This window comes from Oncorhynchus nerka, linkage group LG28 (assembly GCF_034236695.1).
Source record: "Oncorhynchus nerka isolate Pitt River linkage group LG28, Oner_Uvic_2.0, whole genome shotgun sequence".
In the NCBI taxonomy this organism is placed as follows: Eukaryota; Metazoa; Chordata; class Actinopteri; order Salmoniformes; family Salmonidae; genus Oncorhynchus; species Oncorhynchus nerka.
Genome location: NC_088423.1, coordinates 55,087,191 through 55,231,369, shown reverse-complemented (window position 1 = coordinate 55,231,369; position 144,179 = coordinate 55,087,191). Strand labels below are relative to the sequence as shown.

The 144,179-nt window shown below is 43.1% G+C and overlaps 1 protein-coding gene across 3 annotated transcripts; it reads right to left on the bottom strand.

Annotated features, from left to right (window-relative positions):
* Window positions 1-93,160: 93,160 nt before the first annotated feature.
* LOC115102814 (AN1-type zinc finger protein 3-like) lies at window positions 93,161-138,926 on the bottom strand. 3 transcript variants are annotated; one of them, XM_065012887.1, is made up of 7 exons: window positions 138,494-138,926; window positions 136,600-137,189; window positions 112,856-112,896; window positions 110,544-110,741; window positions 104,568-104,636; window positions 100,402-100,572; window positions 93,161-95,313 (listed from the first exon to the last, which is right to left on the bottom strand). In XM_065012887.1, exons 2-7 carry the CDS (start codon window positions 136,629-136,631, stop codon window positions 95,159-95,161), a joined length of 666 nt encoding a protein of 221 aa, XP_064868959.1. In that variant the 5' UTR covers window positions 136,632-137,189; window positions 138,494-138,926; the 3' UTR covers window positions 93,161-95,158. The 3 variants fall into 3 exon arrangements, with proteins under 3 accessions (XP_064868959.1, XP_029478987.1, XP_029478988.1); XM_029623127.2 differs by lacking the exon at window positions 136,600-137,189 and having other exon boundaries at window positions 138,494-138,920; XM_029623128.2 differs by lacking the exons at window positions 93,161-95,313; window positions 136,600-137,189 and adding an exon at window positions 97,837-98,423 and having other exon boundaries at window positions 138,494-138,921.
* Between the last annotated feature and the right edge of the window lie 5,253 nt (window positions 138,927-144,179).

The window sequence follows — 144,179 nt, the reverse complement described above, 5'->3', positions numbered from 1 at the left end:
GAATCAAGCGCGCCAACTAAAGTTACATTTTTGGGATATAACGAATGACTTTATGACCATTTGTTGTGTAGCTGGGACGCTTGGCATTGCAAACAGAGGAAGATCTTCATAGGTAAGTGATTTATTTTATCGCTATTTGTTACTTTCGTGACCAGCCTGTGCTGGTTTGGAAAAGTATTTTGGTGTGGGGTGCTGTCCTCAGATAATCACATGGTATGCTTTCACCATAAAGCCTTTTTGAAATCTGACAACACGGTTGGATTAACAAGAAGTTAAGCTTTTAAATGATGTAGGACACTTGTATGTTCATAAATGTTTAATATTACAATTTTGTATTTGGCGCATTCCAGCTTCACCAGATGTTGTCGATTTTGATCCCGCTAGCGGGATCCGTGTGGAGAGGTTAAGGAGATATGGTGTCGGGGAGGCCGTCTGTATAGCTGGCGAAGATGGGTTGTATATATGGTTGTAGATGTGTTTAGGTTTTGATTATTGTGATGTGTAATGTTGTTTTGTATCGTGTGGTAGAGGGCAAGCTGTGGTATGCAGCACAGGGGATATTTCTCTCTCTCTCTCTCACACTCTCACTCTCACTCTCTAAAAGGTAAGAGACCTTATTCAAAAATCCCTGTGAGGTACTGTCTGTTTTCCGGCTGAGGCTTCATGGTAAAAAAAAGTACATTATAGCAGAAATCAGAAATTGGCATTAGGAAGCGGATAGCCTACAACTAGATAATAGTTATGGAGTTTTCGCTGATATCCCTAACGATGACATTATGAATCAATTTGTGTGTAGTCAAATTTAACCACTCCCCAAGATGGAGTGGGAAATTGTCTGTCTCTCAGTCTGTTCTGTCTTAAGTTCCAGACTCATTATGGACAGAGCAATTCAATGACAGTGAACAAATAGGCAGTGCTAGCCCAGATATAATACATGAAGGTCTTTGGGGCCAGGGTGAGTGCAGCCCGACTCGATCGGTTTTACATGTCCAGGAATCAGAGCAATAGGCTGTTGGGCGCTACCATTCGAATCACCACATAACTAAGGCTCCGCTGTCTATTTCACTAGGGCCTCGGCAGACATCCTATTGGAAGTTTAATGTAAAGCTCTTACAAGACGCCACTTTTTGCTCAGGTTTCCAGACTTTTTGGGAAAAGTGGGGGCAGCGAAGAGAGGAGTATGTGTCTCTGAGTCAATGGTGGGATGTGGGAAAAGTTCAAATTCGATTTTCTGTCAACAGTACACAGCCCTCTCCTCCTCAGTCTAGGAGAGTATTGGTACTTGGGCGTAGTATCACTGTAGTGGAGGTAGAGCTGGTGGGGCAAGCAATGTAGGCCTTTGGCCTAATTTAGCTGTATTACATAGGGACCTTCGCAGTTTTTTCCAGGTTAAAGCAAAGGTAGCACTTGTAAGAGCTAGGTTCTCCATGATCAAGGAGATGGATACTCCCAGCTCCTTCTTCTTTGGTTTGGAAAGACAGAGCGGTGAAGCCAAGGGTATGCATTGTCTACGGCTGTCGGATGGGCGGGTGACCTCTGTGGTGGGAGAGATGCGGGAGCGGACTGTGGAGTTTTATAGGGCAGAACTTTGTCATCCTATGTGTACTCAGGTTTGTTTGCAGAACTCGATAAGCTCTCTCTGGCACAGAGAGATGAAATGGGCACTCCCCTGTTGTCCCATGAACTGGCAGAGGCCGTAACCCAGATGTCCCCCGGCCGTGCACTGGGGGTCAATGGACTCCCAGTGGAGTTTTATGAAACAATAATTGGACTGGACTTCTTTTGCATGTTGTGTGAGTGCGTCGGATGTGCTCTCATCGGGCGGCTCTGACTCTCCTGCCCCAAAGAATTGATGTGCGTGAACTTAAGAACTGGAGGGCTGTGGACAGACTGAAGTCCCACCTGGACTCTATAGTACACAAGGACCAGATATATTGTACACCGAGACGTTCAATAACGGACAACTTGTTCTTAATCAGGGACATGTTGGACTTATCAAGGATTTCTAACTGAACTTTGGACTGGTCTCTCTAGACCAAGAGAGAAGAATTTTGATAGAGTGGACCATGAGTATCTACAGTGGCTTGTGAAAGTATTCACCCCCTTGGCATTTTTTCTATTTTGTTGCCTTACAACCTGGAATTAAAATAGATTTTTTTGGGGGTTTGGTTTTTCATTTGATGCAAAATATTTTTTATTGTGAAAAAAAAACAAGAAATAAGACAAGAAAAACAGAACTTGAGCGTGCTATTCACCTACCCAAATGTAATACTTTGCAGAGCCACCTTTTCACAGCTGCAGGTCTCTTGGGGTATGTCTCTATAAGCTTGGCACATCTAGCCACTGGGATTTTGCCCATTCTTCAAGGCAAAACTGCTCCAGCTTCTTCAAGTTGGATGGGTTCCGCTGGTGTACAGCAATCTTTAAGTCATACCATATTCTCAGATGAAGTCTGGGCTTTGACTAGGCCATTCCAAAACATTTAAATGTTTCCCCTTAAACCACTCGAGTATTGCTTTAGCAGGATGCTTAGTGTCATTGTCCTGCTGGAAGGTGAACCTCTGTCCCAGTCTCAAATCTCTGGAAGACTGAAACAGGTTTCCCTCAAGAATTACCCTGTATTTAGCACCATCCATCATTCCTTCAATTCTGACCAGTTTCCCAGTCCCTGCCATTGAAAAACATCCTCACATTATGATGCTGCCACCACCATGGTTCACTGTGTGGATGGTGTTCTCAGGGTGATGCAAGGTGTTGGGTTTGCGCCAGACGTAGCGTTTTCCTTGATGGCCAAAAAGCTCAATTTTAGTCTCATTTGACCAGAGTACCTTCTTCCATATGTTTGGGGAGTTCCCACATGCCTTTCGGCGAACACCAAGCATGTTTGCTTATTGTTTTCTTTAAGCAATGACTTTTTTCTGGCCACTCTTCCATAAAGGCCAGCTCTGTGGAGTGCACGGCTTAAAGTGGTCCTATGGACAGATACTCCAATCTTTGCAGCTCCTTCAGTGTTATCTTTGGACTCTTTGTTGCCTCTCTGATTAATGTCTTGCCTAGTCCGTGAGTTTTGATCGTCGGCCCTTTCTTGGCAGGTTTGTTGTGGTGCCATATTCTTTAAATTTTTTAATAATGGATTTAATGGTGCTCCGTAGCATGTTCAAAGTTTTGGATATTTTTAATAACCCATCCCTGATCTGTACTTCTCCCGAACTTTGTCCCTGACCTGTTTGGAGAACTTGGTCTTCATAGTGCTGCTTGCTTGGTGGTGCCCCTTTCTTGGTGGTGTTGCAGACTCTGGGGCCTTTCAGAACAGGCATATATATACTGAGATCATATGACAGATCATGTGACTCTTAGATTGCACACAGGTAGACTTAATTTAACTAATTATGTGACTTCTGAAAGTAATTGGTTGCACCAGATCTTATTTAGAGGCTTTAAAGCAAAAGGGGTGAATACATATGCGCGTACCACTTTTAAGTTATATTTAATATTTTGTGTATGTTCATTACATGAAATCCAAATTTAAATCAATTTGCAATAACAGGAATAGCAGTGTCAGCATATGCAGATTACATTTCTGTGAGGGTCCACCTACCCTGATGTCAGTATGCTTCATGCACGCTGCTGTGGAGCGCTGGCGAACTAGGGTTGGACCGGCAGCTCTCTCTCATAAGTCTGGAGAGGCTGAGTACAGCAGGTCTCTCTGATTTTGCGGTGCTGAGGGCCTGGCAGCTGCTAAAGCCCACATGAGAAGGGGGTGTGGGCTGTGGGTGTGGGAGGAGCCCATCTTCCAGAATCCAGCCATCCTTTTTAGATATGTTCAGTCGGCGACCCTGCAGAAGCATCTGATGGCAGCGGGTTTACTAATCTGGGTGACCTGCAGCTGCTAGCCCAGATATAATACATGTTGATCCTAGAAAGAAACTTTAGTCTCGAGAGCTACCTTAAACTTTGGTGGCAGCTTCCTTTTTATCTCTCCCCTTCTGAATTGGCCAATGTATTTTATCATTTCGGCGCATTACATATTAATCTCAAAATAATAGACATTTAATGAGTGTGAAGCAGAAAGTGAATATCCAACGGAAATTGGTAATAAATATATACAGTAACATTGTTAGGGTAGACCAACACAGTGGGAAAATGTGGATCAGAGGTATGAATAATTTAATAGGATAATAATAATAATCATCATAAATTACATTTGTAAAGCACTTTTCATTATACAGACTAATCTCAAAGTGCATAAAATACATTTTAAAACAAATGTAAAAACGTTTTTTGGGACAACTAGACCAGGCAACTGACACAAAGAACACAGCTGACGCTACAAGGGACAAGGACAAGCCCAGCTTTCTTTATCTAACTTTGCATTGTTGGAAAAGGACCCGTAAGTAAGAATTTCACTGTTAGTCTACACTTTTTGTTAACGAAGCATGTTACAAATAAAATTGGATTTAAAAGCCTTCCTAGAGAGAAAGGTCTTTAGGCCCATTTTAAAGGAGCCCAGAGTCTGTGATGCCTTCAGGTGGTCCGGGAGGGTATTCCAGATGCTGGGGGCGGTCGAGCTGAAAGGCTGATCCCCCAAGAAGCTGAGCTTGGTCCTGGGTGCGTGGAGTCGCTTGTCCTAAACTGGATACATTTTTGTTCATCTGACATGACATTTTCAAATGGTGTCCTCTCACCCAGGAAACAGTTTAGGTTGAGAAAGTGGGTCACAACCGTGCGTAAGGGTCTACCTGGCACTGGGGATTTTTGAGCGTTGCTATTGGTCACTTTCTTTTCTGGCTTTTCCAACATTTCTTATGGAAACTCTTCGGGTAGGCTCGCTTAATATAAATGGTGCCAGAGATGTGGGAAAGAGGAGTCTGTTGGGTGAATATGTAAAACAAAAAAAAGTACTTGTGTTGGTTCTGCAGGAGACACATAGTGATGTGGTGAATGACTTCAATTGACGTTGAGTGTGCTGAGCCATGGAACAAAATGTTTGCAACGGGTCTGGATCTAAAAATTTGCTCCTCAAAGGAGGTGTGTAGGGTTAGACTCCTTGTAGTAAAAGCAGAAATTATCAACAGAAAGTATACAAGGGTGAAGGTCTTTGGGGCCAGGGTGAGTGCAGCCCGACTCGATCGGTTTTACATGTCCAGGAATCAGAGCAATAGGCTGTTGGGCGCTACCATTCGAATCACCACATAACTAAGGCTCCGCTGTCTATTTCACTAGGGCCTCGGCTCTTACAAGACGCCACTTTTTGCTCAGGTTTCCAGACTTTTTGGGAAAAGTGGGGGCAGCGAAGAGAGGAGTATGTGTCTCTGAGTCAATGGTGGGATGTGGGAAAAGTTCAAATTCGATTTTCTGTCAACAGTACACAGCCCTCTCCTCCTCAGTCTAGGAGAGTATTGGTACTTGGGCGTAGTATCACTGTAGTGGAGGTAGAGCTGGTGGGGCAAGCAATGTAGGCCTTTGGCCTAATTTAGCTGTATTACATAGGGACCTTCGCAGTTTTTTCCAGGTTAAAGCAAAGGTAGCACTTGTAAGAGCTAGGTTCTCCATGATCAAGGAGATGGATACTCCCAGCTCCTTCTTCTTTGGTTTGGAAAGACAGAGCGGTGAAGCCAAGGGTATGCATTGTCTACGGCTGTCGGATGGGCGGGTGACCTCTGTGGTGGGAGAGATGCGGGAGCGGACTGTGGAGTTTTATAGGGCAGAACTTTGTCATCCTATGTGTACTCAGGTTTTGTTTGCAGAACTCGATAAGCTCTCTGGCACAGAGATGAAATGGGCACTCCCTGTTGTCCCATGAACTGGCAGAGGCCGTAACCCAGATGTCCCCCGGCCGTGCACTGGGGTCAATGGACTCCCAGTGGAGTTTTATGAAACAATAATTGGACTGGACTTCTTTTGCATGTTGTGTGAGTGCGTCGGATGTGCTCTCATCGGGCGGCTCTGACTCTCCTGCCCCAAAGAATTGATGTGCGTGAACTTAAGAACTGGAGGGCTGTGGACAGACTGAAGTCCCACCTGGACTCTATAGTACACAAGGACCAGATATATTGTACACCGAGACGTTCAATAACGGACAACTTGTTCTTAATCAGGGACATGTTGGACTTATCAAGGATTTCTAACTGAACTTTGGACTGGTCTCTCTAGACCAAGAGAGAAGAATTTTGATAGAGTGGACCATGAGTATCTACAGTGGCTTGTGAAAGTATTCACCCCCTTGGCATTTTTTCTATTTTGTTGCCTTACAACCTGGAATTAAAATAGATTTTGGGGGTTTGGTTTTTCATTTGATGCAAAATATTTTTATTGTGAAAAAAAAAGAAATAAGACAAGAAAAACAGAACTTGAGCGTGCTATTCACCTACCCAAATGTAATACTTTGCAGAGCCACCTTTTCACAGCTGCAGGTCTCTTGGGTATGTCTCTATAAGCTTGGCACATCTAGCCACTGGGATTTTTGCCCATTCTTCAAGGCAAAACTGCTCCAGCTTCTTCAAGTTGGATGGGTTCCGCTGGTGTACAGCAATCTTTAAGTCATACCACATATTCTCAGATGAAGTCTGGGCTTTGACTAGGCCATTCCAAAACATTTAAATGTTTCCCCTTAAACCACTCGAGTATTGCTTTAGCAGGATGCTTAGTGTCATTGTCCTGCTGGAAGGTGAACCTCTGTCCCAGTCTCAAATCTCTGGAAGACTGAAACAGGTTTCCCTCAAGAATTACCCTGTATTTAGCACCATCCATCATTCCTTCAATTCTGACCAGTTTCCCAGTCCCTGCCATTGAAAAACATCCTCATTATGATGCTGCCACCACCATGGTTCACTGTGTGGATGGTGTTCTCAGGATGATGCAAGGTGTTGGGTTTGCGCCAGACGTAGCGTTTTCCTTGATGGCCAAAAAGCTCAATTTTAGTCTCATTTGACCAGAGTACCTTCTTCCATATGTTTGGGGAGTTCCACATGCCTTTCGGCGAACACCAAGCATGTTTGCTTATTGTTTTCTTTAAGCAATGACTTTTTCTGGCCACTCTTCCATAAAGGCCAGCTCTGTGGAGTGCACGGCTTAAAGTGGTCCTATGGACAGATACTCCAATCTTTGCAGCTCCTTCAGTGTTATCTTTGGACTCTTTGTTGCCTCTCTGATTAATGTCTTGCCTAGTCCGTGAGTTTTGATCGTCGGCCCTTTCTTGGCAGGTTTGTTGTGGTGCCATATTCTTTAAATTTTTTAATAATGGATTTAATGGTGCTCCGTAGCATGTTCAAAGTTTTGGATATTTTTAATAACCCATCCCTGATCTGTACTTCTCCCGAACTTTGTCCCTGACCTGTTTGGAGAACTTGGTCTTCATAGTGCTGCTTGCTTGGTGGTGCCCCTTTCTTGGTGGTGTTGCAGACTCTGGGGCCTTTCAGAACAGGCATATATATACTGAGATCATATGACAGATCATGTGACTCTTAGATTGCACACAGTAGACTTAATTTAACTAATTATGTGACTTCTGAAGGTAATTGGTTGCACCAGATCTTATTTAGAGGCTTTAAAGCAAAAGGGGTGAATACATATGCGCGTACCACTTTTAAGTTATATTTAATATTTTGTGTATGTTCATTACATGAAATCCAAATTTAAATCAATTTGCAATAACAGGAATAGCAGTGTCAGCATATGCAGATTACATTTCTGTGAGGGTCCACCTACCCTGATGTCAGTATGCTTCATGCACGCTGCTGTGGAGCGCTGGCGAACTAGGGTTGGACCGGCAGCTCTCTCTCATAAGTCTGGAGAGGCTGAGTACAGCAGGTCTCTCTGATTTTGCGGTGCTGAGGGCCTGGCAGCTGCTAAAGCCCACATGAGAAGGGGGTGTGGGCTGTGGGTGTGGGAGGAGCCCATCTTCCAGAATCCAGCCATCCTTTTTAGATATGTTCAGTCGGCGACCCTGCAGAAGCATCTGATGGCAGCGGGTTTACTAATCTGGGTGACCTGCAGCTGCTGGGAGAGTGGAAACCCCAAAAGTCCTTGCACAACAAACAGGACTAACATCTCTTAGGCTGCTGGAGGGGGGCACCAATGTCTCCACCACTGCAGATGACTGCAGAGACTGGGGACTGGCAAGGGGGTATGGAGGACTTGTTGGATTTTAACACGCCGAGTCAGGGGGAGTTTGAGGGGGTGGGAGGTAAAGCCCTCTACAACCTCTGTAAGGAACATTAGGAGCCTCCCAGTACCAAAGAGGTCAGGGAATCTCCAGTGGAGGGTTCTACATGGAGCCCTGGCCACTAATAGCTGGTTGGTACGGGTCGACCCTGTACTCGGAAAGGGGTGTCCTTTCTGTGTCATGAGTGAAACTGTGCATCATGTGTTTTCTGTATGCACCAGGTTAACGTCATTAATTAATGTCTCTGTTGGAATGTCTGTGTGAGAGTTTAGGGGTGGAGTTTATTGTCGGGATGTTTATAATGAGTTACAGGTATATGAATAAGGAAAAGGCCAAATGTGTGTTGTTGAATTTTCTGTTTGCTCAGGCAAAGTTGGCTAGCAAGAAGGAACAGGGTCGAAGTTGGAGGAATAACAGACCCTTTACTATTGTTTAATGGGATGGTCTCTGCGCGCCTTAGGGTGGAATTTGAGTTCTATAAAATTATTTAAAAAATGTGGAGATGTTCCTCTTAGGGCTAGGGGGCAGTGTTCGGAAGTTCGGATGAATGACGTACCAAAAGTAATCTGCCTGTCAATCAGGCCTAGAAGCTAGGATATGCAAATAATTGGTAGTGTTGGATAGACAACACTCTGAAGTTTCTAAAACAGTTCAAATAATGTTTGTGAGTATAACAGAACTGAAATTGACACGCGAAACCCGTGGAAAATCCATCTGGATGTTTTGCTATTTCAATGCTTGTCTATGGGATATTCAAAGGAATTCCTCCCAGGTTGCAGTTCCTATGGCTTCCACTAGATGTCAACAGTCTTTAGAAAGGGTTTCAGGCTTGTTTTTTCTAATTATTGTGTAGTTGTAGTTTTTACAAGGTGTCTCTCATTAGAAATGTAGTATTGTTGCGTGCGTAAATGAGGCGCATGCTCTTAGTTATTCTCTGTCTTCAATTTTTGTTGTTTATTTAGATATTAGAGTACCAGAGGATTAATTAGAAACATCGTTTGACTTGTTTGGACGAACTTTACTGGTAACTTTTGGGTTCGTTTGTATGCATGTTGAAAGAGTGGATTACTGAATCAAGCGCGCCAACTAAAGTTACATTTTGGGATATAAAGAATGACTTTATGACCATTTGTTGTGTAGCTGGGACGCTTGGCATTGCAAACAGAGGAAGATCTTCATAGGTAAGTGATTTATTTTATCGCTATTTGTTACTTTCGTGACCAGCCTGTGCTGGTTTGGAAAAGTATTTTGGTGTGGGTGCTGTCCTCAGATAATCACATGGTATGCTTTCACCATAAAGCCTTTTTGAAATCTGACAACACGGTTGGATTAACAAGAAGTTAAGCTTTTAAATGATGTAGGACACTTGTATGTTCATAAATGTTTAATATTACAATTTTGTATTTGGCGCATTCCAGCTTCACCAGATGTTGTCGATTTTGATCCCGCTTAGCGGGATCCGTGTGGAGAGGTTAAGGAGATATGGTGTCGGGAGGCCGTCTGTATAGCTGGCGAAGATGGGTTGTATATATGGTTGTAGATGTGTTTAGGTTTTGATTATTGTGATGTGTAATGTTGTTTTGTATCGTGTGGTAGAGGGCAAGCTGTGGTATGCAGCACAGGGGATATTTCTCTCTCTCTCTCTCACACTCTCACTCTCACTCTCTAAAAGGTAAGAGACCTTATTCAAAAATCCCTGTGAGGTACTGTCTGTTTTCCGGCTGAGGCTTCATGGTAAAAAAAAGTACATTATAGCAGAAATCAGAAATTGGCATTAGGAAGCGGATAGCCTACAACTAGATAATAGTTATGGAGTTTTCGCTGATATCCCTAACGATGACATTATGAATCAATTTGTGTGTAGTCAAATTTAACCACTCCCCAAGATGGAGTGGGAAATTGTCTGTCTCTCAGTCTGTTCTGTCTTAAGTTCCAGACTCATTATGGACAGAGCAATTCAATGACAGTGAACAAATAGGCAGTGCTAGCCCAGATATAATACATGTTGATCCTAGAAAGAAACTTTAGTCTCGAGAGCTACCTTAAACTTTGGTGGCAGCTTCCTTTTTATCTCTCCCCTTCTGAATTGGCCAATGTATTTTATCATTTCGGCGCATTACATATTAATCTCAAAATAATAGACATTTAATGAGTGTGAAGCAGAAAGTGAATATCCAACGGAAATTGGTAATAAATATATACAGTAACATTGTTAGGGTAGACCAACACAGTGGGAAAATGTGGATCAGAGGTATGAATAATTTAATAGGATAATAATAATAATCATCATAAATTACATTTGTAAAGCACTTTTCATTATACAGACTAATCTCAAAGTGCATAAAATACATTTTAAAACAAATGTAAAAACGTTTTTTGGGACAACTAGACCAGGCAACTGACACAAAGAACACAGCTGACGCTACAAGGGACAAGGACAAGCCCAGCTTTCTTTATCTAACTTTGCATTGTTGGAAAAGGACCCGTAAGTAAGAATTTCACTGTTAGTCTACACTTTTTGTTAACGAAGCATGTTACAAATAAAATTGGATTTAAAAGCCTTCCTAGAGAGAAAGGTCTTTAGGCCCATTTTAAAGGAGCCCAGAGTCTGTGATGCCTTCAGGTGGTCCGGGAGGGTATTCCAGATGCTGGGGGCGGTCGAGCTGAAAGGCTGATCCCCCAAGAAGCTGAGCTTGGTCCTGGGTGCGTGGAGTCGCTTGTCCTAAACTGGATACATTTTTGTTCATCTGACATGACATTTTCAAATGATAATTTCTCAATTCGATAGTTTGAATAACACCAGTGATTTAAGTAAACAGGTAATGTCAACTAAAACAATAACTGTTTCCATTACATGGAACACTGTCCACAATTGAAGTAGATCCAAATAAATAACGAGCTGATAAGCCAGCGCCAACTTTTTGAAGGCCCTAACCGATGTGTTTAACAACAGGTTTTATAGTTGATGCCCCAGGGACAGAAAGTACAGAGCACAAGCCATGCGTAAACGCAACAGGTCTACACAATACGAATACAAGTGAGGTGCTCTGGGATTGTTTACTTTAGGTGTCTATTTTGCTTACTGGGACCTTGTATCATCTGATGTGCCTCCAGTACCCCTACCAAATATTCTGATGAGTTTAGCAATGATTCTGCATATTTCCCTTTAGACTGCTCTCTGAGGCAGTTGCCTTGGGAGAGCAGTTGGTGAACTTCTGCAATTCTATAAAGTATAAAGGTAGCAGGATCTGGCTGTTAAGGGAGCTCCCGAATGAAGTTTTGACACCATAATACTCTGTCATAAATTAGGGGGTTTGACACCTTAACAGTCTCATGAATTAGGGAGGAGGGAAATTTCCACCCTGCTCTTCAGTATCAACCAAAGGAATGCCTTTGTCCCGCAGAAGATTTTTGCCGCCAAAACTATAACACCCAAAAAGTGAATATTGGAACAGTATTTCTAAGATAGGAATGTTATGAATGGTCAGTAGGGATCTCAAGAATAAGGTCACATTGTTTATTATATTGTGATGTCTTTAAGAATGGTATCAAGAAAATACTGTAACTCGGAAAGTGTACACATTTTATCCGTCAAGTTTGCATCCAATATGTTGTCTATGTGAGATGAAAATGGATTAAACTATTTTTGTTCGGAATGTGATTGTAGTGTCTAATGAGAATTTTTTTTCATATAAATTCTGCACAGTAACTAGCTGTGCCCAGAATGAGGTCAGAAGAGCGTGTCAGTATGATGGATGCCCCTTTTTACCAAGAGGACATAAAAAGCCTTGGTAGTGAAATTCACACCAGACCAAAACATTGCAGTGTTGCTACTGGCGTGTAAAGTAGTCGGGAGCTGAAACCTTAATAATCCCTTCAGACCAGTAAATGTGGAGCGTTAGCTACATGTTGGACATGGTTGGAACTTAGCCTCAACACTAGGTGATGAAGATAACCTCACCTACCAGACCAGAAACAACGGCCGTCTGCAGCTGCGCATGTAAAGTGATTTGGAACTTTGACTATCTACCCGAGGAAGGAAGGAGAAAATCCCTTCTCAGACAAGCATCTGATTATCTGCTCTGAAAACACTCCACTACAATCCAGGACAACTAAGAAGAAAGACATTTTGATCTCTAGTGTACAACCAGAGCCTTACGCCCATCAACCCCTTTCCATAGAAGGATTGATTGCTTTCAACAGAGATAGACTACGAACAAAGACATCCACATGTAAATACATGCATTACTTCTTATCATAAATTGGGCGGTGGTTCGCCTGCCAACTAAATGGTTGCTGTGAGCGTGGTTTCCAAATGTACGATAAGTATTGTCTTTGTCCCTTTGTCTCGGTCTCTCTCTCTTTCCCCCTCTCAATCTAATGTTATGTTGTAGCAAGCTGTCATATCTTGTCAGTCCACTAGGGACTTTTGTCTCATGTGAGTGTGTATGTGTATTCTGTGATATTATTTAGTTAGTTAGTAAATAAATAACTAAAACAATTTGTGTATTACTGAATAATCAGCAAAGGTTGAGATTATTGCGGATCCAAGAGGGTCACGAATGTTTAGAATGAGAACTGATATGAGGTAATTATTAATAAGTGACCGTTATCGATATATTTATATTTTCTAGAGTTTAATTTGGGTGATGGTAACTCGTTAAACAACTTCTTCCGTGGTGTCCCAAATTCCTATTGAGTTAATTGTTACATGATTCATTTAATCTGGTAACAATTAAACATTGTTAGTGCATTGAACAAATAACAGTCATCACATTAATGAAAGTCACGTCACGACAAGAGAATTACTTGACATGTTTTAGAACAATGAGTCTGAGAAAAGGGAAGGAGCAGACTTACTTAGTGGTGTTGAATGACCTCAGTTCAGAATCTCTGGTGTGGTTTGATCACCCTCGCTAGAAAGATCAGTGACAATGTATCAATCATTCCAATTTTGATTCCGACAGGCGAGAAGGAGAGAGACAGAGCCCTGTCCCTGAACTGTGATGAAAGCACAAAGTTAGCTACTAACACATAACAATGTGTGAGTGGTGTGAGGAAACCTTGAATTCCTTGAATTTCGTTTATGGGATCAAATGATTTCCTTATCGGGTGTAATTCAAATTTGATTCATTATTCTGATTAGTTTATTTTTATTTAACTGGCAGTGTTGATGTTTTTTGGGACGCATGATTCACGTTGTGAGTCGTGTCCAAAGCGGGAATGGTAAGGGCTTGTATAAAAGAATGGTATGCAACCAAATTCACTACGATCGCCACACTAATCTGTGCTCAATGGTTAATTTGTCAAGGATGCATGAAAGCAAGTATCGACCTCTTTGACAAGCCTACCAGTCCCTTAGGACTCCCGTTTGTTGATATGCAAATACATTTTGTTCATGATGCCTGCCTGTAAAATATAATAGCTGGTGATGGTTGACAGCTGCTCTAAATGGATTGAAGCCCCATATTAATGAGGAAGCAAAGACTGTGGCTAAATGCTTGTTACATGATGTGTGCCACGATTTGGTGTACCACAACGTTTAGATAGCGATATAGGGGCACATTTCAACTTGAAGATAATGAAAGAACTGTGAGATGATGTAAGTTAAAATAAATTAGCATGTACCGTTTCACCCTGAAAGCTGGAATTGTAGAATGCTTTAACTTCTTCGAGATAGGGGGCGCTCTTTTAATTTTTGGATAAAAAACGTTCCCGTTTTAAACAAGATATTTTGTCACGAAAAGATGCTCGACTATGCATGTAATTGACAGCTTTGGAAAGAAAAAACTCTGACGTTTCCAAAACTGCAAAGATGTTATCTGTGAGTGCCCCAGAACTAATGCTACAGGCGAAACCAAGATGAAATTTCATACAGGAAATGGTCCAGATTGTGAATGCCCTGTGTTCCAATGTCTCCTTATATGGCTGTGAATGCGCCAGGAATGAGCCTGCAATTTCTGTCGTTTCCCCAAGGTGTCTGCAGCATTGTGACGTATTTGTAGGCATATCATTGGAAGATTGACCATAAGAGACTACATTTACCAGGTGTCCTCCGTCGAAATTATTGCGTAATCTCCAGGTCCATGCGCGTTCCATTTTCTTCAGAAGAGAAACCAAACTGCCACGAATGATTTATCGTCGATAGATATGTGAAAAACACATTGAGGATTGATTCTAAACAACGTTTGCCATGTTTCTGTCGATATTATGGAGTTCATTTGGAAAAAAAGTTTGCGTTGTAATGACTTCATTTTCGAGTTTTTTCTTACCCAAACGTGATGAACAAAACGGAGCGATTTGTCCTACACAAATAATATTTTTGGAAAAACTGAACATTTGCTATCTAACTGAGTCTCCTCATTGAAAACATCTGAAGTTCTTCAAAGGTAAATGATTTTATTTGAATGCTTTTCTTGTTTTTGTGAAAATGTTGCATGCTGAATGCTAAGGTTAAAGGCTATGCTAGGCTATCAATACTCTTACACAAATGCTTGTTTAGCTATGGTTCAAAAGCATATTTTGACAATCTGAGATGACAGTGTTGTTAACAAAAGGCTAAGCTTGAGAGCTAATATATTTATTTCATTTCATTTGCGATTTTCATGAATGGTTAACGTTGCGTTATGCTAATGAGCTTGCGGCGATAATTACACTCCTGGATACAGGTTTTTTTCGTAGCTAAACGTGATGAACAAAACGGAGCGATTTGTCCTACACAAATAATATTTTTGGAAAAACTGAACATTCGCTATCTAACTGAGAGTCTCCTCATTGAAAACATCTGAAGTTCTTCAAAGGTAAATGATTTTATTTGAATGCTTTTCTTGTTTTTGTGAAAATGTTGCATGCTGAATGCTAAGGTTAAATGCTATGCTAGGCTATCAATACTCTTACACAAATGCTTGTTTAGCTATGGTTCAAAAGCATATTTTGAAAATCTCAGATGACAGTGTTGTTAACAAAAGGCTAAGCTTGAGCGCTAATATATTTATTTAATTTCATTTGCGATTTTCATGAATAGTTAACGTTGCGTTATGGTAATGAGCTTGAGGCTATAAATAGGATCCCGGATACGGGATTGCTCGTCGCAACAGGTTAATGGCGTTATGAAAAATAAACTGGCAAAAAAATGTGCTCAAAAAGGACTTACTTGGGTGGATGCGCTACCTGTAGCCTTGTTTTCAACGCATTCCACCCCAGAAGGAACTCAGTCCACATGGGGTACTGATGGCCTGGCCCATGGGGACCCCCGCATCACCACTAGCTGCAGTCCTAGATCTACATCTGTTGGAAAACACTATGATGAAGTACTATATAGCTCTGACTAACTGTATTCGAGTTGGTTACCCACAGGTCTCTGATGCCCAAACTCCCCCAAGCAACCGTTCCCATCACGATCTTCAGCCTGAAGATTGGGAATGGTCAGGAGGCATGACAGAAGTAAAGAACCTTTGAAACCCAGGTGGATAGGACCACATCAGATTTCCCTCACCACGCCAACGGCAGCAAAGTGGGAAATACACATGGATCCACGCGTCCCACCGTAAGCAAATAGCAGAGCCAGAAGAAGATGATACTTCTGTTACTCTTATAACCTGGTAGGGGGTACTCTACTTACCCTGGGACTCACAGCTATTGTGGCTGTGGGCATCCTCTGGGTGGTAGCAGACTTCAAGCCTGCTACCACCCAGTGTGAACATGCTAGTAACCTCTCCCTGACCTCTCCACTCCAATGAGGCCGGGCTCCACAGGGGGAAGCCCAGAAATACATGACCCCGCCGACCTGAATCTGGACCCAGATGAACCCACAGACCTGAAGAGAAGAAAAATACTTGATGGTGATTTCCCCAGGTCAAACACTTTCTTACAATTAGCTAGTGATGTCTCTGTACTACAGAACATATCAAATTGTTGGGTTTGTGGATTGTTACCAGACTAGGATTGCTGAGACTATGCCATTACTTATGTAATGTGTCTGTGTGTAGCTGGTGAGATGAGTCAGGGGCAGGATAGCAGATATGAGTAATGAAAGCAATTTTACTCAATAATACAATACACGTCATATAAATACAAGGCCACAAATACGGACCGCAATACAATAAACAATTACTCACAAACATACATGGAGGAACAGAGGGTTAAATAATAACTAGTAATTGGGGAATTGAAACCAGGTGTGTAAGACAAAGACAAAACAAATGGAAAATGAAAAGTGAATTGGCGATGGCTAGAAGGCTAGAAGGCCGGTGACGTCGACCGCCGAACGCCGCCCGAACAAGGAGAGGGACTGACTTCGGCAGAAGTCGTGACAGCTAACTATACCCCTTAATGCGTATGAAATATTGATGTGGTAAACTTACAGACTGAGAGCTTGATTGGGTGGAGGATGAGGTGTTCTATTTGAGAATATTTGAATAATTCCTTCTCTCTGCCCAAGCAACCCAGGTTATTTGTGATATTTAGAAAAGGGAAACATTGTTAATATAACCTTTATGTCTACAATAACCTTACCCAACCCTTACTGTTGAGAAATGGAATATTCCACCTTAACATGTCATTGGGAATATGTCATAAACTCAAGAATACCAGTGTTTATGCTAAATCTACTTCCTCAGTAAGTGGAACTACAGTATGTACAGTGGCAAGAAAAAGTATGTGAACCCTTTAGAATTACCTGGATTTCTGCATACATTTTACATAAAATTTGATCTGATCTTCATGTAATTCCCAACAATAGACAAACTTAGTGTGCTTAAACTAATAACACACAAACTATTGTATTTGTATTGTCTACATTGACTACATCATTTAAACATTCACAGTGTAGATTGGAAAATGTGAACCCCTAGACTAATGACTTCTCCAAAAGCTAATTGGACTCACGAGTCAACTAATCTGGAGTCAAATCAATGAGATGAGATTGGAGATTTTGTTTAGATTTGCCCTGCCCCATAAAAAAACACTCCAAAAATTTGAGTTTGCTATTCACAAGAAGCATTGCCTGATGTGAATCATGTCTCGAGCAAATGAGATCTCAGAAGACCTAAGATTAAGAATTGTTGCCTTGCATAAAGCTGGAAAGGGTTACAAAAGTATCTCTAAAAGGAAGTCCACGGTAAGAAAAATTGTCTATAAATGGAGAAATTTCAGCACTGTTGCTACTCTCCCTAGGAGTGGACGTCCTGCAAAGACGACTGCAAGAGCAATCTTATTTCTTGTTTGTTTCACAAAGAAAAATATTTTGCATCATCAAAGTGGTGTTGTGTAAATGAAATGATTACAACCCCCCCCAAAATACAATTTTAATTCCAGGTTGTAAGGCAATAAAATAGGAAAAATGCCAAGGGGGGTGAATACTTTCGCAAACCACTGTAGAAAGAATGGGTAATGCTGAATTTATGGCCATGCATTCTATGGTCCTACAGAATAGATTGGCTTTGAATATTCTCCTACCAACTAAGGGAGGCACCTGTGCTGTGGTGGGTCAAGAATGTTCTGTCTGATCTCATGCTTGACCAACTTGGTGAGGGGATTGGGTGAAAGAGCAGTATCTCCTTCCCGCCAGATGGTTATGATAACAGACGTGCTCGCCACTGTCTCCTCCTTAATTGGGGATCCAGATTACCCTATTGGAAGTGACCCCGATACCTATGAACCCTCCTTTTTCCCCATTAAGTTACCTTTCAGGAGTTCCATGCTATGTCTGCACCCTAACACAAGGCTACTGTGTTCTTGAACTGTTGTTTAAAATAACTAATATGATTATATTATTATCGCCCACTATATAAGGGACAGGGAGTTGTAAACATAGGATCCGTGCTCCAGTATACCCTTACGGAGTTCTTCTTCACTATTCCCATGAGAAGGACTGTCACCAGGAAGGTATATATTTCACTAATTGTGGTTGTCACCCATTTAGGGAGTTTCCCCCTTACTCCTGGCTCTCTCTTCTCCTGTAGCTCCAAGGCATAGTGATTGGTCTCCTCTACTATGTCTCCCACCAGCTCCTCTGTCAGAAACAGCTTGAAGCACTCTGCCTCAGAGGTATATGGCAAGGGGCTTTGCACTCCAGACTGGGACTCATCAAAGCCACGTGGGCCAGGAGGGGTGAAATGGCTGGCGGACTTCCATGTACTGCAGACCTCAGTATTTCACCCACTGATGGTCTGCCTCCATCACTAACAGCATCTTCAGAGGGACCTGGGACTTCGTCGGTGGGCAAGGGTCCTCAGATTCAGGATTCTCAATGGCCCCAAGGTTGGGGGCAGCTCCTTTTCATACTTAGACTTGGGCTGTGACGGTCACGTAATTCCGTCAGCTGGTGATTGTCAAGCAAATAACTGCCTCACGGTAATTGACTGTTAATTAACAAATATATTTAGCATCTCCTGCCTTCCACAATTATGCAAACCTTTGGAATGCCTTCATTTTAAAAAGTCTAATAAATCCTTGTAAAATAGCCTACACTTTCACAATAAGTCCATTATTTATTTTATTTATTTTAGACAGGTCTAAAGAAACATGATATGTGACCGACTGGCTCGATTCGGTCTTATGTAGCAAAATTTGACATTTTTTGAAAAGCTAGAAAATTGTATATCATACATTACATTTGAGGGACAATGAGAAAATAATTCTGCTTTGAAAGTTGATAAAGTTGTAACCTCACTTTTGAGAAAATGGATCTGGAATATTTTGGTACACCTACTGGAGAGCTTTTCTTTGTCCACACCCATTCAGGATCATTCGCACCCACTTCAGCTTTAGCCCCACCCAGCACTTTAAGGATTCACATGTGAGGCTATGTACTAAACAACCAAAGATTTCAAGACTAAAGGCTGGTTTATACTACGGGTGTGTTTGTATATTCAATCTGGAGTGCCAGAGGGTGTTCAGAGTGCGCTCTGGGAGTTCGTAAACTCAGAGCATTGTCAGATTGTCCTTTTGTAAATTCAGAGCGTTTCAGAGCACACACTGGACGCTCTGGCCAAGGAGTAGTGTTGATCCAAGAGTTCTGACCTAACAACAGCAGTCAAGTACCCAAGCTAACTGACTAACATTGGCTAGCTTGCTAGCTACTTCATTTTACTCGCCCTAGCAGAGCTGGTTAGGCTGTTTTTTTGTTATCCAGAGCGTTGGTGACAGTAACTGTGCTGCCGCCAGGCCACAATTTAATTACGTTTTTTGCCAACGTTTACTGACACCGGTCATATTCAACGGGTGTTGAGCATTCGTAAATTTGTCAGATATTCTGCGCTCTGGCACACTCAAGCGATCAGACGAGAGACAGATCGAATTTGCCAGCTACTTCTATCGGCAGTTGTTGCAGTGACATCATGAAGATTCTAAATGGTTACTTGCATAGTGGAGTCTTTTGTTTGGACATGTAGCTAGCTATCTGAACTATGAACCATAGTCCCAACTCATAACGTTAGTACTCTGTATGAATCTGCATGTTGCTAACCAACCAGGTTCAATGTTAGCTAGCTAGCAAACATTAGACTATAAGTAGCATTGCAAATGGCTCTAATATGAATAATATTACTACACAGATCATACACATAATGTTAGCTAGCGAGCCAGCCAGTACAGTACACTTTAACTTGAAATGAAAATGACACTGACAAAAGACAGTGTTCTCTTTTCGACTCGTCTGCATATCTGCAATCAATCACCGGCAATTTTCTCCATCTCCTTAGCTATCAGACTCTGTGCATTCCACTGATTTCAAAACTCGGTCCTCAAGAAAGTGGAGTGCAACACTTTTGCAGGTCTACCACATTGTATCTTTCAAAAAAGCTGCATTTGAAAGGATTACCTACACATACAGTGGTTCCTCCTTTAAAAGTTGCGTCGTACTGCGGCACACCTTCAGCGCTGCTGCAGCATTCTGTGGCATGTTATCTTTTGTCAGCAATTTTTTCTGTTAACTTCTTTGGGGTAGGGGGCAGTAGTGGGTAGCTTGGATGAAAAACGTGCCCAAAATAAGCTGCCTGCTACTCGGCCGTAAAAGCTAGAATATGCATATAATTAGTACATTTTGATAGACAACACTCTGACGTTTTTAAAACTGTTTGAATGATGTCTGTGAGTATAACAGAAAACATATGGCAGGCAAAAACCTGACAAAAATTCCAACCAGGAAGTGGGAAATCTGAGGTTTGTAGTTTTTCAACTCAGCCCCCATTGAAGATAGAGTGGGATATTAGTTATGTTTCACTTCCCAAGGCTTCCACTAGCGCTTGTAAATTCATTATTATGCGCTCTGCTACACTCAGACGAGAGTGCTCTGAAATCGGTGTAGATAGCCAGAGAGAATTTATGAAAGCACCTGGATGTCCATTGAGAATGCATAACCACTATACTATTTAGCTAAGCTAAGAATGACGGGAATAATCAATTCATTAAATGTTGGGTAGTTAGATAGACTATAGTTAATATACTGGCATGTTTGATGTATAACTCCTCATTTTATAATGCACACCATATGTCCATTGAAGTACAGATTGAACTTGTATTTACAAGATAATATTGCAATTATCATAATTATAATGCATGTATTATGTATTTATAACACCAGGATAATTAACTGCCTTCTATAAAGCGTTTCACATTCTCCACTGGTTGAAATGAAGTATCTCATTGAAATACTATCCTGTGTCCTCAGATTAATGCAGATGAATGGAGTTAGTTATGCATAGGTTTGTTTCTAGTTTCTAGTCTATTGCATAATTACTGTCACATGAGTTGACGCTGGAGAGACGAAGCAGGTACGGGGAGTCAAACATTTAATAAAGAACGGACATGGAACGAGACAGGAACATAGCATCAGCATACAAGAAAACAAAGGCAAAAAAAAACATCAATGCAGAAGCGGGGAACAGAGCTGAGGAACTGACAAATATAGGAGAGGTAATAACAGGTGATGAGTGAGTCCAGGTGAGTCCAATATCACTGATGCGCGTGACGAGGGAAGGCAAGTGTGCGTAATGGATGGAAGGAGCAGGGCAGCCTGGCGCCCTCAAGCGCTGGGGGGAGGGGGGGGGGGGACGTGACAATTACAACAGACGTGACAATTACAATGTGTAATCGTTGATGTCCCAGGAGCAGGAGTGGTAAACACTGTTGAAGTGTATAATTGTAATACATACAATGCAGACACAGCATCATTCACAGAGTGGAGTTTGATACACCTAGTATTGGATATGACTGAAAAAGAATGTCTCACAGAGATTCTTACCTGAACAACACCTTTATTTGCCAAGGAAGAGTACATTATCAGTGAATGTATTCAATGTCCAGGCTACAATGTGGGGATATTATGTGTGGTAATAACTACAGTACATGTATATAGGACTTGCATCCTTGACACAATAAAGTTATTATATTCTACTCTATCCATAGGCTTCATTAATGCCATTCAGACTTGAAGTTGATACAACAACTATGATAGCTGAGTTTCATAGAATATTAGTTCAGAACTTAATGTTTTTAGGGTCCATACACAGATCAGCTACATACTGTAGCTAGCTACACATCCATAGGCATACAGTTATTTTTATCCTCCACTACACAATAAGAAAGTAAATAGTTAGCTAGCTATGTTACTTCAGCTGCATTGCGCAGCAAGGAAAGCATACACAATTGTACATTCAAGAGATTTTCATAAATTAACTTTATGGCAAAATAATATGCACAATTGTTTGTCTCTACATTAACTAACATATTCCTCTCAATTGTACATTTTTAGCTTGACTCGTTATGACGTTATAATTACTTACATTTGCTTCCACCGTGATGTTTCGTCAGCCATCTTTGCTGAAGAAAGTCACCAGGGACAGGTGGCTCGCTTCAAATTCGTCATTGGTACGACTCGATATGATTGGTCACATAAAAACCTTAGGACCCAAATGCATAATGATTGCTCTAACTCCCCCTTGTGGTGGTCTGGAGCAATGAAGCCGTAAAGCTGGGTACCTCAAAGTCCCGCGGTGTAAGCTCACAACTTTTATAGGAGGAACCACTGTACTGACCAGCTCACGTAATAGACAGAAGCGTACTACATGGCAGACCAATGCGAACTCATCTCTCGGTATGTCCAGCCCACTCAATATCTCAGCCAATCATGGCTAGCAGGAAGATTCCTATCTTTTTCTGCGGCTAAACCAACTAGGCTCGTAAATTAACAATTCAACAAAGTTCATTAAGGCACATGGAAGTTCACATGTTCCAGAAGGCAGTTCTGCCAAAAAAAAGCATTTTGATTAAAAAAAGGGCTCTCCTGTGAAGTAGTAACCCACGACATATGCCTAGTTTCCCGAAGTGGGTCACAATTACCATGAGTAAATGGTCACATGGAATTTGATTGCCCCAGTGTGTTGGTAATACTATCACTGTAACAGCCCTAACTCAGACTCATTATCAGAATTTACAACAATTGCAAGAATTTCCACATTTGTGATTTATCTCCTTTTTGAAAGACATTGCTAATGCTACAGATGGTCAACTAGTTACATACATAAACAATAACACGCAGTGGAGCAGGTGAAAAGCTTCAAGTTCCTCGGCGATCTGAAATGGTCCACCCATACAGACAGTGTGGTGAAGATGGAGCAACAACGCCTCTTCAACCTCGGGAGGCTGAAGAAATTTGGCTTGGCACCTATAACCCTCACAAACTTTTACAGATGCACAATGGAGAGCATGCTGTCGGGCTGTATCACCACCTGGTACAGCAACTACACCGCAGTGCACTCCAGAGGGTGGTGCGATCTGCCCAAAGCATCACCGGGAGCAAACTACCGCCCTCCAGGACACCTACAGCACCCAATGTCACAAGCAGCCAAAAAGATCATCAAGGACAACAACCACCTGAGCCACAGCCTGTTCACCCCGCTATCATCCAGAAGGCGAGGTCAGGGCAGGTACATCTAAGCTAGGACCGACAGACTGAATAACTGCTTCTATCTCAAGGCAACCAGAGTCAATTAAATAGCCATCACTAGGTGGTTTCCACCCGGCTACGTAACCCTGCACCTTAGAGGCTGCTGCCCCAGATACATAGTCTTGAAATCACTTGCCACTTTAATAATGGAACATTAGTCATTCTAATGTTTACATATTTTTGCTTTACTCATCTCACATGTATACACTGTATTCTATTCTACTGTATTTTATTCTATGCCACACTGACATTGCTCGTCCTAATATTTTTATATTCTCTAATTCCATTATTTTACATTTAGGTTGTGTGCATTGTTGTGAATTGTTAGATATACAGTTTTTTCTGAATGCTTAAACAATAACAGTGATTCTTAAAGCACTATCTCTGAAACCATTAACACTTGTAGCCAATGCATTTACCAAGTGTGCCAAACTGAATGCACATTCTTTGCTTTACACTCAGTTTGTAATTTTATAACACAATTTTTGCAAAACTGTAAACACAACTCACTGCTTTACAATCAGTTTGCAATTTAATAACACACTTCTAGCAAAACTGTAAACATCTGTCTCTACATTGCTCCACTATTTCGGCAATTGCCTTTCCACATTGACACGTGAAAATACTTTTAGATGAGTTCACTTACAAATCAGAGCTTGAGCACTATAAATAGGTAAATATTTGGTTTGGACAACAATGGAGGCCAATATTGGACAGATGGTAAGAGGGGTGAGAACTACAGGTGGATGAGGAGGAGGAAAAGGAGGATGAGGAGGATGAGGACGGGGAGGTTAAGAAGTAAGAGGAGGAGGAGGAGGAGGACAAGGAGAAGGAAAGGGAGTCAGGAACACATTTGCTGATGAAATCAGAGCGACTGTGGTTGACTATGTTGTCAACCTTGGGATGAGCATGAGCCGCTAGACTGTTGCAGGTATCATCCGGATATTTCGAAATGAGAACAGGTAAGTAACTAAGTGTTGTAGTCTTACTGGTACAGTAATATGTACTGTACTTTCATAATGATAATCTATCACTAAAACCGTTCAAATGTTTTTACAGTACTACAAGAAGAGTCGACTGTTCACCGCAGAGCAAGAGACCCACATTGTAAATACGGTCATTGCAAATAACCACATCAGACTCCGAGAACTGCAGGACCACATAATGGCAGATAACACCATATTCCAAAATGTCAACAGAGTGAGTCTCTCTGCACTGTCTCGTCTACTGAAACGCAATAGAATTAGGATGAAGCAGCTGTACAGATTCCCTTTCGAAAGAATCTCAGACCGTGTAAAACAACCGAGATATGAATATGTGCAGGTAAGCTATACTATCCTAACATTGGTACTGGATCTGGAAGTGTATGGTACTACATCATATTGACTGATCCCTGTCTTTTCATACTGTGCTACATTGTTTTGTCTTGACTCTTTCAAATATTCATGGGGCCAGAAGCAGATGCAGTGCACCATGATATATGTGGACGAGGCAGGTTTCAACCTTGCAAAAACAAGGGGCCGTGGCAGAAATATCATTGGACACCGTGCCATCATCAATGTCCCTGGACAACGTGGTAGCAAAATAATAATGTGTGAGGCTATTAGTCAAAACGTCATGCAATCCTAGGTCCATACAACACTGCACACATTATCACATTTCTGGACACCTTCCACCACAGACTAATCCCTAATGACCAGGGACCAGAGCAGCCCAGGTACGTTATCATCTGGGACAATGTTAGTTTCCACGGGCTGCTGTGGTCCGCAATTGGTTCACAGGTCACCCACTTTTCATCACACTCAATACTCTCTGTTCTTGAGTCGGATAGTGTATGTTCGCCAGCCACACCAACGCATACCCCTTCTACAGGCAATGGAGGAGGCTTGTGGAGACATCGATCAGGGGCCACGCCAGGCCTAGATACGGCACTCCAGGTGATACTTTTCACGCTGCCTATAGCTCACGACAACATCGCATGTGATGTGGATGAAGTCTTATGGCCAGACCCACAAAGACGGCGAGATGTAGCCTAATTATTTTCTGTTCTCTTTTGTCTAGCACAAATGTTTTTGTTTTCTTCTACTAAGCGCTTTTGTTGTTTGAGGAGCGTTAGAACATTTTCAGATTTATTTTATTTTATTCCCCTTATGTGTGATGATAGTGTGTTATGTTCGGTATACACATCCATACTTTACACATTTGGATATATGTTTACTACATGTATGACACAACTTTATTGCAAACTGCTATGCCCTGCACACAGAAAAAGCAACAGCCACAAGTCTTTTCATTTATACTATCAGTGCGTAGTTGGTGCTTCATGTGCTTTTTCAATGATGTTTTTTGTGTACTGTATTGACGCAAAAACACAATTTTAAGAAATACTTTGAAGAGTTTTGCAAGAATTGTTTGATTTTTCAAGAGATAAATAATGTTTTGCTGGTTTGGTGTAAGGTTTTGTGGTTAGTGTGTAGAGTTTTTCAAAAATAGCCTATAGTTTCAAAGATAGTGCCTAAGCAATCAGAAAAACTGTAATGCACTGTTGGAGCTAGATACACAAGCATTTAGCTACACCTGCAATAACATCTGCTAAAGTTGTGTATGTGACCAATAAAATGGTTTATTTTTTATTTGAATGGCTCGAGTGAGTGCCAAAGATTATGTGATTGACTATGGCAAGCGCCACTTGTATCAAAAATCATTATCAGAAAATGGTTTGTGTGGAATTAATATATTTATTTATTGTTTTAATTCACATTCTTCCATACAGTGCTTTCGGAAAGTATTCTGACCCCATGACTTATTTTTCACATTTTGTTACGTTACAGCCTTATTTTAAAATGGATCAAATAAAATAAATCCCAAAACAGGTTTTTTGAAATGTTTGCAAATGTACAAAACCCCAGAAATACTTTATTTACATAAGAATTCAGACCCTGCTATGAGTCTCGAAATTTAGCTCAGTCGCATCCTGTTTCCAATGATCATGCTTGAGATGTTTCTGCAACTTGATTGGAGTCCACCTGTGGTATATTCAAATGATTGGATATGATTTGGAAAGGCACAAACCTGTCTATATAAGGTCCCACAGTTGACAGTGCATGTCAGTGTCACGACTTCCTCCGAAGTTGGCTCCCCTGCCTGTTCGAGCGGTGCTCGGCGGTCGTCGTCACCGGCATACTTGCCGCCACCGATCCCTTATTCGTGTGTCTGTTTGTTTTGTCTTATTAGTTGCACCTGTGTCTATTTGTGTGCTTGATGGGCTTCCTTATTTAAAGTATTATCCTTGTTCCGTGCGGGATTATTCTTGTGTTAGGTGTGTGCGTTAATTAGGTGAGTTCGTGTTCTAGACCTAGTACCGTGTGTTTTGGGTGGTCCATTTATTTCCGCGCCCAGTGTTGTGGGCCTTGCTTTTGTGCCATATTAAAGTGCACTTTTCCCTGTGGAACTCTCTGCTCTCTGCGCCTGATTCTTCCTCACACACCTAGTCCCGCGTGACAGAATCTCACACCACTGCAATGGAATCAGCAGGAGCAGCCGCACCTCCTCTCCCGTCGATGGAGGAAATTGTCCTCCACCACACCAGCATTCTCCACCGTATCGGACCGGCGATGGATCTGATGATGGAGAGGATGGACCGATGGGAGAGGAGTGGCCTTCCCACCTCATCTCAAGCACCCCCTCCACCAGCACCTGCTACCCCTGCTACAGCATCCGGCTCCGGGGCTCTGCGGCTGGCGCTCCCTAGGGAGTATGATGGGACGGCGGCTGGAACTATACCTGCCGACCGTCCGTCCTACTCCGTCAGGGGAGGAGAGCGTGAGTGTCCTCGTCTCCTGTCTGACGGGACGAGCCCTGGAGTGGGCAAACGCAGTGTGGAATGGCCCAGATCACGACCGCCGAGCACCGCCTTCATGTCTCGTGGCACCGGTAGTATGGGAGGTGGACACGGAGATAGAGAGGGCATCACGGTTAGAGCCGCCCCCCTCCCCTCAGTGTCCAGCAGGGGCTCAGTACGTGCCGAGGGGGGTCCGTGATAAACTAATCCGTTGGGCTCATACTCTACCCTCCTCGGGTCATCCTGGCATCGAGAGGACAGTGTGGAGTCTTAGGGGGAGATACTGGTGGCCCACGTTGGCTAAGGATGTGAGATTTTATGTCTCCTCCTGCTCGGTGTGCGCTCAGAGCAAGGCTCCTCGACACTTGCCTAGAGGGAAGTTACAGCCCCTCCCCGTTCCACAACGGCCGTGGACACACTTATCGGTGGACATTCTTACCGACCTTCCCCGTCCCAGAGAAGTACTACGATCCTTGTCGTTGTAGATCGGTTTTCTATGTCCTGCCGTCTCATCCCGTTGCCAGGTCTCCCTACGGCACTGCAGACTACGGAGGCCCTGTTTACCCATGTCTTCCGGCACTATGGGGTGCCTAAGGACATCGTTTCTGATCGGGGCCCCCAATTCACATCCAGAGTTTGGAGGGCGTTTATGGAGAGACTGGGGATCTCGGTCAGCTTGACTTTGGGTTTTCACCCCGAGAGTAATGGGCAGGTGGAGCACGTAAACCAGGATGTGGGCAGGTTTCTGCGGTCATATTGCCGGGACCGGCCAGGTGAGTGGGCGAGGTATGTTCCTTGGGCTGAGCTCGCTCAGAACTCCCTCTGCCACTCCGCAACGAACATGTCCCCGTTTCAATGTGTGTTGGGTTACCAGCCGGTCCTGGCCCCATGGCATCAGAGCCAGACCGAGGCTCCTGCGGTAGAGGAATGGGTACAGAGCTCAAAGGACACCTGGAAAGTCGTCCAGGATTCGCTGAGACTGGCGGGGGCACGGCAGAAGAGGAACGCTGACCAGCACCGCAGTGAGGCCCCCATGTTCGCACAGGGGGACCGGGTCTGGCTCTTCACCCGAAACCTGCCTCTCTGCCTGCCCTGCCGGAAGCTGGGGCTGCAGTGTGTGGGGCCATTTAAAGTCCTGAGGAGAATAAATGAGGTGTGTTACAGGTAACGACTTCCTAGGTATTATACTATTAACCCCTCTTTTCATGTGTCTCTCCTCAGGCCGGTGGTGGCTGGTCCCCTTCAGGAAGGTGAGGTGCCTGAGGTCCCTCCGCCCCCTCTGGACATTGAGGGGTCCCCGGATGAGGGGCCTACAGTACCTCGTGGACTGGGAGGGGTACGTCCGGAGGAGAGGTGCTGGGTACCGGTGGGGGAAATTTTGGATCCTTCCCTCCTGAGAGACTTCCACCGCCTCCACCCGGATCGCCCGGCGCCTCGCCCTCCGGATCGCCCTCAAGACCGGTGGCGGCGCGCTGTGAGAGCTGCGCGTCAGGGGGGGAACTGTCACGACTTCCGCCGAAGTTGGCTCCCCTGCCTGTTCGAAGCAGTGCTCGGCGGTCGTCGTCACCGGCCTACTAGCCGCCACCGATCCCTTTTTCGTTGTCTGTTTGTATTATCTGATTAGATGCACCTGTGTCTATTTGTGTGCTTGATGGGCTTCCTTATTTAAAGTGTGCATACCCGCCCTTGTTCCGTGCGGGATTATTCTTGTGTTACGTGTGTGCTTTAATTAGGTGTGTTCGTGTTCTAGACCCGGTACCGTTTTTTGGGTGGTCCATTTATTTCCTCGCCCTGTGTTGTGGGCCTTGCATTTGTGCCGTATTAAAGTGCACTTTTCCCTGTGGAACTCTCTGCTCTCTGCGCCTAATTCTTCCTCACACACCTAGTCCCGCGTGACAGTCAGGGCAAAAACCAAGCCATGAGGTCGAAGGAATTGTCCGTAGAGACAGGATTGTGTCGAGGCACAGATCTGGGGAAGGGTACCAAAAAATGTCTACAGAATTGAAGGTCCCCAAGAACACAGTGGCCTCCATCATTCTTAAATGGAAGATGTTTCGAACCACCAAGACTCTTCCTAGAGCTGGCCGGCAGCAAAACTGAGCAACGGGGGAGACGTTTCTTGGTCATGGAGCTGACCAAGAATCCGATGGTCACTCTAAGATAGCACTAGAGTTCCCCTGTTGAGATGGGAGAACCTACCAGAAGGACAACCAACTCTCCAGCACTTCACCAATCAGGGCTTTATGGTAGAGTGACCGGACGGAATTTACCCCAGTAAAAGACACATGGCAGCCCGCTTGGAGTTTGCCAAAAGGCACCTAAAGACTCTCAGACACTGAGAAACAAGATTCTCTGTTCTGATGAAACCAAGACTGAACTCTTTGGCCTGAATGCTAAGCGTCACGTCTGGAGGAAACCATTCTGTGGGGATGTTTTTCAGGGGCAGGGACTGGGATGACTAGTCAGGATTGAGGGAAAGATGAATGGAGCAAAGTAGAGAGAGTTCCGCTGCTCCAGAGCGCTCAGGACCTCAGACTGGTGCGAAGATTCACCTTCCAACAGGACAATTACCAGAACCACACAGCCAAGACAACGCAGGAGTGAGAGGATCAGCTTGAGAGGATCAGCTGAGAAAATTTGGAGAAGCTCCCCAAAGTGTGCCAAGCTTGTAGCATCATACCCAAAGAAGACTCGAGGCTGTAATCACTGCCAAAGGTGCTTCAACAAAGTACTGAGTAAAGGGTCTGAATATTTATGTAATATTTCAGTTTTTTGCAAACATTTCTAAAAACCTGTTTTTGTTTTGTCATTATGAGGTATTTTGTGTAGAATGATGAGGGAAAAAGCCTTATTCCAAAATGTGTTATATTTTTTTGAACCTGACAAAAAGTCAAGGGGTCTGAAAACTTTCCGAAAGCACTGTAGATTGTAATGGACACATATGATATGTGCAAAATTATTTTTTGAATGTTGTATTGATTATGACGGGCTTATGCTAAGCTAATTTCCAGGTATGTGTGGAGCCATGTTTGTTGACATCATACAATGTATTCTGGGTGTCACGTAAAAATCTGTCGGACCAAAGATGCTATAGCAAAACGAGGTGAAGGGATGATTCACTCGTCTTTAGAGTAAACTTCCGCAAGTGAATGATGGGAGGTGAATGATGGTAGACGACACACCCCCTTCAATATGCATACTGCAAACAGACCCAAATGATCTTGTCACCTCTTCTTGTGTTTGGTTGCCAAAAAGAATGTTGGCGTACACAAACTCTACCCATTGTCAGATTACTTTAGACTTTTAGAAAGTGTTTTACTCAATTATTTCGATCATTGGTGAGCTCACCCATGATGTGATAAATTGTCAATAGTAATTAGTAATTACTATTAGCTAATTCATATGATGTTTCCCGTCAACTGAGAGTTAGGTAATCTTTCCTCAGTTAGCGCTATGACTAATGTAGCCAACATTTTCCAGTTTGGATGAGAATTGTGTTATGCTATCGCTACTTCTGTGAATGTCTGAACATTACATCTGTCACGCCCTGACCTTAGTATTCTTTGTTTTCTTTATTGTTTTGGTTAGGTCAGGGTGTGACATGGGTGATGCATGTGATTTTGTACTGTCTAAGGGTTTTGTAGGTTTATGGGGTCGTTTACTATCTAGGTGTTTATGTATGTCTATGGTTGCCTAGATTGGTTCTCAATTAGAGGCAGCTGTTTATCGTTGTCTCTAATTGGGAACCATATTTTTGGTGTTTTTTGTGGGTTATTGTCTATGTCTATGTCTAGTTGCCTGTGTATGCACTAGTATTATATAGCTTCACGTTCGGTTTGTTGTTTTATATAGTTTGTTAAGTGTTCTTCGTCATTCATTAAAAAGTATGTATTCTAATCACGCTGCGCTTTGGTCTCCTCTCTACAATGAACGTGACAGCGTCCAGATATAAACTGCTCACATTCAGAATATAATGTTGTGTTTGTGAAAAATGTTCTAATTACACCGGTTTGAGCGTATGCTGCTGGCTCCATTGTAGAATGATCACACCGTGTGCTCGTATGTGTCGGAGGAGGAGGGTGGACAAGTGACAAGTGCAGGGTTCAAACCTGACTAGGGGAGGGGTGAAGGATGAGAAGGAGGGGTGATACTTTAATAGCGCAGGGTTCATACCTGACTAGGGGAGGGGTGAAGGATGAGAAGGAGGGGTGATACTTTAATAGTGCAGGGTTCATACCTGACTAGGGGAGGGGTGAAGGATGAGAAGGAGGGTGATACTTTAATAGTGCAGGGTTCATACCTGACTAGGGGAGGGGTGAAGGTTGAGAAGGAGGGGTGACACTTTACTTGCGCAGGGTTCATACCTGACTAGGGGAGGGGTGAGGGTTGAGAAGGAGGGATGACACTTTACTAGTGCAGGGTTCATACCTGACTAGGGGAGGGGTGAAGGTTGAGAAGGAGGGGTGATACTTTACTAGTGCAGGGTTCATACCTGATTAGGGGAGGGGTGAAGGTTGAGAAGGAGGGGTGACACTTTACAAGTGCAGGGTTCATACCTGACTAGGGGAGGGGTGAAGGTTGAGAAGGAGGGGTGACACTTTACTAGTGCAGGGTTCATACCTGACTAGGGGAGGGGTGAGGGTTGAGAAGGAGGGGTGACACTTTACTAGTGCAGGGTTCATACCTGACTAGGGGAGGGGTGAGGGAATTAGGAATGCCTGAGTTCCTAATATGTATTCCGTACCCATGTACTGGTTCTCCTAAACTAGTGTGTATAAATAAGTCAGTGACTGAGGCCAGTAGATTACATTAGTTCGGAAGGTACGGTAATTGTTTCAGAATGAAGGGTGCTGTAGCCCTGCTGGTGTTGCTGTTCTCTCTGTCTGGGACATGGGCTCAAGGAGAGAGTGAAGGGGTCAGAGAGAAAGTCAACACTCAACAGTGTCACGGTGAAGGGGGAGAAAGCAGGGAGACAGGTTTTGAACAGTTGACCACCCAACTTGACATCTGGGAGGAGCTGAAAGAGCTGAGAGACATGGTGCACAACACAGGGGAACATGGTGTCCAGACTGACAGCTACTGTAGTGAGAGCCAGGTGGATGAGCTGAAAGAAGAGGTGATGTATCAGAGAGTGGAGCTGAGAGCCACTAAGACTGAACTGCAGTTCCACAAGAACAAAGTGGATGAACTGGAGAGAAAGAATGCAGGAAAAGCGAGGCACATCAATTGATTGCTAATATGGTCAAAGAAAACAGCTGCTGTGATGAATTCATTGACAGTTTCTAAGTAATAATAATATTATTGTCAAAATAATATTCTAGGTCTGGAGGCCAGTGACAGCCAGTGAGAGCCAGGTGGAGGAGCTGAAGCGAGGGAATACAGATAATGAATGGAAGGGTTTAATTTGAACTATGGTATAAGATCACACCAGGTGGCATAGCTTATATTTAATTCAGTAAGGATCAGAAAGTTTATTTTCATGATTGGTGTGGAGGCTTAAGAGACAGCCAGTGAGAGCCAGGTAGAGGAGCAATAGAGAGATAATGCAGGTAAAACAAACACAGACATTGAGCCTTGTCATCTATACATGTATGAACATCTAATAGTCAATTAAGCCTAACTGTCTATTAACTGTCTATTAATCATGTCAATGATTATAATTATATCTATCTATCTATCTATCTATCTATCTATCTGTGCAACTGGGCTACTTCCTCCCTGTGTTCTGACAACTGTACCATTCAAACACATACACAGACACGTGTGGAGGACTGGGACTGGGACTGAGTCATTGGACATTCAACAAGCTTTTGACAATATCAAATCCTTTAGTAAGCAGCATACCAATGTACAGTAGAACATTATTGTGTTAAAACGTCAAATATATAACAAACTGAAATGTTGAACTGACTATATTTACAATAATTGTCTATTTACATGTAGTAGGCTGTCACTAATTGTGATTCTGGAGAAAATAAAAAAATACATTGAGTTTACAAAGTCCGTTCTTTTCATGACATAGACTGACCAGATGAATGTTATGATCCCTTATTGATGTCACTTGTTAAATCCACTTCAAATCAGTGTAGATGAACGGGAGGAGACAGGTAAATATATATATTTTTAAGCCTTGAGACAATTGAGACACGGATTGGTATGTGTGCCATTCAGGTGAATGGGCAAGATAAAAGATTGAAGTGCCTTTAAACGGGGTATGATAGCAGGGGCCAGGCACATATCAAAATGTTGTCACTCCCTTGTGTTCACAGAGAGGCCAAAGTTGGCCCTCTCTGCTGGTTTAGTTGATACAGTGGGACCCTTCAATACTGACCCCCCCCCCCCCCCGGTCTACTCCAATGTCATCACAAACATCACAATTTCAGGTACTGCTTACATAAAACTATTTTAACGCACATGTCCCAAGGGCCAGCTATTGGCACAGAGTCCAACATCACTAACAGGTTGTTCCAGTTTCTATGAGACAGACCAACAGACAATCAGGTGTCTTCACAGCACCAGTGAGAGGAGTATACCACTTCAGATGCACTGCTGTGGACAACCGTTCATCGCAGTACATGAGGATACATTGTTCTAGAATGACCAGCGTATAATTTTGTCAGTGCAGAAGCTTAATGGAGGAGTTGCGAGTTTATCCAAACACAGGGACTCTAGAGCTGGAGGAGGAAGACTTGGTCTACACTTGGTCTCAAAACACGATGATTGTGTAATGAAACCATGAAAAATAGTGCACCTAAGCTGATATCTGTTGTTTGGAAGGTGTTTTAATGTAAACCCAATATAAGTGTTTTAATACACAAAATCCATTTTAAATCAGAAATGTAGTATTCTGAAACACCCAAATTTGTTCTTCAATCAGATTATTGGTGTTTTTAAGAGAGCATGGGGAAAACACTTTTTGGGGTTTCAGTGCATGTAAAATACAGCCTTAAAAGATACAAATTGTGTTTATCATATAATCAATCAACAAAGGCAAATGATTTATAGCGTAAATAATGATTGATGATAATGGCCCATGGAGAATATTTTTGTGGAATTCAACCTTTATTGATTTTTTGGGGCAGTTTAGAAAGGAGAGGCAAGTAAGGTGGTACATTTGTGTTGAAATTTTACCCACTCACCCACACTGTAAGAAACGATTCTGTGAATTGAAATGAACTCAAAAAACAACCAACATATATTGTACTTAATAAAAATGAATACAAGTCGTGCAGAGCCCGTGGTCTAGCGGTATCGCAACCATCTTAGACAGGTCACCCCTCTTCCCACCGAAGACCGGGGGTAATTTCCCAACTCCCAACCCTTCAATTTGTTTCTCCCACCTAGCTGTAATCCCTCATTTCGTAACAGTCTCAATACATTGTCTAAATACCCCCAAAATATATATTTTTTAAATGTATGCAAGTGGTTTTAATGGTTTGTCAATTTAATTTTACCATAAATAATGTAAATCCAAATTAAAACTGCAATATGTAACTTTTTGGGGTGACCCGACCAAATTCACATAGAAATGTGTGTTATAAATCTGTCATTCTCATTGAAAGCAAGCCTAAGAAGCAGTATATCTGTTCTATGTGCTCTATTTCTATGCTTCCCGTTCTTAAGTTTCATTTTTGTGTCTTTTACTTTCGGTTTTGTATCATGTCTGCTCCCGCTTCCCCTCCCTGGCGCTCGAGGTCGCCAGGCTGCTCATCATTACGCACACCTGTCACCATCATTACATTCACCAGCGCTTCATCGAACTCACATGCACTCCATCGCGTCATTGATTGCCTCCCCTATATCTGTCACTTCCTCAGTTTCATTCCCGTGTCTGCATTGATGTTGTTTTGTTTTTCTTGTCTAGACGCTCTTCTTGTTTAGTTTCATGTCTATTTATTATTAAATCCCCACCCTGTACTCGCTTCCCGTCTCCCAGCGTCTGTGGTTACGGAACCGTTACAGTTTTGTACACCAGCTTCAAACAGTTGAAAATACTATATTTGTGGTTATATATTTAAAAAAATATTTCCCAACGGTTTAGATGGTACAATGATTCTCTACACTATAATTGCTTGTTAAGTCACATAAACTGAAATTTAGCAACCAGGAAATGGCAGAGCAGTTTCTGCATAGTGCATCTTTAATATGTTGCTAAAAATGTAAGTAGCTTTCTTGATCATAACCATAGAGACAATAGAGTGATTAAACTCATTGGAAGTCTTTGGTTTTCATTACCTTGCATTTCCTATCTTGCCACGTTACTGTTTTTAGAAGATTGTGGGTAATTCAAAATGTGTAGACTTTATGACTATTTCACACAATGTTCAAAGAAAGAAAATTATATTTCTATAGCTAGTTGTGCCATGAGGTGGAATGGATCACGATGAATGGATATAAAAACCGTCACTCAAATTTATGTTCAATGAGGACGCCACCAATTCCTACATGAATCATTGTAAATGGAAAAGACAAGTGCAAAATCTTCTGTTCTTGCAGTTCAACCTCCAGTTACTGCTAGTAGTTTGAATGCTGTGCTTGGCGATGGCTGCCAAAACCATATAATGGCAAATAATCAAATACATCAAATATTAAGACACTTCAGAAAAAGGGATGCAATTCTGCACTAGACAAGATTCAAAACATCATAATGGGGGTTTCAACCTTTTCTGTTAGTGCTTCCAGTCCCTGACAAGGTGTTGCACAACACTTGATTTAGCGGTGTTACAACACACCATGTAATGTTTCAAAACATCTCAGGGTGATGTGTTTCAATACTCCACCATAGTTAAGGTTTCGTCTCCTTCAGGTTGGTGGCAGCTCAGTTGCCACGAGTTTTGGTGTTACAAAGCACTTCATTTTAACAGTGTGGGGTTATGTGAGCTCCAATTTTTCCTCTATGAAATATACATTTCACAATAAAAATGGCAATGATTGTCTATCATTTACTTTCAGGATGTGTTATAGATTAACATATCCTTGCTGTGAATTGTACTTCAAATTAGTAATACTGACTAGGGCTGGAAATGAGGTTGGGAGGATTTTTCAGATTGTAGCTGACGCACACCCAAAAATGTTTGTAGAGGTACTGACTAACAGAGCGAAAACTTTAGAAAAATAAAGAAAGTTGCTCACTCTATACATGCTCCCAACAATTTAATGGGTAAACATAACCAACATTTTGGCACACAGTGCCTTCTTCAGGGTGAACCGTGATTTTTTTGTATTTCTTTGTAGCATTTATTTCCCCACAATGCAATTGATACTGACTATGTTCTGAGCTACCCAAAAGAAAAGGCTATGGAGGGGAACAGTCAAGGTGGGGATTAAAACAGACCTATGGTTTCAGTCTTGGCATGCTCACATACAGCCTTAAAGAGGTAGTTCCCTTAAAAATGAAATTAATTCATACTGCCCATTTTGAAATAGGAGTCTACAAAAAACACAGAGCGATTATACTATATTCAACGGTTTCAGTATATGTTCAGCTTATATTCTACATTAGCATCTCTAACGGTTTTACTGTTGAATATCTAACCGATTGCTGCTCTTCCCCATCCACGGACTACATGCCCTGACTCTACCTGCACTCATGACTCTATGCACACTCTCAGGTCTCTCGCCACTCACTCACACACAGTTACACTGTCATTCTTGCACACACACTCTATCACACATGCAGGCACACTTTCATCATATACGATGATGCTACTATTCAATATTACTTATCCTGCTGCCTAGTCAGTTCTAGTCACTTTTTACCCCTGCCTCAATGTATACAGTATATTACCTCAACTTCCACCGTATCCCTGCACATCAATATACTATTGACCTTATATATAGCTTACAATGCTGTGATTTATTTCTTGTGTGCTTTTATTTTTATCTGACCTAGTGTTGTTTCCGTGCTTTTTTACGTTTCATTATTGAGCCCTGCATTGTTGAGGAAGAGCTTGTAAATAGGCATTTCACTGTATGGTTTACACGTTTCTCCCAAGACCTTAATTAAATGGTACATTTAGACAATGGCACATACATTTTATTCAGGAATGTTAGACATATTTTCTAGTTAGACATTTGCCTAGAAACACCAACATACCAATTTTCTTCCACATATTAAGGATAAAGAAAGCCATAATATCCTCAACTCTCTCTCCCTCACCCCTGCCTTTTTCAACCCCGCCAAACAACTACCAACCACCAGCACTACAACTTAACAAACGAGCACCAAGTCTCTCTTTAAGCTCCCTCTACTCCTATTCAATTACTTGTCTTATCTAATGGCTTCTGTGGCTTCCTAACCCGGCACAGGCCTATTAGTAGGAGAAGCAAGCCTAAAGAAAGGCAATACATTTGTGAGCACTTTGTTCTTCGGCATGTATTGGGGTCAGTTCTTTCCATGGTAATGAACAGTACTGGAAGGGTGTTGCGGAGAGGTATTACTCAAAAGAGCCAGGCATTATTGCGCGTTTCGGCTCATACATGGCTCGAACTTGGGACCTCTGTGATGCCCTCCTTCACAACATTTCAACGGGAGTGCTCCATCCACAACAATTAAAGCTAACTGTGGAGTGAGTTTACTGCACATTCTTAACTCTGTTACACGCACTTGACATTTAAAGGTCATTTCTGATTGAGCCTACGTATCAGGCGATAACCATATATATGATCTTCTCGATTGCGCAAACATTACCTTTACAGTTTTTTTTGATTGCTTAAGCACGATTTTCAAAACAGTGTTTTCAAAACACTACACACAATTAGCACAACCACACACCCAATTAGCAAAACACTACAGATCCTTTGCAAAATTAAACACTCTTGTAAAAACTATACACTTCTTTTTAAAAACCACACTTTGTTACCATATGAAACACACACATTTCACATTACTATACTCTGTTTGCACGAGTTACACTCTGCTGTGATAAACCTAAAACACTTTTAGCACTTCTACTTCCCTATGATTAGAGTAGGCTACTATCAACAAAGTACAAATATAATGTAAATTCACCAAACACTACACAAGACCAATGTTGCAGACTGAAGAAACTCATTTATTTCTCAACACGCCCAAAATGTTGACATGGAGATTCATAATACTGGAACCAAACGTCACTTTACGTATTGTAAGATCAAAAAAATAAAATAAAAAATAACTAGACATTGTCTCTTCGCCTAGTTGGATCTGGCCAGAGAATTTCATCAACATCGCAGGCAATGTTGTCATTAGCAAGACACCTTGGGAAGAAACGTCTTGAATGACGAATCCATCCTTGCATTGCTGCTACCTCCATCTGGTCACAGGCCTCCTCCATGGCTTGGATGAGGGGTAACTCAGCCTGGAGACGGAGATCATATACCTTCCACCGCCATGCTGAGAAAAACTCTTCTATAGGGTTGAGGAATGGAGAGTATGGTGGAAGATATAGGACGGTGAAATGTGGATGTTGCTGAAACCAGTTCTGAACCCGAGCAGAGCGGTGGAAAGACACATTGTCCCAGACAACAATGTATTGCATATGATCGATTTGATTTGCTGCTGTTATGTTGTGCAATTGGTCCAAGAATGTAAGTATGAGTGCTGTGTTGTAAGGGCCCATATGGGCATGGCGGTGGAGGACCCCATTCTGTGTAATGGCTGCACAGAGTGTTATATTACCCCCACGTTGCCCTGGGACATTGACTATAGCCCTGTGGCCAATGATGTTTCTTCCCCTCCTTCGTGTTCTCATCAGGTTGAACCCAGCCTCATCTACGCAAATGAACTCATGCTGGATATCCTCTCCATCCATTCGTAAAACTCTCTGAAAAACAGTGTCAGGCAAAATTGTGTAGTTCAGTGTAGATCTAGTATACATATTACAGTACAGTAAAAGATTATGAGACAGTATGCAAGATCACACTGCTAAAGTGAATACATACCTCTTGCATAATCATGCCGCAGTCGTTTCACCCTTTCGGAATTGCGCTCGAAAGGCACTCGATAAATTTGCTTCATTTGAATATGTTTTTTTTTAGGATGCGTGCCAGTGTTGATGTTGAGACCTGATGGATGTCGTTGAAAATGGCGTGGTTATTGACAATGTTAGCTTGGAGCTGCTTGAGTGTTATAGCATTGTTGGCCAAAACCATGTTTACTATCTCCCTCTCTTGCTGTTTTGTGAACATAGGAGGCCTTCCCCCTTGTCGTCCCTGACCCTCAATCCTATGTAGAAAAAAAACAGTATAAAATAGTACAGTAATTTCACAGGAAAAGGTAACAGAAGTGCTGATAGTGCATAGAATACAGTACTGTAAGCAGTTACTGAAACCGTGCAGATGTTTTTGATATGATGATATTTTTTACAATACCTATTTTCCAGTCTAAATGTTCTCATCACACTTGCCACTGTATATCGGCTTAGATTTGGCTGTACTCGCAGTCCAGCCTCCCTCAGCGTCAGGCCGTGGTTGACAACGTGGTCAGCCAGTGTTGCGCGGATCTCATTTGTCAGATTCGGTCCTCTTTGAGCACCTTCTTGTCTTCCTCCTCGTCCTCCTCGTCCTCCTCCTCCTCCTCTTTCTCTGACTCTTTCCATTGTGCTTGAAGGCCGATGAACTCACCTGCTGCTTTTTATAGTGCTAATACACCTGATTGGTGTGTCTACAATTAAGCAAACGAGTGTTTGCACACCTGATGACTGTGTTGAACCAATAGGTTGGACGGTGTACAGATTTTTGTCTGTAATGTATGTTAAGTGTGTTTACTGTTTTGAAAATCACTGTGTGTAGAGTTTTGCAACAAGTGTGAGGTTGACAATGTGCTTATAGTTGTGCAAATATGGGCTGATGTTTTGCTTCTTGAGTGTAAGGTTTTGCTAATAGTGTAGTACTTTTAATTTTAGTGTGTAATCAATCCAAAAAACCTGTAAAAGATGCATTGTCGACAGTGCTCTACAAGCGCAATCATATTGAATCCCGGCCAAGAATGAAAAAAGGCCCTAAGACCATGGCAATTTGACAGTCCACTAATGGGTAAACTCAACCAAAAAAAACATTTAAATACTAGAACGGAGAAACAGGACTTTATGATTACCCATAAGAGCCAGACACAGCCATAGAAACAGTTACTAGAAGGGAAAATGTATCAATCAGATATAAGTTGGTGGTCAAACGGTTCAACATATCGAAACACAGAGATTTGCCATAGAGGCATAAGACGTGATTGAGTTGGTAGAGAGAGACTGCATACATTTTGTTGCACTCAAGGGCACGAGGGGAAAATGCACTTCAACAAATTAGTTGGATTAATTTATTTATTATTATAGCTGGAATTGATGAGTTATTGTGTTGAAAGATTGTGTGCACTATTTAAAACAATATATATATTTTTTGAGGAATGTATGTATTGATATGGTGCAAAACATTGGATAGGGTAGTAGTATAGGTAGACAAGGTGGAAATTGTCCACAGGGTGTGTGGGGCCGTGTCCGATTACCCGTATTTGCGTTCTAAATAGTAGTCATTTTGGATATATGAAAATCGAAAGTTTTATAGTATGTGAAATGCCGAAAATTTTGTATTCTTTAAATACCAGGATGTCATACTCATTTCAGTGTTTGATGTATTATATTTTGCTGCATACTATTGAGGAAGAGACTTGTGTTTTCAGACTCGCGTTTAAATTAACGTGCTGTACCAAAATTAAAGAATGACAGGAGTCAACACAATCACGCATTAGAAGACACATTTGGAGTATGGATGAGCCAAGTATCTTTTTTTGCTTATTGCATTCGTTTTTACGAAACAGTATGTTCTGAAAAGTATGTAGTACAATTAGTACACAGTATGCAGTTTAAAACTTGAGCTAAAGTAGGCTAACGGAATTAGCATGAGGTTTTAAGTAACAAGAACATATCCCAGGACAGACATATCTGATATTGGCAGAAAGCTTAAATTCATGTTAATCTAACTGCAGTGTCCAATTTACAGTCGCTGTTACAATGAAAGAATACCATGCTTTGTATGAGGAGAGTGCACAATTTGAAAAGAAGGAGCAGATCCTTAAGTGGTTTTAAGTAAGTAATAGGTGAGCCAGATTTCAGACACGGCGTGTGTGTGTGTGTGTGTGTGTGTGTGTGTGTGTGTGTGTGTGTGTGTGTGTATGTGTGCCATCGAGATACCACAATACCGTAGTCATATTCCCTATCTATCTCTATGAAAAATGTATTACCTTTTAATAACAATAACAGTAATGGTATACATATATATGATTATTTTCACAAGATCTCAAAGCACTTAACATGGTATGGTGCTAACCCCAATCCACAACCTAAACTACTCTCCATCTATGCACTTTGACAGATCATATGTGACATACCCCTCTGGCATCTGAGAAGTTGCTTGTGGTGACATGCTTTGGACTAATTCAAATCAAATTGTATTTGTCACATGCTTCGTAAACAACAGGTGTAGACTAATGGTGAAATGCTTACTTACCATGCAGAGAAAAAAATAGAAAAACAGTAGAAAGATAATAACACAAGGAATAAACGCACAACGAGTGCTTGGCTATATACACAGGATACCAGTGCCGAGTCGATGTGCAGGGGTATGAGGTATTTGAGGTAGATATGAACATGTAGGTAGGGGTAAAGTGACTAGGCAACAGGATATATAATAAGCAGTGGCAGCAGCGTACGTGATGATTCAAAAGAGTTGTGCAAAAGGGGCCTTGCAGTCGGATGCCAAGCAGGTGCCATATCAAGCAGTGATGCAGCCACTCAAGATGCTCTCAATGGTGCAGCTGTAGCACTTTTGGAGTATGAGGGCCAATGCCAAATCTTTTCAGACTCCTCATGGGGAAGTTGTTGTGCCTTCTTCATGACTGTGTTGTGAACCATGTTCATTCCTTCGTGATGTGGACACCGAGGAAGTTGAAGGGCGCGACCCGATCTACTACAGCCCACCTGTAGTCAACGATCAGCTCCTTTGTCTTGCTGACGTTGAGGAAAAGTTTGTTGTCCTGGCACCACCCTGCCAGGTTACTGACCTCCTCCCTATAGGCTGTCTCATTGTCGTCTGTCATCAGGTCTGTCATCACCGTCTTGTCGTCAGAAAACTTGATGACCACATCAATGGGAGAGAAGTCAATGACATCCCCTCAATATAATACGGTGTCGATAATCAGATAGCCCTGGGTTGTGTTCATAAGGGCACACAGTAGCAAAATGTAGTCTCTCCCTGTTTCAGTCCGTTTTCTTCCATTTGGGGACTAATGAGCACAAACCAGGACACCAATTATGTAACCTTCACAAAGGAATAAGTCGTCTGCTTTTCTGTAGAGAGCCATTTAAGAGTAAAAATGTAGTGCGTTCAGAAAGTATTCAGACCCCTTGACTTTTTCCACATTTTGTTACGTTACAGTCTTATTCTAAAATGGATTACACACAATACAATCTACTCCTTAATTAGAAAGCGAAAACAGATTTTTACAAATTTTTGCAAATGTTGACAATTAAAAACCAGAAATACCTTATTTGCATAAGAATTCACACCCTCTGATCAAATCAAATCACATTTTTCCGATAGTTAGACCCTTCCCGGTACACGCTCTAGATAGTCGACCATTAGGGTCTGGGCTAATCAAATAACAATCAAATCAAATTGTATTTATATAGCCCTTCGTACATCAGCTGATATCTCAAAGTGCTGTACAGAAACCCAGCCTAAAACCCCAAACAGCAATCAATGCAGGTGTAGAAGCACGGTGGCTAGGAAAAACTCCCTAGAAAGGCCAAAACCTAGGAAGAAACCTAGAGAGGAACCAGGCTATGAGGGGTGGCCAGTCCTCTTCTGGCTGTGCCGGGTGGAGATTATAACAGAACAAGGCCAAGATGTTCAAATGTTCATAAATGACCAGGAATGGTCAAATAATAATAATCACAGGCAGAACAGATACTCAAAATTAACTCCTGTTTCCATTGATCATCCTTGAGATGTTTCTACAACTTGATTGGAGTCCATCTGTGGTGAATTTAATTGATTGGACATGATTTGGAAAAGCACACACCTGTGTGTGGTCCAAGAGTTGACAGTGCATGTCAGAGCAAAAACTAAACCATGAGGTCAAATACATTGTCCGTAGAGCTGCCAGACAGGATTGTGTCGAGGCACAGATCTGGGGAAGGGTACCAAACATTTTCTGTAGCATTGAAGGTCCCCAAGAACACAGTGTTCTCCATCATTCTTAAATGGAAGAACCAAGACTCTTTCTAGAGCTGGCCGCCCGGCCAAACTGAGCAGTCGGGGGAGAAGGGTCTTGGTCAGAGAGGTGACCAAGAACCCAATGGTCACTCTGACCGAGATTTAGAGTTACACTGTGGAGATGGGAGAACCTTCCATAAGAACAACTATCTCTGCAGCACTCCACCAATCAGGCCTTTATGGTAGAATGGCCAGACGGAAGCAATTCCTCAGTAAAAGGCACGACAGCCAGCTTGAAGTTAGCCAAAAGGCACCTGAGACAAGATTCTCTGGTCTGATGAAACCAAGATTTAAATATTTGGCCTGAATGCCAAGCATCACGTCTGGAGGAAACTTGGCACCATCCCTAGGGATGCTGCATAGTGGTGGCAGCATCATGCCGTGGGGATTTTTTTCAACGGCAGGGAATGGGAGACTAGTCAGGATCGAGGCAAAGATGAACGGAGCTAAGTACAGAGAGATCCTTGATGACAACCTGTCCCAGAGCTCTCAGTACCTCAGACTGGGGCAAAGGTTCACCATCCAACAGGACCATGACGCTAAGCACACAGCCAAGACAACGCAGGAGTGGCTTCGGGGCAAGTCTCTGAATGTCCTTGACTGGCCTAGCCAGAGCCTACTTGAACCCGGTGTACCATCTCTGGAGAGACCTGAAAATAGCTGTGCAGCAACGCTCCTCATCCATCCTGACAAAGCTTGAGAGGATCTGTAGAAAAGAATGGAAGAAACTCACCAAATACAGGTGTGCCAAGCTTGTAGCATCATACCCAAGAAGACTGTAAGGCTGTAATCATTGCCAAAGGTGCTTCTAACAAAGTACGGAGTAAAGGGTCTGAATACTTATGTCAATGTGATATTTAATTAATTAATTTTTTATTTGATAAAATGTCTAAAAATCTGTTTTTGCTTTGTCATTATGTGGTACTGTGTGTAGATTGATGAGGAGGGAAAAAAACATTAATTTTAGAATAAGGCTGAAACCTAACAAATCAAGGGGTCTGAATAGGCACTGTACTTCAAAATTCCCTCTTCACAGATAGGTGCAGTGGCATATTTGGCTTTATTTAACCTTCATGAAAAATATATTGACGTTTAAATAGCCATTGGATAAGTAATGGTGAGAGTTGAATTCACTATGACCAAATTTAACCTTGGCAGATGCTTATATGCATAATGACTTAGAAAAGATTGAGTATTTACTTTTCAGTACATGTGACCCAACTGGGAATTGAACCTAACCTGGCGCTACACTCTTACCAACTGAGCCATACCTGACAACTTACATTCCTCTGCAAATGTGCCATTAGTATCCAATTTTGTCATCAAGAGAGTTGAAACATTCTCACAGGCGACATCCCGATCTTATTTATTTTCCCTATCAATAATAAAAGTGGCGATGGTAAGTTGTCCCATTAAACATAATCATATTCTAAAACTAAAATGGAATAACCCAGGGAAGTGAGTGATTACTGGGGCTCAGGTGGATGGTGAAAAAGAGAAGAGGATGGAGGGATGTAGTGGGGGTATCGCTCCACTTGGACCCGAGGGCCTTCCGTGTGTTAATAGGGTGCTAACATAATTAGCGATCAGCCAATGAGGTGGGCTCATTTCGGCATTTGCTCAGTCGAGCGAAAGAGAGAGTAAAAATCAATTGGGACCCATTTCTGATTGCAATCAAGGATTGCTAGCAAAGGTGCTAGCAAAGTAAAGGTTGTGGTTCAACACACACTGACTCAAATTGCTTCGGATAGAATCGTCTGCTAAGAAGTGTTATGCCCCTGGAGCTGTGTGTGAATATGCACTTTAAGTGTGACTGTTTGGGGTATCACCTGTTGTCAAGGAAAGCAGATTTTGACACCAACACTAAGTTGTTCATAAGCTCCTGTTTAATAAATGCTTGCTGTGTTTGAAAGTGAGCTATTGAGGTTGTACATTTGTTCCCTCTATATCGCCTAATCAACACATTTCACCAACTGTTAAAACGTTGACAGTAATACACAGAGGTGTTTGTGGTCGCGAATTACACGTTGCATCAACATAATTGTGTGTGACAGTATAAGTCAGAAGAATATAACAGAGTCAGGAGTCTTGAACACAGTATTGGTAAGTTGATGAATTGGAATTTTAAATATGAGCAGCAATGAACAGGGTTCACAGGACCACAGAAAGGAAACACTATCAGTTGGATAACAAAGCAAGCACTCTATCATGTATAGTATCTTCATTTATGTGCAATTAGTGAAAGAATTACCATGTTTATCTCTCAATACCACAAGGATGATGCAAGTGAAGTTTAGTCTAATGCTGTAGGTTTGCTATCTTTGAATGCAGCAAGTAGTCATTCTTGAAGTCATTACTTAATGTATTGAATTTATATACCAATTATGGGGTCAATTTGACTAATGGTAAGACCTGTGAAATATTCTTTGCATCAGTATATTGGTATATTGCAATCAACTTTGAATTCTGGGACTTTATTTTGTCGAAATCTGTGGGGTAAATGATTTAAATCTCAGTTGGTAGACTTCACATTAGCATTCCAAAATACTTAAATACACTCTCAAATCTGTAATACGCTGACTGCACAAGTGGAGGAACTTATAAAAGAGCCACTTCTCACTATGTTCAGATCATATAACAGGGCAACAATATGCGATTATACAGATATACTAATCACGATATTTCACACTGTTCGTCCGCAAAATTTAAAGCTGACATTAATTTGCCTGAGACAAAATCCACGTATCAATAGTTATTGGTCTATTATCCTATATCCTATCCTATCCAATGACATCTATAGTGCCACAAACTGGTCTGGTGCAGCCATCTAAGGTTGCAGTGGCTTTAATTCCCACAGCTTCTAAGGAAATATACATAAGGTTTACATGCCAAATTTCATGGCCCCATGTCCATTGGTTCAGCTCTTTAAACTCTTGAGTGTAGGGGGAAGTATTTTGATGTTTGGATGAAAAACGTACCCAAATGAAACTGCCTATTTCATAGGCCCAGAATCTAGAATATGCATATAATTGTCAGATCAGGATAGAAAACACTCTAAAGTTTCCAAAACTGTCAAGATATTGTCTGTAAGTATAACAGAACTGATATTGCAGGTGAAAAGCTGAGGAAAATCCAACCAGGAAGTGCTGTTTTTCCTGAAAGCTCCCTGTTCCATTGCCTGCCTTCACTCCATTTAAAGAGATATCAACCAGATTCCTTTTACTATGGCTTCCACATGTTGTGAACAGTCTTTAGACATAGTTTCAAGCTTTTATTTAAAAAAATGAGCGAGAAAGATAACATCGCGTAATTGTATGGCTGGGTGCCAGCAGCGTTTTGCATGCGCAACAGCTTGGAGCAGACATTTTCTCTCTCTCTCCTATTGAAGAAGCTACAGTCCCGGTTGAAATATTATCGATTATATTTTGTAAAAACAACCTGAGGATTGATTATAAAAAACCTTTGTTTCTACAAACTTTACGGACACTATTTGGAATTTTCGTCTGCCCGGTCGTGACCGCTCAAGCCTGTGGATTTCTGAACATAATGCGCCAACCAAATGGAGGTATTTTGGATATAAAAATAATCTTTATGGAACAAAAGGAACATTTATTGTGTAACTGGGAGTCTCGAGAGTGCAAACATCTGAAGATCATTAAAGGTAAGCGATTAATTTTATTGCTTTTCTGCTTTCGTGAACAATCTACTTGGCTTCTAGCTGTTTGTAATGTTTTGTCTGCTGAGAGAGATATCCTTACATAAACGCTTGGTATGCTTTCACCGAAAAGCTTTTTTGAAATCTGACATGCCAGGTGGATTAACAACAAGCTAAGCTTGGAAAATCGTAATTCCACTTTGACATTATGGCGTTTTGTGTGTATCCCAGTGACACCAAATCTCAATGTAATTCATTTAAAATTCAGGCTGTAACACAACAAAATGTGGAAAAAGTCAAGGAGTGTGAATACTTTCTGAAAGCACTGTATATGCGACCCGTGGTCACTAATGATTCAGTCTGTCTCGCCTGTGTGAATAAACGCAAGCAGTCACATTAGGATATAGCATGCATTTAGTAATGTGGTTTTACCAGTAATTGATGTAATTGATGTAAACTTTTGGATTTCACTCATGCTATCACTGTAAACAAATAAATAACTGTTGCAGTAGTTTTGCAGCAGTTCTTGCCCCCACAGTAATGGTTACCAAGTTCACTTCTTACGAGAAACCTTTGCAGTCAGTATTCCTTTTCGAACCTAAACTTTTTCCCCCTCATTTTAAACCTAGGTTTTAGAACTTGCACATTTTTGCTACAGACATTTTTCTCATCTGATCATGTATTGGCTTATGGGGCACTGGTGCAAATCACTCCGTGTTATAACACTTCATTGTGTTCATCTGTCATTAAAATGGCATAACGGTACAATTACAAAAGGGTTTGACAAGGATTCTGTTGTCTAATAAATATGATTAGAATTATAATACGTATGACACATGCAGCGTGTGCACTACCCCTGAAAGAATTCCACTTGACCAAAGTAATCTGAATGAAATGTTTAAATGCTAATGCTCTCCCAATGATGCAGTTTATTGACAGGTATAACCCACCCATTGCATTCAGAGTTTTCATTGAGAACAAACACATTTCATTCCAAAAACATTTTCAATATGATTCAGGTGTTTATGAGAGTGTTTTATTCAGAATTAGCACTTATTCCTTTAATGGGTATGTTTTTTAGGCTGCATATAGAACTGGTCAAGCTAGGGCATAGCCAAAGGGTTGTGTTGTGTAAAATGTAAGCTACGTTACAAGGAATGGTATTGCTCTCTTGAACATCACCAGGGTCATCGTGACACATCATCAGATAACAACATTCCACATTATTGAAAGATTGATTCTAGAATCTATGGCTATATTGTTAATTTAAATGACCATAAAGCAACTGTCAATTGCCTGTTCTTTGCAATTTAGTTACTTTCAGTTGACTTTTTGCAATTAAAACGTACGACGTGTTTTAATGAGGATGAAACCTTTTTTCCTGAGATTGACACCAAATTCGTGAGGATCAGATAACTTTCCCTGAGACTGACACCAAGTTCTTGTGAGTAATGGAGAACTTTTCCTGAGACTGACAAAAGTCAACATGTTGTCAGTCTCAGGAACATTTGCATCATCCTCCTTTTAACTTGTGTTTTCATAAAAACCCAAACATCTTTATTGTTGTTGCATTTTCAACCTAAATTGCAATCAATCATAAGAATTTGTTCTTAACTGATTTGCCTAGTAAAATAAAGGTAAAAAATAAAAATAAAAATAATAAACTGAAAGTAATTCAAACGCAAAGAACAAACAATTGACAGTTATTTTATGTTTTTTATTTTTTATTCTACTATATAATAATAACATATCCATCAATCAATCTATCTATTTATCGATGATGATAAATATTGTTATCAGATGATGATTCATGCTGGAGATGTTCAAGAAATCAATATCATGCCTTGTCCTGTGTGACTCAGTTGGTAAAGCATGATTCCCATGGTGGGCCATTAAAAATATATATTCACTCACTAATTTAAGTTGCTCTGGACAAGAGTGTCTGCTAAATGACTACAATGTAATGAAGCTTACATTTTGTTAGGGACAGCAGGGCCACGTTCGGTAGTCAGTTATTGTCAAACACGGCAGATATAAATGCCACGAATAGAGTTGACGTGATACATTATTCAGAGAGGCGTGTGTGTTTGTCCATAGCATATTTATATCTGAGCGTTCCAAAAAGTTACATTCCTGCTCAATACGCCCTTAGTCTATTTGTCGGGTGGGAAGTCACGTGTTTGCGATCAGAGGACCACTAGTTGGAGCAAAGTAGCAGGACAAGGACAGTGGAGGAAGTGAAGCTGGTAGCAGCACAGTGACACAGGTTACATACAGTGGGGCAAAAAAGTATTTAGTCAGCCACCAATTGTGCATTTCTTTAGATAATAAGGAGAGTAATAATTACATGATGATTATTCGTCCACCTCTTGGTGACAGCTGTGTTTACTAATAGGCTAGTCTTATGTTGAGCTGCTACAAGCTTTGCTTCCTCCACTGTTCCTGTCTCCATACCGGGCTCGAACCAATGGTACTCCGATTGCAAACTCGTGTGACAGCCTGCATGACAGATAGTCAGCAGGAAGCAATGTTTTGAAACGTTCATCTAAAAAATATGTTATGTAGAACAAACACCCCTCTCTGACATTCAGAATATGGAATCACGGTGGCTCTAGTCGTGTGATCTACATCTGTACCTGTAATGTTCGTCAATGCTCAGTTATCGAACGTGGTGAAAGACAGAAAGACAGACTGACAGACCGAAAGATAGATGTTATTATTATTCTTCTATCTTAGATGCTGACTAGACCGGACACGTCGCAAAATACATTTAGAAATCCATGTTATTCAATTATTGCACCCACAGTGCTCGCGCACGCCAACGAGCGTCTGCGTTGCCAAGGGCTAAAATAGAACTCCTTTCTATTTCTGACGCAGATCGCGCTGAAAGTCCTGCCTCTCCCATCTCCTCAATGGTTTATAGAAGCAGTTACCCAAGTGCCATCTACTCATTGGTAATACCCACGTGGGTGATTGAAGGATGAAATGTTTTGCCGGTTGCCGTGGTAAAAGTGTAGATGCCAATCACCATATAAGTTCAAAGATGAAAAAGCCTGGAAGGAGGAGAGATGACTAGAAACGATTTGGTTGGCCGTTTTAAGTGTGGATTAATTGTCTGAGTAGAAGACCTTGTGCATTTCAGGTAAGGTTGCAAGTTCAAAACCCCCGAGCTGACAAGGTACAAATCTGTCGTTCTGTCCCTGAACAGGCAGTTAACCCACTGTTCCTAGGCCGTCATTGAAAATAAGAATTTGTTCTTAACTGACTTGCCTAGTTAAATAAAGGTAAAATAAATATCCCAGGACAAATTAGCTAGCAACAGCAAGCTAGCTAATTAGACATTGGATGAAGTAATTCTAAATATTTGGTAATACATTTTAGAATAAGGCTGTAACTTAACAAAATGTGGGAAAAGTCAAGGGGTCTGAATACTTTCTGAAGGCACTGTATGTCTGCATTTGTATCTCTGTGTGTGTTTACGGTCTAATCATTGCATATATGGGCCTGTATTACCTCACTGGATATTGCAATTACATCCCAGCTGCTCATGTTGTCAAAGGAGGTGAGCAACGATAATTATATTATATGTCATGTTCCACTTAGGAGGGAGGGAGAGAGCGAGGGAGTGAGGGAGGGAGGGATGCAAACCTCTATTCTATTCTTAGACGGCAACAAAATTCCTCTCCAACTCTCATTAGTGCGGTGTGTCTAATGTGGGGGTTATACTGTATTTTGCAATGAAAACAAAACGAGTAACTCAAGTGGGCTTTTCTGATAGCAGTTTAGGGGGTGGAGGTGGTGGATTCCTGAGGGAAGGCAACGAAACCATTGAGATTTGCTATAGCTAAATACATGCAGTTGCTGTCATTTGTTTTCGCATTGGAGCCAAAGAGCCATTGACTGAAATTGCCTGGGAAGAAAGAAGAGTGAAGGCTGGAATTAGGAATTTCAGGTACCCGTTGTCAACTTGCCCATGGAAACCTAAAAAGCGATTGCTTTTCCCCCATTTCGTATAATTTGATTAATCCTCTAAGCACAATGTTCACGACCCTGTGGAAATCGAATTAGCATAATACAAATTCCCTATAAAAATCAGTCAGTTTAGAGATAGGGTATATGTCTTTTTGCATTGGATGCATCTCAATCCTCCACATTTGCAGTGAAAGGTGACAGCTAGAGCTGTGTTTGTCAGATCATGAAACACCTCGAAAATCAGTCTTCTCACAAAATCATCTGTATAGCGTCCAAATGGTTTGGCCTACAAACTATGATACGTCTATGGAAATATTGGACTCACGAACACATTGGTATTCTCAGTTTTGCTCTACGATCCCCACAAGCATCTTGGGACCCGTCTGAAGTTAGTACAGCCGATCTGACAACTTCTGTCTGTAGCGTCCAAACAGTTTGGGCTACACACTAATATGACCCGTTTCCTGATCATTCTTAAATATAGTTGAAGTCGGAAGTTTACATACACTTAGGTTGGAGTCAATTAAACTCGTTTTTCAACCACTCCACAAATTTCTTGTTAATAACAAACTATAGTTTTAGCAAGTCGGTTAGGACATCTACTTTGTGCATGACACAAGTAATTTTTCCAACAATTGTTTACAGATAGATTATTTCACTAATAATTCACTGTATCACGAATCCCAGTGGGTCAGAAGTTTGACTGTGACTGGCTTTAGAGGCTTCTAATTGACATAATTTGAGTCAATTGGAGGTGTACCTGTGGATGCATTTCAAGGCCTACCTTCAAACTCAGTGCTTCTTTGCATGACATCATGAGAAAATCAGCCAAGACCTCAGAAAAAAAATTGTAAACCTCCACAAGTCTGGATCATCCTTGGGAGCAATTTCCAAACGCCTGAAGGTACCACATTCATCTCTACAAACAATAGTACACAAGTATAAACACCATGGGACCACGCAGCCGTCATACCGCTCAGGAAGGAGACGCGTTCTGTCTCCTAGAGATGAACGTACTTTGGTGTGAAAAGTGCAAATCAATCCCAGAACAACAGCAAAGGACCTTGTGAAGATGCTGATGGAAACAGGTACACAAGTATCTATATCTGTCACGCCCTGGTCTAAGTATTTTGTGTTTTCTTCATGTATTGGGTCAGGCCAGGGTGTGGCATAGAGTTTTTGTATTGTGGTGTGTTTTGTCTTGGGATTTTGGAATGTGTGTATAGTGGGATTGTAGCTTAGTGGGGTGTTCTAGGAGAGTCTATGGCTGTCTGAAGTGGTTCTCAATCAGAGGCAGGTGTTTACCGTTGTCTCTGATTGGGAACCATATTTAGGCAGCCATATTCTTTGGTTGTATTGTGGGTGATTGTCCTGTGTGTCTTGATGTCCTGGTTAGAGGTTAGTAGACACTTGTATAGGCTGTTTTCGGTTTTCGTTTTGTAGTGTTAGTGTTTTGTTGTGTGTTACGTTTGTTTATTAAAGATGAATCACAATAGACACGCTGCAGTTTGGTCCGACTCAACTTCACCATTAGAAAGCCGTTACAGAATCACCCACCACAGGACCAAGCAGCGTGTCAACAGGCAGGAGCCACAGGAGAAGCAACAGAGGCAGCAGCAGCAGGAGCAGCAGCAGCTACAGTGGGAGAGATTGCACTACCTGGAGAAATGGACATGGGAGGAGGTACTGGACGGTAAAGGACCCTGGGATCAGCCTGGAGATTATTGTCGCCCCAAAGCCGAGCTGGAGGCAGCAAAAGCAGAGAGGCGGCATTATGAGGAGCTAGCACGGCAGAGCGGATGGAAGCCTGAGAGTCAGCCCCAAAAATTTCTTGGGGGAGGGCTCACAGGGAGTATGGCTACGCTAGGTAGGAGACCTACGCTAACTTCCTGTGGTTACCGGGGGGCTAGAGAGACCGGGCAGGCACCTTGTTATGCAGTGGTGCGCACTGTGTCCCCAGTGCGGGTGCATAGCCCGGTGCGGTATATTCCAGCTCCTCGTATCGGCCGGGCTAGAGTGGGCATCGAGCCAGGTAAGGTTGGGCAGGCTCGGTGCTCAAGAGCTCCAGTGCGCCTGCACGGTCCGGTCTATCCAGTACCACCTCCACACCCCAGCCCTCCGGTAGCAGCTCCCGCACCAGGCTTCCTGTGCGTGTCCTCGGTTCATTACCACCAGTGCCAGCACCACGCATCAGGCCTACAGTGTGTCCCGCCTGTCCAGCGCTGCCGGAGCGTCCCGCCTGTCCGGCGCCGCTGCCGGAGCCTCCGCCTGTCCGGCGCCGCTGCCGGAGCGTCCCGCCTGTCCGGCGCCGCTGCCGGAGCCTCCCGCCCGGAGCCTCCCGCCTGTCCGGCGCCGCTGCCGGAGCCTCCCGCCTGTCCGGCGCCGCTGCCGGAGCGTCCCGCCTGTCCGGCGCCGCTGCCGGAGCGTCCCGCCAGTCCGGCGCCGCTGCCGAGCGTCCCGCCTGTCCGGCGCCGCTGCCGGAGCGCCCCGCCTGTCCGGCGCCGCTGCCGGAGCCTCTGTCCGGGCGCCGCTCCGAGCGCCCGCCTGTCCGGCGCCGCTGCCGGAGCGTCCCGCCTGTCCGGCGCCGCTGCCGGGAGCCTCCCTGTCCGGCGCCGTCCGGAGCGCCGCTGTCCGCGCCGCTGCCGGAGCGTCCCGCCTGTCCGGCGCCGCTGCCGGAGCTTCCCGCCTGTCCGGCGCTGCTGCCGGAGCTTCCCGCCCGCTCAGCGCTGTCCAGAGGCGCCAGAGCCCCTCATTCCAGAGGCACCAGTACTCCTCTGTTCAGCGCAGCCAGAGCTGTCAGCCTGCATGAAGCATCCAGAGCTGTCAGTCTGCCCAGCGCCGTCTGAGCTACCCGTCTGCCCAGCGCCGTCTGAGCTACCCGTCTGCCCAGCGCCGCCAGTGCTGAGCCACCCCAGTCTGCCCAGCACCGCCAGTGCCCAGCGCCAGTCTGCCCAGCACCGCCTGAGCTACCAGTCTGCCCAGCGCCGCCAGTCTGCCCAGCGCCGCCAGTCTGCCCAGCGCCGCCAGTCTGCCCAGCGCCGCCAGTCTGCCCAGCGCCGCCAGTCTGCCCAGCGCCGCCAGTCTGCCCAGCGCCGTCTGAGCCACCCGTCTGCCCAGCGCCGCCAGTGCCGCCAGTCTGCCCAGCGCCGCCTGAGCTACCAGTCTGCCCAGCGCCGCCAGTCTGCCCAGCGCCACCAGTGCCGCCAGTCTGCCAGGATCAGTTAGATCCGCCATTCAGCCAGGATCCGCCAGTGTGCCAGGATCCGCCAGTCAGCAAGGATCCGCCAGTCTGCCAGGATCCGCCAGAAGTGCCAGTCAGCCAGGATCTGCCAGATCCGCTAGTCAGCCAGGATCCGCCAGTCGGCCAGGATCTGCCAGATCCGCTAGTCAGCCAGGATCCGCCAGTCGGCCAGGATCTGCCAGAACCGCTAGTCAGCCAGGATCCGCCAGTCAGCCAGGATCTGCCAGAACCGCTAGTCAGCCAGGATCCGCCAGTCAGCCAGGATCTGCCAGATCCGCCAGGATCTCAGCCAGATCTGCCAGTCAGCCAGGATCCGCCAGTCAGCCAGGATCCGCCACGCCAGGCCAGGATCTGCCAGATCCGCCAGTCAGCCTGGATCCGCCAGTCAGCCAGGATCCGCCAGTCAGCCAGGATCCGCCAGTCAGCCAGGATCCGCCAGTCAGCCAGGATCTGTCGGAACCACCAGCCAGCCAGGATCTGGTAGATCCATCAACCTGCCTGAGCTTCCTCTCACTCCCGAGCTTCCTCTCACTCCCGAGCTTCCTCTCACTCCCGAGCTTCCTCTCACTCCCGAGCTTCCTCTCACTCCCGAGCTTCCTCTCACTCCCGAGTCCCGAGCTTCCTCTCACTCCCGAGCTTCCCCTCAGTCCCGAGCTGCCTCAGTCCCGAGCTGCCCCTCAGTCCCGATCTGCTCCTCAATCCAGTGGGTTTCTGGGTGAGGACTACTAGGCCATGGTCGGCGGCGAGGGTGGACTATCCAGGGACGCGAGGAGAGGGGACTAAGACATTAATTGAGTGGGGTCCACGTCCCGCGTCGGAACCGCCACCATGGACAGACGCCCACCCGGACCCTCCCTATTTGTTTTGAGGTGCGTTCGGGAGTCCGCACCTTAGGGGGTTCTGTCACGCCCTGGTCTAAGTATTTTGTGTTTTCTTCATGTATTGGGTCAGGCCAGGGTGTGGCATAGAGTTTTTGTATTGTGGTGTGTTTTGTCTTGGGATTTTGGAATGTGTGTATAGTGGGATTGTAGCTTAGTGGGGTGTTCTAGGAGAGTCTATGGCTGTCTGAAGTGGTTCTCAATCAGAGGCAGGTGTTTACCGTTGTCTCTGATTGGGAACCATATTTAGGCAGCCATATTCTTTGGTTGTATTGTGGGTGATTGTCCTGTGTGTCTTGATGTCCTGGTTAGAGGTTAGTAGACACTTGTATAGGCTGTTTTCGTTTTGTAGTGTTAGTGTTTTGTTGTGTGTTACGTTTGTTTATTAAAGATGAATCACAATAGACACGCTGCAGTTTGGTCCGACTCTCCTTCACCATTAGAAAGCCGTTACAATATCCACAGTAAAACGAGTCCTATATCGACATAACCTGAAAGGCCGCTCAGCAAGGAAGAAGGCACTGCTCGAAAACCGCCATAAAAAAGTCAGACTACAGTTTGTAACTGCACATGGGCATAAAGATTGTACTTTTTGGAAAAATGTCCTCTGGTCTGATGAAACAAAAATAGAACTGTTTGGCCATAATGACCATCGTTATGTTTGGAGGAAAAAGGGGGAGGCTTGCAAGCAGAAGAATACCATTCCCAACTGTGAAGCAGGGAGGTGGCAGCATCATGTTGTGGGGGTGCTTTGCTGCAGGACGGACTGGTGCACTTCACAAAATAGATGGCATCACAAGGAAAGAAAATTATGTGGATATATTGAAGCAACATCTCAGGACATCAGTCAGGAAGTTGAACCTTAGTCACAAATGGGTCTTCCAAATGGACAATGACCCCAAGCATACTTCCAAAGTTGTGACAAAATGGCTTAAAGACAACAAAGTCGCAAAGCCCTGACCTCAATCCTATAGGAAATGTGTGGGCAGAACTGAAAAAGCGTGTGTGAACAAGAAGGCCTACAAACCTGACTCAGTTACACCAGCTCTGTCAGGAGGAATGGGCCAAAATTCACCCAACTTATTGTGGGAAGCTTGTGGAAGGCTACCCAAAACGTTTGACACAAGTTAAACAATTTAAAGGCAATGTTACCACATACTAATTGAGTGTATGTAAACTTCTGACCCACTGGGAATGTGATGAAAGAAATAAAAGCTTAAATAAATAAATCTCTTTACTTTTATTCTGACATTTTACATTCTTAAAATAAGGTGGTGATCCTAACTGACCTAAGACAGGGATTTTTACACGGATTTAACGTCAGAAATTGTGAAAAACTGAGTTAAATTGTATTTGGCTAAGGTGTATGTAAACTTCCGACTTCAACTGTGTCTCTCAGATATAGAACAGATACTTCAGAACAAACTTCCTTTAGATTTTGGGGGGGGACTATCTGTTGTTCCATGTTGTGAATCTGTTATTCAATGCGTTTCTGTGGGCCAATAGCAGTAAGGCTCCAGAAGTGTTTCATCAAATATTTTGGGGGGGATACTTCAAGGGGTCTTAAAATCAAATAGCAAAATGATCCTTGTTATAACTTTCTTAAAACAATTTGCACGAGTGTCTTGCTTGGTGCCAGCTCAAATATCTCCTCTCACCTATTGTCTGTTCCAATCCCAGTATTTCATTTATGTTTAATTTGCTTCTCGAATGTGGAAAGCATCGGTCCACAGGTAGAATATTGCCTGAGCAAACTGACCTTTTCCTTCCCACTGGCGGTTTCTCCTTTAGAAAAGCAGTTTTTCACTTCAGCCTCTGTTATCATAAGTGTTTGTCTGCTTCCCTGCCCTCTGATTTAGCTTTGTGTGTTGGAGGAGTCCTTCATATCCCAATTGGAGGTAATAGGGTGCCATTTGGGACACCATAGAGTTGAGCAGGCAGGATAAAGGAGGGCGGTCAATGTACTGTATAGCACAGAGGGAAGAAAAGGCTTTCCGAGAACAAAGTTTGGCTGGCAGGTTCTCTCAACAGATTTGTCCCTACTCTTGCTTACTGCATTACCTGAGCAAAGGGGAGAAGAGAGAAAGGGAGAGGGGGGAACTTATCCATGTCTGCCACTCTCTTCTTTCCCAGGTGCTCCACCTCTTTATCGATCTTTCTTCCCCTCTCTCCATCTCCTTCTTCTTTCGGACTCTCAGCCCGTTCGATCTCTCTCTACTTTCTCCCTTTGATATCCATCTACTCCTCTCTCTTTCTAAGCCTCTCCATCTCTCGCATCCTGCTCTCCTCTGTCCCCACCTTTCTATACCTCTCCCTTTCTCAATCTCAAACCCCCTATCTCACCCATGTCTCTCATCTCAATCTCCCTCCAACTGACATTCATGTTCTTCACCGTCTTTCTCAACGCTCTCCATCTCTCTCCCTTTCACTCTCTCCACTCTCAGTATTGGAGTCAATTCCCTATTTCTGAGTTTAATTCAATTCATACAATGAATTTGAATTGAAGGAAGGAGAATTTTATTCAAACCAATATAACTAAGACATAAAACATAAGTTTCATTCATTTGACAAATGGTTTATCAAAAGGATACGCATACCATTTCAAATATTAGTTTATAACTCAAACAGTACTTTGTCATTAGTTGTTTCCTTCCATACTGCAGTTTGAACAATGTATTCCGATAATATTTCATTTTTGTACTAATCATGGCTCAATAATAACACATTGTGGCTGTCGTTGTACACATGCTTCTCAGTCAAGGTTGCTTTCGATCCAGTCATAATTCTGGAGCATGGGGCAGTCATGTGTGGTTTAAAGGTACAATTAAGCGCTTCTACCTAGCTAGTTGTGTTTGTGTCAAGGTTGGTTGGATAGCTAGAGAGCTAACTAGCTTTGGTAGCCAGCAATGTAGTGCCCCAGAGTCATGGCCACCACACATGGTTTTGTTTTCTTCGCTTTGTCCATTACAACCATGTTGTTGACTTGTGGCTTGTGTGAATATCAAAGCGTCTCGGCTTGGCATTCAGGCCAAAGAGTTGAATTTTGGCTTCATCCTCTAATGTAAAGCACTACAGGTCACACAGACATGTCAATAATAGCTCTTTTCCATGTGGTTACCGTGATTCTGGTAGAAGGATTTCTTCTTACAATTCTTTCAATGTTCACGTTCAGAAACCACCATGAAATAAAGGCACGTCCAGGTTTCAATCGCAATGTACGTATCTGTGCAGTGTTCTTGGGAGTAATGTATTAAATCATTTGAAAGTTCTCACTTGAATTGCCATTTGCAAGAGGGCCTGGACATAATGTGTTCTTTTCATGGATGTGCCAAGACTTTTAAAGTCAAGTCATCTTTTTCCTCTCATTTGTCCTGATACCACAAGAACTGGGATGCAACACAAATTGCAACCGTTTATGTCAGAGATGCAGTTTGAACAGGCACCCACTAATCTTGTTCATGGCTCAGACAGGGACTGTTCATATCAAACAATGCAGGAGGAGGAATATGTTGATGATGTTGACCCTGGTATAGTGCTGAAAACATGTCTCTTTTTTCTGTCTGTAAGCAAAGTATATTGTCCCTGCCTCCACTATTTCAGAGATTGCAAGTGAAAAGAGAACACTACAGAACATATAACATGAGTGTACTATGAGTATGATGTGTCTGATTATGCACAAGACTTGAGATTCATGACAATATTCCTCTTAAATCTTACCACAGAGGTGCCAGGTTGCTTTTCCCATTCAAGCTCAAGCTATGGAGCCCAAATTAGAACTAACAAAGAGGGCTCTGCCATCCCTTCCGAAGGGTCAGCTTGCCACTGTTATGGAAAATTACATATTGGAGTTGCCACCACTGATGATCTCACCATTGATGAGGGGGATGTGGAGGCTGGAGCTTTCGTGGTAGTTTTAAGCCTCAAGAGCTGGAGGGACATTGTTCAGAATTTCTAGATTTCCAATCCATTCATTATCCAGCAATATGACAGATTACCATGTCACAATGGCAAGCTAATTTAGTTCTGAGTAGTAAATGCTGTGTTCTGTGCATACTTCTCTACATGGCTGTGCTTTGTTTACTAATCAGTATTCACATATACAATGCATTCGGAAAGTATTCAGACCCGTTGACTTTTTCCACATTTAGTTATGTTACAGCCTTATTCTAAAATAGATTCAATTGTATTTTTTCCTCATCAATCTACACACAATACCCTATAATGTCAAAGCAAAAACAGGTTTTTAGAATACATTTGAAATATTGTTGATATTGAAAGAATTTACTTTTCGTCAGCCTACAAGATGAGTAGGCCTAACGAACAGCAAAAGCACTAGCCTATGTCAATCTACTATCCCCCATAGTAAAAAGGTCGACCTATTCTATTCTGTGCGAGAAATAAATATTCCAAACGTAGTCTGGGACAGTTGTGGGATGCGTTAGATCCCAAATTAATACAACCACTAGCATTAAAAAACATTTTTACGCCATGTGGCTGATCAGAACAGATCAGAATGTGGAGTTTAAAATAAACTATCAGGCTTTTTCTTCACATTGTAAGCGCAGCAATGCGCACATGGTAGTAAGCTACAGTACAAGCAAAAAATGTCCATTAGCACAAAACAGCATTATCAAACGTGCATGCAATTATGCATGTAACGCTTTTATTATAAAGGTGCATTTTTACTGTGAAAATGATGTTCCCCAACTTGAAACTCACGCGCTGCTTATGTATACCAGTTAGGTTCTATGCCCCTTGTAAAGTGGATCCATGTGCTTAATTTTAAGAAGTTATTTGGCCACTTAATTGTAATACAAACCTTATTAAATCATATAGGCCTATAGGCTAGGCTACAATACGTGAGGTGTGCAACTATGATTAGAAAAAGTCCCGAAAAAGGCATTGTTTCTCGCCCTTCGAGTGTTCCTTGGGATATCAGCCTCCGCTCTTCCTCGAGCAAGAGGAGGAAGTCAACAATCTCTCTGCCCAGATGTTCATGGAAGAGAGCCTGGGCCGCTCTGTTGAAAACCACTTGCAGGTACAGGAAAACAAGCAAATCGCCACCGGACCCCTGCTCCACGCTATCGGCTTGGGCAGAGGATATGGCTCTCCACCCGGGGACCCGCGTCTCCCGCACACTTTCCCCCCGTTGGCCCATTCCCAATCCCTAGAGTCATTAGCCCCACTGCTGTTTGTCTTTGGTTACCCCGTAGCCTCCGTATTCACCCTACTTTCCAGTGTGTCTAGGATTAAGCCCGTGCCTCACAGCCCTTTGTCTTCTGTTTCCACCATGGGGAAGGGGTTTCCAGTACCTAGTTGACTGGGAGGGTTATGGTCCAGAGGAGTGGTGCTGGGTTCCCGCTAGAGACATCCTGGACCCAGCCCTCATCGCCAACTTCCACCGCCGGTACCCTGGTCAACCAGATATTTGCCCAAGTAGGGCGCCACCTAGATGGGAGGGTACTGTCACACCCTGATCTGTTTCACCTGTCTTTGTGATCGTCTCCACCCCCCTCCAGGTGTCGCCCATCTTCCCCATTATCCCCTGTGTATTTATACCTGTGTTGTCTGTTGCCAGTTTGTCTTGTTTGTCAAGTCAACCAGCATTTTTGCCTCAGCTCCTGCTTGCCGCAGTCTCTCTTTTTTCACCCTCCTGGTTTTGACCCTTGCCTGTCCTGACTCTGAGCCCGCCTGCCTGACCACTTTGCCTACCCTGACCCTGAGCCTGCCTGCCATCCGATACCGTTGCCCCACCTCTGGTTGACTTACCCCTGCCTGCCTTGACCTGTCTATTGCATGGCCCTGTTGGATTGTTAAACCATTGTTATTTCAACGTTGTCTGCATCTGGGTCTTACCTGATATTTTCGAATGATCAATTAGCCGTTTAAAATTATAAACTTGGATTAGCTAACACAACATGCCATTGGAACACAGGAGTGATGGTTGCTGATAATGGGCCTCTGTACGCCTATGTAGATATTCCATAAAAAATCTGCCGTTTCCAGCTACAATAGTCATTTACAACATTAACAAAGTCTACACTGTATTTCTGATCAATTTGATGTTATTTTAATGGACAAAAAAAATTGCTTGTCTTTCAAAAACAAGGACATTTCTAAGTGAACCCAAACTATTGAACGGTAGTGTAAGTATTTGGTACCATCAGGACCTAAATGTATTTCATCTCTCTCATGACTGCCTGCTAATACGTTTCTCATATCATCAGTCAGTCGGCCAGACCATGCTCTTGACTTATTGGGCACTTAAAACCTCTCATGAACTGAACTGAAATGCTGTGATTGTTGGTCTTCTGTTTATCTATGAAACCTTTTGCTCACTCAAATGGAAAGCTCCAGAAACCATATACTGGACCGTAGTCTAAAAAGCATTTCTTCAAGTGGCGTGCAATACTGTTTTCCATACAACCTTGGGAAGCTCTCACAGAACTGTTGCAGGTGGAAATTAGCCTCTCCAACTCGTTCCACTGTGAGACATCTTGTACATAAGATGATACAGGCGAAATGGGTCCAGCAATCATAATTGGCATCCTGCACAAGTCCCTTGAGAGCAAATAAGGAATAAACACATTAATACATTTAAAAAATAGTGCATTGAAATGAGAAAATCCTGATGAGGTTTTAGCTCTGTAGTTTGATTCCGTGCATCAATATTCTTCCAGATGGTAACAAAACAGTTATGCTGTCCCCAGTGAAAGATTATGCATAAGGTCCAGTACAGCCATGGCTATTTATATAAGTCAGAGAATCTGGACCCAGTTTCAGTCTCTATTGTTTTCCTCTCTGCCTTGATCTTTACCCGTGGTCCACATACTCCCTTGCATTTTGTGAACTTCACCCTTACCAAGGGAAGCACAGCCGAGAGCTCCCCAGTGACACAAGCCTACCAGACGAGCTAAACTATTTCTATGCTCGCTTCGAGGCAAATAACACTGAAACATGCATGACAACACCAGCTGTTCCAGAAGATTGTGTGATCACGCTCTCCGCAGCTGCTGTGAGTAAGACATTTAAACAGGTCAACATTCACGAGGTGGATTACCAGGACTTGTACTGCGAGCATGCGCTGACCAATTGGCAAGTGACTTCAGCTACATTTTCAACTTCTCCCTGTCCGAGTATTTAATAACAACACGTTTTAAGCAGACCATCATAGTCCCTGTGCCCAAGAACACTAAGGTAACCTGCCTAAATGACTACTGACCTGTAGCGCTCACGTCTTTAGCCATGAAGTGCTTTGAAAGGCTGGTCATGGCCTACATCAACACCACTATCTCAGAACCTAGACCCACCCCAATTTGCAAATTGCCCTAACAGATCCACAGATGATGCAATCTCTATTGCACTCCACAATGATGCAATCTCTATTGCACTCCATGCTGCCCTTTCCCACCTGGATAAAAGGAACACCTGTGTGAGAATGCTATTCACCTACTACAGGTCAGCGTTCAGCAACATAGTGCCCTCCAAGCTCATAGATAAGCTAAGGACCCTGGGACTAAACATCTCCCTCTGCAACTGGATCCTGGACTTCCTGATGGGCCGCCCCCAGGTGGTAAGGGTAGGCAACAACACGTCTGCCACACTGATCCTCAACACAGGGGACCCTCAAGGGTGCGTGCTCAGTCCCCTCCTGTACTTCCTGTTCACTCATGACTGCACGGCCACGCACGACTCCAATACCATCAATAAGTTTGTTGATGACACAACAGTGGTAGGCCTGATCACCAACAACGACGAGACAGCCTATGGGGAGGAGGCCAGAGACCTCAACGTGATCAAGACAAAGGAGATGATTGTAGACTACAGGAAAAGAGGACCGAGCATGCCCTCATTCTCGTCGTTGGGGCTGTAGTGGAGCAGGTTGAGAGCTTCAAGTTCCTTGGTGTCCACATCACCAACACACTGACATGGTCCAAGCACACCAATACAGTCGTGAAGAGGGCACGACAGAACCTATTCCTCCTCAGGAGACTGAAAAGATTTGGCATGGGTCCTCAGATCCTTAAAAGGTTTTACAGCTGCACCATCGAGAGCATCCTGACTGGCAGCATCACTGCCTGGTATGACAACTGCTCGGCCTGTGACAGCAAGGCACTACAGAGTGTAGTGCGTACGGCCCAGTACATCACTGGGGCAAAGCTTCCTGCCATCCAGGACCTCTATATCAGGCAGTGTCAGAGTAAGGCCCTAAAAATTGTCAAAGAATCCAGTCACCCTAGTCACAGACTGTTCTCTCTGCTACCGCATGGCAAGTGGTACCGGAGTGCCAAGTCTAGGTCCAAGAGGCTTCTAAACAGCTTCTACCCCTAAGCCATAAGACTCCTGAATATCTAATCAAATGGCTACCCAGACTATTTGCATTGCCCCCCTTTACGCCGCTGCTACTCTCTGTTGTTATCATCTATGATTAGTCACTTTAATAACTCTACCTACATGTACATATTACCTCAACTAACTGGTGCCCCCGCACATTAACTCTGTACCGGTACCCCCCTGTATATAGTCTTGCTATTGTTATTTTACTGCTGCTCTTTCATTACTTGTTACTCTTATTTATTATTCTTACTCTTGTTTTTTTAAACTGCATTTTTGGTCAGGGGCTCGTAAGTAAGCATTTCACTGTAAGTTTTACACCTGTTGTATTCGGAGCATGTGACTAATAAAATATGATTCGATTTTTGTTGATTCTGACATTGCAGAACATGGTTGTCCGTCCAGTGCATGATGGAGTAATCTGCTTTCTCACCACATTTCCATGTCTGTAGGCATTTGTTCCAGCATTGTTTCCATGTCATTTCAATGATATGAAGTTGAACCAAAGTGGAATAGACGTTGAATTGAAGTCTGTGCCCAGCAGTAGCGGTGCTTGGGTAAAATCACTGGGGACGACACTCCAGAAAAAAAGCCATATTACAATCTGTGTTGTGATAATAGGGTTGTGCGGCGATCGACGTCACCGGCTTTCTAGCCATCGCCACTCCATTTTTCATATATCCATTTGTCTTGTCTTGTTTCCATACACACCTGGTTTTAATTTCCCCAATCAATCTACCTGTATTTAACCCTCTGTTTCCCATCATGTTTTGTGTGTAATTGTTTCATGTTATTGTGGTGTTTTATTACGCGCTTTACTTTTGTTATGTTCCGTGTTTTGAGCGTGTTTGATTTATGTAGTGCTCTCGTTTTTGGAACTAAAATAAAAGCGTGCCTGTTTATATCACTCTACTCTCCTGCACCTGACTTCACCTCTAATACACCCGTTGACAGAATTACACACCTCTAATGGAGGCAGCAGGAGCAGGTACCCCGGTTAGAGGAGTCGAGGAGCGCGTTCAGGAACAGTCGGCCATGTTACATCATCTTGATGCCATGAAGGATCGCGTTGTCCAGACCATGGACCGCTGCGAGAGACAGGAAGTCTCTCCAGTGCCTCGACCAGCACAACCGGGGATGTCTCCACCCGTTCCATCGGGAGAGAATTCCAGTGGGATGCGTCTCTCTCTTCCTAGGGAGTATGATGGAACGGCAGCACAGGGCCAGGGATTCTTGTTACAACTGGATCTATAACTGGCCACTGTCCACCCAGCTCCCTCGGGAGGGGAGAGAGTGGCCGCCCTTGTCTCCTGCCTCACAGGAAGAGCGCTGGATTGGGCAAACGCCATTTGTTCCTCTGGGAGTAGGATCAACAGGCAGGGCACTCAGAGTCCTCTGTTGATCAACTGTTTGTACCTGTTTGTTTTCCTGAGTTTTCCCTACATTACCAGCATAAGGTCGCTCGTCGATTCAGGCGCAGCTGGGAGTTTTATCGACAGAGCATTAGCCATTAGGTTAGGGATCCCCATTATTCTGATAGTTAGACCCTTCCCGGTACACGCTCTAGATAGTCGACCATTAGGGTCCGGGCTAATCAAATAAAAATCAAATCAAATTGTATTTATATAGCCCTTCGTACATCAGCTAATATCTCAAAGTGCTGTATAGAAACCCAGCCTAAAACCCCAAACAGCAAGCAATGCAGGTGTTGAAGCACGTTGGCTAGGAAAAACTCCCTCGAAAGGCCAAAACCTAGGAAGAAATCTAGAGAGGAACCAGGCTATCAGGGGTGGCCAGTGCTGGCTGTTTCCATGTGAATATTAAAGTCACCAAAAATGTGAATATTATCTGCTATGACTACAAGGTCCGAAAGGAATTCAGGCAACTCAATGAGAAACGCTGTATATGGCCCAGGAGGCCTGTAAACAGTAGCTATAAAAAGTGATTGAGCAGGCTGCATAGATTTCATGACTAGAAGCTCATTGAAAATTGAAATTTGCTATCGTAAATGTTAGCAACACCTCCGCCTTTGCGGGATGCACGGGGGATATGGTCACTAGTGTAACCAGGAGGTGAGGCCTCATTTAACACAGTAAATTCATCAGGCTAAAGCCATGTTTCAGTCAGGCCAATCACATCAAGATTATGATCCGTGATTAGTTCAATGACTATAATTGCCTTTGAAGTAAAGGATCTAATATTAAGTAGCCCTATTTTGAGATGTGAGGTATTACGATCTCTTTCAATAATGACAGGAATGGAGGAGGTCTTTATCCTAGTGAGATTGCTAAGGCGAACACCGCCATGTTGAGTTTTGCCCAACCCAGGTCAAGGCACAGACACGGTCTCAATGGGGATAGCTGAGCTGACTACACTGACTGTGCTAGTGGCAGACTCCACTAAGCTGGCAGGCTGGCTAACAGCCTGCTGCCTGGCCTGCACCCTATTTCATTGTGGAGCTAGAGGAGTTAGAGCCCTGTCTATGTTGGTATATAAGATGAGAGCACCCCTCCAGCTAGGATGGAGTCCGTCACTCCTCAGCAGGCCAGGCTTGGTCCTGTTTGTGGGTGAGTCCCAGAAAGAGGGCCAATTATCTACAAATTCTATCTTTTGGGAGGGGCAGAAAACAGTTTTCAACCAGCGATTGAGTTGTGAGACTCTGCTGTAGGGCTCATCACTCCCCCTAACTGGGAGGGGGCCAGAGACAATTACTCGATGCCGACACGTCTTTCTAGCTGATTTACACGCTGAAGCTATGTTGCACTTGGTGACCTCTGACTGTTTCATCCTAAAATCGTTGGTGCCGACGTGGATAACAATATCCCTATACTCTCTACACTCGCCAGTTTTAGCTTTAGCCAGCACCTTCTTCAGATTAGCCTTAACGTCGGTAGCCCTTCCCCCTGGTAAACAGTGTATGATCGCTGGATGACTAGTTTTAAGTCTAATACTCCGGGTAATGGAGTCGCCAATGACTAGGGTTTTCAATTTGTCAGAGCTAATGGTGGGAAGCTTCGGCGTCTCAGACCCCACTAACGGGAGGAGTAGAGACAAGAGAAGGCTTGGCCTCAGACTCCGATTCGCTGCTTAATGGGGAAAACCAGTTGAAAGTTTCTGTCGGCTGAATGAGCGACACCGGTTGATCAGGGAGGGCACCATCTCCTTGGACATGGTTATGCAGTGGGATCATGAGGAGAGAATCAGTCTCTTCCTCATTGATTCTCCTACGTTTCCTGTGGTACTAGGCCTTCCCTGGTTGGGTCTGCATAACCCCACTATTTCCTGGCAACAGAGGGCTCTCACGGAGTGGTCACGAGAGTGCTCAGGGAGGTGTGTAGGGGTTTCCGTTGGTGCAGCGAGTCGCACGTCGCCAGAACGCCAGCGCGGACCGTCCCCGCAGTGAGTGCCCAGTGTTTGCCCCTCTGCCTGCCATGCCGGAAGCTGGGTCTGCATTTTGTGGGGCCATTTAAAGTCCTGAGGAGGGTGAACGAGGTATGTTACAGATTACAGCTTCCCTCTGATTATAGTATTAACCCCTCGTTCCATGTGTCTCTCTTCAGGCCGGTGGTGGCTGGTCCGCTCCAGGAATCTGAGGTGCGGGAGGTCCTTCTGCCCCCTTTGGACATCGAGGGGGCCCCGGCATACATCGTTCGTTCCATCTTGGATTCAAGACGTCGGGTGGGGGCCTTCAGGACCTCATGGAGTGGGAGGGGTCCGGGCCAGAGGAGAGGTGCTGGTTCCGGTTGCAGATGTTTTGGATCCTGAACTGCTGCGGGAGTATCACCGTCGCTGGGAGGATCCTGCGCCTCCTCCTCCGGGTCGTCCTTGAGGCCGGTGGCGGCGCGCCGCTGGAGCCACGCGTCAAGGGGGGGTACTGTCACGACTTCCGCCGAAGTCGGCTCCTCTCCTTGTCCGGGTGGCGTTCTCAACGTCACCGGCTTTCTAGCCATCGCCACTCCATTTTTCATATATCCATTTGTCTTGTTTCCATACACACTTGGTTTTCATTTCCCCAATCCTCAATCTACTTGTATTTAACCCTCTGTTTCCCATCATGTTTTGTGTGTAATTGTTTCATGTTATTGTGGTGTTTTATTACGCGCTTTACTTTTGTTATGTTCCGTGTTTTGAGCGTGTTTGATTTATGTAGTGCTCTCGTTTTTGGAACTAAAATAAAAGTGTGCCAGTTTACATCACTCTACTCTCCTGCACCTGACGTCACCTCTAATACACCCGTTGACACGTATGCCTTAACACCGTGATGTATATAGGCCTATGGCCGAGAAAATAAGAAGACACAGTGGCAGACTAAATTAAACCACACATTTGTTTCATTACAAAACCGGAGAGCAATATACACACAGTACCCCATAATGACAAAGCGAAAACATGTTTTTACCAAATTTTGCAAATGTATTAAACTTAAGTATTTACACCCTTTGTAATGAGACTAGAAATTGAGCTCAGGTGCATCCAGTTTCCATTGATTATCCTTGATGCTTCTACAACTTCATTCTTAAATGGAAAAGGTTTGGAACCACCAAAACTCTTGCTAGAGCTGGCCACCCAGCCAAACTGAGCAATCGGCGGGAGAAGGGCCTTGGTCCAGGAGCTGACCAAGAACCCGATGGACACTCTGACAGAGCTCTAGTGTTCCTCTGTGGAGATGGGAGAACCTTCCAGAAGGACAACCATCTCTGCAGCACTCCACCAATCAGTCCTTTATGGTAGAGTGGCCAGACGGAAGCCACTCCTCGGTAAAAGGCACATGACAGTTCACTTGGAGTTTGCCAAAAGGTACCTATAGACTCTCAGACCATGAGAAACAAGATTGTCTGGTCTGATGAAACCAATTTTGAACTCTTTGGCCTGAATGCCAAGCATCACATCTAGAGGAAACATGGCACCATCCCTACAGTGAAGCATGGTGGTGGCAGCATCATGCTGTTGGGATGTTTTTCAGCGGCAGGGACTAGGAGACTAGTCAGGGTGGAGGGAAAGACGAACAGAGCAAAGTACAGAGAGATCCTTGATGAACACCTGCTACAGAGCACTCAGGACCTCAGCCTGGGGTGGAGATTCACCTTCCAACAGGACAACGATACTAAGCACACAGCCAAGACAATGCAGGAGTGACTTCAGGACAAGTCTCTGAATGTCCTTGATTGGCTCAGCCAGAGCCCTGACTTGAACCCGAACGAACATCTCTGGGGAGATCAGAAAATTGCTGTGCAGCGACGCTCCCCATCCAACTGACAGAGCTTGGAGGGAATCTTCATGAGAAACTTCCCAAATACAGGTCTGCCAAGCTTGTAGCTTCATACCCAAGAAGACTTGAGGCTGTAATCGCTGTCAAAGGTGCTTCGACAAAGTATATCATATTTCAGTTTTTAAATACATATTCACAATTATTATTTTTTTTAAACTGTTTTTACTTTGTCATTATGGGGAATTAGGTGTAGATTGAGGAGGGGAAAAAACGAGTTTATACATTTTAGAATAAGGCTGTAATCTAACAAAATGTGTGTGTGGGGGGTTGCATACCCTGGTCACACCCTTGTAAAGCATATAGGTGCAGAAGGTTCCCCCCTTGATTTGCTCCACAAAAAATACTGATGAAAGCCTTCATCTAGTGTTAATCAAAATGCCCCCATAGATGGGTTAAATGAGTTGGTCACTCAGCTAGCTCCATTAGGGAAGAAATACAGAGTGGGAGGTCCAGCACTCACGAGCCACCAGTAAGTGCAAAGAAGATAAGCGACCATCACTCAGAGTCAGCAGGATATGTAGTAAAATGAAGTTCATCATGCAATCATATGTGAAGGAAACTCCTACATGTAGAGGAGATCGTACAGCCAAATGCTCCATTCATGAATGAGAGGAGTTGAAGAGAATATACTTGAGGAGGAAGGGATGTCCTGTTGGGGAACAATCAGATGAGATGATTAGTCGGTTATCTGGCAAAGCAAGAGATATGGTAAAGATGCATGTAGACAATGAGACATCTGTTGATACTGAAGAGAAACCAGAGATCGTATTTCACATTCTGAAACAGAATTTCAGCAACTTGACCTACTCATGCGTCCCTTCAGCTGATTTCTACAATACTAAACCTGTACCCGGAGAGGCTGTTATGGAATATTGGGTTCGATTGAACAAGGCTGCAGATATCTCTGACGAGGGCTTTCAGAGACATGGTAAGAAGATTGACAGCTGGGGGCCTCCCGAGTCGAACTGCATTGAGGCGTCACTACTGACCCAGATTCGATCCCGGGCTATGTCACAGTCGGCTGCGAGACCCATGAGGCTGCGCACAATTGGCCCAGCGTTGTCCGGGTTAGGGGAGGGTTTGGCCGGCCAGGATGTCCTTGTCCCATCGTGCTCTAGCGACTTCTTGTGGTGGGCTGGTCGCATGCACGCTGACACAGTCGCCAGTTGTACAGTGTTTCCTCCGACACATTGGTGCGGCTGGCTTCCAGGTTAAGCAAACAGTGTGTCAAAAAGCAGTACGGCTTGGCAGGGTCGCGATTTGGAGGATGCATGGCTCTTGACCTTCGTCTCTCCCGAGTCCATACGGGACTACCAATTGGATATCATGAAATTGGGGAGAAAAAGGGGGTAAAAAGTACCAAAAAAATGATTGACAGCTCCAACTCCAACGATGTCCTCATGATTCTTGTAACATACTGCCCTGACCCGAAACTGGCAGCAGTATTCCAATACAATTCTACTGAGAAATGGACTGTGAGTTAAGTACAGGGGAGAACATGAATGCCGCAGAAAGGCCACCATGTGTCAATCTACCACTGTATCGTCAAAGCAAGTAACAGTACATCCCCGGGTCAACACGGATGCGTGCAATGACACTTCTCTCACATCAAACCCAAGACGGGCAGAGTGAAAGTATCGAGAGACTCACTCATCTGCCTAAGTATGCCTTAGAGAACAGCATACCACCTGTAATGGTTTCACAGACACAGGCTAAGGCGCCATCTTTCCCCACCCAGCCCTTCAGCCTTTTACCCAGATCATTGGAAGTGAAATTGTCCAAAACAGGGGGAAAGCTATGCCAATACCGGCATTGAGAGACTCCCAACACAGGAGCAGAGAAACCCACCACAGCAGCAACTGTTAAACTGACACGCCCACAGGTGAGGGGGCGGAAATGTGAGTGTTTCACTGTCTGCACCCAAAAAATTATCTAATGATCTTGAGAAAACACGTGAGAATTTGTGCTCTGATCCAAAAGGAGAGAAAATTGTTATGTTAGGTTCACAAGAGGTTGAGGCTTTTTCTTATTTGTTTTACACGTCTGTGTCTGTACAAGGGAAAGTGCAGCTTAAGGGCATGCTTGACACTGGGTCTATGGCCTGTACAGAGTGAACATGCTGAGCAGAGACTTTTGGTAGCAGGTTCCCTTCCTCAGCATTATCAGCCTCCAAAAGAGTGGGTTGGGGGAGGCTCAACAAAGTGTTTCTATGACTTGGGGATGCAAATCTATAGGACTGATGTTTTATTGCATACCCTAGTTGTTCCTGGACAGCGCAATGATCTTATCCTGGGATCGAATGCCATTAAGCATATATTGCATGAGATTAAGGGCACTGATGAATACTGGAAGGTAGTCAACAACATGGATGGCCAGACTCACTCACCAGAGGGTAAGCAGTTTCTTCAGATGATGTGTCACAAAGTTGGAAGGGACAGGAAGTTGATGGCACGATTGGGACCGTGAAGCTCACTCAAACTGTGACTTTTCTCAAACAAACGTTCTCCAAGACTGAACACCTTTTTTGGGTAAACTTCCTAAAAATGTGGTGTTGTCTCCAGGCAGCACTGTAATAGTCGAGCCTACCAGGTCAACGGTTATTCCCAGAAACGTACTTGTGGGTAGAGTTATTATGCCCATGTGGGGAGGTGGCTGGGTCCCCTTAAATGTAGTAAACTGTTCAGATAAACATCTCACTCTAACACGTAACATGAAGCTGGCCGATGTGTCTACATGCTTGAGGTGGGGAAAACTTCCATGGAACAAAAGCAGGATGACAATGGCTGCCAGAACCTATACCAAAGACTGTTCTAGGATTACAAGACATCAACATTGATGGATGCCAAGTGATTTACCAATGGAAGGAGAAGGTTGTGAATGACATCACAAAGTATGAAGACTTCTCAAGACATAATCTGGACTGCGGAGAAGCCAGGGGTTATGTTCACCGTGTCCACCTGGTTGATGACAGACCCTTCCGGCTACCATACAGAAGAGTTCCGCTCATTACCTGAAACTGAGGAAGGTATTGACAGATATGGAAGAAGTAGGTCTTATACGCAAGTCGATTAGTGAGTATGCCTCCCCTTTAGTCATGGTATGGAAGAAAGACGGGAGTCTGAGGTTATGCACTGACTTCAGGTGGCTGAATGCACGAACGGTAAAGGACGCCCAATCCCTTCCTCATTAAGCAGATTGTTTCGCAGGCTTTGGTGGCAGTGCATTTTTTTTAGCACCATGGACTTGATCTCAGGATTTTTTTAACATCCCAGTTCATGAAGACGACAAGAAGTACACAGCCTTTACCACACCAATGGGACTTTATGAGTACAGTCTGGCCACTTTCATTAGAATGATGTTAATTATCTTTAGACACCTACATTTCTCAAATCTCCTTTGTTACCTTGATGACTTGTTGGTCTTTGCACACACCAAGGAACTGGCTATGCAGCGACTTGAAGTTGTGTTAAGCCGTCTACGTGCCACCAACCTCAAACTAAATTAAATCAAATGAAATCACATTATGTTGGTCACATACACATGGTTAGCAGATGTTAATCTGAGTGAGTGAGTGTAGCGAAATGCTTGTTTTTCTAGTTCCGACAATGCAGTAATATCTAACAAGAAATCGAACAAATTCACAACTACCTTATACACACAAATGTAAAGGGATGAATAAGAATATGTACATGTAAATATATGGATGAGCGATGGCTGTGAGGCATAGGCAAGATGCAGTAGATGGTATAGAATAGAATACAGTATATACAGTTGAAGTCAGAAGTTTACATACACCTCAGCAATATACATTTAAACAATTTTTTTCACAATTCCTGAAATTTAATCCTGGTACAATTCCCTGTCTTAGGTCAGTTAGGATCACCACTTTATTTTAAGAATGTGAAATGTCAGAATAATAGTAAAGATAATTATTTATTTAATCACATTCCCAGTGGGTCAGAAGTTTACATAGACTCAATTAGTATTTGGTAGCATTGCCTTTAAATTGTTTAACTTGGGTCAAACGTTTCGAATAGCCTTCCATAAGCTTCCCACAGTAAGATGGGTGAATTTTGGCCCATTCCTCCTGACAGAGCTGGGGTAACTGAGTCAGGTTTGTAGGCCTCCTTGCTCGCACACGCTTTTTCAGTTCTGCCCACAAATTTTCTATGGGGAGGTCAGGACTTTGTGATGGCCACTCCAACACCTTGACTTTGTTGTCCTTAAGCCATTTTGCCACAACTTTGGAAGTATGCTTGGGGTCATTCTTCATTTGGAAGACCCATTTGCGACCAAGCTTTAACTTCCTGACTGATGCCTTGGGATGTTGCTTAAATATATCCACATAATGTTCCTTCCTCATGATGCCATTTATTTTGAGAAGTGCACCAGTCACTCCTGCAGTAAAGCACCCCCACAACATGATGCTGCCACCCCCCTGCCACCCCACCTGATGGTGTTCTTCGGGTTGCAAGCCTCCCCCTTTATCCTCCAAACATAACAATGGTCCTTATGTCCAAACAGTTCTATTTTTGTTTCATCAGACCAGAGAACATTTCTCCAAAAAGTACAATCTTTGTCCCCATGTGCAGTTGCAAACCGTAGTATTGCTTTTTTATGGTGGTTTTGGGGCAGTGGCTTCTTCCTTGCTGAGCGGCCTTTCAGGTTATGTCGATATTGGACTCATTTTACTATGGATCTAGATATATATACACTGCTCAAAAAATAAAGGGAACACTAAAATAACACATCCTAGATCTGAATGAATGAAATATTATTATTAAATACTTGTTTCTTTACATAGTTGAATGTGCTGACAACAAAATCACACAAAAATTATCAATGGAAATCAAATTTATCAACCCATGGAGGTCTGGATTTGGAGTTACACTCAAAATTAAAGTGGAAAACCACAATACAGGCTGATCCAACTTTGATGTAATGTCCTTAAAACAAGTCAAAATGAGGCTCAGTAGTGTGTGTGGCCTCCACGTGCCTGTATGACCTCCCTACAATGCCTGGGAATGCTCCTGATGAGGTGGCGGATGGTCTCCTGAGGGATCTTCTCCCAGACCTGGACTAAAGCATCCTCCTGGACAGTCCGTGGTGCAACGTGGCGTTGGTGGATGGAGCGAGACATGATGTCCCAGATGTGCTCAATTGGATTCAGGTCTGGGGAACGGGCGGGCCAGTCCATAGCATCAATGCCTTCCTCTTGCAGGAACTGCTCACACACTCCAGCCACATGAGGTCTAGCATTGTCTTGCATTAGGAGGAACCCAGGGCCAACCGCACCAGCATATGGTCTCACAAGGGGTCTGAGGATCTCATCTCGGTACCTAATGGCAGTCAGGCTACCTCTGGCGAGCACATGGAGGAAATACCACCCCACACCATGACCGACGTGCCTGGATTTTGCAGGCAGCAGAATGTTCTCCACGGCGTCTCCAGACTCTATCACGTCTGTCACATGTGCTCAGTGTGAACCTGCTTTCATCTGTGAAGAGCACAGGGCGCCAGTGGCGAATTTGCAAATCTTGGTGTTCTCTGGCAAATGCCAAACGTCCTGCACGGTGTTGGGCTGTAAGCACAACCCCCACCTGTGGACGTCGGGCCCTCATACCACCCTCATGGAGTCTGTTTCTGACCGTTTGAGCAGACACATGCACATTTGCAGGTCATTTTGCAGGGCTCTGGCAGTGCTCCTCCTGCTCCTCCTTGCACAAAGGCGGAGGTAGCGGTCCTGCTGCTGGGTTGTTGCCTCCTGGTAGTGCCTCCATGCTCTGGACACTACGCTGACACAGTAAACCTTCTTGCCACAGCTCGCATTGATGTTCCATCCTGGATGAGCTGCACTACCTGAGCCACTTGTGTGGGTTGTAGACTCTGGCTCATGCTACCACTAGAGTGAAAGCACTGCCAGCATTCAAAAGTTACCAAAACATCAGCCAGGAAGCATAGGAACTGAGAAGTGGTCTGTGGTCACCACCTGCAGAACCACTCCTTTATTGGGGGTGTCTTGCTAATTGCCTATAATTTCCACCTGTTGTCTATTCCATTTGCACAACAGCATGTGAAATGTATTGTCAATCAGTGTTGCTTCCTAAGCGGACAGTTTGATTTCACAGAAGTGTGATCGACTTGGAGTTACATTGTGTTGTTTAAGTGTTCCCTTTATTTTTTTGAGCAGTGTATATATATATATACTTTTGGTACCTGTTTCCTCCAGCCTCTTCACAAGGTCCTTTGCTGTTGCTCTGGGATTGATTTGCACTTTTCGCACCAAAGTACGTTCATCTCTAGGAGACTCATCTCTTTTCTGAGCGGTATGACGGCTGCGTGGTCCCATGGTGTTTATACTTGCGCACTATTGTTTGTACAGATGAACTTGGTACCTTCAGGCATTTGGAAATTGCTCCCAAGGATGAACCAAACTTGTGGAGGTCTACATTTTGGCTGATTTATTTTAATTTTCCCATGATGTCATGCAAAGAGGCACTGAGTTTGAAGTTAGGCCTTGAAATATATGCACAGGTACACCTCCAAATGACTCAAATTATGTCAATTAGACTATCAGAAGCCTCTAAAGCCAGGACATCATTTTCTGGAATGTTCCAAGCTGTTTAAAGGCACAGTCAACTTAGTGTATGTAAACTTCTGACCCACTGGAATTGTGATACAGGGAATTATAAGTGAAATATTCTGTCTGTAAACAATTGTTGGAAAAATTACTTAAAGTAGACTGACTTGTCAAAACTATAGTTTGTTAACAAGACATTTGTGGAGTGGTTGAAATACGAGATTTAATAACTCCAACCTAAGCGTATGTAAACTTCAGACCTTAACTGTACATATGAGATGAGTAATGTAGGATATGTAAACATTATTAAAGTGGCGTTATTTAATGTCACTAGTGATACCTTTATTAACGTGGCCAGAGATTTGAGTCTGTATATTGGCAGCAGCCTCTCTATGTTAGTGATGGCTGTTTAACAGTCGGATGCCTTGAGAAAGAAGCTGTTTCTCAGTCTCTCGGTCCCAGCTTTGATGCACCTTTACTGACCTCGCCTTCTGGATGATTGCGGGGTGAACAGGCAGTGGCTCGGGTGGATGTTGTCCTTGATGATCTTTTTGACCTTCATGTGACATTGGGTGATGTAGATGTTCTGGAGGGCAGGTAGTTTGCCCCCGGTGATGCATTGTGCAGACCGCACTACCCTCTGGCTAGAGCCTTGCGGCTAAGGTCGGTGCAGTTGCCATACCAGACGGTGATACAGCCCGACAGGATGCTCTCGATTGTGCATCTGTAAAAGTGTCAGTGATTTAGATGACAAGCCACATTTCTCCAGCCTCCTGAGGTTGTTGCGGCTTCTTCACCACACTGTCTGTGTGGGTGGACCATTTCAATTTGTCCGTGATGTGTATGCCCGAGAAACTTAAAACTTTCCACCTTCTCCACTGCGGTCCTGTCGATGTGGGGGGTGCTCCCTCTGCTGTAACCTGAAGTCCACGATCATCTCCTTTGTTTTGTTGACATTGAGTGAGAGGTTATTTTCCTTGACACCACACTCCAAGTGCCCTCACCTCCTCCCTGTAGGCCGTCTCGTCATTTTTGGTGCATGGCCATGCAGTCATGGGTGAACAGGGAGTACAGGAGAGGGCTGAGAACACACCCTTGTGGGACCCCAGTGTTAAGGTGGGGTGGAGATTCACCACCTGGGGGCTGCCCATCAGAAAGTCCATGACGCAGTTGCACCCGCCCTGGGTCTCTAGCTTAATGACTAGTTTGGAGGGTACTATGATGTTAAAAGCTGAGCTGTAGTCAATGAATAGCATTCTTACATAGGTATTCCTCTTGTCCAGATGAGATAGGGCACTGTGCTGTGTGATGGAGATTGCATCATGAGCGGAGATTTTGGGGCGGTAAGCAAATTGAAGTGTGTCTAGGTCTATCAGGTAGGGTGAAAGTGATATGATCCTTGACTTGTCTCTCAAAGTACTTCATGATGACAGAGGTGAGTGCAAAGGGGCAATAGTTCAGTTCCTTAGCTTTCTTGTAAACAGGAACAATGGTGGCCATCTTGAAGCTGTTAATGTATGTGTTTCTATGCTGTATTGTCTAATTGTGTCTATAACATTTTTAACTCTGTCATGTGATGTACTGTAGACGTATAGTCCCTATATAACATGTTGTGTAGCTTTAAGCCAGGGTTGGGGTCAATTCAAATTGAAAGTAGTCCATTCAGAAACTGATTTGAATTCAAACTGAAGTGGGTCTAGGGTGGCCAGTAAGGTGGTGGTGATATGGGGACAGTAGACTGTGACAGGGATTGGTTGAATATGTCCATAAACACACCAGCCAGCTGGTCTGCGCATGCTCTGAGGACGCGGCTTGGGATGCCGTCTGGTCCGGCATCCTTGTGAGGGTTAACACGTTTAAATGTTTTACTCACGTTGGCCATGGAGAAGGAGAGCCCACAGGCTTTGGTAGCGGGCTGTGTCATTCGCACTGTATTGACCTCAAAGTTAGTTTAATTTGTCTGTGAGCAAGACGTCGGTGTCCACGGTGGGGCTGTTTATCGTTTCGTAACGTCTCGTGTTTGAGCCGTTGAATTGCAACTCTACTTTGACTCTATACTGACGCTTTGCTTGTTTGATTGCCTTACGGAGAGAATAGCTACACTGTTTGTATTCGGTCATGTTTCCAGTTGCCTTGCCATGTTTAAAAGCGGTGGTTCGTGCTTTCCATCAATCCACAGTTTCTGATTAGGAAAGGTTTTAACAGTCACATTGGGAACCACATCATGCACTTTTTAATAAACTCGCTCACCGAGTCAGCTTATACATCAATATTACTGTCCGAGGCTATGTGGAACATATCCCAGTCCACGTGATCGAAGCAATCTTGAAGCGTGGAATCCGATTGGTCAGACAAGCGTTGGTTGGACCTGAGCACGGGCGTTTCTTGTTTTAGTTTTTGCCTATAGCAAGGGAGCAATAAAATAGAGTCATGATCAGATTTGCCGAATGGAGGACGGGGAGGGCTTTGTATGCATCGCAGAAGTTAGAGTAGCTTGGAACCACCAAGACTCCCTAGAGCTGGCCGCCTGGCCAAATTGAGCAATCGGGGGAGAAGGGTCTTGGTTAGGAGGTGACCAAGAACCAATGGTCATTCTGACAGAGCTCCAGAGTTCCTCTGTGGAAAAGGGAGAACATTCCAGAAGGGCAACCATCTCTGCAGCACTCCAACAATCAGGGTTGAATGGTAGAGTTGCCAGATGTAAGCCTCTCCTCAGTAAAAAGGCACCTAAACACTCTCATACCAAGATTATCTGGTCTGATGAAACCGTTGTTGAACTCTTTGGCCTGAATGCCAAGCGTCATGTCTGGAGGAAACCTGGCACCATCCATACGGTGAACCATGTTGGTGGTAGCATCATGCTGTGGGGATGTTTTTCTGCAGCAGGGACTGGGAGACTAGTCAGGATCGAGGGAAAGATGAACAGAGGAAAATACAGAGAGATCCTGTTCCAGAGCGCTCAGGACCTCAGACTGGGGTGAAGGTTCAGCTTCTAACAGGACAACGACCCTAGGCACACAGGCAAGACAACGCAAGATTGGCTTCGGGACAAGTCTCTGAATGTCCTCGAGTGGCCCAGCCAGAGCCCGGACTTGAACCCGATCTAACGTCTCTGGAGAGACATGAAAATAACTGAGCAGCGATACTGGGAGAAACTTACCAAATACAGGTATGCCAAGCTTGTAGTGTCACACCCCAGGAGTCTTGAGGCTCTAATCTTCGCCAAAGATGCTTCAACAAAGAACTGAGTAAAGGGTCTGAATAGTTATGTAAATGTAATGTTTCTGTTTTTTGTTGTAAATCAATTTGCTAAAATTTTGAAAACAGCTGGGGTATTGTGTGTAGATTTTTTTTTTTTATTCAATTTTAGAATGAGGCTGTAACGTAAAAGAAATTGGTAAAGTCTAGGAGTCTGAATACTTTCCGAATGTATTGTGTAGTGTACATCCTCTGCAGTTGTTAATCAATTTACTAAACATTTTTAAAAAACTGTTTTTGCTTTGTCATTATGGGGTATTGTGTGTCGATTGATGATGATTTTTTTTTTTAATTCCTTTTAATATAAGGCTGTAACGTAAAACATGTGGTAAAAGTCAAGGGGTCTGAATACTTTCCGAATGTATTGTATAGTGTACATCCTCTGCAGGTGCACTGCTACTGCTACTTTGTTGTGCTAGATGCTTGGGTTTTTGTGAAATTGATTCACAGAACTGGTAATACTGCCATGTGACATTTTTTGAACTCATGGGTTGTGTTGTTTAACTGCTTGTCCATCTCGTCCCTGTGTTTGGTTGTGTTGTTCAACTGCTTGTCCATCTGTCCCTGACTGTTGCCACTGCAGTCCATGGAGTCTGTGGCTTTCCGGATTGGAAAGGGGCGTGTTTTGAGGTACGATTGAGGAGACTAAGTGAGGTATACTGTGGAGGCGTTTATATTTAGAGCATTCTCTACTCATCTTGATGGCGAAATCAGCTAGTTTTGCATAGCTAACTATCTAAGCTAGTTGTTGTGAGGCATGGTGCAAGTGGGTACTGGCCAGACCTGCATGGGCACCAGCAAGTCGGTCTTGCCCAGGTTTGCCCTAGGCTTTTATCACCACTTCTGTGAGAGGGGACCCATGGTAAGAGTGCAGGTATTGGCAGGTACTGGGTATTTGTGAAGTGGAATTCTTCCTATGTGAGAAATTGTCCTTTTACTGGTATGTTGATTTAAAAAGGGTGTACACTCAGCACCATAGAGGGACAGAGCTGCTGCCGTCTTCAATTCCTCTTACCAGCGTGTCTTTTTGAACCAAACACTCCACTTGTTTGTCTAGGACTCGTCCAAACAGAACGAGGAGTGCCAGTTTAGGGGCATTGACACCTTTGATGAATCACCGGACGCTCCGCTTTCATACATATTTATTATTTGTTGAGGCAAATACATGTCATTTTTTTTGTCTAAAGACAAATTATCAATCCAAAGAGGAAAGGTAAGAGCATACGTTTCTTGTGGCTATACGCGTACAGCTTTTTCATGTGCAGCTGCTCCACTGACAAGGTGGAGTCCTACCACATTTACAGTAAAAGACAGAACTGCCAAAGCAAACCCAGATTGTCAAATAATTCTCAGGACAATATCCGATATGAATGACAGACAAAAGAAGCAAAGTTAGACAACAGAACTTCAGGTGACAGATCATCACACAACCTTCTTGGACTGACGAACTTGAGGGATTGTTTTAAGAGATGGTATGTTTCCGGTTTTCAGTGATACTGTATTTAACCAATACAGTAGCCCCTGAAAGCTGAATGTGGGAACTCCACTTAGGCGTTTCTTTTACGTCTGTTACGTTAGGTTACCCCCCAACCAATGGTCCAGGTTAGAACTGGGGAAGGGATCTTAGATCTGTGCCAAAGGCATCTTCTACCAAAAGCTATCATACGTCAGCCAAACATTCACTACCATGCCATGCCTTGAATGGTGAAGGTCACATGGCTATTGTGTGCTTTCAATCCGGATCAAGGTGTCCAATACAGTGGATCATTCCAGATAGGGTTTGCCCCCTCCCACCCTGACCATGCTATTTATTAGCATCCGCTGCATGTAATGTGAGATTACAGCAATTAGACGCTAACGCTCCGGCAAACAGGAATTTATGTTTTCTATCTGCACCTTTTGGTAGATGCCATAGAGCTGGGGTGTCATTACAGGAATTTTATCACTGTGCCGGGTAATGGAATCCGGGGTGGGCTGAGAGATTGTGTTGTCACCGCTTTCTGACAGACGAGCACTGGTTTCCTCACAGACACCATCCCCCACCCCTCCTTCTTGGGGGACTTGTGAGACCAATTCTGCGGATCATAAAGGGAGAGAGGTGTGTTAGAAGGCTGGGGTGTGTTGGCCAGAGGGGGTTACAAGAAATTGAGTGGAGAGGCAGGGGTGTGTGTGTGTGCATGCATTTGTGCGTGTGTGATTGGGGCCTAGTTTGGGTGGGCTTATCCATTCACCCAGGAGCAGCTCCCACAGGAGAGAGGTGAGATCGTGACTACACACACACACACACACACACACACACACACACACACACACAGGAGGGGAAATCAGGTGCGGGTGGGTCATTAATGTTCACAGGTTTTCACAGCAGGATAATGGATAATGGGCTGGTGCGTATGGATGCATTTGTAGGCTGGGATCCCAGGTTTCCATTTACTAGCCCCATCCGTGGCAATATTTACGAGGGTAAAATCACACGGGAGGGAGAGGCAAACAAGACAAACGTATGTATATCTGCCCTGTCTCCCACCTGACTGAAGCACCTTTGACCCCCAGTAGTCACTTTTGGGGTCTGTTTAGAAGGCTGGAAACGTTACAAAATGTAAACAGATACATATTTTTTAGAAGAGACGTGATTTTCGGTACAATAGCAGACATGCATTAAGATGGTAGATTGTCTCTGGTCACAGGTTCCGGAATGGTTAAGAAAAATCACAACATGCACTTAAAATGAACCCTACAAATAGCAGTGTTGGGTGATTTGGAAAGCCATAGTCCAGTCAATAAATAATTTGATAATACTCGTAGGAAAGGTTTTCATCTTTTATCTCACAATCCGTGGATACTATATGATTAGAAAGGTTTTAAAAAATTGAAAAATATATGGCACATGGAAACCACACGAGGGTGGTCTATGCTGATCGGTGTGACGGGTTGAGGGTTGCAATTAAAAGAGCTTATGTTTGGTAATGTATTATTTGACTGCGTTATATAAAAGTACCATGTATGTCAAATGTGAATGCACAATGTATGTATGCATAACAGAAAAGCTGTAAAAAATTAAAAATAAAATATATATTTATATATTTTTTTTATTATTAAATGGTTGCCCCCATTTACTTACCAAAAATGCCTCGTTTTCTAAGTTTGCCGTATTGTACGTTCTCTTTTACTCTTTTTTTTGTATCGGCATTAGCACAGTACAGTATACTTTTATTAGAGGCTGGTGGGCGGAGCTACAACTGGACAGGCTCCTTGTAAAGGCTGGATCGGAATATATTGAACGGTATTAAACATATGGAAATCACATGTTCGACTCCGTTCCATTAACTCCATTCATTACAATGTGTCCCAAAGCAGTCTCTTCTGTCCCATAGACACATTTTTTTCAAAGAGTAATTTGGATTAACAATCTTCTGAAGCTCGCTGGGACTGGCTACTCAGCCTGCATGACATTCTCTTGCTGTCCTGCTCTCGCTCCAAACTGTTCTATTCAACCAGACCCTCAGAGCTCTGGACACCCATCCAGATGACCTAAAATCCGCCATCAAGAGAAAAAGAAGGAGAGAGGCGAGAACCGCTGCAAAGCAAACAAACTGCTTTGGCTCGTGCTAAGAGACTGAGAGACAGGAAAATCAATAATGGCAGCCACCCAGACAGCAAAATAAAGGAGGCCTTACAGCAGTGTGTCGCCTGCAAGAACTACAAATTAATAAGTAAATGTTGTTTAGAGAAATATTACCCCTGCAGTGGTTGTGGTGCAGTCGACAAACGTGGAGCTGAAAGACATGGGAAAAAGAAGCAGGGCGGGCGGGTGTATTGGGGATGACATACACAGAGTTTCTTTCATTTTGGTTCCTACCAGAATTTGTATTTGTATACCCATAGAGAATTGTGAATCCACATGTACTGTAGCTTACAGATATATAGGAGACACAAGTTTCCCTTTCAAAGTGAAAATAGATACGTATCATTAAGGCTTTCCCCTAGACTTGTCAATGGATGGGAGCTGTATTTCATGTATACAGGCTTATCTTGTCGTGTCTAACAAAAGATGTAAGATAATGCGACACTAAAGCATCACATTTGTCTTTACATTTTCTAGGATAGGGTCAATGGAGACCTGAACTGGGTACCAAAGTGGAATGCACGCAACACAGAGATATCATACACAGAATCAGTCATAAATGTGGACACACCTACTAATTCAAGGGTTTGTCTTTATTTTTACTATTTTCTACAATGTAAAATAAATAGTGAAGACATCAAAATTATGAAATAACACATATGGAATCATGTAGTAACCAAAAAAGTTCTAAACAAATCAAAATACATTTTATATTTGAGATTCTTTAAAGTAGCCACCCTTTGCCTTAATGACAGCGTTGCACACTATTGGCAGTCTCTCAACCAGCTTCACCTGGAATGCTTTTCCAGCAGTCTTTAAGGAGTTCCCACATATGCTGAGCACTTGTTGGCTGTTTTTACTTCACACTGCGGTCCAACTCATCCCAAACCACCTCAATTGGGTTGAGGTCAGGTAATTGTTGAGGCCAGGTCATCTGATGCAGCGCTCCATCCCTCTCCATCTTGGCCAAATAGTCCTTACACAGCCTGGAGGTGTTGGGTCAAATCAAATCAAATGTTCTTAGTAAAATACACATGGTTAACAGAATTTAAGGCTAGAATAGCGAAATACTTGTGCTTCTAGTTCCGACAGTGCAGTATTATCTAACAAGTGATGTAACAATTCCACAACAACTACCTTATACACACAAATCTAAAGGGATTAAGAATAAGAATATATGAATGAGCGATGACCGAGCGACATAGGCAAGATGCAATAGATGGTATAAAATACAGTATATACAGTTGAAGTCGGAAGTTTATATACAGTGGGGCAAAAAAGTATTTAGTCAGCCACCAATTGTGCAAGTTCTCCCACTTAAAAAGATGAGAGAGGCCTGTAATTTTCATCATAGGTACACTAGGTACACTATGACAGACAAAATGAGAAAAATAATCCAGAAAATCACATTGTAGGATTTTTAATGAATTTCAGACCAAAGGACAGATTTTCAACGGTCTAATGTCCATTGCTCGTGTTCCTTGGTCAAAGCAAGTCTCTTCTTATTATTGGTGTCCTTTAGTATTGGTTTCTTTGCAGCAATTCGACCATGAAGGCCTGATTCATGTAGTCTCCTCTGAACAGTTGATGTTGAGATGTGTCTGTTACTTGAACTCTGTGAAGCATTTATTTGGGCTGCAATTTCTGAGGCTGGTAACTCTAATGAATCCTCTGCAGCAGAGATAACTCTGGGTCTTCCTTTCTTGTGGCAGTCCTCATGAGAGCCAGTTTCATCATAGTGCTTGATTGTTTTTGCGACTGCACTTGAAGAAACTGTCAAAGTTCTTGAAATTTACCACATGGACTGTCATTTCTCTTTGCTTACTTGAACTGTTCTTGCCATATGGACTTGGTCTTTTACCAAATAGGGTTATCTTCTGTTTGCAACCCCTATCTTGTCACAACACACCAGATTAGCTCAAACACATTAAGAGGAAAGAAATTACACAAATTAACTTTTAACAGGGCACACCTGTTAACTGAAATGCATTCCAGGTGACTACCTCATGAAGCTGGTTGAGAGAATGCCAAGAGTGTTCAAAGCTGTCATCAAGGCAAAGGGTGACTACTTTGAAGAATCTCAAATATATTATGATTTGTTTAATACTTTTTTGGTTACTACATGATTCCATATGTGTTATTTCATAGTTGTCATGTCTTTACTATTATCCTACAATGTAGAAAATAGTACAAATAAAGAAAAACCCTTGTATGAGTAGGTGTGTCCAAACTTTTGACTGTTACTGTATATATATTTCAGAGAATTACGATTAAAATAGCACAACAGGGTTGTAGTGGTGGGCTTTTAAAGCATTTTAAAAAGCACATTGACTCTCAGGTCCTCTATACAAAAATGTGTTCACATGCAATTTTCAGTTCTCAAATAATCAATGTATCAAAAGGCACAGCAAATCTTAAGTAGGCACGGAAAACTTCACACACAATTCTACAAGTAGGGATGAATATCAAGTCTCATAGACTAAAGTGCTCACACAATAAATAAGGCCTTTGTACTAGGTCCAGGACTACTAGTATCACATGGCAAAATTTTAAACACAAAGCAGACCAAACTCTTTGGTCCTTTAAAAACCTGCTGTATGTAAAAAAAAAAGTGTGCTATAGCTTGGAAAGTAAATAAATGTGACTCTGGATGACAACATAATATTGTTTGTTTCTAACATTACTGCTGTTTCCTGAAGAAGTTCCATCCTCTGTGTGTTTTGTTTCCTGTATCGCAATTCTGGCATCATCCCGGCCCTACTTTATGCATATATACAGTAAAACACAATAAATACTTTTTGTGAGTGTCTTCAAGTCCCCCACACAACCACAAAGACAAGCTGTACTCAGAATACTCACAATGAACGCTTTCAAATGCACAGACTGAAATAGGATTGTCAAATGCAAACTAGAAATTCTTTGACTATGGTTGATGCAGGGACTTTGAGACAGCAGCAGTTCTGTCCCTGTCCTTTCCCGGCACCAGGAAATGCAGCCATTTTAAAGGTCAACTGCACTTCCTGATTTGGCCTGGTTTTTAATCAATGCTCATTTAGAAATGCTAGCGGCCATGACAGAGGGCCAACAAGAGTTGTCTTGGGGTGGATGTGGGTGTTTCTTGGGTGTGTCTTTGCCATTCACAACAAACAAGGGCAGTAGCTAGCCAGTTCAAGTTTATTGATAGCTACAGTAGCTTATAACAAGAAACAAACATGTCATCAGGTTTGATTGATTATGTTAGCTAGCAAGGATCAAACACGTCTTCAGGTGCAATGACAGCGATGTTAATGTCCCTCTCACGTTACACGTTAGGTAGAGGCTATGCATCTAGCTAGTTATCATATCTCTGCCTGCCCGGGGCAACGGGAAATGCAAAAAGAACTCACCCAGTCTTTTGCCAGAAAACATGGTGCCACTAGGTGTTAATAGGTATAAGGGGACAGGAATTGTTGACATTTTTTAATCCAAACCCAATCTTAATTTACTCGTTGTGGCACACTCAGGTTCCAAATGCCGTTCAAGATGAGACTGACTTTATGACCAAAATTATCTTATTTACACTTTGTTTTCAATTTTGACACTAGAATTAATGTTCTTGACTAATATTGATGCGAAATAAGCTGCTTACAAAGGATTTTTATTTTTTTAGGGACAGTCATTCTTTAACCTCTTCAACCTATGGGGGCGCTATGTCATTATTGGATTAAAAAAAACGTGCCCGTTTTAAGCGCAATATTTTGTCACGAAAAGATGCTCGACTATGCATATAATTGGCAGCTTTGGAAAGAAAACACTCTGACATTTTCAAAACTGCAAAGATATTATCTATGAGTGCCACAGAACTCATGCTACAGGCGAAACCAAGATGAAACCTCAAACAGGAAATGAGCAGAATTTTTGAGGCTCTGTTTCCCATCGTCTCCTTATATGGCTGTGAATGTGCCTATGAATGAACCTGAGCTCTCTGCCGTTCGTCCAAGATGTCTGCAGCATTGTGACGTATTTGTAGGCATATCATTGGAAGATTGACCATAAGAGACTACATTTACTAGGGGTCCGCCCGGTGTCTTGTGTCGAAATTATTGCGTAATCTCTAGGTCCATGTGCGTTCCATTTCTTCAGAAGAGAAAGTCAACTGCCACGATGGATTTATCGTCGATAGATATGTGAAAAACACCTTGAGGATTTATTCTAAACATCGGTTTGCCATGTTTCTGTCGATATTATGGAGTTAATTTGGAAAAAAGTTTTCAGGGTTTTTTCTTACCCAAACGTGATGGAGAAAACGGAGCGATTTGTCAACACAAATAAAAATTTGTAAAAACTGAACATTTGCAATCTAACTGAGAGTCTCCTCATTGAAAACATCTGAAGTTCTTCAAAGGTAAATAATTTTATTTGAACGTTTTTCTGTTTTTTGTGAAAATGTTGCTTGCTGAATGTCAGGCATAATACTATGCTAGGCTATCAATAGTGTTACACAAATGCTTGTTTTGCAATGGTTGAGAAGCATATATTTGAAAATCTGAGATGACAGTGTTGTTAACAAAAGGCTAAGCTTGAGAGCAAATAGATTTATTTCATTTCATTTGCGATTTTCATGAATAGTTAACGTTGCGTTATGCTAATGAGCTTGCGGATAGATTTACACAATCCTGGATACAGATTTCTTTCGTAGCTAAACGTGACGCAGAAAACGGAGCAATTTGTCCTAAACAAATAATATTTTTGTAAAAACGGAACATTTGCTATCTAACTGAGAGTCTCCTCATTGAAAACATCTGAAGTTCTTCAAAGGTAAATGATTTTATTTGAATGTTTTTCTGGTTTTTGTGAAAATGTTGCCTGCTGAATGCTAACGCTAAATGCTACGCTAAATGCTACGCTAGCTATCAATACTGTTACACAAATGCTTGTTTTGCTATGGTTGAGAAGCATATTTTGAAAATCTGAGATGACAGTGTTGTTAACAAAAATCTAAGCTTGAGAGCTAGCATATTGAATTCATTTAATTTGCGATTTTCATGAATAGTTAACGTTGCGTTATGGTAATGAGCTTGAGGCTGTATTCACGATCCCGGATCCGGGATGGCTCGTCGCAACAGGTTAAGATACCAGTTGGATGTGCTCATCACAATCACACCTGCAATCAATTAACACAAACAGACCAATAGCAAGCTTACAGTTCACAATCTCATGATTACCATAATGAATCTAATAGAGGCACCTCCCTATACATGGTCCATGTCCACGGCATTTCCATTTTTGTCACTTTTATAAAAAGCAGTGGAGACTCAAGTTTGTGCTAGGACACAAGATATTGTTAACTAACCAGAATTCAATGTGAAATAAACAAAACGTTCAGACATGTCACAGCCAGATGGGGCCGACAGAGATGGTTGCCTTGCGTCGAGTCCTTACGAAACTATGCAGTATTTTGTTTTTTTATGCATTATTTCTTACATTGTTAGCCCAGAAAACTGGATATAAGAGCGATGTCAACTTACCAACATTACGACCAGGAATACGACTTTCCCGAAACGGATCCTTTGTTCGGACCACCACCCAGGACATTGGATCTAATCCCAGAGACCGAACCAAAACAACGTCGCCGCAGAAGAGGTAGACCGAGCAGCCTCCTGGTCAGACTTCGAAGGCATACACACCACCCACCACAGCTGAGTATATTATTCGCCAATGTCCAGTCTAGACAACAAGGTGGACAAAATTAGGGTAAGGGTTGCCTTCCAGAGAGACATCAGAGATTGTAACATTCTCTGTTTTACAGAAACATAGCTCTCTCTGAATATGTTGTTGGAGTAGTTACAGGCACCGGGTTTCTTCATTCTTGGCAATGACAGAAAAATAAACATCTCTCTGGGAAGAAGGGCGAGGGTGTATGCTTCATGACTAATGACTCATGGTGTAATCATAACAACATACATGAACTCAAGTCCTTTTGTTCACCTTACCTAGAATTCCTTCAAATCAAATGCCGACCACATTATCTCCCAAGAGAATTCTCTTAAATTATAGTAACAGCCATGTATATCCCCCCCAAGCAGATACCACAACAGCCCTCAAGGAACATCACTAAACTCTATGTAAACTGGAAACCATATATCCTGAGGCTGCATGTATTGTAGCAGGGGAGTTTAACAGAGCTAATTTGAGACAAGGCTACCTACATTTTATCAGCACATTGACTGTAGCACTCGCGCGGGCAATACTAAGGACCACTGCTACTCTAACTTCCGCGATGCATACAAGGCCCTCCCCCGCCCTCTCTTCGGCAAATCTGACCACGACTCCATTTTGCTCCTACGTCCTATAGACAGAAACTCAAACAGGATGACTAGAACCATTCAACACTGGTCTGACCAATCGGAATCCACGCTTCAAGATTGTTTTGATCACGCAGACTGGGAAATGTATACGCTGATTCGGTGAGTGAGTTTATAAGGAAGTGCATCGGAGATGTTGTACCCACTGTGACAATTAAAACCTACCCTAACCAGAAACACTTTCTTTACCCGCTTTGAGGACAATACAGTGCCACCGACACGGCCCGCTACCAAGGACTCTGTGGCCGATGTAAGACATTTAAAAAATTAACCCTCGCAAGGCTGCTGGCCCAGATGACATCCCTAGCCGCGTCCTCAGAGCATGTGCAGACCAGCTAGCTGGCTGGTGTGTTTACGGACATATTCAATCCCAGTCTGCTGTACCCACATGCTTCAAGATGGCCACCATTATTCCTGTACCCAAGAAAGCAAAGATAACTGAACTAATTGACTACCACCCCATAGCACTCACTTCTGTCATCATGAAGTGCTTTGAGACTAGTCAAGAATCATATCACCTCCAACTTACCTGCCACCCTAGACCCACTTCAGTTTGCATATCACCCCAACAGGTCCACAGACGATGCAACCTCAATCACACTGCACAATCCCATCTTGACAAGAGGAATATCTATGTAAGAATGCTATTCATTGACTACAACTCAGCATTCAACACCATAGTAACCTCCAATTGTGCAATTGGGTCCTGAACTTTCTGACTGGCCACTCTCAGCTGGTGAAGGTAGGAAACAACATCTCCACTTCGCTGATCCTCAACACTGGGGCCCCACAAGGGTGCGTTCTCAGCCCCGTCCTGTACTCCCTGTTCACTCATGACTGCGTGGCAATGCACTCCTCCAACTCAATCATCAAGTTTGCAGATGACATAACAGTAGTGGGCTTGATTACCAACAACGACGAGAGCCGACAGGGATCGTGGACTTCAGGAAACAGCAGAAGGAGCACCCCCCTGTCCACATCGACGGGACAGTAGTGGAGAAGGTGGAAAGTCCTCGGCGTACACATCACAGACAAACTGAAATGGTCTACCAACACAGACAGTTTGGTGAAGAACTTCAGGAGGCTGAAGAAATTTGGCTTGTCATCTAAAACCCTCACAAACTTTACAGATGTACAATTGAGAGCATCCTGTCGGGCTCCATCACCGCCTGGTAAGACAACTGCACCAGCCTCAACCGCAAGGCTCTCCAGAGGGTAGTGCGGTCTGCACAACGCATCACCTGGGGCAAACTACCTGCCCTCCAGGACACCTACAGCACCCGATGTCACAGGAAGGCCAAAAAGATCAAGGACAACAACCACCTGAGCCACTGTCTGTTCATCCCGCTACCATCCAGCAGGCGAGGACAGTACATGTGCATCAAAGCTGGGACCGAGAGACTGAGAAACAGCTTATATCTCAAAGACGGTTGAACAGCCATCACTAACACAGAGAAGATGCTGCCTACATACAGACTCAAATCATTAGCCACTTTAATGGATCACTGGTTACGTAATAATGTTTACATATCTTACAGTATGTATATATGAGATGAGTTATGTATTTTATACCATCTATTGCATCTTGCCTATGCCGCTCGGCCATCGTTCATCCATATTTTTATATGTACATATTCTTATTCCATCCTTTTACATTTCTGTGTATTATGTAGTAGTTGTGAAATTGTTAGATTACTTGTTAGATATTACTGCACTGTCGGAACTAGAAGCACAAGCATTTCGCTACACTCGCATTAACATCTGCTAACCATGTGTATGTGACCAATAAAATTTGATTTGATTAACAGTTGAGTTGAAACAAGGTCAAAATATTTGAACTTCAATTACTTTTTCGAAAATCGAATTAGTCTTTTGTTGAAACAATGAAATCACACTGAAAATGTTGGTTGAAATAACATGGAAACCATGTAGATTTCACCCGTCTTTGCCCAGTGACAGGCCTACACTTTCCAGTCACGACGGGCTGAAACCTTACCACCTCTGTCGTCCATGCCTGCCTGTTTCCCAGACTCTGCAGGAACCCAATCCTGTATTCATCGCTAATGCTTCATTAAAGATTCATACATTTTAGTGGTTTATTGAGGGCAGTCCAGAAACTGTACTGTCAGCGGCATGGAAAGGTCACAAGAAAAACTGATATTAATAGGTGCACTGGGATTCTTCTGCCGTCGCCATCAATTTTCTCCTAAATGTGACTAAGTATCAACGGGTCTACAGGTGGGAGAGCGGCTTCTATGGAACCTGTGTGGGAGGAAAATAGTTCAAGTAAATTTGGAGGTTTTGGGCTTTGACTGGAATAGCAGATATTTCCTATCGGTGAAATTGTATGGTCGTCATTTTGGTGTATAGACATTTATGTGTGTTTGAAAATGTCTGTTTATAGGCTACTGTGCCAAAAATGGGATATTGGTATCCATACTAGAACCAGTTTCCTGGATGAAATATGACCAATTCTGGACCAAGAACTGATTTTTAAAAATCTGTGTCCGGAAAAACTGGCCTACAAGATACATTACATACAATGTCACAAAATGCTCCATCCATGAAACACTTGCTGTCTGTGTCCCAATGGCACCCTATTCCCTACATTGTGCACTTATTTTGACCAGTGCCTTATGGTCAAAAGTAGTGTACTATGTAGGCAATGGGGTGCCATTTGGGACACACACACTTTCAATACTTAGTGCACTGCTAAGGGGCCTTTTAATGCCGTCTCAGATATCAATGCTCGTCTGGTATCGTCGCCATCCTCACAGAATGAAATAGAAGCCAAAAGCATCTAATGAAACTAAAACAGGTTGGCTATAGTTTACACAGATTTTAATAATAGTCCTGAGAGCGTTGCGCTAGCAATGCCAAGATTGTGGTTTCAATTCCCGCATGGATCAGACAAACTGTATTCACCCACACTGTACTTAAAGGGGAAGTTTCCTGGCACAGATTAAGCCAAGTAGTGGAAGAAAATGTCAAATCAATGGAGAATCTCCATTGAAAATGCTTTTTAGTCCAGGATTAGGTTGAATCTGTGTCCAGGAAACCACCCTGAAATTGCCATAAAGGATTAATATAACAATAGCTGACTAATCATACACTTTGCTGATTGACTGGTTATCACAGACATTATTCGTTCTGAAATGGGCTCAGTTGGTAATAATGTGTTTAAGATGTAACTGAACCCATGCTTTTGTGATAATTGTTCTGGAATCTAATATAAGTCTAATATACATGGGTTTCACTCGCTGCCCGGACATCAGCCTTTCTATTGCATTAGTAAATGACTCAGACTCCAACTAATGTGTCCACCTCAAGTCTTAAGAGAACACTTTCGTGTACACCTGGGCAGACCTAGCGATATGGGGCCTGGTTTTAAAATGCATTTGAAGGGCCCCCCTAACCGAAATTATCCCCCGTAAATGAACTGCTATGATTATTATCTGACAATTAAAAATACCTTGTTCATATGTGTTTAATTTCTATGAAGCTATGAAGCTGTCACACAATGTCACACAATGTAAAATGTATGAATAACATATATTTTACATTAAACAGTCAGTGTGGGCCCCAGTTTAATTTAAAACCTATGAAACATAGCTAAGGCAGCCTGTGTGTACATACACACACTCGCTCTCAAACTCTACAATTTTGTAGATTCACTACCTTAAATTGAGCATTCCAAAAACATGTGTGTTCAATGACCTTCTATTAAACAAAATTGGAGGTTCAATTGTGTGTATGGATTACAATTGCATGGCCGGCCAAGAACCAGCTAAATGACAGGACTCCTTGTTTGCTGTGCTGCAAATGGATGTCTTTTACCCTTAACAGCATTTCATCTTCAAATCCCCCTTTACCACTATTGAGCCACTGGCAGCTACAGATCCCATTTCCTAATAACCAACACACAAACTCACAGGCTACTCTCTCTCACACACCCACACCCACACAGTGGTAATAACAGTGCTAAGATGTAAGAATGAACAGAAAATCAGCTCTGACGATAATGGATAAGATCAAATTAATTATCTGGATTTTAGATTTCTTGAACCGCTCTATTTAAAATAGAATGGATACCAAACTTAAACCGAAATAGGGAATAGGGCAGAAAGGTAACTGGGCTGTGTGCAGACAACTGAGCATATCGGTGGGCTAAGCATCTCTTATCCAAATTGGGGATAGTGGAGTACTACAAATTCTGCCCATGTGATGTTGGCTGCTGGCCAATGTTAGCGTTCGTTTGAAGCCACCTTTTGATCATACATAGGTTTATCTTTTATCGAAAACACTAATTAGTGGATATGAGGATGGCATCAAATACCCACCTTGCCTGTTTGTAAAAATCTCCATACACAAAAGCACATGGGCACCACACACGCAAGCACACGTAAATGCGCACACACTTAACAAATTATTTTTGTAATTCAGAGCAGCTGCAAGTGGGTATACTGTCGCCAATAAACAGCTATTTACATCACCATAAAACTCTGCTACAGCCATCATGGCACAGAGCCAACAGCATGCACAGTGCCAGCAAACACTAAGTAGCAAACTACCTGTTAAATGTGTGAATGTGTGTAGACTGCACACAGACACCATGCACACGTGCCGTTGAAATAGGATGTACACACATTCATACAAGAGCTGACAACATAGGCATGTTTGTTCTGAGTTGCATATTTCTACCGAAACATTGTGCCCTGCTGAACACGGCCCAGTGTTTGTTCATGCTCCTCCCTCCATCCATCTCTCCATGAGACATGAGACATTGACCACACTACACCTCATCTCATCCAGTTTATTACTTTATTTTTTAGCAACAAAAGGGAACAAAAGAAAACAAAGGCTACAGAATTCTCTTATCCATTTTTTCTTAAAATGTCAAACAAAAAATGCAGTACTATGCTAATGTGTAAGTAAAATAACATTTCAAAAAACAAAGAGGGTTAAATAAGGGTTTTTCTTTCAGATACACAATATTATTTTACAACAATTCAATGTCTATTAAATTTTTCCTCCCTGCTCTGCTTGTAGCCCCACAGCCCCACCTATGGCCAGGCCCCAACCTCTCACTCAATGTTCGCTCTTTGGCAAGAAGAGGTGTGTGTGTGCGTGTGTGTGTGTGCGCGAGCGCGCGCGCGAGAGAAAGCAAGCAAGTGAGAAAATCAATACTGTGGAGAAATGAGAATGAAAGAGGGAAGGATTAATGGAGAGTAAGGTGGGTGAGAGCAAGACATGATGTCTGGAAATGAAATGGAGAGAGTGAAAGGAGAAAGACAGTGGTGTGCGACGGGCAAGGGCAGGAAGAAGAGAATCTGTGAAAGAAAGAGGGAGTTAGAATCCCACCGAGGGGTCGGGGATGGCATCGAGAGACAGAGGCGTCGCAGAAACATTTCAAACAGTGGGGGCTAATGGGAAATTAAGTCCATGGCTAAGATATTATGGGTTATATCGAGCAAAACCTGAACAACCATGAGCGTCCCACTGAAGAACTTTGTCAAAAGGTTCTCCACAAATTCAGCACAGTCCAATGTGTACCACTTGATTTTGCTTAGCTGTCCTTGTGCTCTGCGCATGTGGGCTGAACTGTATGTAAGAGTGTTTGTGTATGTATGTGCGCAGGGGGAACCAGATTCCGATAGAGGCACATATAGAGGTCTCATGACAGCTCTTTGCTTTTGTGTCCATCTTAGAAGTTTATCCTTGGCCAGCACCCGTAGTAGCATGAACATCATAGCCAAAGTAAATCTCAAGGGGTGTGTTTTCCGTCTCCATAGCGACTGAAACTCACTCGGGGAGATGGATTAAATCCCTGACAGACAGACTGTTCCATTTTTAATCCAACCCCACTAACTAGGGGACGATCGGTGCCTGTTGTCTAGAAAGGAAGTTCTCTCTCCCAAGATACAGAAAATGGCTGCTGTGTCAACAGCAGCAGGCAGGTCAGAAAGGGAGGGGGTAAGGGGAAGGGAGTTGCAATAGTCCAACCCCCCCCCTGCCTCTCCCCCAGTTAACCCCTCTCATTGGATTCTCCCACAACCTGAGGTGGTGGTGATGATGATAGGGACAGTTGCAATAAGCAGCAGATGGCTTTAGTTTTTTCTGAACAGGGATGTCCCTGATCTGGAGATGGGAGAGGTTAAGGCTGAGAAAAGCAGTGGTGGGTGTGACACGCTCAAAAGTCATAGGTCAAAATCACAAAACAGTAGAGGGAGAGGGATTCAAGGGATGTCTTGGGGTGGTAGGTGCTCCTTAGGTACAGATCTAAGATCAGCTTAACCTCCCTTGCATCATACCCTTAATCAGTGGGTTGACCTGAACTAAAAACGGACCTTAGATCAGTGTTTAGGGGGTAACTTCATCCCACTCTGTGATAGTGATGACATGAGGGGGCTCTGGTCTTTATTATGAGGTTGGTAGACAGGGAAGTGACAGATAGGTGGCTTTAGCAGTCCCTTGTCAGGGCGCGAAAACTAGAAGTGCTTTGTCTGCTTATTTGAGGTAAGAGCATTGTCACAACAAAAAGTGGCAGTGGGGACAAGAGTGAGTATAAAGTGAGCATTTGTCACCGTCCCCATTTGCCACCCTTTCCCCGAAGTCTCCACTGACACACTTTCTCACATTGATTTAACAACGCAACCAATGCTTTACACCAATCCTATACTTTTAAGAAATCCATGACGTGGTCTGTACAAGTGCACATTTCTGGATAAAGATGAATGATTTAGGACGCAGTCTCTTTCCTCTTCCTCGCTCTCATCGTCGGGGTTGGGGATGGGGGGGGGGGGATTCAGGTGCACTCCTCACCGATGCGCTGGCATGAGCGGCCCACCTTGCGATCCAGCTTGACCATCTTGAGGACGGCTTCTTCACGCCCGCGCCCCAGGTGGTCGAAGAGGCAGTCGTGCTGCTCGGGCAGCCGGTGGAGCATGCAGAACACATAGCCTGTTGGTGAGAAGGTGAGATGTTTTCTTACTTTTTATATATAGCATGAGTTGACACACCCAAAAATGTTGAAGTGGTGCTGACTATGCTCTTTGCCGAACGGAACGAGTGTGATCGTATACTCCCTTAAAAGACCTTTGCTTGAAAAACTAGAAAACGCATTATCAATAGTAATGTTTGTCCATTTTGAGAAGCTGTAGCCAGTACACTCTCTCTCAAAATAGTCAGAATTAATCTAACAAGAAGTCTGTCATTCATTCTGACGGTTTGCCGAATAGATCTTAGTCGCACAATTTTACATCTAAGTAAGATGTTTAGTGAAGTATTTCTCAATGAAAAATGTGCATGAAAATGAGTCGTCTCATTAAAAGACTATTGAAGAATCCATACTGTTGACCAATCACCGATGAAGGGGCGTAGACTTCGGCTCCAAACTTCGGCTTGCCTCCAAAAAATAATGTGTGCCTGAACAGCCGTAAAAACCCTCACCAAAGTCCAAAACTAACAAAAACATCACAGAATGTTGTCTTAGATGTACAAACTCTACCAAACAGTTTCAGCTGGGAAGCATACGCCTTATGGACATTTCCAAACCTAAATACATGTAATGCATTCTTCAACATAGGGGAGTTGTGGAGTGGGGAGAAAATGAGGCAGGAGAAACGTTGTTCTCCTTTTTCAATTGGTTTACAGATGTGTCGTTGCACCAATAGTTAAACTCCCTTACTTTTCTGGCCCTCCCCCAGTTTTTTTAGGCATCATTTTGTCCTCTTTGGGAGCACCCTTGTTGTTAGGCTACATATTTTGATGGTGACGGGCAGGAAAGGGGGATAAAAAAGATTAAATGAAGATGTGAATAGATAGAGAGGAGATTAAGAGAGGAGATGGAGAAGGGGAGTAAGGGTGCAGAAGAGTGTACTTTTTCAAATTCTTTCAAAAGTTAAATTGGGCACAGACCACGATCCCCTAGCTACAGTATAGTGGCAACATTTTCTCTAATACGTCAATACATCCAGATCCAATTCAATAGAAGAGAGACAAGCAAATGCATCTCCACGTTGTAAAGCTTCAACCCCAGCTAATGCAATTGTAGCTAATGCAGCTACCAGGGCTTTGTGGAGGGCCGACACAATAGAGACTCAATGGGGAGGATCGCTGGTGGTAGTGGCTTCACTGGCAATGATACTCAGGCAGCTTAGCTCCTAAGGACTGAGAACAGAGTATAGAGAATAAAGTATTCTAATGCTATCATACTCTGTTCTCAGTTCTGTGTTCACGAGAACACCAATGAGTACATCAAACACCGAATCTCAAATCAGTCCTAAGAAGCAACAACGCCTGTCTTCAATACTCTACGCCTGAAACATGTAATCACAAACCAATTCTTAGGAGCTAGGACTGACCTCGAGTCAGTCATTAGGAGGTACAACACCCACCTTCTTCAATACACTCCAGCCTGAGTATCATTGTCAGTCAAAGATCCCTGATCTCAAATCAGCCCTTAGGAGCTAAGCTGCCTGAGTATCATTGCCAGTGAAGACACTACCACCAGCGATCCTCCCCATTGAGTCTCCATTGTGTCGGTCCTCCACAAAGCCCTGGTAGCTGAAAGGAGTCTCAATAATACAGAGAGAGAGAGAGCGACTTGTTAGTTACGTTGGGAGTCTTAATGTATTCGTTAATATGCATAATGTTCCTGACAGCAACGAACACTGATTAAAGTCTCAGAGCGACAGCGACCGAAGCGCCCTTTAATTGAAGAGTGGCAGAGGCAATTATTAAGCCATGCACAGGAATGAATAAAGAAAGATGTGGTAGTGTGTGGGGTGGTGTGGTGCTACAGCGGGGCTAGCATGGAGCCGAAGGTAATGGTAGAAGAGGGAGTGGCTGATGGACGCAAAAGGGGAGTGGGATAGGGGAGAGCGTGGCTTGGTGGGAGTATGAGGAGAAAGAGGTTTGGTGACTAAAGTAACTGGTGTGTGTCCCTGAAGTGGTGTGTGTGACTGTTGTGTACATATGGACACATGCACCGTACACACACACACACACACACACACACACACCCTCTGACATGTAAAATGCTAACAGATGTACCTACTTGTGTTAACAGTTAACACAACTTCAAACAGAGCATGGTTAATATAAGATAAAGGTACAAAGCTATTGCACTGAAAAACGTTCACAGCCAAAAACAAAGCACAGCCAATAGATAAACGGATCAAGTGAGGTACTTCTACTGACAAACGGCAGGGAAAGCACTTTCTCGAGTGATAGTTAACTTTGCTGTGAAAATGCTGCTAGCTTTAAACAGAATGTGCCATCAATTTGGCCGCGAAGCATTCAGTCACTAACAGCGAGACGTGTCATTAAGCCATCATTAGAATGACACATTAAGTAGCCTACAACTACTGCTTTGTGGCTGAAATGATAGGCTTACTAACATGATATGATTGTTATCAGATACAGTATATATATATATATATATATATATATATATATATATATATATATAGCTAAGCCTTAGAGGTAGCTCATTCAAAGTGATTTAGACTATTGATTTGTACTTGCTGTTGACAACATGAAAATAGGGGTAGTCAACTATGCTAGTGCTAAATATTAGTAAAGTAGTTTAGCTGATTATCTGTGTCCGTCTAGTTGTCTCTAAGCTAAGGCCAATTAGAGTTGGTCCCTTTTAATTCAGTCAATTCAGGACGTGACCTGAAATTCCATTTAACCTTTTCTTAATATATATATATATATTTTAAACAGTTAAGAATATTGGAATTTCAGTTAACTTCAAGAATTCACTGCAATAAAATGGAATTTACCCCAACATTGTGGCCTATTTCTTTGAGTGAGGCCTAAATCTATGCTTCCTGGTTTTCAGTTCTAGAAGACGAGGGTAAAGCAACTTATGCGTCAGTTCTTAACTCTGATGAGTTGAGTCTATGTATGAAGTTTTATTTTTATGAAAAACAAGTTCATTAGCTCAAAGTAGGTTTCTTAAAACAGTATTACAGTTTTGTGTGTCAAGTACAAAATCTCAATCCAGTTCTAATGCTCCAGAGGAAAGTAAAGAAAGGGAATCGCTTTCTGTCCCGGAATGAGGCCTAAACAAAAGCAGAAATGTGCTGTTAGATTTGTATTACCACTGAGAAATATCAGTACAGTATTTTTGTCAAGTTTGAGTATATACAGTGCATTTGGAAATTATTCAGACTCCTTGCCTTTTTCCTAAATTTGTTACGTTACAGCCTCATACTGAAATTGATTAAATAGTTGCTTTACCTCAATCTACACACACTCCATAATGACAAAGCAGAAACAGGTTCAGAATTTATTAAAAACAAAAACAAAGAAATATCACATTTACATAGGGATTCTGACCTTTTCCTCAATACTTTGTTGAAGAACCTTTGGCAGCGATTATAGCCTTGAGTCTCCTTGGGTATGACGCTGCAAGCTAGGCACACCTGTATTTGGCAAGTTTCTCTCATTCTTCTTTGCAGATCCTCTCAAGCTCTGTCAGGTTGGATGGGGAGCGTCGCTTCACAGCTATTTTCCCATCTCTCCAGAGATGTTCGATCAGGTTCAAGTCTGGGCTCTGGCTGGGCCACTCAAGGACATTCAGAGACTTGGCCTGAAGCCACTCTTGCGTTGTCTCGGCTGTGTGCTTAGGGTCATTGTCCTGTTGGAAGGTGAACCTTCACCCCAGTCTGAGGTCCTGAGCGCTCCAAAGCAGGTTTTCATCAATAATCTCTGTTCATCTTTCCCTCGATCTTGACTAGTCTCCCAGTACCTGCTGCTGAAAAACATCCCCAGAGCATGATGCTGCCACCACCATGTTTCACCATAGGGATGGTGCCAGATTTCATCCAGACATGATGCTTGGCATTCAGTTCAAATAGTTCAATCTTTGATTTATCAAACCAGAGAATCTTGTTTCTCATGGTCTGAGAGTCTTTAGGTGCCTTTTGGCAAACTCCAAGCGGGATGTCATGTGGCTTTTCCAGAAGAGTGCTGCAGAGATGGTTGTCCTTCTGGACGGTTCTCCCCTCTCCACAGAGGAACTCTGGAGTGCTGTCAGAGTGACCATTGGGTTCTTGGTCACCTCCCTGACCAAGGCCCTTCTACTCTGATTTCTCAGTTTGGCCGAGCAGCCAGCTCTAGGAAGAGTCTTGTTGGTTACAAACTTCTTCCATTTAAGAAAGACACCACTGTGTTCTTGGGAACCTTCAACGCTGCTGAAATGTTTTTGTGCCTCGACACAATCCTGTCTCGGAGCTCTACGGACAATTCCTTCAACCTCATGGCTTGGTTTGTGCTCCGACATGCACTGTCAACTGTGGGATCTTATATAGTGGTGTGCCTTTCCAAATCATGTCCAATCAATTGAATTTACCACAGGTGGACTCCATTCAAGTTGTAGAAACATCTCAAGGATGATCAATGGAAACAGAATGCCCGAGCTCAAATTTGAGTTGTACAGCAAAGGGTCTGAATACTTAGGTGAATAAGTATATACTGTATAATTTTTTTTAATACATTTGCAAACATTTCTAAAAACATGTTTTTGCATCGTCATTATGGGGTATTGTGTGTAGATTGATGAGAAACATGCTTTATTTAATCCATTTTAGAATAAGGCTGTAGCCTATCAAAATGTGTAAAAAGTCAAGGGGTCTGAATACTTTCCGAATGCACTGCACTGCGTGTCAACAGAGGAATGTTAGCATACCTGCATTTGTATGAGAACGTGTGTGTGTGAGTGTAAGTATGTATGAGCCTCTGTGTTTGCTTGCATGTGTAAAAGTGTCCCATATGTTTGTGTAACCTTTATTTAACTAGGCAAGTCAGTTAAGAACAAATTCTTATTTACAATGACGGCCTACCCCGGACGACACTGGGCCGATTGTGAGAAGCCGTATGGGACTCCCAAAATCGTTCAGATGTTATACAGCCTGGATTCTAACCAGGGACTGTAGTGACGCACTGCATCTCAATGCAAGAGGCCTTAGACCGCTGAGCAACTCAGGAGACATGTAGGCCTATGTCTGTTTATGTTTTTATGAGTGCGTGTGTACTGACCACAGCGGCAGGAGCCGAGCTCTTGCTGTACCAGCTCCAGTTTGGTATGGCATCGGTGGCAGCGCCGGCTTCCCTTCTGCTTGGGACCCCCATTGGTAGATGACGACTCCTTAGACCCGGAGCCCACCCGTGCGCTCTTCTCTGGGGATGCGTCACTCTCTGACTCAGAGGCTGCTCGAACACAAAAAGAAAACACACACAAAAAGGCCACACAGATCCATTAAGAGTGTGTTTTAGTGAAGGGTCATACGCGAACAAACGGCTCTTTTTGAACAAATCTTCATGGTGAACGTTAGGAACCTAAACACATCGATGAAAGAGATGTTCATTTGGCTCGCTGATTTGCATACTGCCACTACTGCTTATTGAGGTCAAAACAAAGTTTTGCAGCAGATAACTTACAAAATAATTATAAGTCTAAGCCTTCGGTGGGTTCTAAGCTGACATATGTAATTTTTTAAAGATAGCTAAATGATCCATAGAATGACTATTAGCAATAAAATACTGAATTTCACCTTTATTATAGTCCAGTGAAATTAACATGATTCCAAGTGTTATTTCATAGATTTGATGTATTCACTATTATTCTACCATACAGAAAATGAAGAAAAACCCATATATATATATATATATATATATATATATGGGTTTTTCTTTATTTTCTGTATGGTAGAATAATTTCTGTATGGTAGAATTATAGTGAATACATCAAATCTATGAAATAACACTTGTAATCAGTGGTTGAAAAACTAGTTTTAATGACTCCAACCTAAGTGTATGTAAACTTCCGACTTCAACTGTACATACCCCAACAAGAAGCTATGGATTACAGGCAACATTTGCACTTAGCTAAAGGGTAGAGCTGCCACTTTCAAGGAGCGGGACTCTATACCCTCCGACAAACCATCAAACAGGCAAAGTGTCAATACAGGACTAAGATCGAAACGTACGATACCGGCCCGACGTTCGTTAGATGTGGCAGGGCTTGCCAACTATTACAGACTAAAAAAGGGAAGCACAGCTGAGAGCTGCCCACTGGCACTAGCCTACCAGATGAGACAAATAACTTCTATGCTCGCATTGAGGCAAGTAACACAAACATGCATGAGAGCATCAGCTGTTCCGGACAACTGTGTGATCACACCCTCCACAGCCGACGTGAGTAAGACCTTTAAACTGGTCGACATTCAAAAGGATGCAGGGCCAAACGGATTACCAGGATGTGTACTCCGAGCATGCGCTGACCACCTGGCAAGGGTCTTCACTGACATTTAACATCTCCCTGTCTGTAATGCCAACATGTTTCAAGCAGACCACCATAGTCCCTGTGCCCAAGAACACTACGTAACCTGCCTAAATGACTACCGACCCGTAGCACTCACGTCTGTAGCCATGAAATACTTTAAAAAAGGCTGGTCATGGCTCACATCAACACCATTATCCCAGAAATCCTAGACTCACTTAAAATTGTATACCGCACCAACAGATCCACAGATGATGCAATCTCTATTGCACTCCACACTTCCCTTTCCCAACTGGACAAAATGAACACCTATGTGAGAATGCTGTTCATTGACTACAGCTCAGCATTCAACACCACAGTGCCCTCAAAGCTCATCACTAAGCTAAGGATCCTGGGACTAAACACTGGATTCTGGATTCTGTACTTCAAGACGGGCCACCCCCAGGTGGTAAGAGTAGGTAACAAGACACCCGCCACACTTATCCTCAACACGGGGGCCCCTCAGGGGTGCGTGCTCAGTCCCCTCCTGTACTTCCTGTTCGCATGACCGCATGGCCAGGCATGATTCCAACACCATCATTAAGTTTGCTGATGACAACAATGGTAGGCCTGATCACTGACAATGATGAGACAGTCTATATAGAGGTCAGAAACCTGACCGTGTGGTGCAAGGACAACAACCTCTCCCTCAATGTGATCAACACAAAAGGAGATGATCGTGGACTACAGGAAAAGGAGGACCGAGCACACCCCCATTCTCATCGACGGGCTGTAGTGGAGCAGGTTGAGAGGTTCAAGATCCTTGGTGTCCACATCACCAACAAACTAACATGGTCCAAGCACACCAAGACAGTCGTAAAGAGGGCACGACAAAACCTATTCCCCTCAGGAGAATGAAAATATTTGGCATAGGTACTCAGATCCTCAAAAGGTTTTACAGCTGCACCATCGAGAGCATCCTGACGTGTTGCATTACTGCCTGGTATGACAACCGCTTGGCCTCCGACCACAAGGCACTACAGAGGGTAGTACATACGGCCCAGTACATCACCGGGGCCAAGCTTCCTGCCATCCAGGACCTCTATACCAGGCGGCGTCAGAGAAAGGCCCTACAAATTGTCAAAGACTCCAGACACCCTAGTCGTATATTGTTCTCTAGGTCCAAGAGGCTTCTAAACAGCTTCTACTCCCAAGCCATAAGACTCCTGAACAGCTAATCAAATGGCTACCCAGATTATTTGCATTGTCCCATCCTACGCTGCAGCTACTCTCTGTTACCTATGCATAGCCACTTTAATAACTCTAACCTCATGTACATAATTACCTCAATTACCTCGACACCGGTGCCCCCCGCACATTGACTCTGTACTGGTACCCCCTGTATATAGCCCTGCTATTGTTATTTATTGCTGCTCTTTAATTATTTGTTATTCTTATCTCTTACTTTTTTAGGGATTTTCTTAAAACTGCATTGTTGGTTAAGGGCTTGGAAGTAAGCATTTCACTGTAAGGTGAAACACCTACTCATGTTGTATTCGGTGCGTGTGATAGATCAAATTTGATTTGAGACGTGTTTGTGCCGTCATGTGCATTAGTAGCACAATTTCGAACCTTTTGACATTCGTTTTTACTTATGTTAACTTTCCCATATTGACGTTTTAAGTTTCGGCAAACTTTTCTTTGCGGATATACAATCATCGCAAATTGAATTATGGGGTGTTTCAGACCCGAAAGTGAACATCACTGTACACTTGCAAACTCGATCAAAAACAAGGGCTGAGGAGCTTACGTTAAGAACTTCCCTTGTTTTGCTAATCATTTGGATCAACTTCCAAGACAGTGACGGGGATTCCCCCAAGGGCATAAGACGAGGGTAAGTGGAAGAGGGTGTCTTTTATGAGTTTGAAATGCAGCCAGGGGCTTGATGATAAGTTGAATCAGGTGTACTACCTCTGTAATACATCAAATGCAAGGAACGGCTGAGGGTCCCCGAGGAGATGTTTGAGAAATGCTGCATTGGGCTAATTAAAGCATGTCCCCCATCACATTCTACAACAAAATAACAGACAACAATGATACCCATATACAGTACTTTAGTTCAAATGGTTGCCATTGACAAAATTAGTCAAGCATCTGCCAAGAAGTCAGTTTTAGGTCAGGATTTTTATCCTCCATCCCAGAGACGTTTCTTTCCTCACTGGTTCGGCTGTGGAACAAAGATCTTTGCTCGATACATTTCTGAGAACTTGGCCAAGTTGACCGGCGAATCTTTGGCATTCCCGATCGATTCCTACGCACCCATTATCCTATGGAATCTCTCTGGGTGCACCATGTAAGGAATAGGGTGCAATTTGGAATGTAGAAGTCCCTTTGGTATCTCCAGTCTTTCTGCCTTTTTAATGGGTCTTCTTTTTAGCGACGAGTGCCCTCAATGGAGGGTAGAAACATGTGATCTCCAGCATAGGAAGAGGAGTTCCTTAGTCGTTTAAGTCTCGCTGACAAATGTGTGTGTGCGTGCATGTGTGTCCACTCCTTAATGTCAACCTTAATAAGATAGAAAGGCCATATATTGCAGCCATATTACATAATACTGGAGCGCCTAAACTATGGTCACTTCACTTACTTGCTCACTGAAATGCGGGTGCAGTTTCAATTGCATGGGGAATATACTTAATGAAAACTACCTAACAAATGTGAGGTAGTCTACTTTCCCCATATCTCCCCTTATTGCTTTCAATTTACAGTCTACCTATCAGGTCAATTAACTCTGCCATTTTGGATCAATTAACAGTGGTTGATTCCAATTCCCTCCGACACCAGTCTCACTCCATTCCGGCTCCGTTAAGTCGAGTCGACAGGCCCGTAGTGGGAACACGGCGCCTGACATGGAAACCTAGTGTTAGGTCCGTCGAGGCGTAGCTACCTGAGTTGCAGGGCCGTTTTGTGGGGGTGGATACCAGTATGCCGTGGGCTGTGTCTGTGCTGGAGACTTCTGGAATAGAAAGGGGAAAAAAGAAAGAAAAGAGAGACTTGTGGTTGGTGCAATCCATCAACTACAAAGAGCAGACAGACAGACATGGAGGGTCAAGGTATGATGCAATCTAGTTATTTTCTGACTGTGTGTGTGTATATATATACACACACACACACACACACACACAGTGGGGAGAACAATTATTTGATACACTGCCGATTTTGCAGGTTTTCCTACTTACAAAGCATGTATGCTTTGTATCATAGGTACACTTCAACTGTGAGAGGCGGAATCTAAAACAAAAATCCAGAAAATCACATTGTATGATTTTCAAGTAATTAATTTGCATTTTATTGCATGACATAAGTATTTGTTCACCTACCAACCAGTAAGAATTCCAGCTCTCACAGGCCTGTTAGTTTTACTTTAAGAGGCCCTCCTGTTCTCCACTCATTACCTGTATTAACTGAACCTGTTTGAACTCGTTGTATTAAAGACACCTGTCCACACACTCAATCAAACAGACTCCAACCTCTCCACAATGGCCAAGACCAGAGAGCTGTGTAAGGACATCAGGGATAAAATTGTAGACCTGCACAAGGCTGGGATGGGCTACAGGACAGTAGGCAAGCAGCTTGGTGAGAAGGCAACAACTGTTGGCGCAATTATTCGAAAATGGAAGAAGTTCAAGATGACTGTCAATCACCCTCGGTCTGGGGCTCCATGCAAGATCTCACCTCGTGGGGCATCAATGATCATGAGGAAGGTGAGGGCTCAGCCCAGAACTACACGGCAGGACCTGGTCAATGACCTGAAGAGAGCTGGGACCACAGTCTCAAAGAAAACCATTAGTAACACACTACGCCGTCATGGATTAAAATCCTACAGCGCACGCAAGGTCCCCCTGCTCAAACCAGCGCATGTCCAGGCCCGTCTGAAGTTTTCCAATGACCATCTGGATGATCCAGAGGAGGAATGGGAGAAGGTCATGTGGTCTGATGAGACAAAAATAGAGCTTTTTGGTCTAAACTCCACTCGCCGTGTTTGGAGGAAGAAGAAGGATGAGTACAACCCCAAGAACACCATCCCAACTGTGAAGCATGAAGGTGGAAACATCATTCTTTGGGGATGCTTTTCTGCAAAGGTGACAGGACGACTGCACCGTATTGAGGTGAGGATGGATGGGGCCATGTATCGCGAGATCTTGGCCAACAACCTTCTTCCCTCAGTAAGAGCATTGAAGATGGGTCGTGGCTGGGTCTTCCAGCATGACAACGACCTGAAACACACAGCCAGGGCAACTAAGGAGTGGCTCCGTAAGAAGCTTCAAGGTCCTGGAGTGGCCTAGCCAGTCTCCAGACCTGAACCCAATAGAACATCTTTGGAGGGAGCTGAAAGTCCGTATTGCCCAGTGACAGTCCTGAAACCTGAAGGATCTGGAGAAGGTCTGTATGGAGGACTGGGCCAAAATCCCTGCTGCAGTGTGTGCAAACCTGGTCAAGAACTACAGGAAACGTATGATCTCTGTAATTGCAAACAAATGTTACTGTACCAAATATTAAGTTCTGCTTTTCTGATGTATCAAATACTTATGTTATGCATTAAAATGCAAATGAAATACTTCAAAATCATACAATGTGATTTTATATTCCGTCTCTCACAGTTGAAGTGTACCTATTGATACAAATTACAGACCTCTACATGCTTTGTAAGTGGGAAAACCTGCAAAATCGGCAGTGTATCAAATACTTGTTCTCCCCACTGTATAGATTTATTATTATTTATCCCCCCCACCCCCATGTATTTTTCCATGGAAGCATTTAATAGACTAATGTTGTTTTGTGGCCCTAAAATGTCCATTTTACATCTAGACATTTTAAGTTTGGCTAGAGTCACCTATTTAGAAGTGAAACAACACAGTTTTACAGTTCAATTTGTAGATAATTATATAGGGGTAAGGCAGCCAATGCTGAATCTGACTTACTTAAACTTTTCTAGACTTGCTGGAAGAGCAACTTGGCAGCATTAATCCTTTTCGTGACATATAAATGGTATCCAATGAATGGGATCCAAATTATCTTTACATTTGGCTTACTTAGCTACCTATGATATATTTTATTAGCACTTTTTTCTCCCCAATTTGTGGTATCCAATTGGTAGTTACAGTCTTGTCTCATCGCTGCAAGTCCTGTATGGACTCGGGAGAGGCGAAGGTCGAGAGCCACGCGTCCTCGAAACACGACCCAACCAAGCCTCATTGCTTCTTGACACAATGACCGCTTAACCCGGAAGCCAGCCACACCAATGTGTCGGAGGAAACACTGTACACCTGGCAACCGTGTCAGCCCGGCCCACCACAGGAGTCGCTAGAGTTCAATGGAACAAGACCATCCCTGCAGACCAAACCCTCCACTAACCCAGACGACGCTGGGCCAATTGTGTGCCGCCCCATGGGTCTCCCGGTCGCGGCCAGCTGCGACAGAGCCTGGACTTGAACCAGGATCTCTAGTGTATTAGACCACTGCGCCACTCGGGAGGCCCTAGCTACCTATGATATCTAATCTGTGTCTGACATGTCTTGGTCTTACAGAGGTCGAATTGAGGTTGAAAAACCAAGAGTCGATATGTGACTGACAAGTCAAGTATATTACACTAAATCGCTACAGAAATGCATTTTCCCGTTAATTTAAATGGGTCCCAGTCATGACAGATCACTATTTAAAGTGGACTGTAAACCACCTCTTTGTATACATAACCTGGGCAGCTCTTCCAGATAGTGGAAGATCTGCCCAGTACTCCAACTGCCTTCCTTTCTCCCACCTCTCTCTCCTATGTATGCCAGGACAGATATAGCCTGGTCTGGGCAGCTCCACCGTTGTTGCAGAAAATAGCAGATGTGTCCTTGGCAATAGCAGGCTCCTGGACTAAAGGAGTAAGTGTGTGTGTTTATTAAAGAAAGCAGACTGTGTCCGTCTCATGGAAACACACAAAAAGACACGAAAAATCTGTATTAACTGGTGGTCTAGGTACCACAACGTCTCTGACTTTATTGTGCATTCCCGGTTATGTTTTTTAAATGTACTATGTATATGACTCGTTTCAGGAAACTAAGTGTAAATCGCACTTCACTACTTCACAGTAGCGGCATTTGAACATAAACATTTATATTTTATCAAAATGCGTTTTTTGGGGCTGAAATGCCATCTGGAACGTTAACTCTCATGTGCTTTAATAACAAACTTGTATTCCATCCATAAATACGAATACAATTGGTCAATTACCAGCCTAGTTGGTTTAGCCACAGAAAAAGTCAGGAACCTTCCCGCTAGGCATGATTGGCTGAGATAATGGGTGGGCTGGACATGCTGGGAGATGAGTTTGGATTGGTCTGCCATGTAGCATGCTTCTGTCTATAACGTAAGCTGTTCAGCACGTCTTGACAGTCCTTTCTATCGCACTGTTTTTGAAAGATATAACATTGTCCATCAAGAACTACACAAGTTTTGCTACTTTTCTAAACCAAATTGATGCCCTGAATTCAGCAGGTGCTATCGACAGATCAGTTGAAAAAAGTGCTGGGCTAATTTCTGCACAGTGTGAACCGGAGTGACTTGACACAACGCTGGTCAAACAGCTACAAACAAAAATGGAGTTAAATGGTTCCAATCTGCCACAAAAGCGTTCATCCATGTATACGGGTAGGAATCTAGCTACATTTGCAGATAAGTTTCTAATTTTGTAATTTAAAGCATACTGTTAGATAACTAGCAAAAGTTGCTGGCTCGCTAGCTAACGTTAAGTGTATGATCTGTGAAGTAATATGATACGAATCAGGCTATAACTAACCATGTAAATTGATTCCTAAGGTTTGCTAGCTAACATTGAATGCTAGTTTGTTAGCTTTAGCTACCTGCATATTCATACTACAGCTATGACAATGTTTTTATTGGTAGTAGTACGAGTTGGGTTCGTTGTTTAGCTAGCTAGCTACATGTCTAAACAAGACTCTTCGGCCGGATTATTATATGACCCATCAAATTAGCCAAGTGTGTCTGGGTGATTACGGCCATTTCATGAACATGTGTACACGTCTTTACAATAGTGACCCATCCACTTATCTAGATTTGGCTGGGGGTTGGTTACAGCATTTCCTTCACATTACCCATCAACTTAGACAAGTGTGTCGAGTAAATATGTTTATCTGGACACTCTGTTTTTGATATTGCTACTATGCAAGTAACCACTTCACTGTATCGTTTACACCTTCTGTATCCTGTGCATGTGACAAATAATCTTCAATTCTATTTGATATAGGGTGTGTTTGCCACATAGCCTCACATGTGACTCCTTAAAGATATGGATGGGGCTAAAGCTTAAGAGTACGGAATGCCATTTGGGTCTTTGCATGTAAAAAAAAGATAAGTGTGACGTGTCAAATGAGCTTGTTGACCAATCAGGACCTGAATATGACTGCATGTCATGTAATAATTTAACGCGGTGATACATTTTTTACGTAGTTATTACTCATTGATTACACTTTCACTCATATGTCACAACGATTCATCGATATGTATGCTATTATGCTGGTAAACGCGCACCTACAGTGCTGGTCATTTTAAAAAAAGCTAGCTAGCTCATGATGCATACAATGTTCTTCCCCAAAAACATAGCAAAACGACAATCTGTTTCAGTAGCTATAGTTACCTAGGTGTCATCTAAAATAACCCTAATTTGACAGAGATCTGCTGAAATCACACTGGATGTATTAGACTTTAAAATTGCATTAGGGGCATACTTATTTCACTGTACAGCCTTATCTATGGATTGTGGATCAATGACATGGGGTATCAGTCTACTCATTGACACCCAGAGAACATTAGCGTTGTAGCTCTTATTGTGGGACTCTGAAAGAACTATGAATTGAGACACATTTACTGTCAACCTATGTGGATTGAACACTATTCCAAAGGAAAAACAACACTGCGTGGATGTTTTTGAGTCTGATAACTCTGAGGAGGACGTTGGGAAAAAATATATTGGGTAGACTGTTACCCCATTTCATTGGTCCCCAATGCTTGGTCCCCAATCCTTAGGTAAAGCGTACAGTGCAATATGAATGTCAATACACACAATAGACTGACTGGGGAGGGAATTTCATTCACAGTCCCGCGAAAAGAGCTACAAAGCTAATATTTGCATAAACTCTTCACAGTTGTGTTCTGTGGGTGTCACCGAGTAGACTGATACCCCATTTCATTGCGTGACATTCCAACCTTGTTTAACATTATCTAGTCTAAATATGGCATGATTCCACCAATTGTAACCTTTCGCATCACTTTTAAATAGGTACTTTTATTTTGAAAGCAAACACCAAATTCCAAAATTGTGACTAATCCTTATTGTGGCTAGCTTCACAACACATAACCTGGTCCAGCTATTTCTTTTCATGACCTGATGTTCAATTTCAATAGGCTAACAACAAGTGGCTACCTAGCTAATACCAGAAGTTGCGGCCTAACACAACATTCTACAATTAAACTGTTATTTTACATGCCAAATTAAAAGCTTATTTAACGCGCCAACGCGTTATTTGACGTGTATCTTTTTTGACACGCAAAGACCCAAACGGCGTTCCATATAAGAGGGTGTGAATGATGCTGAATGGGTATACAAAGAAACCTCCAGTAGGTGTACCAAAACATTCAAGAGTCAAGTTTATCAACTTCCAAATCAGAATTACTTCCCCATTGTTCCTCAACTGCAGTGTATGATATACCATTTTATAGCTTGGAGTCTCTACTTTTATCCAATGTAAAAAAAAATATTTAAAAAATGCACATAAGACCGAATCGAGGCAGTTGATCACACATGTATAAAAAAAAAAATCAACATTCCAAACTGCAGGACATAGGCTCCTGTCCTTACCATCTTGTTCAGGTAGAGGCGTGGCTTTTGTGTCTCTGGGCAACGGGTCCTCTGAGCTGACAGGCGCTGACGAAAGGGATTGGCTACTGCTGCTGCTTGATTCGCTATAGAAGATGACTGACTGGCTGTTGCTTGAGCGGCTTGAGCTGGGGGCAGGCTCTGGGGCACAGTCCTCGCCTGGCTGCTTCTTCTCAATGTCTGCGGTTATACAAGAGAGTGACTAGCGTGGGTGTGTGTTTGTATGTGTGAGAGATGCTGGATTCCAAAATAACTCCTACCCTCTAGACATTTCATTGTGAAGCGGAGATTGAAGTGTGTGTGCATGTATGTGAGAAAGTATGTGTGTGCGTACTGTATATGGTTACTTAAGCGTGTGTATATACATACAGTGCATTCAGGAAAGTATTCAGACCCCCTTTAATTCCCCCCCCCAAAAAAATTGTTACAGCCTTATTCTAGAATTATTTTAATTATTTCCTCTCCATCAATCTACATGCAATACACCCATAATGACAAGGCAAAAACACTTTTTTTATGTTTGCAAATTAATACATTTAAACATTGTAATATCACATTCACATAGGTATTCAGACCCTTTACTCAGTACTTTGTTGAAGCACCTTTGGCAGTGACTACAGCCTAGAGTCTTCTTGGGTATGACACGACACAAGCTTGACACACCTGTATTTGGGGAGTTTCTCCCCATTCTTTTCTGCAGATCCTCTCAAGCTCTGTCAGGTTGGACGGGAGCGTCGCTGCACAGCCATTTGTTGCTTAGTTAATTGTCCCGTTGGAATGTGAATCTTCGCCCCAGTCTGTCCTGAGTGCTCAGGAGCAGGTTTTCATCAAGGATCTCTCTGTACTTTGCTCTGTTCATCTTTGCCTCGATCCTGACTAGTCTCCCAGTCCCTGCCGCTGAAAAACATCCCCACTGCATGATGCTGCCACCACCATGCTTCCTCTAAACATGACACTTGGCATTCAGGCAAAAGAGTTCAATCTTGTTTTCGTCAGACCAGAGAACCTTGTTTGTCATGGTCTGAGAGGTAGTTGTCCTATTGGAAGGTTCTTCCATCTCCACAGAGGAACTCTGGAGCTCTGTCAGAGTGACCATTGGGTTTCTTGACCAAGGCCTGACCAAGGCCCTTCTACCCTGATTGCTCAGTTTGGCCGGGCGGCCAGCTCTAGGAAGAGTCTTGGTGGTTCCAAACTTCTTCCATTTAGGAATGATGGAGGCCACTGTGTTCTTAGGAAGCTTCAACTTATTTGGTACCATTCCCTAGATATTTGCCTCGACACAATCCTGTCTCGGAGCGCTCACGGACAATTCCTTCGACCTCATGGCTTGGTTTTAGCTCTGACATGCACTGTCAACTGTGGGACCTTATATAGACAAGTGTGTGCCTTTCCAAATCATGTCCAATCAATTGAATTTACCATAGGCGGACTCCAATCAAGTTGTATTAACATCAAGGATGATCAATGGAAACAGGATCCACCTGAACACAATTTCGAGTCTCATAGCAAAGTGTTTGTTTTTCAGGTATGCAAACATTTCTAAAGACCTGTATTCACTTTGACATTATGGAGTATTGTGTGTAGATAAGGATGTTTTATTTGATCCATTTTAGTATAAGGCTGTAACGTAACAAAACGTGGGAAAAGTCAAGGGGTCTGAATACTTTTCCCGAATGCAATGTATGCCTATGTGCATCTCCCCACGTGTGTGTGTGTGCGCGTCTGCTTGTTGTGCATGTGTTTGAGAGAGTAGTCGAGAAGTCACGCTTAGCCACACACTGCAGGACAGTATGGATCCACTATCCAGCAGTAGGTCTGTGGAGCGTAATGGTGGAGGATAGAGGGTTTCTCGTCCCTCTCCCTACCTCATCTTCACACAATCCCCCTGTTTACACAGCGTCACTAAAGCCACTCCATGCCGGCCACAGCAGCAGAGCGGGACACCAGCTTGTGACAACACAGCAGCAGGGAGGTGAACAAACAGATATACGTTCAGTCATGATGGCACTGGCACACATACGTGGGGTACAGGCACGCATACACGCACACTCACTCAGGCACTATACCCTCTTACATGCACTCAGACGCCCATGCTCACACACACACAAACTACACATTTGCATACTCACCTATGCTAACACACACACTGCAATTCACACAGTCTCTCCCACGCACGCACACCCTCTCCCCAACACACACAAATCTTTGGTATTGCTGCATGACTCAAAGCCGTCCACTTTAAACTCCCTTAAAGCGAGGGGAAAGGTTGTGTGAAGGGAGTTGAGTGGACCTACCCGTAAAACATTTGGAACAAAGGTTCATGGTTTTGCTGGACCTAAAGAGAAGAGACAATGACAGGTTAGAAAAGGAGGCCAGCCCATCACATTATTATTCATAGGACAGGTGTACCTCGGCAAGCCTGATCGCTGCGTTCAATATTTTATTTTACTTCATCAGTCTGGCATTCCTCCTTATAGAAACAGTTTGATACGATGTCTATAACAAAGAGAATTCTTTAAAACTAACTTGTCTGGGATTGGGTGGCCTTGAACCAACCAGATGAAGGCCTAATTCAAAGCACAGTGTTTAGCCGCATAGGATTTTGCCCTAAACCCACCTGAGAGGATGCTGATTGGACCGGTATTGGACTTATACGTGAAGTGAAACAGAAAGATGAACGCAGCAATCAGGCTGGTTAACCAGGCTGTAATATTGCATCAATATTGCCTACAATGAAAATGTCCACAAGAGCGACAGCTTGTGGGCCAGTTTTAACATTGGGCAGTGCGGTTTCCTTTATCTGCAGTTTAAAAATGTAAATGTCTTCAGTTCTAATCAACTTATTTGTCCACATGTAACACGACCACCTAACCAAATAAATCGTGCCACATTTGGTATATAAAAATGGACACCCTAAAACAACATGTGACAAATAGCCTAAATAATATAAGTAAATTCCTTCATTGTATCCAATCCATCATCCTTCACAGTGGACCTGTTTGTCCCTTACCTCTGCCAACTTCCTAACTTTAATCTACGACACTTCGCCAGCTAAAGAGGGAGGCTGGCTCGGCTGGTGCTAGCACATAGATCAAATACACCGCTGGAATGCAGATTAAAGCATTTATATATCCTAAACTTGAATGATTGCTCAGAAAACCAGGTGTTTTAATCAGCATTTGCTTACTTCAAATTTGACCTCACGCCGATTAAGATAAGCAGAGTAAGGAGTTTACATCACTATTGCATAATCTGCCTACTGCCATAATGAGTTTAAAATCAAATTATTACTGTGGATGTAAACGTACTCAATGGTGCAGCTGTAGAACTTTGAAGATCTGAGGGCCCATGCCACATCTTTTCAGCCTTCTTTCTCCTCAGACGTGCTGTCGTACCCTTTTCACAATTGTTTGGGTTTGTGTGGACCATGTTAAATTCTTAGTGATGTGGACACTTGGTCTTGATCTGCTCCATTACATCCCTATCGATGTGGTTTCATGTAGTCCATGATCAGCTCCTTTGTCTTGCTGGCATTGTGGGAGAGGTTGTTATCTTGGCACCACACTGCCAGGTCTCTGACCACCTCCCTATAAGCTACCTCATCGTCTTTGGTGATCAGACTTACCATTGTCGTGTCGTCAGCCATGCCACACAGTTGTGGGCAAACAGGGAGTACAGGAGGGGACTAAGCACACACCCCTGAGGGGCCCGCATGTTGATGGTCAGCATGGCAGATGTGTTGTTGCCTACCTTCACCACCTGGGGGTGGCCCGTCGGAATTCCAGAATCCGGTTGCAAAGGAATGGCTTCATTCCCAGAGTCCTGAGCTTGGAAGGGACAATGGGTGTTGAATGCTGAGCTGTCGTTAATGAACAGAATTCTTACATAGGTATTCCTTTCGTCCAGGTGGGTGACGGCAGTGTGGATAGCAATAGAGATTGCGTCACCTGTGGGGCGGTATGTGAATTGGAGTGGGTCTCTAGGATAATGGTGTTGATGTGAGCCATGACCAGCCATTAAAAGCATTTCATGATGTGAGACAATCACTTAGGCAGGTTACCTTGGCGTTCTTGGGCACAGGGACTATGGCAGTCTGCTTGAAACAAGTTGGTATTACAGATAGGGTTAGGGATAGGTTGAAGACACTTGCCAGCTGGTCAGTGCATTCTCTGAGTATATGTCCTGCTATTCAGTCTGGCCCTGTAGTCTTGCGAATGTTAAGCTGTTTAATAGGTCTTACTCATGGGCCTCCCGAGTAGAGCAGCTGATGTGCCACTAAAGCCTGGGGTTCGATCCCGGGATGTGTCACAGCCAGCAGTGACCGGGTGCCCCATAGGGCGGTGCACAATTGGCCCAGCACCGTCTGGGTTAAGGGAGGGTTTGATCAGGGCGCTTTCTTTGGCTCATCGTGCTCTAGCGACTCTTTGTGATGGGCCGGGCACCTAAAAATTGACTTCGGTTGTCAGCTGAATGGTGTTTCCTCCGACACATTGGTGCGGCTGGCTTCCGGGTTAAGTAAGCAGTGTGTTAAGAAGCAGTAGTTTTCCTGTCTGAAAAGTAGTTGCATCTTGTGTTTATATTGTTGGTCAGTGTAGAATAGTTTGGATTACTTCCTGACCAATATTGATGCAACTTTAACCCCATTCTGGAACGAGGGTTTATCACAGAGATCTTATTTAATTACTAGAGGGACTATGATTTAACCTACATTGAATCAGGTCCCATAGCTTATTTATTGTCCAACTGCAACAGCGCAAATGATAAACAGCCCAATTGACCATAGTTTTTACATGCAGAGCAAAGTATTCTCTCTGCTCACCTTGGCCATTGAGCTGTTGGCGGTTGAGCGCAATCAAGCCGCAATGTTTCTCTTCCATGAGCAATTTACTAAAATGCACCTTACCTAGGCTAAGGTTCTTGAACATGGCACCCAAGGCATTGTTGCTCTGTGTTGGCTCATGAAAAGCCTGCTGCGGTAGCATAGCCTCAGACCGTATGCGTGCATTTGTTTAAACTTCTGCTCAACAAAACAGTTGTCGGGATATGTGTTGTTGACATTCTCAAATCTTAAGCCCCTTCCCTTCCCTCACATCTCTTCATTCTGGAAGGATGAGCTCCTCAGAGCCCTTGGAAGCTTTTATTTTTGCTGCACCTAATTTGGAGGCAAACCCAATAAAACATGCTAGGGCTGAATCTTAAACCGAACACTTTGACCACTCGATCATGCGATATGCGTGTTCACGAGTCAATCTCAATGGCTAATTGTCGAGTGATCGAGGGCTTCATTGAGCCCTTCAGGCAGCCTCTCTACCGAGTGGGCATCCTGTGTCAACTCGCAGCCCTTAGCAGCAAGTGCTACCCATGAATCTTCATAGTGAATTATGCTACAAAATAGGTTGTGGTAGACTATGCTTGAGAATGAGTTTAGAATATTGGAATATTGACAAAGTGGCAGTTAGGATGGAAGTGCGCATCGTCTCAATTCTCTTTTGGCCTGAAATGGTAGCAGACTCGAGTGATCACTATCAATACAGATCAGAAAGTGGCCACTCAATAAAGGGCTCATCGGCCAAGTGTTCAGTTTGAGATTCAGCATAGTAGTCTGCAACTCCAGGCTCCAAAACAACTCAAATCAATTTAAGCACCTCAGTTTATTTAGTGTGTTTTCCCTACAGTACATTTTACCCCTTAGTGGGGCATACACAGGCCACCGAAGCACCATTCAGGGCTGCAAAACAAAAACCACCAAAGAATGAAATTGAAACCAAGAGGTAAAATGTTTTTACACCTGGGGGAAACAGAGTGGGGTGACCAGCCTGAGTAACGGTAGTGGAAAAACTACCTGTTGGAGTTGCCATTGGAGACCATACTCTGCACCAATAGGCTACTTTGGCATGCACACAGACACACTTTATTCTTCCACCACCCATCTTTGATTTGCCTGAAGAAGGTTAACTAACTTGGGCCGCCCGGCTGGTGGAATCTTGATTGGCGCTCTTTGCCGACGCCAGCCCTCATAAGCCTTAATTGCGGATGACATTTAACAGGAGATGTCAAATGAATCCCAGTCTCCTGCCTTGTTATACCCCCGGAGTGCTGCCGGCTTGATTGGCATTGAGTGATGGGTTAAAATGAGGGTGGAAGTAAGAAAGACAGGGGGAAGGGAGCAAGAGCCTTCTTTTCTTGCTTCTCTCTTTTTTCTCTCAAATTCAAAGTCCGGCTCAGAGGTGTTGCTGTGGTCAGGAAATGTTTTTAACCACAAACCATTCCTGGATTAAAATAGGCACAATCTATCAAATACGTTCAAATACTTAAGCTGTGCTTGATTGGGCTAGCAATAGAGTCAAGGCAATAGCTCAGTCCTAAAAAAAGCTAAACCTGCACTCCAGGCAGGCTCAATCAAATGCCCAAACTCCGGTCTGGTCCAAAACATTTGTTGACTAGCCTAGGCTAAGGCTATTTGACCCCTGAAAATCCATTCAAACCTAGCTTAAGGATCTTCCTTTGCCATGGGTGAGCCTAACACTCTTTTCAGGGAATCCATGCATGGGCCTTTATGCTTAGTTAAATATGCACTCCGGGATCTTAAGCACAACATATTGCACAAAATGGATTGGTAACATATTACACACATTTCAAAAATCGAATATCATACCAATTTCAAAATATATCACAATGAAAAATGTGTATGATATCATACACTGCAAAATGTGTAATGTATCACACAAAGTGGATTACGTAGTAGGCCTACACATTGGCTGACTTCTTACATAAAAAAAGGGGACCACTTTTGGCTTGTGAGAGTTACTTTCAGAACTACTGACTAAAAAGTGCACGAGTGTCTCTTTAACTAAGAAACTGTCAATGGCTGTAAAAGGCATCACACACATTCAACCTGATGTTGTGGCATTGAAAACATGAGTTCAGTCTGTGCACTCGATAGCCCTTTGAAAGGCTTGCTAATGATGTTCTCATCAAATAATATTTTCATAGACCTACAGGTGTGGGTTAAATGCATCACTGGCATCCCATGCTTGTTTGTGTTAGGTTAGTAAATTAGTGTGTGTGTGTGTTAGATTAATGAGAGTGTGTACAGGTGGTTATCTGTGTTAGATTAGTGCATGTGTTTGTGTGTGTTAGATTAGTGAGAGAGAGAGAGAATGTGTATGTTTGATATATGTGTGGGTCATTAAGCTTCCTCAGTAACCACGTTTCCATCCAACCATTTCATGAAGATAAATTACCTGATGCAGGAAAAAAGACATGACCGGGATGATGGAAACATGAAATGTCGGACCAGGTTATAAAAAGCTTACAATTTGTTTGTTCGACATGGATGTATCTTTTTGAGTCTGTAAAATTGATTATGCGGTGGAAAAGCCACAAATATTGATATAATAACCATCATATCGAAGTAAACTTGGAGTCACGCGATGATATGTTGTTTGGTCCACCCACTAAGACTTGGGAAAGCATGCAGTTTATTAGGTGACAGATGAAATAAGTTACGATGAACTTCACAGGGTGGTGAATTTGTAAGGTGATGAGCTTGATGCTCCTTTTCAATAAACAGAGGGTCTTATTCTGGTGACATGATGATCGATGCTTGGCTGCAGTCTGACAAAAACAAATAATATCACTTTAATTCATAATAATCTCATGTAGGTAGCCTACCTACACTGTATCTACGAGCCGTTGGCTAGAGCACATGCGCCAAGACCAATTGCTGTATAACAGTTTTTGTGACAAAACCATATGTATAGTTGAAAATGCGATGGAAACCCATTTAACTTATAATTTTCATTCAGTACATGGGAATTTAACCGTAAAAAGTTATGTGCATTACGTCATCACGCACAGCCGTTTATCCGCAAAAAATCAGATAGAAACATATCTGGTGTGAAAATATGCAGATTGTTGAATATTGGCATGGAAATCTGTTACAAACTGGATGGAAACCGGGCCAGTGTAGCTGGTGCTATCTGGCAAACGCCTATAGCTCCTACTCATGTCTTTTAAGGCTCTGCAAATGATGAATGAAAAAAAAAAACATTGTAACAGCCATTTCCTTCCTATTTTCCTAGAACCAACTACATCAAAATGGTGTCAGCAGTTCCTGGTCAGCAATACCCCACTATCAACAATGAGCTTGTTTGACATTGTAGCAACTGACATATCTAAGAATCACCTTGCATCGTAAATAACTACAATATTATTTGTAGATCAGTCAGTCACAATTTACCCACATTGAATCACAGATTTGATTCTCTTGAACACGGTCAATATCTCTAAGACAGGGACAGCCCCTGACAAAGAAAAAATTAAGTTGTGTTTTTTCCATATTATATAGATATGAATAAAATCAACTACACGTAGGTTACTGAGCTTGTCTAATGCTTTAAGCACTGTGATTAAAAATGGACACACAAAATAATAACGAGAAAGCCAGAGATCAATATAGCCTAACCAGAAAAAAAAAAACTGTAGCCAACCCTCTTCCCGCTGCTGCTGGCCTTAGCTCCTGAAGTTCCCGATCGGCAACCTTTTCCATTTGGAATGCCAATTTATCCTACCATTTCTACTGCTCCGCATGACAGTATGATTTTCATATGCACATTTTTGTAGAACAGTTTAATTTATAATAAAGTCTGCATATCTCAAAATCAATTTCACATGGTTAATAAAAATTATACAAATCTAAAAGTAATTTCTATTGCCAATATGTAAAAATAGCATACATAATGCCAACAAATAAAAAAATTGCAGCCCGCAGGAAGAAAATACTTGGATAAAAATAAATATGCTAGAAATCGCATGGCCTGTCTGCAAGAAACTTGAAACTGTGGATCAACTATTAACTTGGTCCTGCCTGAAGCGGTGCAAACAAACTTGCAACATTGTATAAAATATTCTGGGCCCTCAGTTTCCCATGCCAGTGAGTTCCAGACAGACAGACACAGCTGTAGTCTATTTGCGCAAAGGATAAGAAGTAATCAGGTAATATGACGCTTCCACCTGATTAGAGCATTTTTTTTCCACCTTTCATGCTGAGTGGTTATTAAAAGGGAGAGAGCTAGAAATATTTTTCAAATAGGCTACATTGAGGAACTACTGTCATTTTCAATGGATGCAAAAACAGACAGTTTATTTGCTCTTTGACGCAAAGAAAAAAAAAAATCACAGAAGCTCCACAGTGCTCGTGAGTTAAGACAATCAGAAATAGAATCAGATCCCCAAATGGGCACATTTATATATGTATTATATGTATATATATGTATTTCCATGCAGGCCAGGTAGCACAAAAGACAAATAATAAATAGAATAAAATTTACCCAAACTTTCTCACAAGTGTAGTCTTGGTTGTGCGCTCTGTAATAATAACAATAATAAATTGAATGCATTTACAGATATTACCGTAACCAAACAAACATTACAGATTAGAAATGATGGTATTTAACAGTAAATGTAATACTGATGTGCCATCCCTGCGGCCTCTGCAATGGATTAGGCCACTCAAGACAGGTGTGAATCAGACAGGTGTCTCGTGTGCCAAAACATTTTCTTTATACATTTGCCACTGCTGGACCAACAGCCTATCGACCAAACAAGCAGTCAACTACATGGGGTCAGCCCTACTGCGAACAATACCTAGTCTGTCACCATCTCTCAATAAAGCTTCCTCTTTGCTCACCACTTCGTCCTCTATATACATCTCCACCTCTCATCCTCCTCCATTTTGCATCCCTCCTTCACCACCACCACCACCCTTTGCTCTCTCCCATGTCACTCAAGTCTCACCCCCATAGCGACAGAGCCCGGCCTGCCAGTCTACCCCAATCAGAGAGCTCCGTCTCTCGTTCACCAGGCTTGCCATTAGCCCTCGCTGCCTACTCAAAACCCTCAGGGTGTCCTCTCTTCCTGTTTCCCTAATGTCTTAATAAGCATTATTCCTTAACCCCCTTCCACACACGCATGCACGGACACACACCATCCGTCCTTCCTGATTGGCCTATGATTATGACGATTACCCGTGATTGCCAAATCACGGGTTGCCGTCAACTCAGTGATTGTTGTTACCTGCACGCCCCTTCCAAAACAGCACCTATATCGGTTCACTCAGTTGGTTATGGACCCCCTCATTTAGAAAACGGGGACAAGGTCGCGGAGGCACCCAAAATAATTAGGGTGAGAGTCTGATATGAGTCTGTCGATCATCACACCTAGCTAGTATGCCTGGAGTGGAGAGCGCTTGACGGTGACGAACGGAGAACGGTTATCCCAGCAAATAGTCACCCAACCCAGTGACGTAGCCTATTTGTTTCTCCCCCCTCTCAATTCTAAAGTACGACACAAGGTCAACTCTACCAGGTGAGGTCTAGTAGAACAAACAAAAAGGAATATCTTAGATTTAGGTAGTGTCGGGTAGGCTACACAATCCAAAAGCAAAGCATGAGAGCAAAAAACTCAATGATGAAAAGTAGGTGGGCTGTGTGGTTCAGCCCACTCAAAGGCTTAAAGGGAAACCCAGCCGCAAGCTGCCAAGCAACGCGAGCCTACCAGACAAGCTAAATGGAGTGGGTGAAAAGCTTCAAGGACCGTCTGTGTGCACATCAATAACAACTTGAAATGGTCCATCCACACAGACATCGGGGTGAAGAACACAACAGCGCCTCTTCAACATCAGGAGGCTGAAGAAATTTGGCTTGTCACCAAAAACACTCAAACTTTTACAGATGCACAATCAAAAGCTTCCTTTCAGCATCCTATCACCGCCTGGTACGGCAACTGCTCCGCCCATAACCGCAAGGCTCTCCAGGACACCTACACACCACCCGATGTCACAGGAAGGCCAAAAAGATCATCAAGGACAACAACCACCCGAGCCACTGCCTGTTCACCCCGCTATCATCCAGAAGGCAAGGTCAGTACAGGTGCATCAAAGCTAAAGCTGGGACCGAGAAACAGCTTCTATCTCAAGTCCATCAGACTGTTAAACAGCCATCACTAACATGGAGTGGCTGCTGCCAACATACAGACTCAATCTCTAGCCACTTTAATAATTGGATTTAATAAATGTGTCACTAGTCACTTTAAACAATGCCACTTTATATGTTTACATACCCTACATTACTCATCTCATATGTATATACTGTACTCTATACCATCTACTGCATCTTGTCCGCGCTGTTCGGCCGTCGCTCATCCATATATTTATATGTACATATTCTTAATCATTCCTTTACACTTTTGAATATAAGGTAGTTGTGAATTTGTTAGATGACTTGTTAGATATTACTGCACGGTCGGAACTAGAAGCACAAGCACTTCGCTACACTCGCATTAACATCTGCTAACCATGTCTATGTGACCAATAAAATTTGATTTGAGCGCATCCTGTCGTCTATATCACCACCTGGTATGGCAATTTCACCATCCACAACCGCAGGGCTCTCTAGAGGGTGGTGCAGTCAGCCCAACACATCACCAGGGGCACAGTGCCTGCCCTCCAGGACATCTACAGCACCCATTGTCACAGGAAGGCCAAAAAGATCATCAAGGACCTCTGCCACCCAAGCCACGGCCTGTTCACCCCACTACCATCTAGAAGGCTGAGACAGTACACGTGTGTCAAAGCTGCGACCGAGAGAATGGAAAACATCTTCCATCTCCAGGCCTCCGCCCAGTACCCTGTCCTGAACTTAGTCACTGTTACTAACTAGCTGGCTACCACCCGGTACTCTACCGTGTACCTTAGACTGCCCTATGTACAAAGCCATATTCTATTCCTATACTGTCCATAGTATAGGAATAGAATATGCTTCATGAGGTAGTCACCTGGAATGCATTTCAATTAACGGGTGTGCCTTGTTAAAAGTTAATTTGTGGAATTTCTTAATGCGTTTGAGCCAATCAGTTGTGTTGTGACAAGGTAGGGGTGGTATACAGAAGATAGCCCTATTTGGTAAAATATCAAGTCAAGTATTATGGCAAGAACATATCAAATAAGCGAAGAGAAACGACAGTCCATTACTTTAAGACATTTCAAGAACATTGAAAGTTTCTTCGAGTGCCACCGCAAAAACAATCAAGCGCTATGATTAAACTGGCTCTCATGAGGACTGCCAAAGGAAAGGATGCCCAGAGTTACCTCTGCTGCAGAGGATACGTTCATTAGAGTTACCAGCCTCAGAAATTGCAGCCCAAATAAATGCTTCAGAGTTCAAGTAACAGACATATTAACATCAACTGTTGCTGCAAAGAAACCACTACTAAAGGACACAAATAATAAGAGACTTGCTTGGGCCAAGAAACACGAAAATGCACATTACACCGGCGTAAATCTGTCCTTTGGTCTGATGAATCCAAATTTGAGATTTTTGGTTCCAACTGACGAGTAGGTGAACGGGTGAGCTCCGCAGGTGTGGTCCCCACCGTGAAGCTTGAAGGTGGTGTGATGGTGCTTTGCTGGTGACACTCAGTGATTTATTTAGAATTCAAGGCACACTTAACCAGTAGGGATATCACAGCATTCTGCAGCGATACGCCATCCATCTGGTTTGGGCTTAGTGTGATTATCATTTGTTTTTCAACAGGACAATGACCCAACACACCTCCTGGCTGTGTAAGGGCTATTTGACCAAGAAGGAGAGCTGCATCAGATGACCTGGCCTCCACAATCACCCAACCTCAACCCATTTGAGATGGCTTGGGATGAGTTGGACTGCAGGGTGAAAGAAAAGCAGCCAACAAGTGCTCAGCATTTGTGAGAACTCCAAGTCTGTTGGAAAAACATTCCAGGTTAATTAAGCAAGTTGAAAGAATACCAAGAGTGTGCAAAGCAGTCATCAAGGCAATGGGTGGCTACTTTGAAGAATCTAAAAATATATTTGTTTAGTACTTTTTTGGTTACTACATGAATCCATGTGTTTTTTCATAGTTTTGATATGTTATTCGACAATGTAGAAAATGGTCCAAATAAAGAAGAAATCCATGAATGAGTAGGTGTCCAAACTTTTGACTGATACTGTATATATAGTCAATAATTCAGGTTGGACACTGTTGCCTATGCCACGAATTCAGCTAGACGGCTAATACTCCAGAACTGGAAAATGGTGGTTTCCCCATCTATGCAAATGAGCAAAATCTGTGTGCATTAAGGAAATGGCTCAAATAGAAGCCTGTCTCTTAGCGCCCGTTGTGTAGAGTGATTTAAGCAAATAAATGTCTGGGCTATTAATTGCATTTTTACAGTAGGTCTTGGGCACCGCAGGGGCAAGCCAGTTGAAACAAGCCCATAAGATAACCACAAGCCACACTCTCCCAGAATCAATGGCACATCAAGTTCAAAGTCAGCCACAAAATACAATTTTTATTTTTAATATAAGAATGCTATCAGCGGGTGGACTGTTAAAAGTAAGACCGGTATGCAGCCCAAGTCTCAAAACACTTTAGAGTTCCCACGTGTACTGAATACATTTTTTTTCTAATTTCAGAGACCACATCTCACACCTAATATAAGTTAATTGTTTAATTCCAGCATTTCGTCACTAGAGAGCGATCGGCCGATTTCTAAGGGTCTGTACTCAAAGTTGTTGACAGCTCCTCTGGCACCCAGGATGGCAACTCTCAAAACCTGTGTGTGTGTCTATCTTTTGGAGGGGTTGGGCTAAAAGCAGAAGTCAAATTTCAGTTGGACCTTGTGTGCAATTGACCAATAAAGTGACCTGATCTTAATGTGCTTGCCAGTTAGCTAGCAGCTCACAGCTGTTAGCAGCCAATGGTTAGCAGTTTCTTACTGGAGATAACAGACAATTGGCATTTTTTCAAGTCATTAGTGAATTATTTAATGTAACAAATCAAACATTAAACTCGTAAACAATTCATGGCAACCTCGTTAACAATTCCTTTAGACCCGGCATTTATTTGGAAAAGGTGTTTACTGAAATGTGTGCCATTGCCTGGCTATTAAAAAAAGGACAGGCAGCTATGAGAGACACTGAGTTTAAGTTTACAGTATGCCTGTCCTGACCCCATTGTTTTTAAAACGATGTACTTGTATAAAAACAATATATCAAGTGACCTCAAAACGAGGTTAAACTTGGTCTATGAATGTGATAGTGGTTCCATTGCTCCACCCCATCCCTCGGCTGTTTGCGGGGTGACCGTTTTACTCTCGTTTGAACCGTAGATATATTTAAAGACCCATGCGGTCTAATAAATCGCTTTCATATATAAAATAAAACCCAAATATATTTTTTACAATTTATTTCCTGAGCTTCCTTGGGCCGCTGAAATACAATTTGAATACATTTACAGAATCGTCTAGAGCCCACTCTCTTAACATAAAAACAACAACAAAGGCACATGGTACTCAACCGGTCAGTTTGAGCTGGACACTGAAGTGAGCGAACTTCTACAGGTGTGTAGGCTAGTTTGTTTTGTCAACAAAACAAAAAGTCATACATAATTCATCCTTATTTGCAATATCATTGGTGTAGCGCTTTCAAAAGGTCAGCAGTAGATGCAGATCACCAGAAGACGCAGAGAATGCAGGTACAACAGCCTTTTTCCAGTGGACCATCCTGGCCTGTACCCTTCCTCTATTCATTGCAGAATGCCATTATTATCTACAGGGCAGACTATATGGTATAATCTTCAATATCAGAAAGTTTTTTTGTGATAATGGAGAACTTATTTAAATGACACATTTTGAAATGTTTTGTTGTAGAAAGTTTTAAAAAGAAGCCAGACTGCAATGAAAGGTTGTCATTCTTCATATATTTCTTTGGTAACAAAAAAAAAATAGGTTATAATGAAAGTGTAAATCATGGCATGCAAGTTCACTACATGACCAAAAGTACATGGACACCTGCTTGTTGAACATCTCCTTCCAAAATCATGGGCATTAATACGGACTTGGTCCCCCTTTGCTGCTATAACAGCCTACACTATCCAGGGAAGGCTTTCCACTAGATGTAGGAACATTGCTGCGGGGACTTTCTTCCATTCAGCCACAAAAGTATTAGTGAAGTCGGGCATCCAAAATTTGTTCGATGGAGTTGAGGTCAGGGCTCTGAAAAGGCCAGTCAAGTTCTTCGGGCAGGTAGTGTTCGCCTGGCGTCCGTCGGACTGCCAGATGGTGAAGTGCAATTCATCAATCCAGAGAATGCGTTTCCACTGCCGCAAAGTCTAATGGCAGCTAGCTTTACACCACTCCAGCCGACGCTTGGCATTGCTCATGGTGATCTGCGTGCAGCTGCTTTGCGACCTTCACAAAAAATACAGTTTTATATCTTTATGTTTGAAGCCTGAAATGTGGCAAAAGGTCGCAAAGTTCAAGGGGGCCGAATACTTTCGCAAGGCACTGTATATATATATATATAGTGTCTTTTCAAGTTAATAGTTCACATGTGCTCAAGCTCTGGAAGTGGATCAAGTGTGAGGAAAACAAATCATGGTGAAAGTAAAGAGGTTGTGGCTAAACAAATCAATTAGCAGGAGTCGAGCAGCAACAGAATAGTCATTGATTGGTTAAAGTACAAAAAGTTGTTTTTATTTACATTGTCATCACCCGCTTTCTCAAACACCAACATCACTACACACAACTATAATCTCATCCCATGACAGGAAAGGTGGAGGAGTTAGTATTGCACATAGCTTCTCAACAAGAACTTGCTTGACAGACAGAATCTGTTGTGATGGCTGGGAAGAAACTTTACCGGAGAATATATCTCCAGGAAGGTTGGTGACAACTCCCCCTACAAAGTCATACATTCGATCACAGATGTCAATGGGTTGGTGCTATCTGTGATCGAAAGTATGACTTTGTGTAGGGGGAGTCGTCACCAACCTTCCTGGAGATATATTCTCCGGTAAATGTTCTTGGTTCATCCACTACACTGAAAAAAGTAATATCACTTTTTGTCCCCATAGCAGAACTATCTTGGGTGTATAAAAAAATGACTATTTTTCAGTACATGTAATGGCTAAACAATGCCGTTTGACACTTAGTGGGAATTGTCAATGGACAGGGTCTATTTGTGATTGGCTGTATGACCAATAGAAGACATGGTATTAATTACAGGTATCTGGCCTATAGGAGCTGTGTAAGTTGGTGCTAGGTCCAGCTGTGCCATAGGAACAGAGTAGTGCTGCAGCCTGCGTAGTCCTTTACATCCACCAGGAGTTCCAGGATGCCAAGAGAACCATGCTGGATGGCTTTGGGAGCTTGTCTGCAGAAAGAAATGGACAGAAACAAACCATGAGCTGTAATACATATCAAACACTTTCATAGCCATACTTTACTCACACCTTACCTTTTGATTTATGTGGTGACATAAAAATAGTTATTGCTAAGTGTTAACACAATCAACAGCCAAAGTATACTTTAGTCGGGCTATGACTTACTATCATTACATATCAGTCAAATAACATTTTATTAGTCACAGGCGCCGAATACAACAGTGAAATGCTTACTTACGACCCCCTAACCAACAGTACAGTTTCCAAAAATACGGATAAGAATAAGTGATAAAAGTAACAAGTAATAACAATATATACAGGGGGGTGACAGTACAGAGTCAATGTGTGGGGGCACCGGTTAGTTGAGGTAGTCTGTACATGTAGGTAGAGTTAATTAAAGTGACTGTGCACAGATGACAACAGAGAGTGGCAGTGGTGTGGAGAGGGAAGGGGGGGTAGCCATTTGACTAGCTGTTCAGGAGTCTTATGGCTTGGGGTTAGAAGCTGTCTAGAAGCCTCTTGGTCCTAGACTTGGCACTCTGGCACCACTTGTCGTGCAGTAGCAGAGAGAACAGTCTATAACTAGGGTGGCTGGGGTCTGACAATTTTTAGGGCCTTCCTCTGACACCGCCTGGTATAGAGGTCCTGGATGACAGGAAGCTTGGCCCCAGTGACGTACTCGGCCGTTCGCGCTACCCTCTGTACAGCCTTGCGGTCAGAGGCCGAGCAAGTTGCCATACCAGGCAGTGAAGCAACCAGTCAGGATGCTCTCAATGGTGCAGCTGTAGAACCTTTTGAGGATCTGTGGACTCATGGTAAATCTTTTCAGTCTCCTGAGGGGGAATTAGGTTCTGTCGTGCCTGCTTCACAAGTCATGGTGAGCTTGTATTTCAATCTTAAGGAAGTATGGTTTGAAGTGAAATGATTCATAAAAAGGTATTGGGAAGTGATAAGATCACCAGGCAACATGCGTCCTACATAGGGGGAAAACGTCTAGCTGGCTATGCGTAGAACATTGTGGGAGGAAACGTCTGCCCAGGCCAGCATTGCCCCTATATGATTCTGATGTTACTTTTGTAGTAACATTAGCTAGCTACAAGTACCTAGCTAGGGAACTATAATAATCAGCTCAGTAGCCAACGCTAGCTAGCTAGCTATGCTGGTTGCGGTCGAGGTTTGTAGTTAGCTAGCAGCAGCAGCACCACATCATCATGACCTTTACAGGGCTCGACGTTAACACTTGTCCAGGATAAATAAATACATGTCGGAAAAGAATAGATTAATTTCCCTGTTTTGTTATAATTGTCTAAAAACACACAAAATCAAACAATTACTCCGATCAAAATCAGAGGCCAACATTGGAATAATTTAAATATTTTTCCATATACATCCATTTTTTTTTTTTAAAGAGACTAAAGTGTAGGTGATATGAATATTAGCTACATCTTTATGCCCAAGCCGAAGAGGACACCAGGGAGGTACCTGATAACGTAGCCAAAAAACATATTTACATAAATATAGGCTAAACGGCAGTCATGTTTGACAAGTACAATGACGGGTAATTAACATTAACGTCTAAAGGCTTGATTCTGTCTACACACTGGAGGCACAGTTGGTTCAGACCAAATTGTAACAAGACCATACATAGAGTGAAGGTCAGTGGCTGTTGGGCACTGCACATCAACCTTGAAACTGAGCGGAGGTGGTCAGCATTTTGAAAATATAATCAAAGTAAATGTTGAAAACATGGGCATTTCATGATGCATGTCTTATCTTGTTTTAAATGTTTTATTTTTTTTATTTTACCTTTATTTAACCAGGCAAGTCAGTTAAGAACAGATTCTTATTTTCAATGACGACCTAGGAACAGTGGGTTAACTGCCTGTTCAAGGGCAGAACGACAGATTTGTACCTTGTCAGCTCGGGGGTTTGAACTTGCAACCTTCCGGTTACTAGTCCAACGCTCTAACCACTAGGCAACCCTGCCGCCCCAGAAGCCTAGACAAAATACAACCATTGAAATGTTGAGGGAATTATTTTATTAACACTTAAATATGCAATTGAAACCAGCATTTTCTCATGTTCTACTGGTATTCAAATCAACGGTCTTTATTGACCAGCAGCCAAAGGCATAATCCTAGTCATATTAGTAACACATGCTAGTTGATGCATCTTTAGATCTCCCCTCTTTCTAACTTCTAAAAGGATATTTATCTCGGTCACATGAAACCTGAGGTTCTGAGAACGGTGTTTCCCCGCTAAATGCATTTTGGGACATTCTCGAATAGCCGACAGCCACTTTCACATGTTTGAGCTTACAATATGAAACTTCAACATTTTAAGCTAAAACGGTCTGATCTGTTGCATCAGCCTTATAGCTTTTTAAAAGAAAATTATGCAATGGTTGTATGAATTTTGGATCTTTCGCCCTAGACTCTTACGCACCGAACATATACAAAAGTATTTGGTTGTAATTATAATATTTTAAGGGTAGCCAACCATCCCCCAGAAAAGCCTTAACCCTATCAGTACCGAGATCTCAGAAAGATCTACATGTCCAGAACTTAAATTTAGCATTAAAGTATTTCTTTTCAGGACAACCAGTACGTACACAACCTCAAAAAAATTAGGTCCACCATAGCAAAATCCTGATTATAATATATATATATATATACACACACACACACACACACTGCTCAAAAAAATAAAAGGGAACAGTTGAAAAACACAATGAATCTCCAATCACACTTCTGTGAAATCAAACTGGCCACTTAGGAAGCAACACTGATTGACAATAAATTTCACATTGCTGTTGTGCAAATGAAATTGACAACAGGTGGAAATTATAGGCAATTAGCAAGACACCCCCAATAAAGGAGTGGTTCTGCAGGTGGTAACCACAGATCACTTCTCAGTTACTATGCTTCCTGGCTGATGTTTTGGTCACTTTTGAATGCTGGCGGTGCTTTTACTCTAGTGGTAGCATGAGACGGAGTCTACAACCCACACAAGTGGCTCAGGTAGTGCAGCTCATCCAGGATGGCACATCAATGCGAGCTGTGGCAAGAAGGTTTGCTGTGTCTGTCAGCGTAGTGTCCAGAACATGGAGGCGCTACCAGGAGACAGGCCAGTACATCAGGAGACGTGGAGGAGGCCGTAGGAGGGCAATAACCCAGCAGCAGGACCGCTACCGCCGTCTTTGTGCAAGGAGGAGCAGGGGGAGCACTGCCAGAGCCCTGCAAAATGACCTCCAGCAGGCTACAAATGTGCATGTGTCTGCTCAAACGGTCAGAAACAGACACCATGAGGGTGGTATGAGGGCCCGACGTCCACAGGTGGGGGTTGTGCTTATAGCCCAACACCGTGCAGGACGTTTGGCATTTGCCAGAGAACACCAAGATTGGCAAATTCGCCACTGGCGCACTGTGCTCTTCACAGATGATAGCAGGTTCACACTGAGCACATGTGACAGACGTGATAGAGTCTGGAGACGCCGTGGAGAACGTTCCGCTGCCTGCAACATCCTCCAGCATGACCGGTTTGGCGGTGGGTCAGTCATGGTGTAGGGTGGCATTTATTTGGGGGGGGGCCGCACAGCCCTCGATGTACTCACTAGAGGTAGCCTGACTGCCATTAGTTCCCGAGATGAGATCCTCAGACCCCTTGTGAGACCATATGCTGGTGCGGTTGGCCCTGGGTTCCTCCTAATGCAAGACCATGCTAAACCTCATGTGGCTGGAGTGTGTCAGCAGTTCCTGCAAGAGGAAGGCATTGATGCTATGGACTGGCCCGCCTGTTCCCCAGACCTGAATCCAATTGAGCACATCTGGGACATCATGTCCCGCTCCATCCACCAACGCCACGTTGCACCACAGACTGTCCAGGAGTTGGCGGATGCTTCAGTCCAGGACTGGGAGGAGATCCCTCAGGAGACCATCCGCCACCTCATCAGGAGCATGCCCAGGCATTGTAGGGAGGCACGTGGAGGCCACACACACTACTGAGCCTCATTTTGACTTGTTTTAAGGACATTGCATCAAAGTTGGATCAGCCTGTAGTGTGGTTTTCCACTTTAATTTTGAGTGTCACTCCAAATCCAGACCTCCATGGGTTGATAAATTTGATTTCCATTGATAATTTGTGTGTGATTTTGTTTTCAGCACATTCACCTATGTAAAGAAAAAGTATTTAATAAGAATTACACGGTGTTGGGCTGTAAGCACAACCCCCACCTGTGGACGTCGGGCCCTCATACCACCCTCATGGAGTCTGCTTCTGACCGTTTGAGCAGACACATGCACATTTGTGGCCTGCTGGAGGTCATTTTGCAGGGCTCTGGCAGTGCTCCCCCTGCTCCTCCTTGCACAAAGACGGAGGTAGCGGTCCTGCTGATGGGTTATTGCCCTCCTACGGCCTCCTCCACGTCTCCTGATGTACTGGCCTGTCTCCTGGTAATGCCTCCATGCTCTGGACACTACGCTGACAGCCACAGCAAACCAGCTTGCCACAGCTCGCATTGATGTGCCATCCTGGATGAGATGCACTACCTGAGCCACTTGTGTGGGTTGTAGACTCAGTCTCATGCTACCACTAGAGTGAAAGCACCGCCAGCATTAAAAATTGACCAAAACATTAGCCAGGAAGCATAGGAACAGAAGTAGTCTGTGGTCACCACCTGCAGAACCACTCCTTTATTGGGGGTGTCTTGCTAATTGCCTATAATTTCCACCTGTTGTCTATTCCATTTTCACAACAGCATGTGAAATTTATTGTCAATCAGTGTTGCTTCCTAAGAGGACAGTTTGATTTCACAGAAGTGTGATTGACTTGGAGATAAACAACACAATGTAAGTGTTCCCTTTATTTTTTTGAGCAGTGTATAATGCTCTAACTCCAAAAAGTTCTAGGACACTAAAGTCCATGAAGAACAAGAGCACCTCCTCCCAGCTGCCCACTGCACTGAGGCTAGGTAACACGGTCACCACCGATAAATCCATGATAATCGAAAACTTCAACAAACATTTCTCAACGGCTGGTCATGCGTTCCTCCTGGCTACTCCAACCTCGGCCAACAGCTCCGCCCCCCCCCACGCAGCTACTCGTCCAAGCCTCCCCAGCTTCTCCTTTACCCAAATCCAGATAGCAGATGTTCTGAAAGTGCTGCAAAACCTGGACCCGTACAAATCAGCTGGTCTTGACAATCTGGACCCTCTATTTCTGAAATTATCCGCCGCCATTGTCGCAACCCCTTTTACCAGCCTGTTCAACCTCTCATATCGTCTGAGCTCCCCAAGGATTGGAAAGCTGCCACAGTCATCCCCCTCTTCAAAGGGGGAGACACCCTGGACCCAAACTGTTACAGACCTATATCCATCCTGCCCTGCCTATCTAAGGTGTTCGAAAGCCAAGTCAACAAACAGATCACTGACCATCTCGAATCCCACCGTACCTTCGCCGCTGTGCAATCTGGTTTCCGAGCCAGTCATGGGTGCACCTCAGCCACGCTCAAGGTAATAAACGATATCATAACCGCAATCGATAAAAGACAGTACTGTGCAGCCGTCTTCATCGACCTGGCCAGGGCTTTCGACTCGGTCAATCACCACATTATTTTTCGGCAGACTCAATAGCCTTGGTTTTTCTAATGACTGCCTTGCCTGGTTCACCAACTACTTTGCAGACAGAGTTCAGTGTGTCAAATCGGAGGGCATGTTGTCCGGTCCTCTGGCAGTCTCTATGGGGGTGCCACAGGGTTCAATTCTCGGGCCGACTCTTTTCTCTGTATAGATCAATGATGTTGCTCTTGCTGCAGGCGAGTCCCTCATCCACCTCTACGCAGACGACACCATTCTGTATACTTCTGGCCCTTCCTTGAACACTGTGCTATCTAACCTCCAAACGAGATTCAATGCCATACAACACTCCATCCGTGGCCTCCAACTGCTCTTAAATGCTAGTAAAACCAAATGCATGCTTTTCAACCGTTCGCTGCCTACGCCCGACTAGCATCACCACCCTGGATGCTTCCGACCTAGAATATGTGGACATCTATAAGTACCTAGGTGTCTGGCTAGACTAAACTCTCCTTCCAGACTCACATCAAATATCTCCAATCTAAAATCAAACCTAGAGTCGGCTTTCTATTCTGCAACAAAGCCTCCTTCACTCACGCCGCCAAACATACCCTAGTAAAACTGACAACTCTACCGATCCTCGACTTCGGTGATGTCATCTACAAAATAGCTTCAAAAACTCTACTCAGCAAACTGGATGCAGTTTATCACAGTGCCATCCGTTTTGTTACTAAAGCACCTTATACCACCCACCACTGCGACCTGTATGCTCTAGTCGGCTGGCCCTCGCTACATTTCGTCACCAGACCCACTGGCTCCAGGTCATCTACAAGTCCATGCTGGGTAAAGCTCCGCTTATCTCAGTTCACTGGTCACGATGGCAACACCCACCCGTAGCACGCGCTCCAGCAGGTGTATCTCACTGATCATCCCTAAAGCCAACACCTCATTTGGCCACCTTTCCTTCCAGTTCTCTGCTGCCTGTGACTGGAACGAATTGCAAAAAACAAAAATAATAATAATAGCTGAAGTTGGAGACTTATCTCCCTCGCAAACATCTGCTATCTAAGCAGCTAACCGATCGCTGCAGCTGTACATAGTCCATTGGTAAATAGCCCACCCAATTTACCTACCTTATCCCCATACTGTTTTTATTTATTTACTGTTCTGCTCTTTTGCACACCAGTATCTCTACCTGCACATGACCATCTGATCATGTATCACTCCAGGGTTCATCTGCTAAATTGTCATTATTCGCCTACCTCCTCATGCCTTTTGCACACAATGTACATACTCTTTTTTTCTACTGTGTTATTGACTTGTTTATTGTTTACTCCATGTGTAACTCTGTTGTTGTCTGTTCACACTACTATGTTTTATCTTGGCCAGGTCGCAGTTGTAAATGAGAACTTGTTCTCAAAAAGCCTACCTGGTTAAATAAAAGGTGAAATAAAACATTTGTAAAAATAGATGGTTTATAGCTCAAATCAGACTCTACAGACGTTTTTGGAGGGAAAAAAACAGGCCCATTGTCTCACAAACACTGCTGTACCTCAGCCCCTGTTAATCACTGACGAATGAATGTTTGGTATCTACAGATGCAGAAGAAATAAACTAATCCAATGGTATAACACAGGAGTCTGAAGCTCTAACACACATTAGAAGTCCAAAACACGCCGATGATATGGTGGGACTCATTGGGTTAAAGGGGCAGTGCTTTATTTTGAGACAGGCTTGAATATGTAGCCTACATTTTTGGACAACTAAAAAAACATGATCCCTACTTGTCCAAAGAAAGTTAAGTCATGCCCTGCTTAACTTTTAAGAAATGATATCTAGCTAGAAGAATAACTATTTAGACTTACTTCTTGAAAAGGTTGCTGCTGGCTGCCACCTGCCGCTGCCGGATGCAAGATGTATGGGAAAGAGCCTTGGAGGGGGATGAAAGCGGCAAATCCACTGGCTAGTGTAAGTGTAGCTAGCTTCCTACCTTGAAGTGTGCTGTGCATATGCCATATCAAACAAAGTGAAAAACATGTTTAACTGCACTGTGCCTTTAACTTACAAATTGAATTGTCTGTGTGTGAATTGTGTGTAAAACAGGATAAACAGTTTGCAAAGTCACTTTCTGACTACTTCTTCCAGGTGCAAACATGTATGGATTTACCCAATATCACTTCGCTTCACATGCTTGTGTTGGGGAATTCTGAGCAATCTGCTTTTGAAATCAATGACAGTCTGCGTGACAAACAAAGTCTGTAAGCCTTGCTGAAACAGGTTCTCAACTCAAAATGCAAGGGTTTCTTGACCTTCATAAGGCAAAAAGGATAGCCAATGTAGGGCTGTTCCTTGTTCTGCACAACAGCAACACAGATGTCAAACTGCTTAAAATGTAAAATAATTATTGTGTCGACACTGCAATTGTCAATAGCAGTCAAGCAGAGAAAAAGAGAAAGGAATGTATCAATACTTTTTTTTTTTACGGAGTAGGCCTAGCCTATTTACAACCCACTTCACCAATAAAAATGACTGATGTTCCAGACTAGGCTAAATTTAGCTGAAAAAAGGCCTTGTGGTTGGCAAGTGTAACCGATGTGAAATGGCTAGCTAGTCAGCAGTGGTGCGCGCTAATAGCGTTTCGATCGACAACTTCACTCGCTCTGAGGCCTTGAAGTAGGTGTTCCCCTTACTTTGCAAGGGCTGTGGATTTTGTGGCGCGATGGGTAACGATGCTTCGTGGGTGTCAGTTGTCTGTGTGTGCGCAGAGGGTCCCTGGTTCGAGCCCGGGACGGACGAAAGCTCTACTCTTACACAAGCTCATGTCAATATTTACAAACAGTATCCTAATGAGTAGGCTAGCCTAATGTTAATCTATTTTCAAAACACAGTAGAGATCCCTTCAGTCTCCACAGATTTGGGAAAATCTGCATTTAGAATTTTTTCCCCCAATTTGTGGAACAATATACAGAGTTCACTGCAGTTACATGTGCTGGTGCCACTCAGGCAGTTAAAAATATGATTAAGGACCTCCATGTAGTTGAATGTGATTGCTTTTATTTAATGTGTTTTTGTTATCGTGTGCTGAATTATATTGTTTTATACACATGTATATGTTTTATTATGTTTTTATTATAATGTATACAGGGCTCAAGTAAAATAATTGGAATCTCAATGTGACCCCGTTTAAATAAAGGTTAAATAAAATGTAAAATCTGAACAAGCTATTCTACAACACCTCGCCTCTTGCATCAGTCACCCAGCGAGAGACCATTGAGAACGTAACAAAGTAACCTACTGCAGTCTATTAATAAGATGGTAACACCATTCAGTGATTTAAGGGTTTTTCAGTGAAAACGGCAACAACAAAAAAGGCTACTTCGATTTACATGTATATGTACATGTAGATATAAATAAAAGGTTTTATTTATTTTTTTAATAGTCACATGTACAATGTCCATAGGGGGAGCAGTTAATCTGACTAGTGGTGGCTATTCAGCAGCCTGATGGTCTGGGGATAGAAGCTATTGGCTAGTCTGACAACTTTCCAATGATGCTTCTATACTGCCTGCGTCCAGCTGATGGAAAAGGGGAGAACAGGCCATGGCTCAAGTGACTGGGGTCCCTGTTTATATTTTTGGCCTTCTGCAACACCTGGTGTTGTAGGTGTCCTGGGGGGCAGGCAGTGTGCACCCAATGGTGCATTTGGCTGAGCGTACCACCCTCTGTAGCGCATTGTGGTCAGAGGCGGTGTAGTTGCCGTACCAGGACGCGTTGCAAGCCAACAGTATGCTTTCGATGGTGCGCCTGTAGAACACTGGGAGGGCCCTCGCATCCTGTGGTTGAAGAGTAGCTGTCGTGCCTTCTTCACAATGGTGTCCGTGTGGTTTGACCATTTCATCTCCTCAGAGATGTGTACGCCGTCAGAGTGCCTACCTCGTCCCTGTAGGCCGTCTCATCGTTGTTGGTTATCTGGCCTACTACAGTCGTGTCATCAGCAAACTTGGAACTGTGTGAGGCAACAGTCATGGAAGTACAGGAGGGGAATGAGGATGCACCCTTGAGGTGCCCCAATGTTGAGAATCAGAGGTAATGTCTAAATTCACCACCTGGGGGCAGCTCGTCAGGAAGTCCAGGACCAAGTTGCATAGAGAGAAGTTCAGTCCCAGGGCAGGATGCCTTCTGGGCCGCAGCCTTCAAAGGGCTAACATATTTGAATGACTTACCTCTGTGTCCTCTGTGGAGACCATAAGCACATAGCCCTCGTTGTTCTCAAGGGCTCTCCTCGACCTCTCAAAGTCGTCGTTGTGCTTGAAGCGTGAGAGAAGGTGTTCAGCTCCTCCGATAGGGCTGCATTGGTGTCAGCGACGTGGCTAGCTTTCCTTTTGTAATCTGTGATCGTTAGGAGCCCCTGCCAAATATGCCTTGTGTCTGACCTGCAGAATTGCTAATCCACTTTCTCCCTATATATGCATTTCGCCATCTTGAGCGATCTGCATAGGTCGCATTTGTACTATTTAACCATAACATTGTCCCCAGTCACTTTAGCGTGTTAATAAGCAGCATCTTTCTCCTTCAGTTTCCCTACAGGCTGCCATCAAGACACATTTGAGTCAGATAAGTTTTGAAAGACTCAGAATCACATCTATGCATGGTTTGATGAATCCAGGGACTGAGTCGGCATATTCATTGATTTTATCCCCAGAGGCTACCCGGAACATATTCCCGTTCACGTGATCAAAACATTCTTGGAGCATGGATTCTGATTGGTCGGACCAAGGCTGTACAGAGTTGACCACCGGAACTTCCCTCGAGTCTGTTAGTAGGAGGGAGAAGCAAAATGGAGGTGTGGTCAGATTTACCGAAAGGAAGATGGGAGAGGGCCTTATACCTGTGTCGAAAGAGTGTCTAGCAGTGATCAAGCTCGAAAAGCTACCCTATTGATTCCGTTTTTTAGGGACAACACATTTATCCTGTCTAGGCCACAACACAACGTAATGAATAATCTTATTGTTTTCAAGTGGGTACAAAACTATAGCCTAGCCATTGTCATTTCAATAATCGCCTGGAGTTTTGAATGCTTAATTTTCTAGCATGCCTGATTAGGCAACCATTTGGATCAGTTAGGAGTCTTTTCTCTGTAGTTTAGCCCTACAGGGTCCAGGCACATTAGCAGGCCATTAATATGGTGCATTTTGTCAGGATGTATAGGCTAACATAAAGATGTTAATGCAGGGATTTCTAGTGGTGTGGAGGAAGTTGCATCCATAGGTTTTCCAGTTTGACTTCTGTTTCAAAAGCGTTCGAAAATGAGGTAGATACAATGGTCACCAACAGTTATACATCAGAGTTCATAAAAACATTGTCTTATACTAACTATAGGTCTACTCTGGTCGACATTTTGGATAAAGACTGAGCTCTCAAGGTTAATAAAACAATAACCCTCAAGAGAATTCGGTAGTAGAACACGAACAGTTAGCAGATACATCAGTCCCCCTAACGAGGTGTATTGTGAATATTTGGTGTGACCTCGGAAATATGACCCATACATATATAAATTAGGTCTACTAGCTAACTTAACTTCATATTAAACAAGCTTGCAACATACGTCTGACATTCTCTCGAAACGTAGCTATTGTTTGGATTGAATCTGGCATGTAATTATACATAATTTCACATTGGCTTAGCTGTCAAAGTAGCGTCGCAGCAGCACCAAAGCAGATATTGATATGTTTGTTAGATCGCTCCAGTTAGCTTTTACATTAGCTGTCAAGCTGATGCTAACATTAGCTAAACAGTCGGTTAGCTAGCTTAATAGCATTACATGGAGTTAGTAGTTACTAATGTACGGCATACATTAATATTGAAAAACAAAATGACAATTTCCATGAAATTAGCCAGTTATCAAATTTAGCAGCTAGTTAGATGTTAACTTTAGCTAGTTGAAACAACACATCCCCCACATTCTGCTTCTGTCCCTCTGTACCTAGCTAACGTTAGCTAGCGACAGGCTTCAAGCTATGAAAGACCGGGGGCTATTGTACATTTCATTAGCTGTACCAAGTTAGAGTTAACTACATAGCTATATTTATTATTCATAACTAGCTAGTTAACTCTTACCCCCTAAATCCACAGGAACAGCGTGGTGGCGGCTTGCTTCGTTCACTGCCTGTGTCCCCCATGGTTGTCTCCAGTCGATGACTAGTTAACGTTAAATGCACGTAGGTGACACCGGGGATTGGGTTGCGGCCTAGTTATGGTACCGTAGAGAGATTCCAAGACACGAACTAAAGAAATAACATCCACAGTAAAAAAAAATAAAAATAAAAATATCCGGATGAAAATGTCAACGAACATGGAGTGCTTTCCCGACACGAGCGGCCGCTGTCAACCATACAGTTTTTAATTGATCATTTATAATTAACGGCCGCGGAAAGTCCGACGGGCCACACCGGGTGATCGAGGCCGGTCAGCTGGAGTGAAGGCGGACCCAAAGCAGAAAATAGTGCCGGTGAATATCGAAGCCTTGGTGATATACACGCGCGTCTAAATACCGAGGTAAAGTGTTGGTTTTATATTCACACATTCGGACATTCAACAGACATTCGCCAAACGCCATTTAAAAATGTAAAAATCAATAACTAATTCACCGTTTGTCACAGAATCATCGAACTAGGTATGATTTATTCTATAAATGTCTAGCATACTTTTACAACCTTTGTTTTGAGTAGAAATTCCAGTTTTAGCTTGATGGAAATACATAAAATCTATAACATGCCATTTAAAGCGGTATAAATCAATAACTAATTCAGTGATTGTCACAGAAACATCAAACTAGGTATGATTTATTCTATAAATGTCTAGCATACTTTTACAACCTTTATTTTGAGGAACATTTCAGTTTTGATTTGATAGAGGGCATGTAGTCCGTTTAGAGGGCACAACTTTTTTTTATCAGGGTTATCCTTGTATTATTGCACTAATGTTCTATTTTCATGACTCTATTTTATTATTCTACTATGAGAGATACTAGATACATACTATGACAGCAATTCACTGTAATAGGTACACACGTTGTATCTGTCACAAGTGACGAGTAAACTGATTTGGATCACAAAGACTGCTATTATTGTAATGTTTGATATTACAACATTGATGTGTGATACCTTTTTTATCAACGCATAAGTTTTTTGCAAATGTATGCCTTTATTACAATATGATTTTTTTAATGCCTGAATACTCAACGATGATTAACACCTCAGTTATGCGTGCTTCTGTCAGGGTTGTGGTCAAATGTATGTAATTTAAAGTCAATATAGCAATTGAACAAAAATCCAATTCAATTTCAAAATGTTTCTAATTGCAAAAGCATGTAACATAATTTGGGTATTTCAGAATTGTAATTTACAATTTATAACCCTGTTTTATGTTTTTAATACTGCAGATCGAATGCTCTGTGTGCCAGAGATGGTACCATTCAGCTTGTCTGGGAATGACAAAGAAGGATTTCAACAAAGCCAAAATAGAAAATGATTGGAAGGGGCCTCTTGGCTGAGAGAGACATATAAATAAATGACTGTTGTGCCTTGTAACTACTTTAAAATGTGGAACTGTTGCACTAAAAATGCAAACATTGATTTGGCATACAATTTATGATTGTAAACATTGTACAACTTTATGTAAACATTATCTAACTTCATATAGAAGAAAATTGCACTTTAAATGAAAAGTTATTTAAAGCTAAAGCTATTGCAAAGCTATTGCAAGTAACTGCAATCACTGAATTAGTTATTGTTTTCTTCATCTCTAAATGCAATATTTGAGATTTTATGTATTTCCATCAAATCAAAACTGGATTTGATTTGGTTGTAAAAGTATGCTAGACATTTATAGAATAAATCATACATAGTTTGATGTGTCTGTGACAAATGGTGAATTAGCTATTGATTTATACCACTTTAAATGGCATTTAATAGATTTTGTGTATTTCTATCAAATCAAAACTGGAATTTTTCCTCAAATAAAGGTTGTAAAACCATGCTAGAAAGTTTTAGAATAAATCATACCTAGTTTTACGTTTATGTGACAAGCGGTGAATTAGTTTACACAGTTTTAAATGACATTTCATAGATTTGATATATTTCTATCCAGTCAAAACTGGAATTTTTTATTCAAAACAAAGTTGTAAAAGTATACAAGACATTTATAGAATCAATCATATCTAGTTTGATGATTCTGTGACAAATGGTGAATTAGTCATTGATTTACACAGCTTTAAATTGCATTTTAAAGATTGTATTTTTTTTCCATCAAATCAAAACTGGATTTCTTTAATCAAAACAAAGGTTGTAAAACTATGCTAGACATTTATAGAATAAACCATATCTATTTTTATGTGTCTTTGACAATCAATTAATTAGTTATTGATTTTTACCATTTTAAATGGATTTTGGCGAATGTCTGAATATGTGAATATAAAACCAACTTTTCCTTGGTCGTCTAAATGAGCTGTTTCACAGGAATTAATAACAAAAAGTTAAATATTAATTTATATTGTTTGACGTTCTTGACACCACCTCAGTCAAATAGTTTTTTTCCGATGATGAAAATGGAGTCAGCCATTCAATATTGCCAATGTCTTCTATATTTTAACTGTTTGTTATTAATATTTTACTATCTTCTTTAGGTCATATAAGTAGTACACTGATATTATCTTGCTTATTTGATAGCATATGCACAACCATTGGCAATTTGTCCAAACTCAAATCATAGCAGAGTGACAAAACATCTAGAATGCTATTCAGGTAAAGAAGACAAAATAATATTCTCTTGCCACAATAATGTGACTGATAACTGGGTAAAATAGAAGGGAACTCAGTTGGACATAACCACATCAAACAAGAAAGCCCTTTTTACATTAGCAGATGTCACAAAGTGCTTATACGGAAACCTAGCCTAAAACCCCAAACAGCAAGCAATGCACATGTACAAGCACGGTCATTAGGAATAACTCCCTAGAAAGGCAGGAACATAAGAAGAAACAGCCAGGAGTCATCAGGCCAGGTAGTCCTAAGGCATGGTCTTAGGGCTCAGGTCCTCTGGGAGGAGAGAGGGAGAGGGATGGGAGAATTAGAGGGAGCATACTTAAGTTAACACAAGACACTAGATAAGACAGGATAATTACACCAGATAGGACAGACTGACCCTAGCCTCCCGGCACATACACTGTTGCAGCAAAGATACTGGAGGCTGTGACGGGGGGTTCAGGGGACACTGTAACTCTGTCCGACGATACCCCCGGACAGAGCCAACCAGGCAGAATATAACCCCACCCACTTTGCCAAAGCACAGCCCCTACACCACTAGAGGGATATCAACAGACCACCAACTTACTACCCTGAGACAAGGTTGAGTATAGCCCACTAAGATCTCCTCCACCGCATGAGCCCTACTGGGTGCAAAACCAGACAGGGAGCTCACGTCAGTGACTCACCCACTCAAGTCGAGTATAGCAAAAAAAAAGCCTGGTAACGAAGTGACACACCCCTCCTATAAAATAAACAGTATAAAATAAACATCTTACAGATTACACAGAATAAGAATTTTCTCTTCATTGAGATAGAAAGGCACAAATGTGAGGGGGAGACAGATAGGTAGAAGAATACAGATATGAAGCTGAACGCAGGCAGGGTTTGAACCCATGCCACACTGGGTATGCTAATGAGTTTAACCTATTTAACTTGGCAAGTCAGCTTAGAAAAATTATTATTTACAATGACGGCCCACACTGGCCAAACCCGAACAACGCTGGGCCAATTGTGCACCGCCCTTTGAGACTCCCATTTACAGCCGGTTGTGATACAGACTGTATTCAAACTAGGGTGTCTGTAGTGACGCCTCCAACACTGAGATGTAGTGCCTTTAGACCGCTGTGCCACTCGGGAGCCCCAATGAAATGCACATTCTGTCATGTCTGCTCCTTCCATTGGAAATTCCACCAAAAAGGGTGTGTAGGTGGCCTGTCTGGTCTAGCGGTATTGCATTAACCTCCAGCACACACTTCGACAGTGTCAGCATAGATTTAAATCCGGCCTACTGCCCTTTGAGACAAACTATCTTTCTCACTGTGGGATATCAACAGACACTGTCATCCTCTCTCTGTCTGTCCAACAAAGTCAGAAAAGACCTGACATATTTGAAAGAAATTATGTGTAGGTCTAACACTCACTTTAGAATATACACTACATTCCCTCCATCAGTTATTTTTTATTCTTTATTTCAATAGTTTATTTTTATCTAAGAGATTGTCAGTCGGATATGCTCTCTTCAAGGTTTTGTATGTTTTGTAGTGAGATACGCTATGGGTTGGACGAATCTCTTCTGTAACAGATATCGTCCTCTTCATCTGAGGAGGAGTAAGGATCGGACCAAAGCGCAGAGTGGTAAGTGTTCATGATGATTTTAATTAAAGAAAGCACAGAACACTGAATCAAAACAATAAGCGAATACGTGAATTTACAAAACCGAAACAGTACCGTGTGGCCCAAACACAAACACGGAAACAAACACCCACAAACCAAAAGTGAAACCCAGGCTACCTAAGTATGATTCTCAATCAGGGACAATAATTGACAGCTGCCTCTAAGAACCATACTAGGCCGAACTCAAAAACCAACATAGAAAAACAAAGGTGCGGACTCCGGCCGCAAAACCTGAATCTATAGGGGAGGGTCTCTTTGAGTTTTAAAAAGGCTTCTAAAGTTAGTAATTTCTACTTTGAAATTTCAAACTTGATTTCTCCCACCGAAAAAATTAATAAACTCCTAAAACAAATGTCCATTAATTAAAATCCACATAAGAATGAATGTTTAATGTTATTTTCCTGCTATAGCAAACTGGCTCAAATTAGGATCTTACATCTTCAATTGAAAACATGTTACCTTTCAACATTCCTCTTTAGAAAAAGCTTGTTCAGTTCCACAATATTCTTGGTATGTCTGGTGTGAACCACTCTCAAGATTATGCCACAGCATCTCAATTGGGCTGAGGTCAGGACTGACTGGGCCACTCCAGAAGTGAGTTTTCTTCTGTTCAAGCCCTGTTCAAGCCATTCTGTTGTTGATTTCCTTCTGTCTTTTGAGTTGGACGGCAGTGGCTTCTTCCATGGTGTCCTCCCATGAACACCATTCTTGTTTAGTGTTTTACGTATTGTAGACTCATCAACAGAGATGTTAGCATCTTCCAGAGACTTCTGTAAGTCTTTAGCTGACACTTTAGGATTCTTCTTAACCTCATTGAGCATTCTGTGCTGTGCTCTGTAATATTTGTGTTGTGGAGAAATGACCAGGCAGGAGACGGGAGTACAGTTAGTTTTCGTTTAGTCAAAAAACCCTTGTGCTCTACAGTTCGCGGCACCCCAGTGTGCATGTGCATTTCCTATTAGGTGTAGTAACGTAACACTGCCGTAATACATTACTGCTTAGTAACCGCATAGTAACTAATATAAACAGATGTAGATCCCAGATACTACATGCTCTTGCAGTCAACTTTGCAGGATGGCCACTCCTAGGGAGAGTAGCAACAGTGCTGAAATTTCCATTTATAGATCATTTTTCTTACCGTGAACTTTCTTTTAGGGATACTTTTGTAACTCTTTCCAGCTTTATGCAAGGCAACATTTCTTAATCTTAGGTCTTCTGAGATCTCTTTTGTTCCAGGCATGGTTCAGATCAGGCAATGCTTCTTGTGAATAGCAAACTCAAATGTGAATTCCCAGCACAAGGTGCACCTTCTGTTTAATCAGCAT

Bases quoted from the DNA above. Each gene is read 5' to 3' on its own strand.
- LOC115102814 (XM_029623127.2), bottom strand. From the start codon at position 138,555: ATGGGGGACACAGGCAGTGAACGAAGCAAGCCGCCACCACGCTGTTCC. The intron at 110,742-112,855 runs GTAGGTCCACTC...GTATAACCGCAG, and splicing joins TTGTTCCAAATGTTTTACGG to ACATTGAGAAGAAGCAGCCA. The intron at 100,573-104,567 runs GTAGCTACGCCT...GTGTTCGAGCAG, and splicing joins AAAACGGCCCTGCAACTCAG to CCTCTGAGTCAGAGAGTGAC.